The 140101-nt window shown below is 42.7% G+C and overlaps 11 protein-coding genes and 1 non-coding gene across 23 annotated transcripts in view; 4 read left to right on the top strand and 8 right to left on the bottom strand.

Moving 5' to 3' along the window:
- Positions 1 to 2821: 2821 nt before the first annotated feature.
- six3b (SIX homeobox 3b) lies at positions 2822 to 4544 on the bottom strand. The gene is made up of 2 exons (XM_069713055.1): positions 3850 to 4544; positions 2822 to 3143 (listed from the first exon to the last, which is right to left on the bottom strand). Exons 1-2 carry the CDS (start codon positions 4542 to 4544, stop codon positions 3005 to 3007), a joined length of 834 nt encoding a protein of 277 aa, XP_069569156.1. The 3' UTR covers positions 2822 to 3004.
- Positions 4545 to 18521: 13977 nt separating this feature from the next.
- Positions 18522 to 42651, bottom strand: ppm1bb (protein phosphatase, Mg2+/Mn2+ dependent, 1Bb). 3 transcript variants are annotated; one of them, XM_069713012.1, is made up of 7 exons: positions 42387 to 42651; positions 32139 to 32981; positions 26757 to 26874; positions 26092 to 26203; positions 24608 to 24665; positions 19539 to 22899; positions 18522 to 19311 (listed from the first exon to the last, which is right to left on the bottom strand). In XM_069713012.1, the coding sequence occupies exons 2-6, from the start codon at positions 32967 to 32969 to the stop codon at positions 22570 to 22572; spliced, it is 1449 nt and encodes a 482-aa protein (XP_069569113.1). In that variant the 5' UTR covers positions 32970 to 32981; positions 42387 to 42651; the 3' UTR covers positions 18522 to 19311; positions 19539 to 22569. The 3 variants fall into 3 exon arrangements, with proteins under 3 accessions (XP_069569113.1, XP_069569114.1, XP_069569115.1); XM_069713013.1 differs by lacking the exon at positions 42387 to 42651 and adding an exon at positions 34606 to 34671; XM_069713014.1 differs by lacking the exon at positions 19539 to 22899.
- Positions 42652 to 47981: 5330 nt separating this feature from the next.
- trnai-uau (transfer RNA isoleucine (anticodon UAU)) lies at positions 47982 to 48075 on the bottom strand. The gene is made up of 2 exons: positions 48038 to 48075; positions 47982 to 48017 (listed from the first exon to the last, which is right to left on the bottom strand). It is a non-coding gene; the product is annotated as a tRNA-Ile (tRNA).
- A 3662-nt stretch (positions 48076 to 51737) lies between these two features.
- Positions 51738 to 76269, bottom strand: mta3 (metastasis associated 1 family, member 3). Of its 6 annotated transcripts, XR_011311554.1 has the most exons (21): positions 75999 to 76269; positions 73627 to 73694; positions 72342 to 72435; positions 68071 to 68197; positions 67830 to 67893; positions 67045 to 67162; positions 66543 to 66645; positions 65975 to 66074; positions 65625 to 65813; positions 64739 to 64813; positions 63137 to 63195; positions 62858 to 62976; positions 61579 to 61754; positions 59950 to 60172; positions 58027 to 58119; positions 57694 to 57855; positions 57216 to 57323; positions 57029 to 57060; positions 56801 to 56919; positions 54989 to 55109; positions 52353 to 52441 (listed from the first exon to the last, which is right to left on the bottom strand). XR_011311554.1 is itself a non-coding variant. In XM_069713085.1 (19 exons), exons 1-19 carry the CDS (start codon positions 76024 to 76026, stop codon positions 52270 to 52272), a joined length of 2121 nt encoding a protein of 706 aa, XP_069569186.1. In that variant the 5' UTR covers positions 76027 to 76269; the 3' UTR covers positions 51738 to 52269. The 6 variants fall into 6 exon arrangements, 4 of the variants coding, with proteins under 4 accessions (XP_069569186.1, XP_069569187.1, XP_069569188.1 ...); XR_011311553.1 differs by lacking the exon at positions 57216 to 57323 and having other exon boundaries at positions 56791 to 56919; XM_069713085.1 differs by lacking the exons at positions 54989 to 55109; positions 57216 to 57323 and having other exon boundaries at positions 51738 to 52441.
- Positions 76270 to 77024: 755 nt separating this feature from the next.
- Positions 77025 to 81210, top strand: kcng3 (potassium voltage-gated channel, subfamily G, member 3). The gene is made up of 2 exons (XM_069713072.1): positions 77025 to 77845; positions 79353 to 81210. The coding sequence occupies exons 1-2, from the start codon at positions 77220 to 77222 to the stop codon at positions 79996 to 79998; spliced, it is 1272 nt and encodes a 423-aa protein (XP_069569173.1). The 5' UTR covers positions 77025 to 77219; the 3' UTR covers positions 79999 to 81210.
- Positions 81211 to 84373: 3163 nt separating this feature from the next.
- Positions 84374 to 88863, top strand: cox7a2l (cytochrome c oxidase subunit 7A2 like). The gene is made up of 3 exons (XM_069713050.1): positions 84374 to 84533; positions 87811 to 87945; positions 88506 to 88863. The coding sequence occupies exons 1-3, from the start codon at positions 84462 to 84464 to the stop codon at positions 88644 to 88646; spliced, it is 348 nt and encodes a 115-aa protein (XP_069569151.1). The 5' UTR covers positions 84374 to 84461; the 3' UTR covers positions 88647 to 88863.
- A 6199-nt stretch (positions 88864 to 95062) lies between these two features.
- pigf (phosphatidylinositol glycan anchor biosynthesis, class F) lies at positions 95063 to 98243 on the bottom strand. Its single transcript, XM_069713051.1, has 5 exons — positions 97870 to 98243; positions 97373 to 97464; positions 97004 to 97120; positions 96760 to 96868; positions 95063 to 95354 (listed from the first exon to the last, which is right to left on the bottom strand). The coding sequence occupies exons 1-5, from the start codon at positions 98095 to 98097 to the stop codon at positions 95241 to 95243; spliced, it is 660 nt and encodes a 219-aa protein (XP_069569152.1). The 5' UTR covers positions 98098 to 98243; the 3' UTR covers positions 95063 to 95240.
- Positions 98244 to 98924: 681 nt separating this feature from the next.
- On the top strand, positions 98925 to 102078 carry cript (cysteine-rich PDZ-binding protein). The gene is made up of 5 exons (XM_069713095.1): positions 98925 to 99038; positions 99271 to 99336; positions 99775 to 99829; positions 99965 to 100068; positions 100707 to 102078. The coding sequence occupies exons 1-5, from the start codon at positions 99023 to 99025 to the stop codon at positions 100769 to 100771; spliced, it is 306 nt and encodes a 101-aa protein (XP_069569196.1). The 5' UTR covers positions 98925 to 99022; the 3' UTR covers positions 100772 to 102078.
- A 58-nt stretch (positions 102079 to 102136) lies between these two features.
- On the bottom strand, positions 102137 to 105292 carry gch2 (GTP cyclohydrolase 2). Its single transcript, XM_069713092.1, has 6 exons — positions 104996 to 105292; positions 104575 to 104684; positions 104321 to 104376; positions 103692 to 103723; positions 103481 to 103565; positions 102137 to 102895 (listed from the first exon to the last, which is right to left on the bottom strand). Exons 1-6 carry the CDS (start codon positions 105276 to 105278, stop codon positions 102766 to 102768), a joined length of 696 nt encoding a protein of 231 aa, XP_069569193.1. The 5' UTR covers positions 105279 to 105292; the 3' UTR covers positions 102137 to 102765.
- A 3707-nt stretch (positions 105293 to 108999) lies between these two features.
- msh2 (mutS homolog 2 (E. coli)) lies at positions 109000 to 117904 on the top strand. Of its 2 annotated transcripts, XM_069713066.1 has the most exons (16): positions 109002 to 109304; positions 109473 to 109621; positions 109781 to 110065; positions 110260 to 110406; positions 110781 to 110930; positions 111506 to 111639; positions 111942 to 112141; positions 112280 to 112389; positions 112520 to 112643; positions 113860 to 114010; positions 114115 to 114212; positions 114395 to 114640; positions 115240 to 115444; positions 115528 to 115775; positions 116481 to 116662; positions 117433 to 117904. In XM_069713066.1, the coding sequence occupies exons 1-16, from the start codon at positions 109097 to 109099 to the stop codon at positions 117607 to 117609; spliced, it is 2814 nt and encodes a 937-aa protein (XP_069569167.1). In that variant the 5' UTR covers positions 109002 to 109096; the 3' UTR covers positions 117610 to 117904. The 2 variants fall into 2 exon arrangements, with proteins under 2 accessions (XP_069569169.1, XP_069569167.1); XM_069713068.1 differs by lacking the exons at positions 115240 to 115444; positions 115528 to 115775 and having other exon boundaries at positions 109000 to 109304.
- Positions 117905 to 118996: 1092 nt separating this feature from the next.
- fbxo11b (F-box protein 11b) lies at positions 118997 to 131023 on the bottom strand. 4 transcript variants are annotated; one of them, XM_069713016.1, is made up of 20 exons: positions 130597 to 131023; positions 128934 to 129103; positions 128639 to 128720; positions 128281 to 128422; positions 128045 to 128174; positions 126680 to 126763; positions 126405 to 126537; positions 126150 to 126256; positions 125028 to 125139; positions 123909 to 124015; positions 123682 to 123819; positions 123375 to 123592; positions 123057 to 123237; positions 122790 to 122912; positions 122029 to 122114; positions 121521 to 121852; positions 121302 to 121409; positions 121096 to 121204; positions 120674 to 120772; positions 118997 to 120527 (listed from the first exon to the last, which is right to left on the bottom strand). In XM_069713016.1, the coding sequence occupies exons 1-20, from the start codon at positions 130682 to 130684 to the stop codon at positions 120398 to 120400; spliced, it is 2679 nt and encodes an 892-aa protein (XP_069569117.1). In that variant the 5' UTR covers positions 130685 to 131023; the 3' UTR covers positions 118997 to 120397. The 4 variants fall into 4 exon arrangements, with proteins under 4 accessions (XP_069569117.1, XP_069569118.1, XP_069569119.1 ...); XM_069713017.1 differs by having other exon boundaries at positions 128281 to 128425; positions 128660 to 128720; XM_069713018.1 differs by having other exon boundaries at positions 128660 to 128720.
- A 3316-nt stretch (positions 131024 to 134339) lies between these two features.
- The window catches only part of fshr (follicle stimulating hormone receptor), a 13670-nt gene continuing 7908 nt past the window's right edge, over positions 134340 to 140101 (bottom strand). The window contains exons 8-14 of the mRNA XM_069713049.1: positions 139394 to 139462; positions 139223 to 139297; positions 138452 to 138637; positions 137706 to 137926; positions 137131 to 137312; positions 136837 to 137028; positions 134340 to 136338 (exon numbers count right to left, since the gene is read on the bottom strand). Of these exons, the coding sequence (XP_069569150.1) occupies positions 135802 to 136338; positions 136837 to 137028; positions 137131 to 137312; positions 137706 to 137926; positions 138452 to 138637; positions 139223 to 139297; positions 139394 to 139462 (1462 nt within the window). The 3' untranslated portion in view covers positions 134340 to 135801. The remainder of the gene's footprint in view (positions 136339 to 136836; positions 137029 to 137130; positions 137313 to 137705; positions 137927 to 138451; positions 138638 to 139222; positions 139298 to 139393; positions 139463 to 140101) is intronic.

The raw sequence follows: 140101 nt of genomic DNA, 5'->3' as shown, positions 1-140101 counted from the left end.
ACAGTCACAATAAGTGACAAGCAGGTCATCATAGTAACTGTCACTCTTCATCCTGGACTGTTACGTGAGCGTCCTCAGATGTCTTTGTCTCCCACACACACACACACACACACACACACACACACACACACGTAAACACACGAATGTTTATCAATGAACAGGAATTTGGAGCATGACCGAATCACATCGAGCTTCCAGTTAACAACAGTGAAGCGAACGTAGAGAGGTTAGACGAGGACGGACACCAGAAGCCCAGCATGAATGCTAAACGATGCTTTGACCTCTCGTCCGACCCTGCAGTGTGGATCGGGCAGTGCTGTCAAAAATATACTGAAGTCCCTGACAGGGTGGCAGTGACCTACTGCCACTAGATGCTACCCTCGCCCCGGCAGCAAGCACACACTTAGCTGCCCAGCCAGACCTTTTTTAAAAAAATTTTTTATCTACATCTGCTTCGACTCCATTGGCTGTCTGTCTCTGCTCTACGTGGAACTAGACTGTACCCACATGCATCACTTCAGGTCACCAAATACTGATTTTTGTCTGCATTTGAAATCTGCTTCTGCAATTTGTGCACCACTTTGTCAGATTCGGAGTAAATAAAACCGTGTGAGGGCACTTCAAATGTTGTGTTATCTCATCAAGCTGTTCAAACCACGTTTTTGCTGCCATTCGTTTGCTGTAAAGGGGAATCATAAAAACTTACACTTTAGGAATACTTTGCTACGAGTAAAAGTCATCTGAAAACGAAGTTTTTGCACATAAAAGTTGGCTATTTAAAAGTAGCCTCGCAAAAGTTTTCATGTACATGGACCATTTTGGAAAACTGCAGGATTAGAAAGATTATTTTATGCATTCATGTGTGAAAGGAGAGGACTTATCTTTGAGTTGTAGGACTTCATTATCAGGCCTGGTCAGCTGCGCCGCCTGCTGGCTCGCAGGACGCATTGCTGAGATGATGACGCTCCCAGATCGTGACGTCACTGAGCGCTGTGTTCAAGCGCTCCTCGGAGACGAATGGTTAACAAATGGTCAGGTTGCAGAGGAACTGATCTGTGCTGCAGCAAAAACGCTAATATTTTCAGTAGTGCATTAAATAAAAAAATATATTACCTTTTATATCTCCTCTTTTAGGGCAGAGCGACGTATTTATGACTCTAACTGGGGAAAGATAAATGACAACAAACAAGTGTACAGGGAGGAATAGAAATTAAAATAACTAAATAAAATAATTTCACCGTACCTATTGCGACCATTGAACTTGAACCTTTTATCTGTTTATTTTCTGCATCAGACTGTTATTGGAACAAATTCTATTTCCTTGTACACTGCTTTTTGTCAAAGAGGCGCTGGCTTTGCTTTTGACCACAGGGTGGCGCTGCTGCGTGTTCATACTGAAAGGAACCGTTTCCAGAGGCGAGCGGGACTCGTCCAGAGACATCTGTCAACGACTGACTGCATTTTAGCAAGAGACAGAAAGTGAGAGAATCTGATGAATATGTCTGTTTGTGGGGCAGGATAGGAAACATAGGAAACATTGTGCTAGTTGGGACTTTAAAAAAAAAAATGTATTTATTTTTTAATAAAGCTTTAACAGACCTTTATTGTGATGTTCTTTATCATCATTACAAGAACTGTGCATGAATTTAAAATAAAACTATCTAATAAAAGCGTTGGAAAATTATCCAAACTCATGAACCTTATTGCTTCTCAGTCATTTCCTGTTTTAACATGTAACTCTGGAAAAAAAAAATAACGCATGTTTTAGTCGACTTGCATACAACATACCGAGTTGTTTTAAACACAATTGTTGCTTTTTATTGCATGATTGCAATAAATTGTGTTTATCTTTTGGACTTTAGACAGATTAATAAGGGTAAATATATTATTTATAACAAACTGTAGGGACTGTAACCATACAGTTCATCATTAAATATGATGACAGTTGTGTTTTTCTGTTTACGGTTGACAACAGTATTTTTTGTCATTATACCACAAAAAAAGTTTCCTGATCTTTACTGCGTGAGAAAACTTTGTTTTACTAATATTGAACTCACTGCCACAAAGTCCCTGTAGGAATGACTTGACCTTAAACATATAAAGTAAATTCTGAGAGGACCATAAAGTATGACAAAGTCATTATAAACTATTGACTACACCCACTCACACAGACACACTCACACTGTTCTTGCAGTGATAGTACAGAATGAATTGTTAAAATAACAGTCATATATTAAATAATTTTATTTATATAAAATACTAAAACATTTATTCAGCGTCAAATGGAACAGGACATATAACAGTGTGACAAAGACTGCACAGTGAACTTTAAATAAAGTAGAGGTGACGGTACAGAGAAAAGAAAAAAAAAAAAAGGAGATGAACAGCCAGACAGGGAGGTAGGATTCAGTGGTATTGATTGTCTACAGCAGTGGACATCCAGGGGTCCTTCAGGGTCCTCTCAAGGAACAAATAGTTTCATTCAGGGAAAAAAAAAAATAATGACACATAATTAAAGAAAATAAGAGGGATTCGCTCACTGGCAGGTTTCAGTCTGTAGCCTAAATGTCCTCCTCTGTGGGGGTTAAAAGTCCAACAGGGGGTCCACGGCTTGATGTCTCTTTAATTAGGTTGATGGCGGATGCTGGGTCAACAGATGTGCACATCACCATCCAGCGATGTAGTTAAAAATCAAAAAGGCGGTGCAAATTCATGATCTGCGCCTGGAAACCACCAGAAGGTCGAAAAGGAGCAGCAAAAAATGAATTACTGAATATTGTCAGGAAATTAAGAGGGTCAAACAAACAAACAAAACAAACAAAAAAAAATCGAATCTTCATCTAACTTTGGATTGGCATTGTATTTAGGAAGAATGTGTTTTCTGAACCCGAACATTTATTGCCACCCAAACTCGACCAGCTTTTGTCCACAGTACATCCTCACTCTGTTCACCCATGGCGGACCATCACGGGCAACTCGAGGTCCATTTCATCCATTGAAAGTTTCAGACATCCAAGTCGGAGTCACTGTCTGTTACTGAGAGAAGAGTCTCTCCATCGGCGCGCTCTGCGCTCCCATCTGGACTGCAGTCTCCTCTGCTTAGTGCACGCGCGCCTTCTGAACACATCCGGCGGTGCTGCAACCTGAAAATAAAAGACATTAAAAGACATTAAAAGACGTTAAAAGTGTAAATGAGCGAAACGGGTCCGACACCGACTCCCAAACGTGACATTATTTTTGTATACAAGTTCAAATCAAATAAATACTTAAATATTAAAATACAAGTTAATAGAAGAAAACTTCTAAATAATAAAAAAAAAAATGTAAAAAATGAACTGACGCTTCACCTATAATAAGTATAACAACAAATCATTTCTGGAATATCAAATTGACATCGGTCCTCGCATGGTAAGCAATTTGCTCCTACTCGTGCGCGGTTTGCCGGGACGAACAGGGTGATTGACCCGCACACTGACCCCGAAGTAAATTAAAGTGAGAGAAAGGGGGGAAACCCATCGACCAGGACACAATCAATGTAGGAAAACAAAAAAAAACTACAAGCTGAATGACCTTGCGGTTTTTCGCATAAATGGCCCTTTGACGCACAACATTGGCTGTTTGTGGATACGAACTTGCCAATCGAATGAGTACATTAGTGATCAAAAAGGAAACTGATTCAAATGTCGACACGTAGAGTAACAGTAATTTGATACTTTAGGCTACTAAAAAAGGCCCAAAATTGTTATTTAATGGCTTTTTTTGTTGTTGTTTTGTTGCTACTCTCGTTCAAAATATACGCAACTTCATGTTTCCAGCTGTGACAGATTATTTCAACTAAAAGTCACGGACCTGTTTTTGGCTGCTGCAGCCCGGTCTCTCTGTCGGCGGTTTTTGAACCAGTTCCCAACTTGAGTCGGTGTCAGTCCGGTGGCGTGTGCCAGCTCCCGTTTCTTCCCCGGGTTGGGGTACGGGTCCTGCAGGTACCACTCTCTCAGCAGCCCCCGAGTGCGCTCTTTGAAGCAGTGCGTCTTCTGTTCCCCGTCCCAGATTGTCCTCGGTAACGGGAACTTCTTCCTCACGCGGTACTTGTCCACGGGTCCGAGCGGCCGCCCCCGGAGCTTCTCCGCCTCCCGGTAGTGAGCTTCAAGCCACATCGCCTGCAGTTTACCGTGCGAGGCGCGCGTAAAGCGATGCGTCTCCAGGATGTGATAAAGCTCGCGAAAACTTCCCGTGTGGTAGGCCACCACGGCGCGAGCCCGCTGCACCGACTCGTGCTCGGAGATGGAGTCGCGGCCGTCTACGGTCACCGGGAGTGACCAGAGGAAGCGGGCCAGCCGCTCGATGTCACCGGTCTCTTCCAGGGTCTCGCAGACGCTGGCGATCTGCGCCGCAGAAAAACACAGTCCCGGGAGAGCAAGGGGAGGGCAAGCGGCGGGAGGGTCATCCGGGGACCGAGAGCGAGGCAGGACAGGGGGCCCATCTGCAAAGTGAGGCAGGAGCAGACGGGAGGCTGAGAAAAAGTCAAGCGGCGATCTGAAAACCATCTGGATTACAAAGTGAAACCAAAAGAGGAGACCCAGTGCGTTTCGGGAACAGTCTGACAGAAATCGCTGAAGTCAGACTCTTTAGCTCACCTGGGAGTCAGGGCGGGACCCTGAATCTGACTCCTCATTGGACACCCTGCAACTGATGCGGGGTTGTCATGGCTGCGCTGTCAATCAAACTGAGGATTTATCTCCCCCTTTAGTGCACAAGCCGGACACATGAAGTCTGTTCTGAACTGTAAATGTAAACTATTTAAGCTTCGTTTCCTGTGAACTTATTATATTATACTACGAGTAATGGAAATACCAGACTATTGATTCAAATCAGTGCAAAATTAACAAAACTGACCTAAATACAAAACATCAGAATTGATCTTCCAGTAGTTTGATTTTCAGTTAAATAGTCTTTGTGTAATCCAGATGAGTACCGACAGACAGACATTAAGAAAAATGAATTTCTCTTTCATTTTTGGGACATATTCTTCTTCAGATTTGTTACAGGTTTGTTGGAAGTTAGACAAAAGAGGCCTAATCCGCTTTTGAAATTGTCGTTTCAAGTGTTTATTCTAATGTCTGGCAAAACAGGATCAAATGTGACAGAGCACAGTAATTACGACGTCTGACTTTTAGTTTAAAAAAAAAAAGACTAAAGAAATAGCAAAGTTACAAGAAGACCGGAGAAATGTAAGTTGTTATAATGATGATGAGGAACAAGATGAAAACTACCTGACATCCCTGTCTGCTATCAACTAAATCTCATAACCTCTCTCGTCCTGCCAGTAAGCTCCTCGCATCATTAATAGCAGTGATTCTTGAGCGTAGGGGTGTGATTGGAAATCCCGTTCAGACCTGAAAGCGTACGTTTCTCTAAGTGGTTTCCCACCACTCTAATCACTTTCCTATTTTCTAATATCCATAAGTTCAGAGATAAACCGCACTCCATCTCCATTCTGTTACCTTGGATTAGCATCGGCCCCATACAGCCTGCTAACATTAGTGTAATGGAGCAGCATATTCAATCAACATTAACACATTTCGGCTGCTCTGGATCATATGCTTTGGAGTGTGGCACCCTTTGCATCGTTGTGTGTGTGTGTGTGTGTGTGTGTGTGTGTGTGTGTGTGTGTGTGTGTGTGTGTGTGTGTGTGTGTGTGTGTGTGTGTGTGTGTAGTACTTGTATTCCTCATGTTGTAGGGACATAATTCTGTTCGGCCCACCGTGGGGACCTGCCTCCTTTTTTAGGGACAAAAAGGAGCTCAATGCAAACTATAACATTTGAGCATAAAAACTTGGTTTTAGGTTTGTGTAAGGTCGAAGGTAAATAAGTGAGAATTATGATTGATTGACGATGTGTGTGTGTGGATGAAAAAAAAAGCTCGTGCGAACTGAAGGGGATTCATCAAAAGAAATTGCTTGACCCCTCTCGCGCCTTTATCGTACGACATCTCGTCCTCTCTGTGGCACACGTCCACCCTCCCAAAAGGCCGCGGTGCAGATGTGTTGGGCGTAAAAAAAGGGGGGCTGCCCAGCTTTAAAAGGGTTAATGCCAATTATCCCGACAGACAGATGTCCCTGCATGGTGGTGTGCCAGTTTTTCACCCCGGGCGATGCATATGGTTCATGCTTGTCGAGGTAATCCCTACATCAAATCAAACAAGCTTCGCAATAATAAATTATAATTAAAAAAATATATATACTGTGTGTATTAATAAAGCTCATTTATGTAGGACCTATGCTACATAGGGTGCTTCGCAAAAAGTAAACGTGAACCTGCAAAATTAGTAAAAGAGAATAATGAATAAATTAGGACAAAGCTAAATATACACACTAATACATACATTATTATAAATACACGTACTCATTTTAATTGACCCTCTTACAATTAAACTGTATGAAAGGCAAAGTGTTGTCAGAAAGAGTGTTGTCTTAAAATCTATTCTAAAACACACCAGCAGCCCGTACTACACATAAATGAAACTACTATCTTTTCTTTTGTTAGTTTTTGATAATAGCGGTGATGCATTTGTAGACTGCACGTGTGTATTTTGGCTGTTTTATGGTCCGTGGGGTCAAATTTACGAGGTGAACGTCCACTTTGTTTTTCGTCTGAGCACATCTTTAGTGAAGATACACTGCAACTGAGCAACTCGTGCAACTTCGCCTCCTCCGCTTCTTGTTTCTCGCTGTAATTTTGTCGGTCACGGGTTAGCAAGAAGTTTGGTGAATAGCTAAAAATGTGTGAAAAAGGCAGCTTGCCTTTTCTCCAACTACTTGCATGACGTTGTGCCAAGCAGCACTTTGTTTTTGTTTGAATCTGTAATCCTGAAGGCAAAAGCGCACAGAAAAGAGCAATCCTCTCTTGCTTTTCAGCAACAACATTGTAGATGGCAGATACATTTTGCCCTCAGTTGAATAAACCAGAATTTTTTTTTTCCCTTCCATTTTTTGTTGTTTTTGCGTTGCTGGTCTGACCCTCGTCACACGGAATCCCAGAAGGCCTCATGAAACGGGGAGCTGCCGTGCCATCGAAAGCGAACAGAGCTTTCACAGTTTGCAACGCAGGCGTCGACATAATTGCAAACTGAGCTGCATGAAGATCATGTAAAAAGAAACCTTTTGCAGCCGGTGGAGCCGTTTCAGTGTCGCGTCTCTTTCGGTTTCTGTTCTCCGCAGACACAAATTCCCAAACGAGTCGCTCACTCTATTCTGCTCTACTCGAGATGCTCGAGTCTGTAGACGGACGCAGCATGTTCCTCTCCCGTGTTTTAACAGCGGGACAATGGATAAACACACACACACACACACACACACACACACACACACACACACACACACACACACACACACACACACACACACACACACACACACACACACACACACACACACACACAACGGCCTGCGAGCGACAGTCATGGCCAGAGCTTCTCCAAGTTGAAAAGACGTCTCTCCTAATCGAAAGCGGGAAGGACATGCCAAACATACTTGAGGAGAGATACTTGAGGTGTGTGTGTGTGTGTGTGTGTGTGTGTGTGTGTGTGTGTGTGTGTGTGTGTGTGTGTGTGTGTGTGTGTGTGTGTGTGTGTGTGTGTGTGTGTGTGTGTGTGTGTGTTGCAGGGGGATGAGGGGCTGAGTGTGGCGTAAAGGTGACAATTAAGTTAATTCAGCTACATCTCCATTCAGAGGCAGACAATTATCGGGAAAGCAGAGCCGGCTAAAAGCGGGTGGATGACACTTGCAGGGGAAAAACACAACGAGGAGCCAAAGTGGATCGCCGCTGCGTCTCCTTATCCCCCGTAAACAAAAACCCTGCTCCTAATTAACCTCTCCACTGACCTCCACAACTTAACACTGACCTCTTAAGCCCTGAAACTTTGACCCCCCCCACCCCCTCCCCCGTCTCTTGGAGGAGGCAGTACAGACCCCAGATCCACCCCACAAAGCCTCCTCCTCGTTAAGCCGCTAATCACTTCCTGAGTCTTTGCTGTACTTTTGTGCTCTTACAAGGCTCCAGGAGAGTCCGGTGTACAATGGTGACCAAAAGAAGAGGAGGAGGGGTGGCGGGAGCGGGAAGGGGGGAGGGAGGGAGGGGGGGAGGGTGTAAACTGTAGCAGACCGAGAGGGAGGAAAATTAGGATGTGGAGAGAGAGAATGGGAAGACAAGAGTGTGTCTGTTAACTAACTGTCTGACATGTATATCTATCAATATTTGTCAATTGCCAGAAAAGTAATCGGCAACAATTATGATAATAAATCTATAATGTAAAACAACATTTAAAGGTTTTGGCAAATGCTCGTGTTTGATTTTTTTTTGTTTTTTTTGCTGCAAGTTACACCAGACTGAAACACCTGTATCCTAAATATGTGGCTACGGCTAGCAGCTGGTTAAGCTTAGCATGGCACAAAGTCTTGAACGTGTTCTGAATGTCACAAATTCTGGTCTGGCTCCACCAGACTGCTGCTCACAGCTTCACTTTTTCTTTGCCGTTATTATATTCCAGAAACCCTGTTTGCGTTAACGTTTGCTCAGCGTCCCCGAAGAGCGGACGAATCAGCGACCCCGTGCGATGACATTTAGGTCAAGAATTCTTTTCTAAAATGTAGTTAGAGCGGCGGTAGAGTTTCAATGCCCCTAGTGGTTGATGCCGACTGGTTAAAAGCTGCTCCAAAAGTTTCAGAAATTAACCCGACGCCTGCGCCCGGTTGGATGCGACGACCGGAAACGATTCCCCCATCGCGTGCAGACCCCTTTATCAACACAGCAACTTTTGAGTCTGGGAACACCAGGCAAAACTAAATCTGCTAACCAGTGCCCCCTTAAGCCACTAGTTCGCATCTTATATCTTATCTGTCTAAACTCTGCCAAAAACGAGGTATAAAAACATCCAGGTGTGCTTTTGTTTTGCCGTTACCTTTGCTTCTAGCCGTTCGCTCTAACTCTCAGCAAGACAGAAAGTCAGTGTCTTTATTCCTTATTCCGGTACGGTATGTCACGAGTAAAGAAAAATTGTGTTTTCAGCCTGTTCAATTTTTTTTAAGATTTTGCTGCTTTTCGTTCTAACATCACTGTAACTCAAGAAATCTTTTAGAAGATGTCACCTGATGTCAGTGATTTCATTATTAATAGAAAAAAAAAAAAAAGTGCCCAATATGGACAGATGGACGTGGCATTACGTTGCGTTGTGTGTGGTTGTGTGTGTGTGTGTGTGTGTGTGTGTGTGTGGTCACCCTCTGACTGCACCTCAACCTCTGACTGTCGCAGGAAGCTGAGGATGACAGGTACTCAAGTAACTGTACCTGAGCAGCTAATCCCACCGCCTGATTGGTTTGCCACCCAATACCTCAAACCAAGTTAATCCTGCGGCTTGATCGCCGAGGTCTTTTTAATCCAGCCATTGCGAGGGCTGAAACAACCGGGGAAGTTTCGGGACACACTTTGGTACAACCACCTAACCGGGTCCGTGGCACACAAACACGCGCAGATGCTTGCTTGCTCGCACGCACGACAGATGGGTGACACCGACATTTAAAGCACAATCACCTTACCGATGGACGAATAAACAAAATAATCAGATAATTTAACAATTCCTCGGATTCCCGGCTCCCTGGGCTGCTTTTAAGACTATGTGGATTAGGACAGCTGGGCCAGATGTAAAGGCAATAATTACATCATTATCCAGTGTTGTGTTAGTGTCATCTCACCACTCGGGGTGTTTTTTAATTAATAGCCTGAATTAGATCAACACAGCGGCGGCCTGACAAACAAACACTCGCGGCCAAAAAATACAAACAGCTGGAGCTCGAAACCAACACCTGGCACAGACACGGGGTCCTACAGATGTAAAGACACACTCGGACTGCACACACAGCTAATACATTAACGCCCTCCTGTTATCCACACGGGCTCAGAGGACGAAGGAAAATGAAGCGGCGTGTCACAGAAAAGGAAATTATGACAACGAGTCAGATTAGAAGTCTTACTTTGGTCCATGTGGAGACGTTACTGTGGAAAATACTGGCTCGAGATGAAACTCTGAAAGTGTCACAGGAGCGGCGTCGACTCTGGGTAGGTTTTACTGATTCATGTCCAAATTTGATTTGACTTCTGGGATCTGGGACATCTGTAATATGTCAGGATTTTTCCTCTGTTTTGCCCCCAATCACCTCTCCTCCCGTGTCCCCTCAGTCCCCTGTGGCCACGCCCCTCACCGGTCCCAGCAGATGCAGCCACTCACCCCTGATCACCACCTGCAGGTGTGCTGCATCTCCCTGGTCACCTCCCCGGACTATATGTACCCTGCCCCTGCACTCCTCTGGTTGTCGGTCCGTCGGTCCTCCTGCGGAGCTCCCTGTCAAAGTCACCAGTCGGTGGCGTTGCCCTCCCGACTCGGAGGATTATTGACACCGTTCCTTCCGCTGGTCTGCCGGCTGCCCTGCCAGTCGTGTCTCCCCGGATCTGTCGGTCGAGTTGCCTTCCCGACTGGAAGCAAGTGGACAGATAGGTGCCACCTTTTGGTTTGTTTGTTTGTTTGTTTTTGTTTATTGCAATAAAGACTGTATTTTGGAACTGATACCGAAGTCTGTGAGCTTGCATTTGGGCCCTTGTAAACACCACCTCCTGACAGAATACACCTGGAAAAATATAGAAGACATAAATCTATTGAACTTTTTACAGATTTAAGGACGATACATTGAGGTGTTCAGGCATCACAACTGGTTATTTAATTCTATGCAAACATTTATATCGGTCAGTAAACTATCAAATTGATCAAATAATAACCCCTCCTCAGGACTGAACTACACCATCAAAGCAGACATCATCGGACTCAATAAATAACTACAAGGAAAACCTTTATACGCACACGAATGCTAACAAATGCCAACACGTGTTCTGTGTCATCTTATACAAAAAGCTGCATCATAAATGAAACGACGCAAAATCCAGCTCAAGTGGGATCAATAATATCGAGGGAGAACTTCACCGATTTTATACATCAAAGTCTGTTTACAGGTCTTGGGAGGACGGCTGTATGTGTGAGGAAAGTTATCTGAGGCCTTCTGTCACGGAGGTCAAGACTACAAGTTTGAAAATCAAAACAACTCGGTGAGGGGTGGAGGAGTTAAGACAAAGTGGGTTGACGTAGCCGGCTCCTCAGTCTCTGCTTAAAGGTCCCAGATTGAGGCTGTTAGCGATCAAGCTTACTAGTATAACGCAAACGTATCTCCAGCCAAACTGTTTGGTGGACAAACTGCATTTAGTAACAGACGCCAGATATATATATAAGGAAGAAGAATGTGTCCCATGAAATAGAAAGATTTTCTTCATCGTAAATTCAGTCTGAAAATGTTCTAAGACTCCAATGCTCAAGTATTCCTTCAATTATTAGCCACTGACTACCGGTTTCTCTTTTTTTTTTTATTCTATCTTATAAGTAAACGTAAAAAGCATGGACCAAACAGATGCGTATTTGTAGCCTAGTTTGTTACCCTTTTTTTTTTTCCCCCACAGTTCAATACACAGCTCAACAGTAAGGGCAACACAAAACAATGTCACGTTAAAATATATCAATATCTTTACGCCTCTGGGATGGAAACGTCATGTTTTCGGGTTGTCCGTCAACGGGTACGTCATGTTCTCTTGAACGCGATATCTCAAAAACAACCTGAGGGAATGTCTTCACACTTGGCAAAAACATTCATTTGGTCCCACCGATGAACTTGTTTGATTGAGGGGGGAAGAGGGGTCAAAGCTCAAGGTCACTGGCACCTTCTTCTTGTGAACGCGATATCTCAACAATGCCTTGAGGGACTTTTTTTCCCCAAGTCCGTTCACAATTGTTCACTCGGACTCATGGAGGAATAGGTTTTGCTGATTGAAGGTCCTCACAAAAATATTTGTAGCCCTAATTCAAAAACGTATTTACTAATTCTAACAAAATTTTGCACAAATATCTAAAAGGATTAAATGATGGCTGGACTTCCATCCAAGATATTGGTGATCCTGTCCTGTGTGAAACCAAATGCTAACGTGGACTGAATTTAATTTACATGATGTATTTAATGTGCATAGCAAACATACCAAAAATTGCGAGTGTCACAATGTTAACCACGTATTTATTGTTGTTACCATGACAATTTAGGTAGTATTCTCCAACTGTCAAATTGGCTACTCTGTCGTTCAGATGTGATGACATGTTGGTCCTATAGAGGGCGCTTAAAACACTTAAATATGTCATTTTCGGATTCGGTGGAAATCAAACTATTTTGTTGTTTCGGTATGAGGGTGTATTGACAGTTCAATCAAAGAGTGGATTTCTGTTCTCCGATTATGGGCTTCAGGGAGTAAAAGAAAAAGGAAATATTAGACAAAATTGAAAAATAAACAATTTTGCGTGCATGGCACAGTGTTTTTTTTAAATCATATGCCAACCCCTTAGATTGAGAGGGGGAGGGGGGGATTTGTCATATAACTATGATGTTATTGGACTGGACAAAATAGATGTATGCGTGTCCATTACTGTCATTTAAAAAAAAAGAAGAGCTGCAATGACATTGTTAGTTGGAATAAATATTGGAAGATTTAACAGATGAGAAAGGCCGGTGAAACAAATGAAAAGTGGGATGAGGATGTTGGAATAAAGAGCCAAGAGAGGATGAAATGAGATGAAGTCGGGGTCAGAATGAGTGTTAAGAGGAGGAAGGCAAAGCGGGGAGGGTTTGGCTCAGATGGAAGGAGGGAGGGAAAGTGAGGGAGGCAGGGGGGAGGAGGAGGCCGGCCCCTGTCCTGTCTGGTGTGGTTGGGGGTAATCTGGTCTAATCTGCTGGATGTTAACCTATCTGAGCAGCAAGAGCCAGATTATCCCTCTAACAATGGCCATCCGCTCATCTGCTAAATTACTCCACTCAAAATCATATGCTGCTGAGACACACAAACACGCAGAGGGAGGGAGGGAGGGACACACACACACACACACACACACACACACACACACACACACACACACACACACACACACACACACACACACACACACACACACACACACAGCATTCCAGCTCAGACACCCACCCACACAGATTTTTAGGAGGACGTCAGGATATTATATTTCAGCATGTAAAAAAGACTCCACCGCGCTCTCATTTGGTTTGTTGAAATCAAATTCAGAGGAGACGTGTTTTGTTTGATGCCTTTGTAGAATTCTCTCACCCAAGGTTACAGCCACAAGCTGAAACTCCTTCGCTGTGAAAAGACTGGCGTGGGTGGAGGAAGGAGAACTCAAGTTAAAGTGCAGGAGCCGGTGAAAAGAAATGGAGGAGGAGATGGAGAAATGCCATTAGCATCTCCTGCACTAATAACAAAGCAATTCAGCCGTTGGTTTTTCAATCGGCACAAGTTATTCAGCGTGTCGGGATCAACCGGGTCAGCTGATGTTGAAACGAAGCGCGCACAACAACCGCTGAACATCTCCAGTGGAGAGGAAGAGATGAACACAATGCTTACATACGGCCACAAACATATAAATATGACATAAAAATTGTAATTCAAAGCTACAGGTTACAGGTATATGTGCCCTGTGAACGGAGTTTCTGAAGCAGCTGCGGTTTTGTATCAGCTGCAGGTCAAAGGTCGTGCACGATGAAGCTCTGATATTTTCACAGAAGGTGCAGAAGGTGCAGAAGTCAAAAAAAAAAAAAGAAGAGAAGAGAAGAGAAGAAAGAAGGAAATAAGAAATAGGCAGAAAGGAATAAAAGAACCTCCGACTAAGATCACGATGCTAATATGTTTGTTGCTTTAGTGTTTTAGGTTGCTCACGCGTGATAATTAGGACAAAATACAAAGTAGAGCTTCAGATGCTGAGACTGTAATTAGTCTGTAGGTAATTTGCTCAGAAACTAAACAAATTAGTGATGGACCTGATGATGATGCGGGATGAATTATTAGGGGATTCCTACGTGAATAAGAGATGACGGTTTATAACAACAGGAACAGACAAAATGTCAGTGGGATTCATCCTCAGGAGACCACGATGGAAGTGGTGTAACGTAAGCAGGTAACTTTACTCAGGTAGCTTTAGATTTTAAGAGTTTATACTACTTACTCCACAACATCACAGGTAAATGCTATATATATATATTTTTTTTTTTTACAAGGTTACATCTAATTTACATATTAAACATACAAACAGGTCCAAGGCTGATTGACTGATGTGGCCGATTACTTAAGACTGGGATGCTATGACATGATTTATATATTTTGTTGAAAATGATCCATGTCCTCTGCACATGTTATTTATCTTGGCCACGTTAGATCCAAAAAAAATTGTTTTTAAATGGGACTAATGGGACTTAAAGTACTACACAATTAACCACTTTGAAAGGGTCAATTCTGCATAATGACTACTTTTACCTTTAATACTTTAAGTCCACTTTACTCATAATTCTTTTATGTTGACTTGAATATAATTTTGAATGCTGTAAGAGAGTCTTCTTATTAGCGACAGGACTTTTTTTTTTTGTCCCTATGATGGGGCTCAAAAAAAAATAAATGTAAAGAGTGTCCATGAATGCGTGTGCCTAAATTCATGGCTATACATCCAATAGCTGTTGAGACGTTGCAGTCTGGACCCGAGTGGGCCGACGCCACCGTCCACAGCGCCGTGCTGCTGGCATGGCTAAAACAAGCAGTGTGAGTGTTAATCTGAGTCTCTTAAACTCATCTTTTGTTTTGTCATGTAGTTCTGTTAAAAACAAATTAAAGTGAAAGAGATTAAAGACGAGCCAAACACGGGTGCACCAACACCATTTTAACAGGTCAGTGTCTGTCTATTGTTTTGTAATATCAGGCTTAAAGTGGATTCACTGGGTGAGTCAGTCAGAGGCTCTGTACCCCACCATCAACAAATTAAATTTACCCCGTTTACACTCCCCTCCCCCTCCGCAAGCAAACACACACACACACACACACACACACACACACACACACACACACACACACACACACACACACACACACACACACACAAATATATTTGGATTGCTCATTCACACTCTGACACACACGGGCTCTACAATCCCATAATCCCACTCCAGATTGAGAACACCTTTAAGATACGATGTGATTATGATTAGGGATTATGATCAAATTATGACAGAGTGACAGATTAGACAGGGGTAATGTGTGTGTGTGTGTGTGTGTGTGTGTGTGTGTGTGTGTGTGTGTGTGTGTGTGTGTGTGTGTGTGTGTGTGTGTGTGTGTGTGTGTATGTACTGTATGTGTGTGTACACTGGTGTCAGTGTGATGGTATCAAAGTCATATTTTTGATAAAGGCAAATATGTAAAGTGACAAATGCCTTTTGTTATTTAGATTGTAAGAATTGCAGAACAGGACTTCTACAATAGTTTAATCAATACTTTAGCTCTGAAGCACAAAGCCTGTCTGACTGCCAAACTTCATGAGTATCTGTTTAGTTGGTACGTTCATGAATTCATCTGAGTGCACAGTCTGAACACTTTGGTCCAGTCGGAAATATATCAGCTATTAAGTATTTAGATGGAGAAACTTAAAAGACATTGATGCTCCCCAGAGGATGTAGCTGAATAACTGATGACAATTTAACTTTTGATCTAATTCCAACATCAGGTCAACGTTTGAATTCATCCAGTTTTTTGTTCTTTTTTCTGCTAAATTGCCACAAAATTAATGACATTGCCATCAGCCTCAAATGGATTTTGTGCTACGTAGTCTTGCATGGCCATATATCATTCCGGTATAATGGGATGGGAAAAAAAAAACCACCCTGACTTGTTTGTATTTCTTACAACCAATTAGAATTAGAAAGGATGCAGCAATGGTGCATTTGCAAAACCGAATAGAACCAAGCAAGGTCTGCCGTATATTGCAAAATCCTAATCTTTGTTAAAACTTGCCATTATCAGCTTCAGTGTTTTGAGGTTGTTGTTGTTGTTGTTGTTGTTGTTTCTTATTGCCACAGTAAAGCAAAGATAGCGGAAGGGGAGGAGAGCGTCGACTGAAATAGTCAGCCAAAGGCAGGCTTAAACCGACACTCTGCATCCGGTGAGGTGGACCGTGTGTTCAGTGACTAACACCAAACGTTACCATGGGAGCGTACGCAACTAATATGCGGAGCACGGTTAACATTATGGCTGTTAAAACACCAACACGTTTGCATCCTGATGTTTAGTATTTTACTCGAATCATGACAAGATTTGCAGGCACAGATCATCAAGATGTCTTTAAGATATCTAGTGTGATCCAGGATTCTGTACAATAATCACACTACACAGCTAACGACAGCTTTCTGTGTTTATTCGGCGGACTTGTATAGGTTGCTTTTGGTGCACACGTCGTTACATATTCACAACCTGATAATCAGACCCAAATTCACTCCATTAAGTCTCGTTTGAATCACTGAACTAATCCGAGATGCGGACGCGTTTAGAGGCGTGGAAGCAGGTTACAACTATACAAGGATATACCATTAATATTAATTCCATGTTGACAGACACGCTCGTTAATCATGTACATGACACTGAATAGACATGTATTGCAGCTGTTCCAGAGGCATACGGCTACATTTATTTGCCGTCTAATATCTTGGTTGATAAGTGAACTTAAAAAAATAATAATAATAATAAAAAAAAAATGTTTTTTAGCAGTTCAAGTGTTACTTATCATGTGACAATTTCCTTCCCGGGGATCAATTACCTTCTACTACATACCTACCTAAAGAAGTCTGTGCACATTCTCTCCTCCATAGAGGTCAAGGCCGGCTAGAGAGGAGGATCCCTGGAGCTGGCAGGACCTCAGTGTGTTGCCTACAGACTTCCGCATCATGTTGACTCATGGACTGCTCCCAGCTGCTGCTCTCACTGTAACATAATGTGTCCTGGAAATAAATTTGACTGTCACAGGAGACAAAATAAACTTTGACAGTTCAAAACGGAAATTATGTGGGCTGCAAATTTCTAAACGATGTTTGATATATATTTTTTTTACAACGTAGTGTTAGGGCCACAGGAGAAGGATTTTTGCTGTTGTTGTTTTTTTGAGAGAAAAAAAAAGCGAAATGTTGAGAATAAAGTTGAAATTATGGGCTATTTCCAGAATAAAATTACATTTCAAAATGAAGGTGGAACTCAGGATAAATCGAACTACTTGCACAGACTCTTACTTCAGAATCTTTTTTTTTTTTTTTAGTAACAACGAAGAAACATCTCTTTTAGCGCATAAATACAGTTTGGTAAGAAGTATCAGGACTTTGAAAAGATTGTGCTGAATTGTGCCGAGGTTATGTGGAGAAACCGCACAAACCGGGAGGGACCGGCCGCATTAGTGCAGACAAAATTAGCTGGACATGGACGGATGCAAGTGTATCAGTGGTTATAACTGCACGCAATACGAAAGAGGATATGTTGTATTAAAAGACATGATTGACAATTGATTAAGTTCATCAAACGCGCCTCCATTGCTTCTCGACATTTCGACTTTTTTCTTGCCATTTTCACTTGTTGTGGAAATGTGAAATTAAAAAAAAAAAAAAATTAAAAAAAGATTCTTCTTCCTCTTAACTTTTTGTTCTCTCCATGTGGCACTAATACTCAGCGGTAGTTTTTACATCTGTTCTGAATGTGCTTTAAACATGACCAGATCACACGGCCTACACAAACGTACACAAACCCACATGACGTGACGAGTTATTAAAATACGCGGCCACCACTGGGTCCTTGGCAGGTATTTTATTTCATATATAGACGCTTTCTGTAATCAAATGTGAGTGCAATCAAACAACAGCAATACAAACATTACCAATGCAGTCTGAGAACCAGGAACAGGGTTAAAACAGGGAGTTCACTCACTCTACACAGCGAGCAGCTAGTAACCTCATGGACAACATTAAAAAAATAAACAAAAAAAACCAACAAAAAAAACTTTCCTCTGTCAGGACAGTCTGCTGTCATGTGCACCTCCAACCGTGATGGTGGGGAGGCAGGAGGAGAGAGCCCATCGGACCCCTCCCCCCTGCCCTCCCCCTCTTCATACAGGAAGTCCAACCAGTGATACAACAACCGCCCCCCAACCCCCGACCCGACCCACCACCCCGAAGCCACGAGTCCAACTTGCACTCGGCTCTTCAGTGATAACCTCCCATTCCACCCCCCCACCCCAGCCCCCTCCCCATCATGATTATCATCGTCATCATCCTAATAGCATCAACAAAAATAAAATCCAAATCATTTCTCACACGGCAGGGGCCTATCAGTGTCCAGAGGTCCTTCGAGTTTAGTCAGTCTCAACCAATGGCTGTCCATCCCGGTCGATTAGAAAACCACGTAGCTGTACATGTAGAACCAAAGTCCTCATGCAGTGCCCTGCGAAGGTGGCACATCACATACGTGCACAGGTGGAAGTGGGGGTAGGTGTTTATGGTTTTGTGTGTCTGTGTGCGATAGAGAGAGTGTGTGTGTGTGTGTGTGTGTGTGTGTGTGTGTGTGTGTGTGTGTGTGTGTGTGTGTGTGTGTGTGTGTGTGTGTGTATGCGTGTGTCTTTTAAGAGGGAAGAAGCAAGGGTGTTAGGCAATTATCAGACCCAGGGGCACAAAACAAAAAGTCCAGGAGAAGAGGAATTACATACAAAGTCTTTATCCACCAATTGTCTCCTCTTGGCCCTCCTTGAAACACTCTCACACACAAACTCTCTCTCTCTCTCTCGCACAAACACACACACACACACACACACACACACACACACACACACACACACACACACACACACACACACACACACACACACACACACGATAGGTCCTCATGTCATTGTGAAGTCAGGTGTTCAATGTCAACATTCAAGAAAAGAAAAAAACAAAAAACAAAAACAACAACAACAAAAAAAAAACACCTCAATGGTAAAAATCATCTCTACCGTCACAATGCTTCAGTTCATAAAATCTTGACATTTCTCAGAGAAGTGATTCTGTTTTTCCTCCAGGTTTAAAGCAGTATGCGTGTGTGTGTAGTTGTTGTCATTGTCGTCTTTGTCCCACTGCTGCAAACACACACACACACACACACATGCACAACCAACATACGCACACTCACGCACTCCAGCACACACCACATGTCCTCTTTTAGTGGAGAAAGACATGGCGCAATGGAGAGACACTCCTCCTCTGGGTGGATGCACAGATCACCGGGAGGAGAAGGGGGTTGTTGCCACGGCTACCAGGGGTCTTCCAGCTCAGCGGCATTCTGGGTGGGTAAAGAGGAAAGAGATGGGAGAGAGAGGTGCGTTAGGTTCGCCGTTCCCGCGTCCCTCGCCAAACACAGTAGTTACTTAGAAAACTGCTCCTGCTGCTTTAAATCAAGTTTGAAGCTCTCTCCCCGTTTCTTATCTGCTCAAACTGAATGGATAATGGTGGAAGACAGTGATATTCCCCAGCCCAGCCTGTGCGTTAACACAACCTCTGATGACTCACCTTGCGGAGAATCACGAGGCCAACTGTCAGACTGAAAAACAGGGGAGGAATGGAGAGAATGGAGTCCCTATAGTCTACGCCAGCTTCCCTCTCGCTCCTCACCGCCAGCTCATGCAAATGCAGCGGCAGGCGTTTATTTTGAGGTTTGAAACCCGAGAGCTGCTATTGTTTTAAAAAAGGGAGACGACAGATTAAGGTATCTTCAAGCAGCCGAGACAAAATTACGAGTTTAGGCTAAAAAAGCTGACAGGAGGAGAGCGAGGAAGGTGAGGATTTATTTTCTGCTTTAGCTGTTCCCAAAACACTTCACAGCCAACACAGACACGTATACAGCACATTAAACGGAGTAAGGACACTGACCAAATTCCACTAGCAGTTTCAGGAAATGGCCCTGTATCAAATGCCACCATACTGCCTGGAGACTTTAATGATCGTTTTGAATGAAATCAAATCACTTTTGAGTGTGAAAAATTAAGACTTTAAAAAAACAAAAACAAATTGTATAGCTTTTTGTATCCTGTTGTCACAACCCTGATCTACACATTTGCAAGGTGACATGTTTGGTACAGGACCAAAACACACACAAAAAAAACCAAAAAACCTAAACAGTCAGTTTACAGTGAGAGACACTCATACATTTGACACGAATCACGGCATTATAACTCAAATCCTTTTTATTTGTTTATTTGTCACTCGCAGGACTGATTTGTCCCACATAACGGCATACAAATACAACTCATACATCCACAAACACGCATACATACGCACAGTGTTTAGCACAACCTCCCCTCCGATGGTTAAGTGATTTAAGATATTGAAAGGATAAGTGCAGTGCATGCATTACCAGAGTTCCCTGGGTATAGGGCGCTTACACAGACTCACAATAACCTTCCTCTACCTGCTCTCACTCTCACAGAATAAACGGAAGCAGTCCGTTTCCGTCCGACTTTCACAATGCTGCGAGGAGACTGTGTCGTTTTGAAGATGCAACGTCATCACGTGCGAGGAATGAAATAAGCTGTGTGTGGGCTTTTTAAAACGAGTCGTGAGGCTCACGTAGCCACGGTTAATATCAGAAGTGGGAGTTTGATGAGAACCTAATTCGTTAATTCCAGCTATACTGTGAACTGATGACGGATACACAACCGTCTCCGATAAAACGTATGACGTGTCGTCCACGTATACTTCACTGCGCAGGTGCTAATCCTGGCGTTTGAGGTCTGAACTGGACACCGAGGCTCGAAGTGCCCACGGCGGACCTTGATAATAACATGACATCAGCCGATGACATAGATGTGTGACTTCAGTAATGTGATATCGGAGTGAAAAAAATTTTTTTGCTACTATTTGATGGACCAATATGTGGACGAAACCCTTGTGGTCACGATCCCACGTGGAGCGCCACCTCCAGGTCAAACAGTTCGTAACGGAACCGCTGAAACCAAAACAGTCCGTCAGACGCGGCTGTCGTCCGTGTGATTAATGCAGCGTGCTAGAATCTTAACAAAATAAACGTCACCAAATTAGGAAACTAACATGATAAACATTACATACCAAAAGGTTAGCATACCTACTAGACTTCAGCATGTCAACATTCAACAGGTTTTAACAATGTTAATTGTAGGAATGTTTGACAAAAGAAGTATGAGCCTATGGGAACCCCCAGAGGAAAGACCACAATGTTACTGAAAGTCAAATGTTTCATTGTTTCTATGGTGACCCAGTTTTTTGTTTTAAATTACTCATCAGGTTCACCTTCATCTGTCTATGTGCTTTGCAAGAATTGCTGTTCTTTTAAGAGCAGCTGTGCTTATAATTGAATGCTAACAATAGCATGTCACCAATGACACTTGTTCTCAGTTCAAAATCTAGCTGCATCACGCTAACACGCCGTTGGTAGCCTTTCAAATCGAGCAATTGTTGACACAAATATGAGCCACATCATACAATGTAATGCTTGGTCTGACAAAACTACATTTTTGTTCTGGCGCCACCGTTTTCCATCTGATAAGTTTGTTGTCTGGAATGCAGTGCGCGATTGCAGCCTTACAAGCTCGCTAGCGTTGCTATAGACTTAACAGAGTCACTGACATCCACCTGAATAACAACAACCAGGAACACATTTTAACCTTTAAGGCTGCTTAGAGGCAGCAGTTGAAAAAAAAGAAGAAGTGGTGATGTGGACGAAGAGGTTTTTTTTTTTAGGTTTTTTTTTTTAAGTTCCTGCTCTGGACAGCCTAACCTCACTGAGCATGCTGATAAATGCGTTAACTCCCAAATGTTACAACCTATCAGAAATACTAATTTCAGTAGTGATGATGGGTCTCTTGCTCGGTCACTCAAACTCATGCAGACAGACAGACACACGAACACACACACGAACACACAAACACACACACACACACACACACACACACACACACACACACACACACACACACACACACACACACACACACATATACATATACACAAAAGAGTGTGTTCCGAGTCTGTAGATGGAGTAGGCCTGGAGACAGAGCAGTTCAGAGCGTCTCGTCTCCTTTTTTTCTTTGTCAGTTTTGTCCACTGTAAGCAGGAGTGGGGGGGTGGGGGGTGGGGGGTGAGGCTGGGAGCTAAGATGGGGGAGGGAGGGGCTGCAGCCAGAAGCAGATACTGGTAAATGTAGGCCATAGAATGCAAAGGTTCACTTTGGCTTCACCAGCCGCCTTTGCATGTAATAAATTGTTATTCGCTCTTTTCTACTGTAAACATCAGTCTGTGCGGTCAAGTTGTAAAAGTGACTGGCGGGTTTGGGAATCCAAGCCAAGGTGGTCAGGAGGAACAAAAAGGAAAGAGAAAAGAAAGAGTCCTCATTAGGTGGAAGGTATATATGTGTCTCGGAGACAGAACTTGAATAGACGGAAGGGCCATGTAATTGAATAACCACGATACTGGCCAATGTGCCTATTCAAGCTCTGTGACGAGGGAAAGAGGAGGAGAGGTCAAAGCGCATCTGACTCGAGCTCTGGGTGGGTATGAGGGTGGGTGCTCAGTCAGAGGAGGGATCAGACTTGGAGGCAGGTGCATCTTGGCTGGCCTCCGGCTCTGCAATGGCGGGTGAGGGTGGGGGCGAGGGGGGAGAGGGAGGGGAGGCGGGCTGCTCCTGGTCGTCGTCGTCGTCATCGTAGGTCCTCCTGCTCTCCCCTGCTCCCTCAGCGTCACTCTCCCCCCGCAGGTGGTAGGCAGCCAGGGACTCCTCCAGCACCGAGCGGTACTGCCCCCGGTGGTGCAGGCGGAACTGCCGCAGAGCCTCCAGCAGATGAGCTGCCGTGCTGCCACCTCCCTCCTCACTCTCCTCCTCCTCTCCCCCCGCACAGGCCTGAGGTGACACGCCAGGGTCAGACTCTGCAGGCACGCTCCACGGTCAAAAACACACACACACACACGCATGCACACGCACGCACACACACACACACACACACACGCACACACACACACACACACACATCTAACAGCACAATACTCACATCATTGTCACACAAATATCTACCACACAGTAGCGTGATAATGTCAGAGACATTCTTGCACCAGTCGGGCAGGCCCATGCAAGCGCTACCTTTGACCCTGTGACCCAACATCCCTTTGTGATATTCGCTGTGTGGTGTAACAGAAGTGAGGGGGGGGTGGAGGTAGGGGGAGGGGAGGGGGGGTCGGTCGGTCGGTACCCACACAGCCCAGAGAAAAGAGCCTGGAAGTCAAGACTCCACTAACATTATCATAACAGATACACTCATGTGCATTTGTTTGCGCACGCGCGCGCGCGCGCGCACGCACACACACACACACACACACACACACACACACACACACACACACACACACACACACACACACACACACACACACACACACACACACACACACACACACACACACACACACACACAGTCATCCTTGCCTGATCTCTTACAAGACACCTGTAAAAATGCCTCCAGCCTTCACAGCTTTCCAGGTAAGATTCTGGATGTGAGATTTCTTCTTTTAACTACACACACATTTCCTACAACATTAACAAGAGTTCTGAATGGAGAGAAGCTGCGTGGAGTGACTTGTATTATGCGTAGCTTTGGGAATCAAGATTTTTAATCATGGTATTTTTTTATCTCTTGATGGCCACCTCATGTGTGTAGTAATATGTTATAGTCCCAGTTTTGTGACATTTTAGTGAGCTCTAACATTTATTTGGATTTAAATATGCAAAAGCATTATTTCTGAGCAAACTTCATCTGAAAAATATTCAAAACAGAATAACGATGCCAGGAGAGCATCAACACGTAAACTGACTTCGTTTACATCTTCGTTTTTGTTTTTTAATGTACACATGAACATTTGTCTCTGCAAAACTTATCTTAATCATAGTCCGTCTAGTCGTTCCAGTTCGTGACTTAAGCTCAGTTGGTGGAGCGGGTTGCCCACTAATTGTAAGGTTGCCGCCATAATCATCAGTTCCTCCCGTCCACACGCCAGCGGTCGCTCCGGGGCGGCGAGCACCTTGCATGGCAACTCTGACACCATTCGTGCATTCAGATGCTTCTTGGACCAGGTTCATGAAGCATTCTGTACGGTGAAATTGACGATTTAAAGGGCATGCGTCTATAGCTGAGGAGTTCAACAGGTTTTCTGAGGTCTTACTGTATATCCTGTGTCAATGATAAATACAAAATTGAGATGGAGCACGCGGCCTCGGAGCTTTTCAACGTGGAATTCATTCAATAGTTTCACCGAGCTTGCCAAGGTTATTCTGTTTCAGTCTATCCTCCGCCCTCGTTCACACTTAAATCACATTTATTTTCGCTCACACATGCGTCCACACACACACGCGCGCGCGCACGCATACACACACACACACACACACACACACACACACACACACACACACACACACACACACACACACACACACACACACACACACACACACACACACAGGAGAGCGTCCTTGTCTGGGCTGGTGAGCGTTTATGAGGTCATGTTGAGGGAGGGTGAAAGGTCGAAGAGGTGAGGGGTTCAGAGGGAGGTCAACTCACCCCTTCCTCTTCTCTGTGAGGGTTCAGCTTGTTGTACACCGCCTCGATCACGCTCCGCCTGCAAACACACAAACAGCACACGGCTCGCTGCTTAGACGAGATGAAACACTCCCAACATAATACAGTCCCTGTTCATTCTTAGCAAATGTATATTGATTGAGGATTTAATGGAACTAAAAAAAAAGCAACTCAAGTCGATATACGAGAATCCACCCCGAGTGCATGAAGAGACAACAGAATCCTTTTTATCCATGCGCGCTTTGGAAACATCTGATGGGCATTATCCGCATGTTTTTAAGTTTTGAAATTGCACTTGTGGTCCATGTTGTTAGTGCATGCAGCTGCTGTGTGGGCGCATGCTTTGCTCAATGTGACCAAGGCTGTGGCAAACAATTTGTATTTTTGATTATCAGTTAATCCTCCAATTATTTTCTGCTGGAATCATCTGAAGATAGGGAAAAATGCTGAAGACAATTTTTCACAGTCTTAGTTGGCTTCTTTAAGTAGCCTTTAAAACAACTCTAAACCCAAATATATTCAGGTTGATTGAATCTAAAACAAAAAAAACAGCAATTTTTGACATTTAAGAGGCCGAAACCAGAAAATCGGGGGGGGAGGGGTATTTTAAAAAAAAATTGTCATTCGATTCATCAATAAATTGTTTGAGCTCTGAATGTGGTATTCTATACATCTGCTTTTTTCCCCAATTTAAAAAATAATCAAGTAATGGTCGTATTATTAACATGGCTGATTCTGTAATTTCTTTAAAAGGACATTGTATTTAAACTGGCTTCAACTATATTGTATAATGTCAGAGCTCCTGAACATTGTCATATTATTTCAATTCTTATTTTAACTGCGGTGATGACTCAGTTAATTGCCACAGAAAAAAAAAAATATTGGCGAATTAACTGAATTGCAAATATTTCCCTGGTTGCAGTATCTGAAGTGGGAAGATTTTCTGTATTCTTCATTCATTTGACATTTAACTGAATAACTTGAGGTTTTGGACTACTGGTCAAATAAAAGAAAAGCTATTTTAATACGTTGCCTTGAACTGTGCAAAATTATTGTTGGCATTTTCAGCTGTTTTTTAACATTTATAAGCATCAAATTATTTAAAAAAAATAATAATAATCAGCAGATTAATTGATAATAAAAATAATCATTGTTACAGCCATATTACAGCCATACAGTATACGTTTTATCTTTTTAAGGAATATTCATGCTGCCTTGTATGCTTAATAACTTTGTAACAATCATAGGACATTTACTATAAAATTAAAGGTGTTGAAATGTGATCGTTAATTTCACAAGTTACCAATAACAACAAATGACATTATGATTTCTGTTCATTAGGACGCAACATCCTGCTGATAAGTTTCTACGCAATAACAAAACAATCTATGCGGATAGTCTCGAAAGTCAGATAATATTTATTGTTATGTTTTATGTGTATAAAATGCAGTTCAGTGTGTATTTACTTGCTGGCCAGGCCTCCACCAGGTGGAAGGTTGGGGATGTTTTCTGTGGCAATGCTCCTTAGGACAGACACCAGGTCAGGGACTCCCGCTTCTCCACAGTTTCCCAGAAGCTCTACAAATACAAAAAGGGCAAGGACTTTGTGAGAGGTTACACCTTGAATGAGGGGAGATTATAGTATATGATTTACACTGAGTTTTGAGATTTAACCACCACCTTTGACTATGGAAGCAGAGAAATCATGGGTGGTGGAAAAAAAAAAAAAAATCAGATACATCACTGCTTACCTTTTTCCAGCACCACTCTGTAGCAGACTGACTTCCAATGTTTGCTCTACCTAAAGAATGTTTATTTTGTCCTGGTTATGTACACAGTATCTGAGCACAGTATGTGGCCACTTGTTTCACTTTACCTTTTGCAAAAACAGTTTCGACAAAATCATTGAAAGACTTCGTGAAAGAACAGGGTTGGCTTTGTAACTACAACCTAACAGTTAAAAGTACAAACTTGGTGTATATGGAAAAATAGGAAAGATGATGGCGGAACATTTTTTTTGAAATATTTATTTTCTTCCTCAGACAACATTTAAACTAATAAATGATCAATTCTTAAGGCTACCCTACTCTTTACCATGGCAAATGTGTGTGTGCATGTTCAAAGTGCTGACCCTCAACGCGGGTTTCCAGGTATTTATCCAACTCTTCTTCCTTCTTCACAGCCTCCTCCGAGATCTTGGGGGCTCCGGGTAAACAGACCAACACAACACTCATATTGTCCCTGCTCCCCTGCAGAATGAAAAAAGACAAGAGTTAAATCAAATCTTCGTAGTGTTTAAGGTATGCTTTGTGAATGGTATTTTTCCAATGACACAGGATACTGAAACACATAATATTGGCCATGTTTTGATTCTCTAACCCTGACTGACACGGGGCTTCAGGCAGTCACAATGCCCCTATTCTTGTTTAAAATAAATTCGGGGCTTTCCTTGTCAACATAAATAGGCAACTCGCCAGCAGTTAAGAGTTATTTTCACACAAAATGAAAGAAAAAAATAACACCCAATCAAACTTTCTGCTGGAAAATGATTCAAACAATTTTAGCATGTAAAATCTACATTTAGATGATTTGGGAGATTTGTTTTTATATTATGTAAACAAGCTAGATGGTTAAACTTTGAACACAGAAATAAAGCTCCCCAGTGGAGCACTCAGAGAGCTAGTCGTTGTCTAATAGCACTTTGGAGCTTTTTTTTTTTTTTTTTTTTTACGAGCAATTTCTGTTTTGTTCGCTAATGGGTATTCCAACACAGTCTGCCATACTGCCAACTGTTTAACATTATTCCAGTGACCTGCAGGTGGCAGTAATGTGTGGAGATAAGCAGCAATGTACTAGTAAAGACAGGGAAGAAGAAAATTCCTAGCAGGTAAACATGGATGTAAACAATGCAAGTCTAAAGCCGTTTTTCAAAAGAGTGACTTTGCAAACTTCTTACGAATAAGGAAATGTATTAAACGTGTTTGTTTGACCTCGAGTATACACACAAAGCCTTTTGGGGATAAATACTGAATGTAAACATAACTTTTCTTGTTTACAAGAAAACACCACAGCCTATATTTACAGTATATGCTGCTTTTTCTTGTGTTGCTGCTAATTAATTAATTGGCCGATTATTTTCTGAATTAAAGGACTACTCAGTCTATTAAACCTCAAAAAACAATCAGGAATGTCCAAAAGATTTGAGCAGAACATTTTAAGAAATAGCGGAGGCCATGGAAGTAAATTTTTCGTTGGATGTGAAGTTATAATAATGTAATTTCAGTCATGTAGAGTTTTTCTTAATTAAGAAGTGGGAAAAATATTGATCATCCTGATAGCCTCATGTTCTCCCTCTGATATTTGAAGGCAGCATTATCAAAAATGTGTCATTTCTGCAAAAATAAAGATAATCAAAATAGTTGCTGACTAATTGTCAATTAACTAATCCATTAAGCAGCTAATTGCTTCAGCTCTAAATCTTTCATGATAAACTTCAAACGTTTTTATTTGACTGGCATTATGCAGCAATTATTAGCTGTTCAGTCTATGACTGGAGGGCCATTGTACACATTGTACACCTTGTGGTGTTAATCGCAATAATTTGGCACTTTGTGTATGTACTGAAAAACTAATTACCAGCCCGGCTGGTGACTGCTGTGATTACAGCAGCTGACCACGAGGGAAAGTCCTAGTGACAGCATGGAGAGAACTAAGAGGAGGGAATAGATCCGGCCGGGCCTCCAATGATCTGGCACCTCATAGCACCTGCAGGAAGGGCTCCAAGCAGTCCCACTGCACCAAAACCAAGCTACGCCTACAGGGAGTGGAACGAAACCCCGAGAGTCTGCGAGAGCGGAAGACAACTCACAGGCGGATCTCTCAGCTACAGACCCTGGAACTGAAACGACCAAGAGAAGGATTGACTCGTGGTTCATTGGCACGGAAATGACCAAAAGAGGGATTAGCACATCAAGGAGGACACGGGCTCAGTGGGGGAAGGAAGGGAAATGCAGGTTTGTTGTTGTGTTTGGCAGAAGGTGACCACAGCTAAGGGCCTCAAAATACATCAAGGGAGGAAAAAGTGCTTGTCAGAAGGTCTGCAAGAGAGTCGCATTGACCAGTACTTCCTGAGTACTTGACTTCAGTCAAGACAGTCGACTGAAGTCCAGCAGCAGGTCGAAAGCCAGGATATCAATAGTACCCAAGAGGACAGTGGTGCCAGTACTGAAGAGAGGGGTGTGAATGAGGTCAAACCAGGTAGTGAGATTGAGTGAATATAGATTTAGTAGGGGTGTTAGAGAGATTGAAAGGGACAGCAGAGGCTAAATTAGAGAGATTAGGAGATGTTATCTACCAGTTTTGTGTTGATAGATTCAGGGTATTAATGAAAAGGAAAGAACATGTTAAAGAGGTAGGTCAATCAAGAAGACAGAAAGAAGTAGAGAGGTTAGTAAAGGAAAGAAGGCAGCTAAAGATGCAATGAAGGAAGGCAACTGAAAAGAAAATGAAAAGGAATTGAGGTGTTACAAATCAATTTGTAGTACTTAGGAGGGCAGAACATTTGAGGAGAAAAAGAAGGAGATGGGAAAGAGTTATGGTCTCCTTTTTTAAGGAGCCATCTTGCTTTGTCAAGAGGTTGTTTAATAAGGAAAGAAGTGGACAACTAAAAGCATTAAGGAAGAAGCTTGAGGAATACCTAAGAAAACGAGACTCGGACGTAGGAGACGACAGAGAGATCGGCCTCCCATCAGATATGCCATCATTAGGTGGAAAAAAATATAAAATAGACCACCAACAGGCGAGGTGCAGGCAGTTGTCAGGCGTGCAACGGCTTCATCGGCCCCCGGGTCAAATGGGGTCCCCCACCGGCTATGTAAAAGTGCACCTGACGTATTTGGGTTCTTGTGAAGGCTATTTAAGATGATATGGGAAAAAAAAAAAAGTGATACCGAGGGCATGGCATAGGGCAGGGGTGATACTTTTTCCTGAAGAAAAAGAGTCAGCAGAATTAAGTCAGTTGTCTACTGAATGTCGAAGGGAAGATTTTCCTTCGTAAGAGACTGGCAGGTTACTTGGAGGGGGATAAGCTGATTGACCCTTCTGTGCTAAAAGCTGGAATTCCAGGTTTTGCAGGTTGCATAGAACACGTTAGTGTAATATGGCATCAGATTCAAGCAGCTAGGAAAGAGAAAAGAGATTCGCAGGTAGTGTTTTTAGCACTAGAAAATGCGTTTGGTTCAGTGCCGCACAGCCTTATCTGAAATGTGTTTAACGTCTTTAGGTTGTCAGGAGAGATAGGTAACCGGGTAAAGGAGGACTTTCGGGATACCAGGATGTGTTTTACCACCGCTGACGTTACCACAGCATGGCAGAGGTGGGACACGGCGCCATCTAGCCTAATAGAGGAATTTAAGTATGCCAAGGTTGCAGTTGGAAGGAAGCAAAGAAGAGGTAGTAAGGAAGTTGGCACCGGCGTTAGGGACAGGAAGGAAGTGGAACGCAAGGCAGGCAGCGGTAAGACAGGCAGAGGTCGTGGGTTGGGTGCAGCAAGGAAGGGGTGACTTTGGTCTGAGCACAGGGGGCCCAACGTAAAGTGAGGCCGGCCCTGCAGAAAGGAGGAAGCTAGGAATTGATCAGGTGCGACGTGAGGAGGAGGCAGAGAAAATATTGTTCAGGGTGAGCAGGGACAGTGGGTGCTTCAATTACCACACAACTCACCAAACAGTGGGTAGGTAAGGATGCAACCCGTGCATTATGCTCAGCGGTAGGAACTGTAGAGCACATTCTGTCAGGCTGTAAGATTAGTTTGGCAGCAGGTAGGTGAGCATGGAAGCATAACCAGGCACTGATGCGCTTGGCTGCTGCCATCGAGAAGAGGAGAATGGAAGTAAAAGCAGGGAAGAGTGGAAATAAGACAGCTATTAGTTTTGTTAAAAGAGGGAGAGGAAAGCAAGGGAGGAAAGGGCCCACGGCAGGCAAGCTCTTAGCGTGTTAAATGAAGGTAGGGGACTGGGAAATGCAGGTACATCCGGGTAGGAAGGTTGCGATTCCACAGGAAATAAGTTGTACCAGCCAGAGGCCAGATATTGTGTTGTGGTCAGGTCGTCAGCAAATAGTATATTTCATTGAGCCGACAGTGGCATGGGAAAATATTATTGATGGGGCGTGTGAGGGGAAAAGAGAAAGATATTCCGAATTAGTGGTTGAGGTAGAGGGGGCCGGGGGTGGAGCGCAAGAGTGCGTCCAGTAGAGGTAGGTTGTCGAGGGCCCATTGCGTGAACAACAACAGCACTATTACAGGAGCTTGAAATCTGAGGACAGAGCCTGCAGCAGGCAGCTGGCGGAGGCAGCTCAACAAGAAGGGTGGAGCAGGTACGACTTTGTGGCATGTATGATTTTGTGGCTTTAAGAAAAGATAACGTTGCCGAAGTATTTAGGCACAGATATACTAGTTTAGATGTAAAAGAGCAGTGGTGGAGTGAGTATTGAGGGGAGTAGATCTGAGAGGCCGGGACTTCATGGGCCGAACGCAACGTAACACTGGTGAAGGTAGGTGCCCTCCCGATAACCGATAAGTAAGATACCGCGCACTCTCACCTTGTTGCTAAGGCTTTGTACTAGGTGGTTTCCTACTTTGGCGTATGAGCAAAGCATAAAATAGAATGCTGTGAATCAGTGAGACGTTTGGCAGATAGTAATATGGAGTAAGTTGAACTTGGCACTTTGTGTGTACTTTAAAACCATCACATTAATTGGCATTTATAGGACCCACACAGAGCCCTGGCCTTCAACCAAATGGACAGTCACCTTGTCATTACCCTGTAAAAGTCAATGTGGTCACTGTAACTTTCTGTAAGGGTACTGTGTCACATACATCACAAAAGGCAGTGGCAGCAGAGCAGATTTATGACAGCGTGTGGCTGTTACTTGAGATAACGCGTCCAGAAAGGTAAAAATAACTAAGCTGCTGCGCACTCCCTGGTTCTTGGAGTACATAAGACAAAAAAATAAGTGATACACTGGAGGCTAAATTCTAAGACACGGACTGGTGAATGAGTTCTGCAAAGGCGAAGGGCAATTCTTGCTTTATCTTAAATCAATAGCTGAGAAGGCGAGTGGACAGGAACAGAAGTTGAAGCGCTAAAGCATTATTCACCATCTGATATCTCCCGCGAGATGTTACATTTTTATTGAAAATGTTTAAAATCTTAGATGTATATCATTTTTGCAACGTTGACATACAGTTATCCATCATTTAACTTGGGTATAGTTAAAATGATGCTGGATATTCGATTCTTACTCAAAAAAAATTGACTGTTTTTTTCTAAGAATCAGAGGTGAGATTTGAGGAGAATTTATAAACGGATTACTGCTTTCCACAGTCGCCGAGATATTTCTAGTCCTAATTGCAACACAGTTCTTCCCTATTCACTGGATTTCACCTACAATTCAATCCTAAAGTAAAAGTTTGCATTCAAAAATCGAATTTTATTCAAAATGTGCGGCAGCTTACCTTATGCAGACAGGTGTCCACCACTGAGTTACAGACTTTCTCCAGGTCGTCACACACTTGCAGTCGTGAGCGGACAAACTCGCACAGCTCCTCGTTGGACATGACGTCCCAGATTCCGTCACACGCCAGCACCACAAACTCGTCTCCTTCGGCCGCCCGCTCCAACACGCACACCTCGGGCTCGGGGCTCACCAGCTGCTCCGTGGGGCCCTTACCATCCACACATTTGTAGTCGTAGTCCCCCAGGGCCCGGGACACAGCCAGGGAGCCGTTTACCCTCTGGATCATGACCGAGCCGCCAGCATTCTGGATGCGCTCCTTTTCGCGTGGGTTGCAGGGCTTGTGGTCCTGGGTGGAGAAGCCCACCTGGCCGTCCCGACTCAGCAGGGCCCGCGAGTCGCCGCAGTTAATGAAGTAGAGGTGGGACGGGCTGAGCAACACGCACACGGCCGTTGATCCGCTGCGGTCCAGGCCCTGCCGCAGGTCAGAGAAGCTGCGCATGTACTCGTCAATGTTCAGGAAGCCCGAGCGGATGCCGTCCTTCACGCCCTCCACGGAGCTGGGTCCTGAACCGAAGTCGGGCCCTCCTGACAAGATGTGCTCCAGCAGGTGGCCGGAACAGTAGTTGGCCACCCGGGAGCCTGCGTGACCATCGTAGACAGCAAAGAAGGACCAGTCGGTGAGTCCATGGGGAAGGCCCACCACTGCTGTGTGAGCATCCTCCATTTCCACCCGCCAGCCCTGCATGGAGCTCAGGCCATAGCGCAGCCCGTTGCCCTCTCCGTGGGCACTATGTTTCTCCGTCTTCGGCTTGTCCAGGAATGCACCCATTGCTGCCTATAGCTGTAGATTGATCAAGGGAAAGAAAAGGAAGAAATAGGGAAATTAAACCTTTTAAATTTGAATTACCATTACCAGCAAGAACAGAGAAAGTAATCTGTCCCTTATCCAGTTCAGCCACTTTCCCCATATTGCACTACTGTACAATAAACAAGTTGCATACACTCATACGTTCTCCGGTCTTTTTTCCAAAGGAGCACAATATTTAAGAGGGCTTGGTGTCTCCTCATACAAGCAGAAAAAACACCAACTATCGCGTCTTCCATTCTAAAACTTTCCAAAACCCAAATACAACTTGACACGCCAGGTCGTTGGCGACAACTTGTCCCATCAAAAGTTCTCAAACAGTTTCGCCTCGTTGCAAATCTTTGGTCTGAACTGGGCCTAAAGTATCACGTTATATTCTATAGTCTATAATAATACGCTTGGTCCTATAAATCTCTATGAAAATCACCCGTTTTTGATGTCAGTAGTTCAGTGGGCTGCTTCATACTGAGTGCAGAGTGCTTTTAATTACTCATTGGAGGTTGAGAGCCAGTGATCCTGAGAAGACAAAGATAGCCATGGAGGAACCAGAGAGTTGAGGATTACACTATAGCTGTAAAGCTTCTTTGAGCACACACAGCCTCTTTCACTCTGAACACAAGGTAACTAATACTATTAGTTAACTTGTTGGCAGGAAACAAGAGTGTGACATTTACTGACTCGACAAGGTCTGAATTTTTTTTGCCTGCCGAGAGCTGGATGGAAATGAAATCCGACTAGTCGTTTTTGATCTTTGCCTCTACAATCAACCTTCTCAACCAAAAAAAAACCCTCTGACCACAAGTTAATCAAAATCAACGGGTTAATTATTGATGTCGATGCAGTCAAGCAGGCAGACGACATCTTTGGTCTGCTGTAGGGTAAAAAAAAAAAAACGTGTGTGAAAGCTGTCTGTGTTTTAGGCTATACAACTTTTTTTTTTTTTTTTTGCTGGACAACTGCACTGTTGTTCCTTCTCATTGTCGTGTGGAATACTGCCTTGATCCCTTACCGTCGCTTCTGGAACTATTTGATTACATTTGAAAATTATATTTTAATAGAACATGTAAAAAAAAAAAAAAAAAAAAAAAAAAGAGTTACTATTTTGTTTAATTTTCTTGGTATTTTAAATGTGCCCCATTTATTGTGTAAAGTACTTCGCGACTGTGTTTTAAAAGGTGTCGTACAACTAACGTATTATTATTATTATTACTATAAAATACAGACATTACAACACACAACACGATACAACATGAGGAACATGCTTTGGCAAGACGTCTGATGTGGAAATAAATTTGTAGATTCGGTTTCAGCCCTCAAAAGACAGAGTGGAGCTGACGTTGAAAAGGAAATCCAAAATAAAAATATTCTACCCGACTATACTCCATAAAATAGCTGTAAAATTCCCCGTGATGTTTTATTTCTAAAATATCACAAAGAATATGTTTTTGGTTAGTATTTTTGTTGCACCTCCGGGTCCTCACAAAGGCCACAGTCTTCATATGTTTAACCGCCTTTCACCATGTCTGCACCATATTTCCCCAGCACACCGATCAATTCGGACTTAAAATGTCAGCAACTGCGACAGTATGGAGCTACTTACAGTACGCATTGCTCGGCGTCTGTTGTGACACTTGCGAGATCTCGAAATCAACGAAAAGCGATCAAAACCGAAGGCGCCCCCTGACAACACAGCAATTTTTCGCTCCACATTACTTCCCACATGAGCGCACACGCGGCATGACAGGCATGTGCCCAAAAAAGGCCGAGTACATGCACGCAGCGACTACAGCTGGTTTCAGAAGAACGTGTGTGTGTGTGTGTGTGTGTGTGTGTGTGTGTGTGTGTGTGTGTGTGTGTGTGTGTGTGTGTGTGTGTGTGTGTGTGTGTGTGTGTGTGTGTGTGTGTGTGTGTGTGTGTGTGTGTGTGCAGCGTCTGCTGTGCGCATGTGTGCAGTGTCGTAGTCTATGTGCGAGGAAAAGATGATCTATAAATACGCCAGGCCGGTTTAGGTTTCATGACCAGGGTGAGGCAGTGGGCCACGCCATTCACATTTCTACTGCTCTCCTGCTTAATGACTATACGATCAAAATCTCCACCCCCACCCCCACCCTACCCGCCCCACCCCACCGGACGTACAGTAGACTATATTTTCATGTGTCGTGTATGAGAGAAAGACAAATCTGTTATGCTCACCGGCAGTGATTCTCTCTAAAAATAAAACAAACACAGTGCCATCGCCTAGCAACCACCCACCCTGCAGTGCAAGCATCCAGGCTAAGCTTCATTCAGCGACATCCCCCTCTCCATGTCTTTCTCTCGCTCGCTCTAAGACTAAGACACATACACGCGCACGCGCACGCACGCACGCACGCACGCACGCACGCACGCACGCACGCACGCACGCACGCACGCACACACACACACACACACACACACACACACACACACACACACACACACACACACACACGCGGTAGCGAGAGGAAGGGGGAGTTGCATCATCCATCCATTAGAGCAGTTGCAGCAGCCAGACCCTGAAAGGAGACGTGCAGACTGCAAGAACACATGCAGATACGTTGAGATTTCTCTGGCAGACAACGGTACAACAGTTTGTTGGGAAATCTCACACACGCACAGAACAAAAAAACAAAAACAAGATTGTTTTTAAAAAAAAAAAAGCCCAGAAAATATCTCCACTGAGATCAGACTAAAACCAGGAACTCTCAACCACTTAACCTCCTCAAAACTGCTGTCACCCGTGCTGTAACCACAGGTCGAAACTAACACCCCCTGACGCTAAGACACACGTCTGCCAAAAACCACTGGCTACGAACAGGGAAGTGGAAGGTCGGCGATTACACGGCGCTGCAGAGACCAAATGCTGCTCTGGGAGCAGATACATTCACACAATACGGCTCACGCTCTCCTGGAAGCGAGGTTAACGCACAGCGCTCAGCGCCATCCATACGTACACATTCATATGCAGCAGGTCGGTGGGGTTCGGCCCAGTAGGTTCATATTTCACTTTCTAGGTAATGTGCTACACCTACAGACAAAACAACCCGGGATGTTGATTTCTAGATTTTCAGTTTGAGGATCTGAGTGTTTGAAATAAGCGCTCTATTCAAGACCCTACATTTGGAAAAAGATATTTCAAGACTTTTCTCCAGGAACTCCAAGACCTCCGCGTTGCCGCCTACGTATCAGATTTTGTCGAGCGATACAAATTGCCTGGTGCTGCTTTAATGACAAAAACTGTTTTCCTGTCTGGATTAATAAAAGAGTCTTCATGGTGAGCGCTAAAGCGGATGACACTACCAAGAAGACTGAAGAGGACAAAGGGACAACAGTCGATCGCACCGTATCAACATATACAGGTCATGAAGACAACAGTCGCGTAATAAAAAAAAATTAAAAAAAATAATGACCCAATTACTACCGTTTAGTGACTAAAAACACGGGCTGTCAGCCTAAAAATAATCCTCTGGGTGTAATTTATTTTTGGTCTGTTCCGTTTGTTTACCTCATCTGTAATTTATGAGACACATCAAGCCTACAACTGCGGAAGAGCCCCCACCCGTCCGTACGTCCAAGTTCAACTTCAGGTCGTATTTTATTTATCCACCACGGCGCAGAGTCCGAGCCTCTCAAACCTGCTGGAATCCTTCAATATCAATTTCGCTTGGATCTGAAACAGAATCTCAGAGAACCGATTCTGAAAATTGCACAAACAAACCCCTCTAATATAGAGCATTATTAAAAAAATATGAATGTTTATATTAAGAATAGACCCAAAAAATCTGTTACATGAATGCATATTCTTTTCAACAACAAGAAGTCAACATCAAGATACTCTTTCTTTCAATTGATTTTGGGATGTATGAATCGATATCAGATTAATCAAGAGAAGATTGATTTGAATCGGAAAATTTATTTTTGGGGGAATCTTTGGGAAGAATCTAAACACGTGCAATATTTTTGCACAGTAATGTTTGCTAAGGGCGTTATGCTGACAAAACCAAACCCTCTACTACTGGAGACGTAACGGTATTAACAGCACAGCAGATCACTCCCTACACACAGAACGACTTCTGTTTTATAAATGATATTTGGCAGGTCAAGTTGGGGAGAAGATTGCACTTTCACTTCCCTTCTCAGAGACAGAAGACCGTAAGCAGTTAGCCTTTTCAAAATAGAGAAGATGTGTATTTTCATTAAGAATTTCTGTTCTTTTTCCCTGTTCATCAGACAGTTAATCGAGATCACATAGCTTAACCATTATTTTTCACGTGACATTTTAGTGCTTTGGCAGCCAGTTAACTGGACTACGAACCTGAAGTGACTTCTTTCTTATTTTGTGAATCAGATTGGAACTGAGAATCGATTATGAATTGAATTGTGATACCAATAACTTGAACTGAATTGGGAAATTCATGTACATAATATTTGATCTTTCAAGTGTAATAGGTGCCCTCTCGTGTGATTGTCTTAGTATGGGTGTGTCCAAATTCAGGGTTTATATCCTTTGAAAGGACCTGACGGCTCAGGTGAATGTCCTTTGTAAATGTCACAGTCTTGCGACCAATGGGTGGGCAGAGACTCGTGGAGTTTAGAGAGGGAAACTGTAAACCACTTTATTTTCTCTAGTTAGAATTTGCAGAAGTCTCCTTACTGCCCCATAAGCAGACTATTTGTAGGTGCTACAATTTTCCAGATGTTTCCTAAACACCTCACATTTGGGCTATTGATTTAAAAAGAAAAGAAAAAAAGAACAAAATACGGCATTTTCGTGTTAGATTTATCTCATTTACAACTGAATGATTTTATTAGGCTGGGCAGACAACAGAAGTAAAACCCATTTATGGGAAACACCGTTATCAACACCTACAAGCAGCTAAAAAGAATATAATATAATATAATATAATCAGTGGCAATTTTGTATGTCGTGGAGCATCAAGCCTTTTCTCATCACTCTAGTCCACATATTGAACTTCGTGACTGATGTCTACCTGAAAAACACCTAATAAATGGCAAGGTCATGTGATACGTTTCCATATTTACATTGTGAAGAGAACCATGTGAATGCGCCAACCCAGAAACGACTGCGGGGGGCCGTGAGTGTGGATTGCAGAGGATAGACCGGGTCACATTTCACAGCCGCATTTGGAGGAGCCTCTGGAACGGGACAGCCTCGACGAACCGCGGTGACGTATTCGGTCTTGAAATACGGACTTTGGAGCAGGCAACCCTGAACTAGAACGCAGCGCGTGTTGTGTAATTGGTCCCCTTGCTTGACAGTAATGACTTCTAAAGCCACATCTTCCCGGTATAGCTGATCACACACCCAAACGTGACTTTACGTATTTAAATACGTCTTCTCTATGTTATCTGACACTCTTTAACGAAGGCTCCTGCTAACGGCACCTTTAACCCTGACCTTGCCGTGCCTCCATTTTTACATTTCTTTTACCACACACACACACACACGGAAGAACAAAGGTGCACAGTTGCTCATCTCCCCTTTGCGCACATATCTGCAGCAAATTACTTCTGAGGTTGGCATTACGATGAATTATAGCGGAAATCCCTCCAGTACATGAAGCTCAAAGACCAAATTTGACACTTGAGAGGTATTTTCAAATAAAACGGGTGTTTTTAAAACTAGGCTTGTGGTGACATTGGTACATTTCTACAATCCTTAGTGACAAAAGCACCAACATCTCAAATGAGGAGACCAACAACCAACAAGCCACAAAATCACAACTTACAACTTCATGAGACTCATAAAAGTCCGAGGTGGAACCGCATGAAGAGAGAGGCCATTAAGGCTGAAACTTTGGTTTATTTTGATTGTCACATGACGTAGGAGTCGTAGAGCATGCCTTTAAATGTCTTGTTTTGTCTGACCGAGAGTTTCAAACCCAAAGGTATTCCATTTAAAAGAACATAGCACAGAAAAATCCTCAAACATTCATTTTTAATGAGCAGGGACAAGCGAGTATTGGACTCTCCATTCAGGCCAAACACAGCTCGACTGCAGCCCTGACATCGAGCTCCTAAAAATCTTAATGGAACCGAGATCGCCGTCCTTCACGGGTGACTCACAGACTAAAACAAAGATTATCTAGGTACCATGATATCATCAAAAAATCCAGCTAAGCCTTTTATCGTCACAACGACTAAATAATGTCACATAACAAGGAACCAGTGTCAAAGACTAGTTATAAAACCATGGCCAGACATATAAGGGGAATTTATGGTTTCTTGTGTCGATCTAAATTTCCTTTTTTGTTCAAATTACATGTATATACACTGGGGCTGCAACTAGCAAACATTTTTATTATCACTTCATGTACTAATTGTATTCTTGATTGATCAATACCTGTCACAAATGTCCTTTTACCTGGCTGACAATACAAAACCCACAGACATTCTGTTTGCCATCAGGAATCTGAGTTTTTGTTACGGCTGCTTGAAGTAGCTTTAACAGTTAATTTTATGCAAACACATATTGACATTTATTAATTCTCTATAAATAGCAAGACCACAGTAAGTAGCCCTAAACATTTTGTATCATTGCATCAACATTAATAACCAGTATCGCCTCTTTCTTACCCTCTTTGTGCAACAGTTTATATTCCAAGAATATTTAATAAATGCACGTAGCGCAAAAATATATATCTGCATGGCACGCTGTGTTAGCCATTTGCATTCAGGCTGATGATGCCTTGCTTGTCCTAAGTGAATAATCTACGTAAGCAAATGAGAAAGCTGCAGTCAAACCGATTTAATCCACTAAAACAGTGACGCTTGTCACAGCGAGACTTTTATTGAACCAGAGCAAATTTCTACTGGCTCCCACAGCAATGTAGTTTTCAAAAGTCCCTTCTGACGCCTACAGTTTCACCAGTGCACAGCTTAGACCGATAAGATCTGTTAAATACTAAAATAAGCTTGTTGACTGTCTCAGTCTCCTACTGACATTGTGTTTCATCTGCTCCTCGGTCTTTACACAGTGACTGCTGACTCAGATAAGATTATCAGCTATTGAACTCCTCCTGCATCTGACTAGCAGGACACGGGCTCAACACCAAGTGATGTCATACGCTGATCACCTGTGCACCTTATCGCAATCTGATATCCTGGAGAAGGTGACTAGGGTGGCTAAATTTCAACACGGCACGATACAAAATTGATGATGAAATTTACCACAAGCCGTAGCATTGGTAACAAATCTGCAACATAGCGGGGGCAATTTAGATAATCATCTGATGATCACATAACATTTCCAAACTGATCTGCTCGCACACTTGGGCCTCTACACGTGGGGAGTCAAGAGCGTCACATTCAGCATAAAATCTTGGCAATTGTTCTTTTTTTCCATGGAATCAGTGCATCAGAAACTGAAGTACTTTTTGCATTAGTGCCTGCTCATTAATAAAAAAAATAATAATAAAAAAAGTTGGCGCAGAACTCATCATTTTGGCAGGCTAGAGGATACTCTTGTTTGGAAAACGGGGTAAACCCTAAACGCACGGAAAAAAAAAATCCTATTACGATATTGGGAAAAAAAAAAAACTATTAAGAGAAGATTAGTAGTACGTTTGTTTACTGACCTGATTTGTTGCAAGGGTGCATCAGAAACATTTCAAATAAACTTTTGAATACATGCAGAAGAAACAGTAAGACAATATTTAAGAAGTGGCATCATTTAGCATCTAGCTGCCAGTTGCTCAGTGCATCAAGAACAAATGCTCTTACACCCAATTCAAGGAGCTTTTTTTTTATATTATCACTTCAGCAGAAAAGCTTTAAAAACCATGTCCAAGTCAGGGTTGATCGTATGCGCTCCTGTAGACCTACACTAGTTAGGAGTTAACAACCAAGCCTATGTTTATGGCCAGAACAAGCCCCAGTACATTTTACACAGCTTCCTTGGGTCAATGAACCTGCAGAGCTCTTTTAAGGCCTGGAATATAATGCAATATGTAGAAAATATTAAAAAAAAAAAAATTTTTAAATGAATGTGGTATCTGACTTTGCTGTAACGTCAATCAATCAACCAAGACATGGAAAAACAAACTCAGAAATGCACATCAAACCAAACCGTTTGAACAGTCAACAAGTGAAACAATGAATAAAGTTCAACACCAATACGTACGTTTAGCTCGGCTTCAGTTACGTTTGACTGTTTCGTAGCGTTACAACACCAACTGAGCTTTCTCAAAACACATTCAGTCACGCTATTGATGGTTATATACTTAAGATTTTTATTTTATTTTATTTATTTTTTTAAACCAGTGGAGAATCGGTGAAGTGTTGGGAGGAGCACTGCTGCTGTCGCAGTGAAATGCAACTGAATAAACACCGTGAACCAGTTAAGAGACTATTACTGGTATCCGTTTTAATGACATGTTATACCTTCTTGCCTAACTTTACGGGCTTCAACTTAAAGACACTTTCAAAATTGTAAAAAAAATAAATAAATAAAAAAATGTAAAATTCAAAAAAAGAAAGAGGGGCCTTAGGGTTATAATTACCTTGCATACATACACGCAAGAACACACAGTACCTGCTGGCACTGCATGCATTATCGTTAAAGACACACGCTTTGATGATTAACTCCGGGCATTATTATTATTATTATCGCTACGTAGATAACGCTACCAATAGAAATTAATGGGACCTTCTTGGCAGTTGGTTTAAAAAAAAACGATATAACGTTACACAGATAAACCACTGATACGACAAAACAACAACAACAACAACAACAACAAAAAACAAAAAAGTCCGCTAACGCTGTCATTAGCCGGTTATAGCTCGCGTAGCTATAACGTTAACCGTGCTTAGATTAGCTCGCTTTCGGGACCGCCGGACTTTTGAGCACCGGAGGCCAACAACGGCGTGTCGTTAAAAGACTTCACCAAAAAAAAAATAAGAAATAAAAAAATTTTAAAAAAAAAAGAGTCCGATATTAATTTAAATGAGCTTCATTCAAAATAAATAAATAAAAAAAATTAAAAAAAAATCGGTTGCTAACGTTGCCAAGTTACTGTGAAACTTCAGAGGTCAGCTTTTATTTTTGGTTGTTGTTGTTGTTTACGTACGTTTACTAACACAACGCGGGTGCGCACGACTGATTTGTTTTGTTGTTGTTGGAAATGCGTTTTGCGGTTAAAAAAATAAATAAATAAATAAATAAACGACCGACCGGACCACATGCTTTGAACTCCCTCCCGGTGAACACGGGGTCCGGGGCCTACCTTTCGCCTCCGCCGTTTGTTGACGCGATGCTAACGTTAGCCGGCGGTGCTAACTTAACAGTTCTCTTAGCGGGGGGAGGAGGTTGTCAAAAACTCGAGCTAACGACCGCTTACTTACGTTTTCCTGCTGCTGTCGGCGAACGTTGATCCAATCTTGATTTTCTTTTTTCTTTTTTTATATATATATATATTTTCTTTTCTTCCTTTTGCTGGACTTCCCGCTTTCGTGTGAAAAGATAAATGTCGTTAACCTAGCTATCTACGGTTGGGGAGGGGGGAGGGGAGGGGAGCGAACGTTAGCTAGCTTAGCTGTGTTGTTGTTGTTTCCTTATTTGACCAAAAAATAAATTAAAAAAAATAAAAAATAAAATATATATATATATATATATATTGTATATATATATATATATAATCGAGATTGGCCTCAGATGAGCGGCGATAATTCCTTTCTCGGTGGTTCCCTGCTTGGACAGCGTTGATTTTTACGCATGTTTGACGCCAGTTCTGTCTTCTCACAAATAAAACGAAGATAATTCCGATCGTTCCAGAAACAAATATGGACACTGAGAGTTTGGTTATTATTATACAACACTGACAAATCCAGCACTTTCCTCCATTGAAAGGCCACAGAGCTATCCTTCGACTTTGGGTGCTGAACAAGAGGAGGTGTTATTTTTGGCACCCGCGCAGTGATTGGTTACCACGGCTGGGGCAGAACGTCGGCTAATTGGCCGCTTTCTTCTGTCAGTCAGCTCTGCCCCTATCCCGTACTGCGTTTTCATTGGTCCGCGGCGAAGTTAGCGCGACGCGCTCGGATCCGCAAGGGGTACACTTGTAATTGCTTTTGGCGTACACCGATGCGAGTCTGAATAGGCGGAGTCAGCCTTGAAAGAGGAGCGTTTAACTCCGAGGCGGAAGTTTAATTAGCCTCATATTACCGAACGAGACTTACAATATTTGTTCAACAAGACGTAGCGACACTTGAGGTAAAACGATTTGGTTGTCTTCCATGTTTGAAAGTTACCGCACACGAGCCCGAGTGCTTTGGGGTAAATAACAAGCGCATGCGAAGTCAAGTATGGCATGGATAATTGAAGAGTCTCTAACAGTAGGAGGAATTGTCACTTTTCATGAAATCCGTTGGTAATTTAGCTCTTTCGAGGATTTTTATTTATTTTTATTTTTTTACACATATTTACCAGGCTTTAGTCACTCCCCTGCCACTCCATGTAGCCTAAAGAGCACAAATCTTTTCTCAGGTAAAACAATATATCTATATATGTATGTAATCTAAATGGTTGAGAAAGTGAACTTCACTGTTAAACCATCTCTTCATTAAATGTAACCACATCTAAAGATTTCTCTTAAATATTTTAAATTAAACCAATCTCTAGGATTTCAACTGGGCTGAATATGTTTACTGTGTACCGTGTTTCACTTCTTATCTGGTTTTCAACATGCAGCTGCACCTTGTCAGGGACAAACTGACACTTGAACATTGGCCAATGCATTATTGTATGACAAATGGCGTTTTTTTTTTCTATACACAAAAAAAGAAAACCCACTTATCTTGCCACTCATCACACCTATTGGAATGTCAAAGGGGATAATAATAATAATAATAATAATAATAAACTTTATTTGTATAGCACCTTTCATACAAGAAATGCAGCTCAAAGTGCTTGGAATGGTAATTATTACTCAAACTTTCTTTTATAATAACTACTTGTGGAGTCTTATACCCGCTGCACTTTATTGGATTTTTTTGTTGTTGTTGTTGTTGGATTTTTTTTTCAGAGAAAAACTCCAATTTAAGTGCAGACATCTTTTCAGGGAAAGACAACATATACCTGCAATAACTACAAATGAACACTGTGCTCACAGTGGATTACCAACTGGGTACAACAAGGAGCTTCATGTTGGCTGCAGAAATACCAACAGGTGGTATTTTGGCATAAAAAATGTACATCATGTGCAAAGAGTGGAAGGAAGGAGGGGTTAATGTGACTTTATCTTCAGGAAACCTCGCAAACTTTCCAGGGCTGATACAGTCGATTGCCTGTTTTGGGGCAGAAACCGTATCTCATGAAAATCATAGCCCTCAAAATGGGTCAAGGAGCCGCAGTCGGTCTCGTGGTTCTCCACATGGCATGAGTATGTTTTACATGAGCTCTGCCCAGTGTCATAGTGAGATATGTACACTCTAGTCTGTAGTCTCATTAGGAACGCTGTTAAAAAGAAAATATGCTCACTATCCTCAGTTAATATATGCAGCTGATTATTCTTTGTTTTTGTATGTTTGGGTAAATATATGTCCAGGGGGTCAGGCTTAAACCAGGGACGTTGTTGTCCACGACAGTGCCTTAAACCCTCAAGTAATCTGGATACTCTGGCTTTGTTGGCTGATTGTCAAGACCTCAAATGAAGTGCTTTAAAGATCATCTAACAGCTTCTGGAAGCCCCAATTCAGTGTCAAACTAGAGCTGCGAAGTAGGAGGAGCTAGTTCTGTATCCCCTGCTTCTGGAAGTTTTAGTACCATTTGTTATCTGCATAGAAAAAGCGAGGTGAGTGCAACACGTCCTCACACCAAAACGATGGAATAAGTGCATTTCCAGTGACTCAGGAAAACGGCCTATATCGTCGTTTTTGGCTCCCTCTATAGGACCAACACGTCCTTATACCTAAACGACAGTGTATTTATCAAAACAACATACCTGTGTACATATGACCGTTGGACAGTGCCAGCGACAGGCATTTCAGGCCTTTGAAAAATTAACAAATAAATAAATTGGTGGCTAACATTGTGAAACAGTTGGTAAGGTTTATGGACCAAAACTCCCTGTTAGGTATAGTAAGAGATCATGGTTTACTTTACGTGTGTCACATAAATCACATTACATACCTGACATAAGTTATCTAAGTACCATCCAACAGCCCCCGTCGGCAAGAAAACAGTGACTTCTGCAGAATTTATCACATCAGGACTACAGTTGTGCATTAACATGCAAAAGCAGAAGTTTTGGAGAGCTATACAGGAAGGCAGAGCACCCAGGATGAGGCGACGATGACAGGCTTTTGTCTTTTGCTTTTAGTGTTGCAATCATCTGTTTATATGAAGACAATTGTGATCTGAAGAGAGACGTTTAAACCTCTGACGGCAGCTGCCAAAATCAATACCTGAAGTGTGGGTGACTGCTGGATTTGGAAATATGCAGGCCCTCAAATCAGGTCTTCAAAAAGATATGAAAGGAGGGGTTTTCTAAGGCCATTCAACCATCTGACAGGCAGCTCTGGTAAAGTACACGTGTGCCTTCCCTCTACAGTATCAGGGATTTTACTGTTAACAGCAGAAATAAAGATAACATTTCATTCATTTGAAAAACAAAGCTGTTCAAGGAAATAAAATGTTGGCTCGAGTGAATCCAATGGGGGTGGGAAGATTAAGGCATGTACTGTAAAATAAGTGCATGTATAAAGATGTTTAGTAATAGTGTATCAGTGAATCTGTGTTATCTGTGTGTGTGATGGCAGGATGGGGGGAAAGCAGGGCTTATCCGTTGTCATTTTGTGTTTCTCCCTCAGGATTAGACTTGTGTCTTATTAATGAAAAACTCATCAGATATCAGAACAGCTCCCTGAGGAACCAACCGGGGTCATGAGACACATGTCAGATTAAGGCCCCGTTCGAATACTGTATGTGTGTGTGCGTGTGTGTGTCACAGAAGGACAGAGAGTGTGAGTGAGCGGAGGAGAGACGGCAGAGTGGTATTTAATTTTCCAAGATGAGGGATTATCACTGGCAGAATTTGATCATTCTGCTCTGATCTCAGGATGTTCAATCACAGCTTATCCCAAATATTAAACTCTCTTGTCTTTTGTCCCCTTTCCCCTCAATCCCTAACACGCACACACACACACACACACACACACACACACACAAACACACACACACATATTTCCAAACACACACAGATGCTTGCGCCACTCCAACTGCCAAGCTTCTCATTGAGTAAAGTGGCCCACTGAGCCTACTGTCAGGGTGGTGTGTGTTATGTGATTGTTCAGCCACCTGGTGACCTCAGGGGATGGGTGAGTGAAAGGGGGGGGAGGTGGGGTAGGAGGCGGGGGAAGGACGGGGGCAGAGGGTTCTGGTGAGGTTGAAGCCGGGCTTTAGTGTCTTATGGAGGCAGCCGAGGAGAGTAAATTAAAAAACTGCTACATCTAATCCGGAGCACCAAGAACAAGTGGCACACACTCCAAAATCTGATCCCACATGTTTACATGGATCTGGATGAGCCTAAACACACACACACACACACACACACACACACACACACACACACACACACACACACACACACACACACACACACACACACACACACACACACACACACACACTGCGCTCAAATGATACACCCACATGCACACATGTGCCCCTGAAGCTAAATGCTCTGTGATTGTGTCCCGGGCCGGATGGAGGGGTTAAGGTGGAGGGAGGGGTGGGACGGGGTCCTGATCTGCACTCTCATTTTCAGCCTGGAGATCTGCACATGGGACATCTGGGTCACATCATTACTGCAATCTTCTGCTTGTTCATTCCCAGCTTTACTGGGGGCTTAGAGTGACAGACAGTGTGCGTGCACACACACACACACACACACACACACACACACACACACACACACACACACACACGAGGATGCGCAGCATGTAGCAGTTGTGAACAGTGAAATAAAATAACGTCTTAAGGAAGATTAAAACGATGGGTAGTGTCTTCGGTAACACAGATTAAAGGATGCAGTGAAACAAACTGAGCAGCATGCACCTGCTATACATCAAAGACATTTCTGAAGATGCGTGTGAGCTTTTTCTGAATAATTTAATTTTAAAAAACGTGATTACTAACTGTTATTAAATAAATTTGTAAATATGAATAGTCATAAGGATGACCACAAGTGGCCTTCAGGTTAAAGTTATTTATTTGTTTATGTGGGGTTTTTTGAGTGAGATTTCACGGAAAATATGTTTGGTGCAGTTACACCGCCCTCTCGTGGTGGACAACCGGTTTCACAACAACGTAGCAGTTGCGCTTGTTGACAGACAGGGGGCGCTGCTGAACAACATACCTGTGAAGATGGAGGCAGGTGGTCTAAAGTTGTCAGAGTTCCTAAATGTTCAAAAAACTAAATGTTTTGGAAATAAAAACGTTTTATTTGCTGTGATTTAAAAAAAAAATATTGTTCAAAACCATAATCCAAAATAGTCTACTTTAATGTTCATTATGAAGCAGGTAAAATTAAGGATGTTAATTGATGGTGTAATAACTGCAGTTACATTTGAGTTCTTCGCCAAATAAATTTGATGTTTATTGTTGTTGTTGTGGTTGCACAACTGATTCCCATCCCTACTATTTACTGATGGATTCATTTGTAAACTCGCTTCATGATTTATCTTTTAGAGAAATAGATATTTGTTGATTTAGTCTGAGTTAATACATTTGTTGGAAATATTTTAATTATATATCAATTAATAAAAGGCTTCATAACAATCATAATGACAACAGTCATAGGGGAAAGTAAGATGCCACTGTGCTTATCTTGCATTGTTGTAATCTACATCTGTAGTCACCCTGGAAGGTAACTGACAGGAATTCCCTTCTCCCGAGGATTTACCTGCAGATTCACCAGATGAGGGTCACACTAAAAACTCTGCTCCAGGTGAGGCTCGAACTCACAACCTCGGCATCGCTTTGCTGAATACTGTCATATAAGTACCGCGCGCTAACCGATTGCGCCACTGGAGCTTCAGAGGACGCGAGCCGAGGTAACGGGTTAAGAAAACCACGGCCACCCGGGAAGAAGAACCGCGTCTTCGTTTGATTATTCACTTTTGTTTTTCAGCTGGCGCAGCAGCGGAAATAGTGCAGACTGGAGGAGGAGTCATCGGGACGCCGGTGGTCGCACAGAGTCCAGCAGACAGCAGCTCCTTCCGAGCCGATTATCGTGATGCGTTCAAGTACCGCTCACAAAGCTCGAACAAATTCAAGTGTGGTTCACACGGAAGAAAGGCAGTGTCTTTTCTAAAAAAAAAAAAAAAAAAAAAAAAACGTTTCTGCTGACTTCAGAAAGTCAATACAACCAATTTATATACTTAACAGTTTATCATATTTGTCTATTTTATTTTTGGTCAAGCAAAATAGTACAAATCATTTTTCAGGTCAGGTTTTAAAAACCTCAACGTGCTTATGAAAAGAAATTAAGTGGAAATTAGTCCATTTGATTTTAAACAACTAGAAATTTCTATGGTTTGAAAAAGCAAACCAAAATATAGCCTGTATAACATCCACACTAAAGTGAAAAAAAATGAGTCATAAAGCAACTGGCAAATATTAGCTATAGACAAATAAATTATGAATATAAAAACGTAAAATATAAGGAAAACCTTTGTTTATTTATGCTGTATTTACCCTATATAAAAAACAGCTGAACTTAATTCAGGGAAACAAGAGCTATACAAAGGTGGAATGGATCTTTTATTTATTTTTCTTGCAGACCTGTTGAAGACTCAGTGTGTTTTAGACCAGAAAATTCACACTTCATCTAAATACATCTTTAGATCCTAGAATAGGTGACAAGTTTGATTTGTACGAGGATAAACAAATATCAGAGGCACATCACAATAGTGAAACCCATCCTGTAAATGTGTTTCTGTATGTTTTTTTTTTTTTATCTCCTAATATCCTCATTTGTCATAAAAGTCCATGAGTTTTTTTGTTTTTTTTCTTTGAATATACTAATAGTTTGATCATTTCTGAGAGTGACGAAGGCAGCAGCGTTTCTACCGTTGATTCTGTGTTAACCGAGTGACAAACTCGGTACAGATACAACCTATATAGCCAAATCTGTCAGAGTTTGGCCTCTCAGTTGTGGTCACCAGTTCCTGCAGTAAACGTGCTTTCAACATTGTGGCAATAGTTCCGCCGTTTTAACATGACAATCAGGCCTGTGCAAAGTCCGATCAATAGAGAAAAGATTTTCTGAGTTTAGTGTGAAAGAACTTATCTGGCCTGCACGGAGCTCTGACCTCATCAGCCTTTTGACCTCAGCTGTAACACTGTGAGGCAGATATTACTATCACACAACATGAGCGGTCAAAATCACTAATGCTCCTCTGAGTTATTGAGCATAAAGTATATTGAGTATAAAACCCTGCAGCCAGGTTTTAAACTTTCATTAAAGGCTTTCTGGAAAAGTGAAATCTGTTCCAGCAACATAACTGTCCTATCTGGTCACAAAGCTAACCATCAGTTTCTTTAAAAGATAACAAGACATGTTTAAAAAAAACAACAAAAAAAAACAGAAGGTCATTTAAAAACAACTTCTGAAAGTATTTCCAAAATCCCCAAAGGCTCCTCTCCTCCTCCTCCTCTATCCATCTGGTGGAATAAATACTCCATCTGCTGAATGATAAAACAAAGATTCACAACTTTGGAAAGATGTTAAAAATCTTTTATTTATCATGCAGCAGACAGAATATATTTACATCCAGACCTGATTGACTTAATAAATATTGATTGCTTAACTTTTAGAGAAACTGATGGTTACCTCCGTGACTCTAATGTCCATTTGTTTTAATGCCAAAATTAAAACTTTTGAATCAAATGTGCGGCCGTTAAAAGACACTATAAGGGAGGGTGCATATCAGATCTGCTGCACCTTATAGTCCGCTGGGACAAATCCAATTACAACATGTCAGGTTCAATCTAAATACTGTAATTCCACCCTCCCTCTGTTTCAGTGGAAACTACAGACTGTACACGGAATACAGTTTGAAAACAACAAAAAAACACAGAGCAGTCGCAGGAGTCAAACGTGGTCACGTTTTGATAGCTGCCTGCCCCGATGAGAGGCTGATGCTGCAAATGGGGGGAAAAAAAACACAAAAAAACCGCTTTCTGAACAAGAGCCACAGGGAGTGTGTACACAAAACGCATATATTTATATACACGCTTATAGTGAAGCAGCTCAAAGGCAAATAAGCCTGCGAGGACTCCTCATTTCTCATCGCGGTGTCAAAATTGCCGTATTTTGTGGGGGTATTTTACGACGTCCTTCACACAGGCCGCAGTGTGCGCATCGGGCCGCCGTCCATCACACTCCCCCCCCTCAAGAGCAGCACCAGGCGAGGCGCAGAGGTGGAAGAGGTGGCGGAGGACGGCTTGGTAGACGGGGGCGGCACGTCGGAGGATCACACACACACACACACACACACACACACACACACACACACACACACACACACACACATCACCGCAGGACTCGCTGAGACGGACACCGCGATCTGGCACCGTTGTTGTTCGTTTTTCTTTTTATTATTCTCAGCATATTCATAAGTCAACACATGACATACAGGAAACACTAACATAAACATTCTGAATGAAAGAGGAGGAAAAAATAATAATTAAAAAAAAAAAAAAAAAAAATCACGTGACCCCTATCGGTCAGCGGAGGCTCTCGCCTCAAAAGACATGCGGTGGCGATGCCAGTTTGAAAACTTAGAATAAACAACTCCTGAAGGCTGGATGGGGCAACCGGCAACTTTTTGAGGCAACGTCCTCTGGCAATATTGTCATGCAGCAGTGTGGAGGAGAGAGAGGCCCGAAATATGGGACTTGTTAGCTTTAAAGATGAAATGCAATGTAAGTAAATGGGATGTTTTTTTGTTTGTTTTGTTTTGTTTGTTTTTTTAGGGATCAGCAATCAGCTGCTGCTCTTGTTTTCGCCTCAACGTGTTGCCGGTGCGTCGCAGCCTCCGGGGAAAGATGACGGAAACCATGCCCCTTCTTCTGCTGGAAAGGAAGTGCCTCGGTACCCATGTCAGGGCTGGGTAGAGTACAGTCGGCCTTAGAAATTGGATGAGTAGAATTTACAGTGCTGTAATGAGATATACAATGTATTTTACACGGGTTCATGTGGGAGCCTTTCTGCTGTTTTCTCTCTTATTTCTTTGCCCTGTTTTATTTTTTTTATTTTTCAAACTTGCACATTAGTCATGAAATAGCTGACAGCTTTTTTTTTTTTTTTTGGGTGTGTGGGGGTTGGGGGGTATAGTTATGGCAGGGGTTGTTAAATAATGTCTCCGGGGTCATCGTTCTTCAACGCCGGCTTCCGGCTCGCTTATCTAGGACTTCGAAATGAGCGTGAATGCGGCGTTTTAAAGCAGCCGTGCGTCAAAAAAAAAAAAAGGAAAAAAAAAAAAAGGCCGCTGGTTCGGTCTCGGGTATAGTGCATCTTCTTTTATCTTTTTATTTATTTATTTTTTCCATGTGGACGTTTGTCTCTTCTCCCGTCTTAAAAAGAACCTCAGAAATGCATACACCACCCCTCCCCTCCCTCCCCACCCCCTAACATCCTAATCCCACCCCATGCCCCCCCCTCCCTCTCCCCATCCCCTCCCTTCCTCCCTCCCCACTCCCAAAATATACAAACTGATAAAACTTCACAACGATTCACCATCAACACAAAAGGGTCACACAAAAGCTCTGTCGTTATGTCCATCCATAGAAACTCAGAACAGGACACCATCGCTCTCTGTCACACACACACACACACACACACACACACACACACACACACACACACACACACACACACACACACACACACACACACACACACACACACACACACACGCACACACACCCCAAATACGGTATATACACATAGGAACACATTCCCAGGGGGGTCAAGAGACAGTCAGCGCTTGCAGTCAGGTCAGGTCTCTATTGCGTCATCAACATCCTCCTTGTTGCCAGACAGTCAGACAGCTTGAATACGTGTTGTCAGGGGTTACACGCCTGGTATCTTAAAAGCAAAAGGAAGGTCGGAGGATTTTAGTGAGAGAACAGCAGGGGAGAATTCGTCAGCAGGTAAGGAGGGGGTCGGGGGAGGAGGAGGAGGGGAGGCGGAGGGGAGGCTGCGGAGTCCACAGAGTCCGGTCAGTCGTGGATGACGATGGGGCCTCGCATCCTCAGGCTGGGGTGCGGGTGCGGGGGGGCGAGGACGAGCCCCTGCGGTGGGCCCTGGGAGACCCTGCGCAGGGTGATTTGCTCACAGGGCTGCCGGCAAGCGTGCCTCAGCTGGGAGCGCGAGAGCAGCCGTCGGGCCCTCCTGGAGGGGAGGACACAAGACCGGGCGTGAGTGAAGAGGAAGATGCAAAGCTAAATGCATCAAAACTGAAGGTTCATTCTTGACCTTGAGTATTTATACTTCTTCTCTGCTACATTTACTAATTTTGTACTTTTTTTTTTTTTTTTATCACATTTATCCGACAACTGTTACGAGTTACTTTGCAAATTCAGATAGATGTTATAAAATACATTCATCAGCTGCATTATCAGCAATTATAATCCAATAATACACATTATTTTTTTTTACTTTTGGTACTTCAATCATATTTTTTATTCAATTTGTTTTTAAATTTTGACATTTTAAATGTATGATTTTGACCTGTAACAGAGCATTTCTACACTGCGGTATATGCTGCTTTTACCACCAAAAAGTAGAGAAATAAATATCACCAGTTGGCCCAATTATTGTTTCCAAGGTTAGGAATGAACTTTCAGTCTCAATTTTGAAGTTAACGTGGACGAGAAGTCCTTTAAAACGCTCAAAAACTAGAACATGTACGATGCTATTCAGTGAATATTAGTAATAACTACATTAATTGGTTTACAAGCAGATATTACTTGGATGATTTGGTTGTAAAAATGTTGGAAACATGTTGATTAACAGTTTCTTATCTATGACGAAGAAAAAAAGGTTCCTGTGATCAGCACTTCTAATCAGCTTTATATGAGGTGGAGAGCCTCGTCAGCAACAGCCCGATGACGTAAGATGGAAACACTCGTAAACAGAGAGGGCTCTAAAGTGCAGTCCACATGATTGAATATTAGCACAAAGGTTCAATGTGAGGGCACCGAATTGCGTCTCCAGGCTGCAGAGAAAGTAATTATAAAACCAGCCGCTTTTCTCATTTCAGGGGGGGGTGGGGTAGGGTGGAGGGGGGGGGGGGATTCACTAACGGGGGATTCACCGAGCATCAGGAACAGAAGTACGCGTCTCTGTTACGAGGTGGGAGAGAGGAGGACATCTCTGCAGGGGTTTTCAGGCTTGTGAAGGAGCTCAGAGGTGATTTCCTTTGTGATGTGGCAGGAAGGCAATTTTAACAGCCCCCAGCACTAAAATCAACACCATGGGACACACCCACGAGTGTTGGGCTTCACCACTAATGGAATTCAATCGGAGATAAATGCAAGGTACATAAACACAATGCATAGGCCATTATTCATGACTCCCTTTAGGCAGTTTGGGATTTAATGAACAGCGAGGCCTTTTGTACACTCTAATATTCTTTCCTTTCACTGCTCTCAGCTGCACTGACTTTTTTTTATTGCACTGTGACTGGGAAACCCATCAGCTCCCTCCAGATCCCTGCTGTTGATCAAATGAGCGCATTACATTTTGTGCTTGCGCTTCCGAGAACACCGACTGTGTCCGATTGCGCGTGCGACAATCATACAGCTCCGCAGTCGTTTTTCCAAGTACAATACGCTCCGAGATGGATGGTCGATTATCAAGCAGCCCGACCTGCAGGTATCGTCTCTCAGACTTAAAGCGGAGAGTAACGCAGAGCAGATTGAGCTCTGGTGGCACATTATCTAAAGCGCTGCTGTTTGTCTGTTCAGCTGCCACAAAGCAAACATGTAAAATCTGTCCTCAAACATATCAAGCCGTCTCATCAACATTTCTGCTTCGCTTTCTCTAATTTTCTCTCCTTAAGTTTTACACTTCTGATGCTTTGCCGTACATATTATCATACAGGACATGATTATAGTGTGAATACAGATGTTGTACTGAGCTGGTTGAAGTGGAGCTAGTTTTTCCAAAGACAAAAACATGATGAATCTGCCTCATACTGAGCTGATAAATAATGCAGCGAAAAGGAAAAAGCTACGTTTCTCTACTTAAAAATCGTTTTATGGATCTTTCACGAATCTTTGATTTTTGTAAAAACGTTAATGAAAATAATTTTAGGCTTTAAAGCCTCGAGCAGTTATTTTCTAACCCTGTTTTATTCATCAAAAATGCACCGTATTTTGGTAACACTTTTGTAAAAGCCTGCAATTTGCTGTGTAATATTGTTGACAGAATTAAACTGGGTTCAAAATCATTTCTACGGCTACTTAAATGTTGGTACTGAAAAAAATTGGGATAACAATTTGGGTACTTCCGAGTGGGAAATAAAATTATGTTAAGTGGTCAACATTTTATTTGGTCATGTTTTCATCGTCTGTATGTTTAACTAAGTATTTTCTTCATCACTGATTCATACAATGAAATTTCACTGTAAATCATCAGCTGTATTAAAACAAACTGTCTCAACAAATATTCGATGTACAACCATGAAAGTTTCGACAGATATTTATTGCCCCCAGATGATGAATCTTACCTACTTTGGTGCTCCCTTGACTTTTCCTCTAGCATCACCATTAAGTTAATAGTTTTAAACATTTCAGAATATAATATCTCAAAATTTGGTGCATATTTTGCACAAACATTCAAGATCCCTTGAATTATCTTGTTCTTATTTTCTTATTTTTGTCCGATTGAGCAGGTTCAATTGGTTTAATGACACTTTGTGATGCACTGTGTTACCTATGATAAGAAAAGTGTTAATTTGTCATCTCTATTTCCGTGTCTCTCCCCTCCCTGAATAAGTGGGAGTGCTCTCCCACTCCTTCTCTCTGCTCTGTGACACGCTGTGTTCTTCATCACACTGAGAGAGAAAGAGAGGGATAAAGAGACAGAGAAGGGGAGAAAATGAAACTTCCGATCATCTCTCATTAGCAACAGCCTTTCAGAGCAGATCTATTAACGTCGTTCATTCAGAAAGGCATTCATTGTCTCTGTTAGGCGAGTGTATGACAGTGTAATATTACAAAGAGTACAGAATTCAGACGCTATCTGTCGCACACACCAACACACAGCCATGTTGATCTCGGTGGTAAGTGAGTGATCCATGCTGCCATGGTTAATGTGGTAATGATATTTCCACTCATGGCCCAGCGGTGCCTGGCTCCATCTGCACCAGTTAGCTGCTCTAATTTTAGCCCCGGCGGGCCGAGGGCGGCTGTGAGAGCCGGGTGCCATGGCTCATTTAGACACGGGCTTAATGGTAGAACATATTTCTCTCTCACACACGGACACGCAAACCTTGAGTCATTACGTGCACACACACATGCACGCGCGTGTTTGTGTGCGTGGGAGAGTGTGTCCATGTTTGTGCGTGTGTGTGTGTCCGGAGGAAAAAAAAATAAACGCTCGTTTAATCACGTTATGTCTTAAAAACAAAATGCGTACTGGTCGTCTGCGAAGAGAAACAGACCATAAAAGAGAGAAATCTTAAGTTTGGGGTTCAGGAGAAGTCTTAAACAAATTGTTTGCAAAGGAAAAGAGAAATCAACATCAGTCCGTTCCAGTCAGGACTTTGTAGGATGTTGAGGCAACACATTTTGTGAAGAGCACATGGAGGAGCTAATCATTTTTATTATTATTACCATTATCCATTAAGTTGAATGCATCTTTAAATCATCAACAATTATGACTTGAGGATGGCCCTTGATTAAAACTTGAATGGGGTAATCACCAAAATGATTATTATTAGAATGTTTGTACCAAATTTCTTATCAATCCATCCAAAAGTTGTCAAGACAACCCAAAACCCAAAAGTGTTTGCATCATGGTGGGGCTGGATCACTGAAGTCAATTGGACCATCGATTCGATACCATATTTAATTGTAATCCAATTGTTGTTGAGATAAAGGTGTGCATAAACCAAAAGAATTTAACTGTGGTGGAAAAATACTTAATCCATCATATTTTTGGCCTGAAAGTGGTTAAATTTAGTTATAATGAGTCCAAAAATACAAAACATCAACCTGTAAGTTTTTAACTGTAGAATTTGAAATTCTTTAAAAGTTGCTAAGACCCCTGAGAAACCCAGAAAAAAAAAATAAAAAAAAAAAAAAAAAATCCAATTATATGACCCGAGTGTGTTTCATCACTTTCTTCTCAGGTACATTTTTTAATCTGGTAAAAAAAAATGTATTTATTCAGACTAAATTGGTTCTTTTTTTTCCCCAGTGTTTCTAGGCTGCATGAACAGCTGGTAGATGATGTTTGGATTAACAACGTTTTTACACCCTTACATATTGTATCCTGAGAAAAAGTCTCATCCTGGGCTGCGTCTCTGTTTCGACTGTTTCAAAGCACCCGGGTATCGTGTTGTATCTGTCTGTGTGTTTGTGTATGTGCACTACGAAGCTGTCTGAAGTCACCGCGGGACAAGAATAACTCGGTGTACTTTTCTGTCAGAGCTCAATTCCTCTCGGCATCACTTGCTTTCCCCTTCACACGCGCACACACAGTCATCCAATCAGAGGTCAATAAAAGGTCACCTTTGCTTACCTGGTCTCCCGGGTGACGAGGAAGAAGCTGTCATCGGGAGCATCGATCCAGTTGGGGCGTCTCTTGCGGATCATCACTCCCCCCCGGCTGCTTCCACTGCCGCTGTTGCGCCCATTATGCTGCAGAAGGATAATCAATATCATTTTTATTATGATTAGCAGTGAGGCAGCTGTATTGATTTTGTAAAAAAATAAAAAAATAAAAGTTGTAAAAGTATGGGACACCTACCATGAGTGGACCACCTGTTGTACCTGGGTTCTCTGCAAAAACAAAGTCACAGCAGTGAGAGAAAGATGCAAAGTACGCATTAAGGAAATCGGTCAGTTGTGAATGGTATTGATTAGTTTTGTCCTAGCAGTTACAAGTGGTGCAACAAATGACTGTGTTTCAATTTCAGTAAAAATAGTGAAGTTACCAATAAAAAACAAAGTGTCAGACTGAAGTTGAATCATCCAAATTATCCAAATGACCCCCATCTGCTGATTCGTTTTCATTAGAATTAGTTGTCATTCTCTCCAACGAGCTAGTTTAGATAAGAAATGGCAGAAAAGGTTATCAACTCCGGGTGTGTGTCCACTAATTGGATTTTTTTTTTTTTTCAAGCAAAAGGATGACAAAAAAAAAAACAACAAAAAAAAACATTGGATATCAACACTGTTTGGTCCCCAAGGTTAATTCACATCACTTCACCGAAATAAAAAGGGGATATATTTTCCAATTTTGGAGGGAGCGGGGGGGGGGGGGGCTTTAACAGAACAAGAAACGACTTTTTGCTTCTGATTGAGTATTAAGTTAAGCAATACTGAAAATAAGATTAAAAAAAAAAAAAAAAGCCTTTTTGGAAATAATAGAGGTCTTTTTTGTTTTAGTAAAATGTGGGTGAGAGTGTGTACCTGCGCGCTTGTCGGACTCGGCCCTGCTGTGGTGATGGTAGCTGCGTTTTCCCAGCATGCCGTGGGGCCCGTGCGGGAGAGAGGAGAGGAGGCGCCGCGGCGGAGGCGTCTGCAGGCCCGGGGTGCGGTGGGAGCGCGGAGCGTGGGCCGCCGGACGGGACTCTGGAAGAAACACCACACCGGAGCTGCATGAACTGACTCCCATAGACCATCTGAATAATTTTCTACTCGTGTTTTTTTTTTTTTTTTAATCGATTCGTCAGTGAAATGAGGCCGATTACGGTCAAATCCTGCTGCTGAAAACACTGGACTGGGTGTGCGTGTTGGATTTACCTAGAAACTGCAGAACACTGGTCAGAGTGCTCCTTTGGGCGGCTCTGGTTTTGGGTAGGCGGGTCCCCTGCCCTTCCGACACCCTTAACATGTCTAAACCAAACACACAGAAATTCGTGTCAGTCACGGCAGTGCGTCTCAAGACTGCACAAACCCCACTCTCGTTTCCCGAAACACTGCCTAACCAAAGTCTCTCTCTTCCTGACTTGAGGGATTGTCTTATGCGGATGAAAATGGCCTCTTCAGATGGAAATGACCGTGGAGATGCAGGAGAGAGCAGATCACCGGGGCATTTATGTGGCGTCTTGTTTTCAGGGATGGCACGACCATCTAAAAATAGATCTCCCCTTCTACATGCAAGTACAGATGTCAGTACATGCACGCATGCGCGTTCAAACCAAAAAAAAAACAACAACAACAAAAAAAAAAACATAATGTAAACACACATACATCCAAATATGAACATGACAGCAGGGCACTGAAGGTGGAGTCCATGCTGGAGGGGGGAAGGGGGAGAGAGGTGAAGGGGGCCGGGGGCGGGGGGGGGGTGGTGCCGCTGTGGTTCCTCTGAGTGTGGTGGAGTTGATGGACAGACAACACTGACACATGAAGCACAAGGACTCGGAAGAGATGCTTTCAGGTGCGACTTTATTGGAGGTCTACTCTCAACATTCACACAGTAATGAAAGAAAAGAGCCCAAAATGATGGAGATGAGAATATTGCAACAGTTGTTAGAAAATGAAGGATGAGCAGGCAAAAAAAAAAAAAAACAAAAAAAATAAAACCAGAAGGGAGAGATGAGTCTGAGTGGCAAATCCTGTCCGCAGGATTTACGAGACAAGACGAGGCAACGGGATGGATTCATGTGAATATTGCATGATTTGAACAGAGGATATTAGCTGAGAGGGAGTTAGGGGGGAGGGGGGGGGGGCATGGCGAGGATCCGCCTTAGGGGAGTCCGTACAGGTGAGCCTGATCTACGGATGGCGATGCGGCCAAAAAGAAGTCAAGAGCAGCTACACATTCTCCTTTGCACCCGACAATCACGTCTTCTCTTCACCTCCCCTTCTTTCAAGTTTCAGCAATCTAAAGCTCGCGATCAATCCAAAACACAATTCACCTCGTCTGATACACGCACAAAAACACACACGATGAACAGACCGGGGAAGGGGAGGGGGAGGGGAGGGATTGCGAAAAGAAAACGGTGATGGCGAACACACCGCAGCCGAGGTTCAGTGTTTGCGAGGAACATTTGCGGCCGAGACAACTCGCTCGGTCGTGACAGCGCAGAGCGGGGCGCACCTCGACCCGGGGGGCGCCGTGCAAAATAGAGCTTCTCTTAGTAAAATACGTTTTCTCTACATCTAACTTCAGCAGATACGGCTCAAGACCGGAGGAGGACTTCTACTGGACGCCATTACAATCTACACGACGGAAGCGATTTCAGTCGTCGTGTGTGGATTCTCAAGAGCGTAGGCGGGCCGTGTGCTCGTGTAGAGCAGCCCTCGTCTGACCGGGAGGTCTTTGTGTAGAATTCCCACAATGGCTTTCAGTTCACAGTGACCACAAACCGTAACAAGACAAAAGAATACAAAAATTAAAAAAAAAAAAAAAAAAAAAAAAAAAACACGAATGAAAAGATGATCAAAACTCATAGTTATGAGGACAGGCAGTCTTTATTGGAAACAGGGGGTGGGGAAAATACAAAAAACAAAATAATAATAACAATAATAATAAAAACAGAAAGAGAGACAGACGGGGGCAGAGATGGGGGGGGGGTTGATGGCGGGGCAGTCAGGGTGAGGAGAGGTGAGGAGGGGTGGTGAGTGTGTGTGTGTCTGTGTGTGTGTACACGTTTCTGTCTGTAGATGTGTGTTTGTGGCCATGTGGCAGAAGTTAGGAGGAATTGAAAGAGCTCTTACACTCTGCCTTTATGGCCCCACAGTTAATGGGGACAAAGGGCCGGCGCGCAGCACGGCGCAGCTTGATGATGTCACGGCACATGTGCCGGGCCAGCTTGGTGAGGCGGGTGGCCTGCAGCAGGAAGGCCTGCTTGGTCTTCATGGAGGACTTGGGGCTGCCGCTGTTTCGCATCGGCACCATGTGGTTGGACTGGCGAGCGGCGTGGCCCCTTGAGCGAGACTCCTGAGATCGAAGGAGGGACAGAGAGCAGAAAAGAAAAAGACAAGAAAAGGGTCGTAAACGCGGTTGAACTGCAAACGCTATCCAGGTCCCAAAGTCAAAGACTCCGAGTTGTCACAGTTATACAAATTATATCCAAATTTTACTTTCTGAATGTACTTTTTTTGTGTGCGTGTTTAATTGAGGTGCGATTCAAAAAGTTCCAGCGACTGCTACCGATTCGCGTGAATGGATGAGACTTCATAAAAGACTTTTTTTTTTTATTAATCCCGCAGTCTGGAAATTTAGTGAGAGCACGAAACAGGAGGACGCTTTAACCTTTGTGAGTCCTTCCAAGTTTCTGACAGCAGTGATCCGGAGGTTTCTCCACGCGAACTTGGGGAGTTCTTCTTCACGAACGTTGACAGTTTACCCGTTTCAGCGCACATCGCGGTGCCGGCCAACCGTCGCGCGCGAACGCAACGGTCTCTGAACTTTCCGACAGCCGAGCTGAAACGACTCCATCCAGCAGCGGTAAATTCTGCCTTCCTGAAGGATGCGCAGCTGTTTGTTGAAACCGTTTCAGAGAGGAGTTGATTTAACTCCGCAGCCATTGTGGAGGCCGCAGTTTGCGGTGCTGTAGCCGTATTGTGTGAAACTGCTATGTTGTCCGCCCAGTTTATGCCAATGAAGATAATTACAGCCTCCAAAACCGCCATAAAGCTGATTCATCGCCCTCCTGAAAAATTTGGATAAAACACAACCTGCAGGAAGGGAGGATTTACTGCTCGGCGGTTACGCAAGACTCCCATTAGATGCTGGCAGTTGAGCGTGTATTGTGTTACAGCGGCGCACAGACAAAGACATTTTCCACGTGTCGTGGCAGGAAAAGTGCAGGTCTAATTAATGACATTATTAAAAGACGGCATTCCGGTTAACATCAGATAATTAAACTACAGTCGCGGGATGCCTGACTGTCCCGGGAAACCTTTCCTTTGCCGATTATAATAAAATAAAAAATTCTGAGACAGCATCTTTTAACTGGCCGGCTTTCTCATTTTGAAGAAAGTTCACGCAGAAAAATGTGTGAATTTATTCAATATGTCGGATACAGTACTGGATGTTGCGAGCTCAATGAATAATTGATGTGGACGTATCCAAACATCACTTATACGCTGCAGATGTTACATTTTACAGGCCCGCAGCGTCACTAATGTGGTACTTTGGGATATCGGCAAATGTATCCTGCATCACTGAAACACATCGAACAGAACTTTGGGATTAAAAAAAAAAAAAAAAAAAGCGTTATTGTTTTTTTCCTCTGTCGAGACTACGCGATCGAGTGCGTTCTAACGTTTCAACATGTTATAAGGAGCTGCTGACACCGTGATTCTGTCGCATTCAGTCTTTTGTGTGCTGCAGAACTGTACCTTCTGAACTGAGCTTACATTGCCTGCTGGGCTGGGGGAGGTCCGCTCCTCCGGGCCCTCGGCTCTGCTCGGCATCTTCAGGCCACCGTACTTCTTCCAGTACATCCAGCAGGAGACGCACAGGCGGCACTGCATGTTCGGGGGGCCCCATGAGTACCACTGGGCCGACTGCATGGCTGTTAATGTGCAAAGTGCATCAAGGCTTCGTTAGAGAGGCGAAAACTGATATCAAAAACACTCAGAACGTCAATCTCAGTTGCAGTGTCGCCGTCTCTCACTCGGTGATGTGATCATCATCATTCATAATCCAGAAGGACTCGCACTGCGTGTCTGGTATTGAATGTATGTACCGAACAAACGTGTGCAGGTTTGTCCAAAACGGGCACGTGGACAGGGAAAAGGATTAAAAGACGACGTGAGCCGACAGTCGGGTTGGGCATCGTTTGGATTTTGCAGATTTTAATTAAAACCCTGAATCTTATTAAATCCCACTTTCAATATTTAGCAGAAAATGAAACCATAATATGCTGAAAGCAAAAATGTAATGACGGGTTCGCGTAAATCTTTTACATATTCTGTGATTTGCATGGCAGCAGCTCACAATGGCTGCAGTTCAGCTTCCACTAATACAAACAGCAGTAGTATTTGTCTGCAGCTGTCGTCAACACTCTTAGACATCATTAGGTGCAAAAACTATTTGTTAATTAATCAATTCTGATTAAAAAATAAAATTGTCAGTTGTCAAGCAAATAGTCACACATTCTCCGTTTGCAGATTTGTAAATTTGAGGATTTGTACTTTTCTGTTTTATCATCGTAGAATGAATATTTCTTTAAGCTGTGAGGCAAACAAAACAAGGAATTTGAAGACACTTCGCTGTCAAACTATGATGGGCATTTTCATTATTTTAGGAAAATATATCAAAAAAATAAAAGACATAAGTTGATAAACAGAATTCAAAGCACATTTTTTTTAGAGCATCCCCAGTTCATTTCAAAAGCCAGGTTTGTCCTACCCGACCCTTAAAGGGAGCTAAATGCAGGGAGATATTGATCATACACATATTTTTAACGGTTGCTGTGGATAAGGAGGGATGGTGAAAATGAAAAAGAAGCGTCTCCTCTCCAATCATAAAATCAATATTAAACCACGAGCTAACACTTCGTTTGTTTCCCTTTCATTTCTAATTAACTTATGCTCACCACGCTGGTAATTTAATTTCCCCACTCGCCACGCTTGACCAGACACTCACTCGCTCACTCTCGCAAACAAAACTCACTGTAGCAGCTCTCGCAGGCTCGGCCCCCGCCCGTTGCGTGGTAGGCCCCGGGGCCCGCTCCATTCACCGTCGCCATCTTGCCATTGGTCATCGAGATCTGGTTGGGGTTGGGTTTGTTACTGCCACAGAGGAGAAGAAGAAGAAGAAGATATTTCAGAACTGCAGCTGTCTTCTGCAGAGCTTTAAATCAGAAAAAGATTGACAATGATCATCTTTCCACCACAGGCACGGTAATAACACAAGACATCTGAATATCAAATATGAAAGGAAGAGACTTACTATGTGGGGATATAAACCTGCTTCAGTTTGCTTTCTGCCTCTGCCGCCTTCAGTCTCTTCTGCTCACGGAGACACACAGGGGATTTATTCATTAACAACAAAAGCAAACAACCGTTTAAAATCAGCGCCGCAGCCTGAAAACATAACGATGGGGTTGCAGAGATGATTAGTGCCAATCCATTTCAAAGGCGTCGTTCCCTTCGCTCCTGGCGTGCGATACGTTTGCAGTCACCTTCCACTCAGAAAGCAAAGACCTGATTCGTCCCTGAACGCCACGAGTTATGCTCCGACACTCATCTTCTACACATTTGGTTGATGTTCTCATCCACACTGACTTATGCACACTCCGTAGTTAACAACAATCTAAACCTTTAAAAAAAAAGGGGCACTCCGCTCATTTTATGCATGAAGAGTAGTTGTGTGTCAGGCGGATAAACAGCTGTACGAGACTTTCTGTGGGTCTGAAAGGAGGGAGGTTTCCGTTAATCTCAGACTCCCCGAGTTGAAAAGAGTGAGACTATATATCTCGGGTATGTAGCTCAAGAATGGTTGAAAAGAGATACATATTTAATGATTATACTGCTGGTGGCTGGTAAAAAAAAAGACTTGTCAGAGACTGTTGATCGCAGCAGAGCCTCACTTTAAAACGCATGGTTGGAAATTACAGTGGACATTTTTCAGTCGTAAATTACAACACTTTGCTTCACGCTGGAAAAATGCAACAACTGTGTGACTCCCCATTGGCCTGATTTGATTTTGACAATTCGAGCATCAGGACGTAAAGAAAAGATCACCCCCTACTTGTACATGTGTTTTTTCTTTTCCTATCCTGTGTTTGTACTCAAAAGTTTTGAGGTTTGCAGCAAACATGAATGTTATATTTACATAGACTATCTGAAATACGGCTTATGGAAATGCTTAGCTTTATGCTGAATGTTAGTAAAATAAAAATCTTATTACCAAAAGGAAAAAACACATGCAATTAAATTTTGGACATAAACCCTGTGCCACAGATAGGATCTATGACTTTTGAAGACTATTTCACAGAGGAAAGGTCTATTGAATGATGCAATTAATTTCAAAATGTTACGGTTCTCGATCAATTCTGGAGGAAGACACGATTTCTACTTTTAAGATTAGGCTTTAAACTTTATGGCTCGGGCTAGTTACGCTGCTAAAAGCCTAAACGGCTCTTTGGATCTCCCATGATGCACTGAGCTCCTCTCATCCACTCTCTCTTCTGCTCTCTGTGCATTAGGCATTACTGCATGATATTGGGTCATCTTCATTTTGTAAATGTTGTAAAGTGGTTGTTGTGAGGTGATTCTACACTTTAAATAAGACTGAATTTGATTGAGTCAAGAGTTTTAGGCCTCACTCAGAGACTAACATTCAAGATTTCTTTCATGCGAGTGACGCAAAAACACAAGTATATATTATATACATGCAGAAAGAAATGACAAAACAAATATCCACAGACGAAATAATGTCAATGAATTTAACAAAATTTAGAACGTCTTTTTTTCCCTCAGCAACACAGCGGAAATCTATTCCATAAAAAAAAAAAAAAATACCGACTTATCTATTGTCTTATTGTCTCACCTGTTGCACATATCTGTCTGTGGTCTTCCACATGTAGTAGTACTCTATGATACTGGTCAGAGACTTCCACGGCAGCTTCACAAGCAGGAAGAGGAAAATGTGGCGAGAGGAGGGGAGAGAGACAGACAGAGAGCAAATTAATGATATTAATATCTCATGTTCTTGCCATCTGGGTGCGAAAGCCTTCATGTATAATTCATGAGCAAGAGGCATCGTGATCACAGAGGCTGAGAGCTCCTGGCTTTACTTGGTTCCGACTCCAGACGAAGACACGCACACACAGAGAGACGCAGACGCAGACACACACACACACACACACACACACAGCGAGTCACACATTTAATAAGTATTCATGAGCACCTGGTGCCAAAGTGTACACCCGTATGCCGGCTTTATTGCACAATACAGGTAGACGGTGGGAGGGAAAGTTCACCGTAATCAAACAGTCATTCCCTCAAAGGCTTCAAAAGGCCAGTGTTAAAATGGGTAATTTTGTCCTTAATACTACAGCAGCTGTGGTCAGCTTGAACTCACGACGATTACAATGGACTCCAACTGTGGCAGGTTTTAACTGGGGAGAAAGGAAGCTTCACAACGTCTATAGAAACTCCTGAAGCCTCTCCGCTGGACATCAGTATGTAAGGCTAAGTTTCAAAAAGTTATATATTTTACTACAACAGATTGTAGACAGTCACGGTAAATAACAATGCAAAACAACATTGAAACACGCACACAAAAAAGAACAAAATATTTCAAATGGACTATTTTGTGCGACTTATTCATTAAAACCACCTTGGCAACACTTCGGGAGTTTGCTGTGGCACATAATAACAGACGTGGCACCCTGCAAGCCAGAGTGAGAGAGCAGTAACAAAAAAACACTTACAAAGTCTTGTCGGATGTCGTTGAAGTCTTTTCCATATTTCTCTAGTGCCTCTTCAAACATTGCGGCTTCCGAGGCGCTCCACTCCTCCATCTCATCCCTGCAGAGCACCGGGCCGCCCGCCGGGACCAGTACACTCAGCGCACTGGACAGGTCGTAATTATGACGATGCAGCGTGTCCATTGCATGGAACTGCGACCGATGCACACAGAAACAGGGTTAAGATCCATCATTTAAATGCCGATTAGGTGCAGCAGGGTGTGTGTGTGTGTGTGTGTGTGTGTGTGTGTGTGTGTGTGTGTGTGTGTGTGTGTGTGTGTGTGTGTGTGTGTGTGTGTGTGTGTCCAACTCACCAGTGTGATATCTCGTGATGCTGCAGCCGCGCTCATGTGTAAGCTTGGCTGTCTAACTGAGCTGCTGCAGTCCAACGCTCGGGCAAAGGTCCCAACCGCCCTGAAAAATAACCACAAAAAAAGAATATATATCACATGCATGTATAATTTACTGCATATTCACACATACTCATGAGTAAGGCTCCAAAAGATTAAACCAACGCAGCCTCACAGCTCAGAATATGCTTCTGTAGCGCAACAAACCCCAAAACAGTCATTTATTATTATTATTAAAGGACTTATACTGATTTAAATACTTTGCATAATTCCTAATTAATTTTCATCCATTTCTTAAAAACAAAAACTAGGATGATTTCACATACGGACTTCGAATGAAAATAATGAGCCCTACTTATGAGCAATGTGCATTTGTTATTTTTTATTTATTTATTTCACATTGTCACACGGAAACAAGACGAAATAGTGGAGCCGAATGTTGGATCCTTCACAACAGGAAGGGTCACGAAGTGTCAGAACTATGAATTATTCCAGCGAGAATGTCATTTATCAGCGGTGACTAGTGACCTACCGTGCCACCACTAGGAATTGGTCTATCTGTTTGTTGGTGAGCGGACACTCTGGATCCCACAGCTTCTCTTCTAGTTTGGACTGGTCCCTGTCGTCTGCTTCACCTGCACAACATGGAGGGAACAGATCAGAAGCAGCAAACTGAAGGTAAAGAGATCGGTTTATATTCCACATGTAACGGCTTACTTGTTAATTCACGGTTATAAACCCATCAAACTGCCTAAAAATTGGCAAAATAATGTCCAAAGAAATCACGCGTTGGCAAGATTGAGCCGTATTGGAATATGTTTGCTTTTGTTTGAGGAAAAATTTATTATTTACTAGAAACGGTTTTACACATTAACCTCAACTTAGATGATACCATCTTCTCTGTCCAATATGAAAGTCCCCCCCCCCCCCCCCCAATGAATACAAATATATTGCTCGCTCCCTCTAACTTTCTGACGTCCACTTCTAATTTTCAAGTTTTAAGTGAATCAGTTCAGTGTGCAGGTCGGACTGACCCTCTTGTAACATTTCAGGTACGTCTGCCTGAAAGCGCGGTCCCACTCTGATCTCTCCTTTGTCCGCCAGCAGAGTCTTCTGTGTCGGGTCGTACACCAGCGAATAGAAGAAGGTGTCCTGAAGGAAAAACAACAAATCAATTAACCAAAACAAAGAATCAGCCTTCATGATTTGACCTCACAGTTTTCTGATGTGGCGTTTAAACTCTCTTCTAAACATGTGAACATTTAAATATGAATCCGTTTGGAGGTTCTCCGATTTTCTTCTCTGAACTTCATGCGTATCGAGGCTGCCGTTGCCCTGGAAACACTCAACAGCTTTTAGAGAGGAGTCTATGCATGACTCCAGAGGTCTACAAAGGGTTTCTTCAACTTCATGGCTTGATATTGAGAACTTGTGGATTACATCGTTGGCAACACGCTAACTTTGAGGATGCCATCGACTTTACAGTTGGTCAACCGACAGTTGAAGCAGGTGCAGTGCACTTCATGCTGAGAGGAGAAACCCCTCTCTGTAGCCACTCCACAGCTCCATACATTATATATTACCGAGAGTAATTTATGGGGAAAAAAAAAAGTTGCCAGTTTTATCCATTTTAAATCAAATCTACAACACCAGGGTGAAAGAGTGAAGGGGTCTGAGTATTTTCTGAAGCGCCTGTATAAATTTTTTTTTTTTTAAATTAAAAAAAAGCACGTAGTAAGTACGACTGGAGCTTCTACGATGCTGTCACGAGCGAACAAAAGCCAGCAAGAGACATCCCCTTTTCTTGTCCCAGGCTTACCTCTTTGTCAAGGTATGAAAGAACGGCTTCGGTCTCATTCAATAATGCGACACTGCACTTCCCCCTAATATAGAGAGAGAGAGAGAGAGAGAGAGGAAGCACGCATCATGTAAAACAGACAAAGGAGGTGAGCAGCATTTGAGGGATGTATTCATGTCTGAATGAGTGACTATCCATGGGCACTGCCTGCAGATGAGGGGACATACGGTCCATTTTACGGGCATAAGCTCGCGCTCGGTACCTGATGTGCGTCGCGGGTAGACTCTCATACTGCCGGGAGAGGAAGAGCTCTCTGTGGCGAAGCTGGTGTTTCTGTTTTTCCGTTAGCTCGGTCTCTGTTGGGTTCTCCTTCTCCTCTTCCAACTCCTCTGCAAAGGCACACACGCGGAAGGGAAATTATATAGGAGGCATGTACACCGATTTTGGTATCACGGAGGCCATTTATAAAGAAAAGAGACAAGAAACAAGACAGTGGCTTAGTCGTGACAGATAAATTACCAAACGACCGGATAATCGAAGTCGCAAAATTTCATCCATTTATCCATCAGGCTTGACATGACATTTCATAACTGTGCTGTTATCAGACAAAACAACAGGTTGGTAAAAAAAAAGCTAAAAAATTTTTTTTTTAAAACCAGCTCTAAAGTGGTCTGTAACCACAAACCACCGCTGCCATCCACTGAAGGGCCCAAAACTATTATGCTGAGGACTAGAATTGTAAATTCAAGAACACGGTGTTCATCCTTAAACACTGGATAAGCTGCAGCTGAGTCAGCACATAATGCGAGGCAGCCTATAAACATTTGAAATCACTGTTATAAAGTGCAGGCATACACTTAGAAATAAAGATCACCTGTCACAATCACGCAATGGTTTCTCTGTATACTGGTATTTTGTCACATCTCTGGAAGAAATTACTCACTGTATGCGTGCACATTTTGAGACAAAAGATTTCCATCTCTTATTTGACATTAAGTTTAACATTATAAAAAGGAGACGCAGCCACAGGCTCTGGTCAATTGTTCAAAATCAAAATCTCGACTGCTTTCAGTGCCACAAACATAATTCTATTCATCTCCATTGAGGTAGGGGAAATCTGCAGCAATATCTTTGGCAGATTCCTTAAAGTCTTGGCAGATAAAAACCCAAATTATCTCCATGGTTAGTGGGGATGTCACAAGTACTGACATTTTTATACCAAGTTAATGCCAAAACATTATGACGCAAATGCCAAAATTCTGAAAATTAAGAGCTTGTTTTTCTACAGCAGGAAGTGGAGATACTGGACAATAACAACATGTGGGATAGCAGCAGGGGGTGCAGGTGCTGCAACAGGTCTGATGTGACTTGCGGGGAAATAAGCGCACTACGAGTTGTATATGGAGGTATTTTGCATTTGCAGTCAACACTGTACAAACAGCATGTTGTCCAAATGCACATATCCTGAATGATGTCTGTTATTGTATCAATGCGCCAGGAACAACGTCCACAACGGCTGATATTATCTCGCACAGGCGAACGTGGCGATAGCGCATAACGTGCTGCTCATGATGTTAGTCACTGTTCAGTCTGTCAAAATATAATGTGCGATTTAAAAAAAAAAAAAAAAACATTTTCTATAAGGAGAGTTTGAAATAGACTCATTCATTTTTTTTCCGTCGGTATTAATAATCACAGAAATTCAACTGTCCGCTTACCGACAGCATTTCTGATATCGCGGCTTCCCCAATGGTTAGACGTCACTGACATTGGGAAAATCTAAGTGTATTTTCGGAGATTTGGATTAATTGACCTCTTAAAAGAGCTAATTTTTGACCCACGGCTGTTGTGTGGAAATGATTAATGAGCACGAAAGACAAATGAGATGCAAACTCTACTGTCAGGGCTCCAGCGCAAGTCCACAGCGAGCGCAGGTGCTCGCTGCTTGGAGCAACACATTTACATTTTTCTTTGATGAACCTAGTAAAAACAAACACTTCAGGTTTAACTACTCTAAAGTTTCCACCTTCCGTTTGACTTCTGTAAAATCGGGCGTCGTGGCTGTTGTTTTGTTTTGTCTCTCTGAACTGATCTGAGTCATAAATTGAGTAATCTTTCGCTTTATGTTTTTGTTTTTTTTTTAGCAGTGTGGTAGGCAGTGATACATTTTATTGTTGTTTCTGTCTCTCCTTTCTGACCAGCTGGCAGATAATAGACTCCAAAGATCTTGTGGGATTGGCACAGCATTGCGATCAATGCATATGTCTCTGCGTGTTGTGCGTTTTTATTTTGTTCTTAAGGTTGCTTTATGTTTAACACACACACAAGCAGCGAACCACAATACATTCCTTTCAGTAATGTAATGTAAACTTTGTCTGTTGGGTCTCCTGCTGCTTTTCAGCTCAATCATCCTCATAATAACTGGGATTGTTGTGGTCTAAGGGGTGTTTTTTTTTTTTTACTTTCAGAAATAAACTGATCATTTGTTTTAGTGTGACCAAGAGCCCTGGGAAACAGGTACGAGGCGTCCCACACAGAACAGGTGTTGTTGTGATGACAGTACATTCCCTTCCTTCCCTCTTCTTCTCAAACAGCAACACTGACACTCCAATTTTTCCCCTCTCCGTAATAAACAATTGAGAAATGAATGGGATTTATAAATGTGAATTGCAGCTTCACTTTCAAGTCCAGCTAAAGCACCCATTTATGTTCCAAATGCACCGTGTCCAGAAATATCGCTAACTAAGCGGTTGCACTCTGAAACCATAGTCGACGAGAAAAAACATTTTATTGACAGTAAATGTTACAATGTGCAAAGGTGCTAAATGGAAGCGCTGCTGGAAATGGCTCTTTGACCAACATCCAGCAGAAAGATAGTGATGACATTTTCCCTGTTCTTTTCAACTGCAGCTGAAAGCCACTCCGTTTCACGATAGTACTAAAACGTCCATTAAGCTGTTAAAAACAGTTTTAATAACAAACCTTTTGTCTTTTATCGAGTAAATGTGACAAAACAATTCAGATTCTTACTTCTCAAATGTAAGAATTTGTTGGGTTGTTGTCCATTTTGTTGACCGTTTATTTTGTCAAATCAACATTACACTAAAACACTATGAAATGCATTCATCAATTCATTATTTGGTCTATAAATGTCTCAATTGTTCATACAATAAAAAAGTTTATCATCATGATTTCAAGGAGCCCAAAGCGACACGTTCAAATTGTTTGCTTAGTCCAACAAAACCCCAAAATATTAAAATTTAAAAAGAAAAGCAGAAAATTCTCACATTTGTGAAATTGAAACAAGCAAATATTCCCAATTAGTTTTCACTTACTTGACTAATCAATTAATCCACATTTTATTCCAGCTTTACATTTGAGTTTAATCCTTCTACTCTAATTAATGAGAGGTTTGTGTTTGTTTGTCCCACCATTACTCCAAACCAAATTCCTCAAATCGCCTCCAAACTTGCCCTAAAAAGCTTCAGAGAGCCGGCTGTTACATAAGGTGTTTTTTTTTTTTTTTTTTACATCAGTGTTTCTTATCAGCCCCTTTCAGAGCATTTTTATGTTAAATGAATACTCGTCAGTTTAGCTTTTCACTTTCAAAGGTAATATTAGGTAACTACCGACTTTTTCCATCGTACCAATGACAACAGTTCAGCAAAGTAGCCTGTCTTTTTTTGAACATTTGTGTCATGTCTAAAAAAAGAAGCACAAATCGCTGTAGTCCAGTCGTGATGCCAGCAAATGCAAGAGATTGGCTAACGGTTGTGAATCTCACATACAAACCAGTCACGTGTTATCCACATATTGATGTCTCCAGATATAGAAATTAAAACTTTTTTTTCCCCCTTCCAACATATGATAATGTTTTCATTAGCAACTGCCTCATAGTTCCTATGAGTGTGCAGGAAAAGCCTGAGCCACTTATGCATGGTGTTCCCCATAAGCATACGTATATTTTAGCCCCTATAAACATTTCCGACAGCGTTATTATCCAGTGATGCACGGCGACACTGACCGCCTCATTTCACAGTTTTCTATTCTTTATTTGATTTGTTTGGGCAATGTTTTAAGGGTCAGTCGTCTGGAGGGGCCAGAAAAATGGCACTTGTGCCAAACACAAATGACCTTAATGTACCAATATAGCCTTACAATACTAGTATTACTGCACTCTGATATGACAGTTGTGTGTGTGTCTGCATTTTTCACAGATTAGACCCTTGCAGCTTTTGTCAAATCCCTTCCACATACACCAAATACTGTTTGGAGGTCTGCCCTTTGCACAGGATCTTTCTAAGAGGGTCAAGGGGTACAAGGGAAGGCTGGGCGTGAACGAAATGGAGAGGGCTGCAGTACAGGGGCAGGAGTCTCAGGGTAGGTGCTTTCCTCTACTGTACGTTGATAAACAGATCCTTAAGAAACTGTCCTGTCTTTTGCAACACATTATTGCCTGAATGGAGCTGTAACTTTCACTCACATGCGACGAAAGCAAAAAGTCTGATGGTGCAAGAAAGGGTGACTACTCACTTGCATGTTTATCTGCCAGCTGGATGAGGCTGTGGGAGATGTCTCGCCTTCTGTAGAAACAAACCACCTTGGCCTCCACATTTCCACTGGCGGTCTGAAACCGAGAGGAGAGAGATCCAGGTTGACTGAAGGAAATGGCAACACCTCCCTGCACAACCCTCTAATTTCCCCAAGATGCTTGGCTCTTTTGTGTACTCATCAAGCTATGCTGCTATGACAGGCTGGCCATGGCTGTAACATTTTTTTTTGATCAGATGATTGATTTATTGTCTCGCTGTATAATTAGGCCGACAGGCTCAGTCAGCATTAAATGCCGTGACTGACGTCGAGTGAGTGGATGTGGGGTTAGAGGGTTAGAGAAAGGATTGAGAAAACTGTGCACCCCCAACTGCCTGCCTCAAAGTTCTGCTGCTTTAACGGGGAAGTTGTAGGCGAGATGAAAATGTATTTTCTGACAGTATTCATGTGAAGGATATGGACAAAAGAACAGAGACAATTAAATGCATTACAGTGCAACACCATCACAAGCTACAGCCACAAAAATGTTCATGTTTAAATCGACCACTCTCTAAGCTATGTACAGTTTGTATTTGCAGCAGGACGGCTATAATAAATTGTATCATACTGCAGTAAGTGCCCATTTCTTACAATAACAACGTGTCTGGTCTTTAGACTATAATATAAAGCCTCACGAAGTTTATCTGAGGCCAATATTGACCTGATCTGACATTATTGCACACCCACAATCTGACCTGAATTTATCTGCATATCTTGGTGCAAGTGCAACACAGTAAAAGCTTTTGCAAGCCATTAAAGATGGTTTTGTAAAATTTCTAACAAAGTATTGTGCTAGTGTTGGTCTTTTCTTGACGGGCATACATGCAAGTGACACACTAGTGAGAATTTTTTTTTTTTTTTTAAAGCTGTAAACTCTTCAACTGATCAAATATTGAAAGACAACATATCTCACCACATCGCTTTTACACTTTACACTTAGGTTCGTGGCTATATGCGCTCTTGAAATGCTCCTTATAATAATCATCCTGCCTAACGCACACCCACACTCCTACAGCCGTGTCCAGTGACACTAACGGAAGTTGGGAGATCAGGTAACACCTGTCTTTTACAGCCATATTACAAATACTTAAAGTCACAAAATGCAAACAGACACAATGCCAAAGAGAGGGGGGTTGGGGGCAGGAATGGAAAGGAATCCAAGCTATTCACCCTTCAGGCAAAAGGAGGCATAAACGCACAAAAAAATGACACACAAACACATCAGTACCTTGTTGAGTTCTTCTATCCGTCGGATCAGGTAAGGGTTACTGGAGGAGTTCTCAAAGAATACATAATCTGAAACAGAAAACAAACACCGATCACTTCACTGCGACAATGAAATAATCCCGCAGAACTGATTCAAAAGATAATATTTGAATATGTACATCGCAGATTAACCAAAATCCTGTTCCTAACTCGCAGAGAAAGTTGTTCAAGGAGGTGAAGTGGGTCAAGTAACACACTGTAGTGTCCTCCCTCACATTTGAAATACATCACTCAACTGCACACTGATGCAGTGGTGCCAGATCTGTAACCATGACTATCAGCAACTGTTACATCTTTAGGAAGTTAAAAAAAAAAAAAAAAAAAAGATCTGCAGACAACAGCTGCAAAGATTAGACAACGAGTTGATAACCAGAACATTAATTACCAATTATTTTGATGATCAATTAATTGTTTTGAAGCATTTCCAATAAAAAGTACCTTAAATTCTTCTTTATTCTGAACATTTTCTAGTTCCTTTAGCCATTCATTAGAGCAAACTGTATATATTTGAGGTGAGGACTGTTGGTCCGGGAAAACAATCAATTTTACACTGCACCATGAGCTTTGGGAAAAAACTGGTTGACATTTTAAGGACCAAACAGCTAATCAATTAATTGAGAATATAACTGACAGATTAATGAAAATAGTCTTTATTTGCAGCCCTAATGCACACCAGTAACAAAGTGTAACTGAAATGAGAAAACACCACTGAGAATATCAAATTCCAAGCCGAACCGGTCATGGCAGACTCAAATGCGCAATGTAAGATTGCCAAAGCCAGCAAGACGGCTACCGAACTGCTTTGGATCAAAATAGCCGATTTATTAGAAGATATTTCACTGGACATGAATAAAATTTGCATAAAGATTACTGCACGCAAATCTGTCTGAGCAGGATGTGCAGCAACTCCACACAATTTCAGTGAATATAAAATGTTACATTTAAGCTGTCTGAAATAGTGTAATCACCACTTTAAGTTGCTGCAGTGTGACATTTAATTACACTTAGAGGATACACACCTATAGTGTGCAAATTCAGCAGCAATGGGACCGACTATATCTGTTAAGAAGCAATATTTCAGAAAATACTTGCTCAATATGAGATTTGCTATCATTCAAACATGGGGGGGGGGGGAAAACTGAATGTACCTACAAGTTTAGGAAGTTGGGAGTTTACAAAAGAGCACCTGAAGGCAGCAGACTAAAAGGTGACCACACAGACAACAAACTGATTACACCCTGTTTATACACCGACTGATTAAAGTGTGGCCAATAACATCACATGAGCGATACCACACTTATTGTTAAACGTTGCACGTCAAGCATCTGTGCATTTTAAGGCCTAATTCGACAACTTAACATAGATTTAATGCTCGAGGTGTAAGGATTAAATCCTGCCAGACGCAACGACGCCATGAATCGAGACGATACATTTTTTTTTTTTTTTTTTTTTTTGATGAATTCCAGTAGACTGCTAAACAGCTAGCCGGCCAGCTAATTGCATTAAGGGGAGCGGGGTGGTGGGGGGGGGGGGGGGGTGCACAGCGTTTTTAATATCTTTAAAAAAAAAATTAAAAAAAAAGACTCGTTTTTTAATGCATTGCTTTAAGAGTACAGTAACGGTGCAGCGACAATCAGTGAAGACGATGCTGGGTGCTAACGTTAGCTTAATAAGGGACTCGCACTAATGGCTGCATGCCAGAAGAGGCAAATACAAAAGGCAGCTTCAGACTGCCCGTACTAAAAAAAAATTAAAAAAAAATTAACAAGCTTTTAAAACCGTCTAGTGATGAACCCCCCTCCCCCCCACACACTCCTCCTTCGGGTATGAGTGTTTAAAAAAAAATAAAAAAATAAATTAAATTAAAAAAAATACAGCAACAAAAAAAAAAAAAAAAAGGTGCCGACAAACTGAAAAATGTTTACATTGTGAGCGCTAGCCATTTTAGCATGCTGGCGGCTAGCTGCCGCGGCCACGACAGACGCGAGGCCCTGACCCATTTTGAATCCCAAATATTTAGAAACGCTCACCGTCCTGCTCAAACGGACCGCGGCCGAGTTTAGCGTCGCGCCGGCCGCGTCTCCCATGTTACATGCAAACGGTATGAAATAACGCCACATTATCCGTCCGGGGAGATGCTAAAAACTTGGGACGGAGGAGGAGGGGGGGGGGGGGGGTTTGTTTGTTTTTTTTTGTTGTTTTTTTTTGGTTTGATTACCACGCACGCACACACACACACACATATATATATATACAGAGAGGAGGAAGAAGAAAAAAAAAAAAAAAAAAAGGAAAAAAAAAAAAAAAAAAAAAGGTCCACATTGACATACATACCTCCGACCCGGTACATGTTGGCCGCCATTTCTGCCCTCCCAGAGTGTTAACGTAAACCATAAACTAAGAGAAATAGAATAAATTAATAGGAAAACAGTGAAACTCGGGTTCCCGAAAAGGTAAAAGGAGCGATAAATTATGATCGTCGTGACTCCGGATGTGTGCCCTATCGGGAGAATTTTGGCAATTCAGGCCCCCCCCCCTCCTCCTACGACTCACAGTACCCTTTACGATACAGTGAACTCACGGCAGCCAAAAGAAGTCGGATCAACCCGAAAAACCACTGAATGGTGACGCTGGGAGGGGAGCCGCGCACGCGCAAACGCGAGCCACAGACACACATATAAACAAACACGTTTACCTCTTAAAAAAAAAAAAAAAAAAAAAACTGATTTAATACACAGTGTGTCCGTAGTCTTACAAAAAAAAAAAAAAAAAAAAAAAATAACAATAGCCATAACTGGAATGTGTACCTATTTTACAGGTGAACATATATATATATATAGATTTAGTTTTTCAGTAATATAACAAGTTATTAATATTATTACAGGGCTACTGGGAAAAGTCACGGAAAGTTATAAACAGCCTATCTGGTTTTAAAGTAAATATTTGATACAACTAACAAATCCAACAAAGAGCAAACCTGTTAAGATCGTTTTGCTCAAGTTTGTTCATGATTTTGTCCATAATAGCCAATGCTTCCTTTTTTTTTTTTTAAGATAAAAGAGTAAACGGTAAAAAAAATAATAATAATAATAATAATAATATTAATAATAATTTTTTTGATTTTTTTTTTTTTTTTAAACTACCTGTGGAAATATTTGTAGTATTTCATAGTTATGGGAACAGGAGATTTAAATGCGCGTGAATTTCTCTATATTGTTCCTTCATGGTTTTTTTTGTTGTTGTTGTTGTTTTTTTTCCCATTTACTGCGTGCGTTCATGCGCGCGCGCATGTGACATCATTGATGGGCTTGGCTCCCCCTGACTGGGGTGGAGAGTCTCCTCCACAGGCTACATAGGGAGAAGGAGAGTGAGAGTGAGGGACACAGGGAATAGTTTCTATCAGACACTGACCTCGGCGCAGGGCCACCTCCATTCAGAGAGAACCACGCCCCGGGGGCAGGGGAGACCGTCAGCTCCCCCCAACTGCCATGACTCCTTTAAAGGAAGGGGCAATGGACTGGGAAGAGGAATTTTAGCAGAGTACAATTTGACAAGATGAAGTTTGGAAAGAGCATCTGCGTGCTCAATGTAGGGGGAACCCGGTACGCCTTCACCCGTGAAGTGATCAGGGATTTCCCTCTTCGGCGCGTCAGCCGCCTGCATGCCTGTGCAACCGAGAAAGAGGTCCTTGAACTGTGCGACGACTACGACCGGGACAGGAATGAGTTTTTCTTCGACCGCCACGCGCAGGCTTTCGTGTTCATTATGTTGTACGTGCGCTCCGGTAAACTCCGATTTGTTCCCGGAGTGTGTGAGCTGTCCTTCTACTCGGAGATGCTCTACTGGGGGCTGGAGAGTGCGCACTTGGACTCCTGCTGTCAGAAACGCCTGGACGACCGGATGTCCGATATCGGACTGGACAGTCTGTCCGAGATGGACATCGGAGTGTCAGAGGATGAGCAGCACAGCTCAGACGAGTCGGTCCAACGGACTCCGCTTACCGGACGCGCTAGATGGATGGAGAAAATGCGCAAGATATTTGAGGAGCCCAACTCTTCCCTTGCAGCGCAGCTTGTGGCTTCAGTGTCCGTGATCTTTGTGATCATTTCTATGATAATGCTGTGTGCCAGCACCCTGCCGGATTGGGATACAGCCAAGAGAAATATTGTGGAGGAGCACAGGTAGGCGACAGTCAAGTGTCTGGTAACTTTAGGGAATAGAAGCCCTCTCCTCATAAAAATGCTGCCGAATAATTGGCGCAATATGTGGGGATTCAGTGAGATGGTGCCCTCAGGTCCGGTGCGTAAAAGTGAGTTCGACAGGCGACATCAAGTCAACGATGCGTTTCCGTCATTACAACCACTCTGTCCATGGATAACCACACTCATACCAGCACCTGTAAGCGTTCAAAGCAGCAGTCAAACTTCATTGTGCACGATACATTAATTGTCCAGAAGGTTGACCACTGAGGCCATGTTCATATTCCAGCTTTTTGAGCTGTCAAACTTAACCATGACAGGATAATACATTATTCTCTTGCCAAAAATCTATACATAGATATTAGAAATTTGTCCTGGTGTTAAGTGAATTGACACCCCTGAAGTCAATATGCTTTCGGCCAAGTTTTAGGCATCACATTAAACACAAGGATCTTCACATGACAATCAGACAAGCTACCAAGAAAGTTAATCAATAATCAATCCATATTATCTACAAAACGTCTATTATCAAGTAGAAAGTCCCTTTTTAATCTTCCTCCTCAGCTGTGCCCTCAGGTCGTCCCCCTCCTATTCACAGTGACCCGAATATCTTTATTGGTTGGTTGGGTTACATTGGATAGTGCACATGAAGGACAAACATGGACAGACACATCAGATTCACAAGATTCAAATGGGTAATGAGGTGAAAGTAGAATGTGTACAAAGAGAGAGTAGATTAATAGAAGCAAACAAAAAGAGAGGAAGCCACTTACAGGAACCATCTTATTAACAAGTCAGCCTTACGACTGTCATTTTAACTTAAGTTTATGGGAGCAAGGTGAAAAACCGCACGTTTCTGCTTTCATGTCCTCTCTGAAGCCTGAACCGGCTACTCTCTATATAAGGCTCGGGTATGTCCACTCAGGCAAGACATACTTCTCAGTTTTGTTTTGAATACAGCGGTTAGGTAATCAACCAAAAGTGCCGTCTATACTAGAGGACAAAGGGATTAGAATTTTGTTTCATGCCAGCAGATGATGCAGTTCTCTCCCCTGCTCCATAATTTGGATCAGTCTAATTGTGCTGATAGTTGCCCTTCAGGCACTGTGGTGTTGGCTTGGCCTCGCTGCTTCCATGTCAAATACAAGTACCACTTCTCTAATTCGGTGCAATTGCTTTTACTGTGCTAATCAATGGCATAATTGTGATGTCATCTGTCTGAGAGGTTTTAGTCCCTCCTTCTGTTCAGTCTCCCATCAGTTTACTGGCACTTTCATCTTCAGTGTGTCTGTCTGCCCGTCTTTGTTTACTTATGTCAGCCCTTAATTGCATCAGATGTGCTCCTTATTTCCCATAATTTACTTCACCCCTGTTTTGTCTTCCTTCTTACCAGCATATGCTGATTGTGAAGCGGCATCTCATATCGTCCATATCTCTCCTCTGCCATTTCCTGTTTACAGTATATTCTCCCCTCCTCTCTTCTCTGTAGGATCGTGGAGGCAGTGTGTATTGGCTGGTTTACAGCAGAGTGCTTTGTGCGCTTTCTGGTTGCCAGAGACAAGTGGGAGTTCCTCCGCCGACCGCTGAACATCATCGATGTCATTGCCATCACCCCCTACTATGTCACCATGGCGATGGCCCGGGCAGGGATGCCGGGTGCTGGGCTGGGGGTTGCTGGGGTGATACTGCGGGTGCTGAGGATGATGCGAGTGTTCTGGCTAATGAAGCTGGCCCGACACTTCCTGGGCCTGCAGACCCTGGGGCTGACGCTCACGCGCTGCTATCGGGAGATGGTCATGCTGATGGTGTTTGTCTGCGTCGCCATGGCGATATACAGCGCACTGGCCCAGCTACTGGAATACGGCTTGGACTTGGGCACGCAGAACCCGGATTACGCCAGCATCCCGGCCGCTGCCTGGTGGGTCATAATCTCCATGACAACAGTGGGGTACGGGGATGTGTACCCAGTGACAGTCGGTGGACGGGTGCTCGGGGGAATGTGCGTCGTGAGTGGCATTGTCCTCCTCGCGCTGCCCATCACATTCATCTACCACAGTTTTGTTCAGTGCTACCATGAACTCAAACTCCGTTCGGCCAGGTATGCACGCAACCTGTCGTTGGAGTTGCTGCGATGAACAATGCATTTACACCAAAACTTCTACGGCCCTGGCCCCCCACCCCCATCTGAAAGAAACTCATCACACCAGTAGACCTGCCGATCCCATTGAGAAACAACAACGCAAAACGGCCCCGTTTCCTCCCTGAGCAGCGCCTGATTTTATTGACACGGTCGAGATGCTGTCTGTCGCGTGGACGCTTTCCAATGACTGTCTTCAACCAGAACACCGTCTCCTGAACAACACTGTTTGAACAGAATAATAGGAATAGACAAATCATTATTTATTTATCACACACACGTGCACTCAATCCAGTTTTGACAGTGGCTGCTGTTTACACTGTATTCCCGTGGGTTACACACTGACCGGAGATGGCTGCATCAAGCGCAATGTGTGTCTTTGTGTTTGTTTGTCTGGCCATTAGCCTGTCACTTTGTCTAGGCTTTGCACCCAGATGGTACAAGTTACACAAGATTGATGTGTGACCTAGATGCATTCTGTTCGACCGGTGAAATAAGAGAAAAAAGGGGAGTAAGCAAGGGACCGCAAAGTGGGGATGGAGGAAGGGTACAGAGGGTTTAAGTGAGTAGGAGGAGCTTAAACCACAGATAATGAAATATGGAGACAGGTCAGAGAGGACTACAAGGTAGCAGACAATAAAAAGGAGAGAGATATGACAGGGCAGATGGAGTGTGAAATTGAGGATAAAAAGATTATTGACCAAAAATGACAGACCGTGAAGCCCTGTCTGAGTACAAAGAGTGAATAGATGGAGCGTGCAGCGCTTCTCCATTTGTCAGTGAATGCAAGGCATTTTGTATTTCTGTGTCTCCAAGGCAACCGCATCCTCCAACATGCCAATCATTTTGGTTGATTTGTGTGCACCAATAGGCTACATCCACGCATACCTTTTGACTGGCACGCAGCATTTCTTTCCTACGAATACTGGGAATATGACATCACAGTTGAAACTACTTTAAAAAAGAAAAAGTGTTGAAAAAACCCAAAAAAGAGCAGTCGGGGCTGTCACAGATGATGGTTCTGACATTCATGATTCAGACATTTCTGCACAGGCCAAGTTTTGCCAAGATGGTATGATTTGTTGAGGAGACATGATCCAAACAAACAAGTCAACACCTCTCCCACACAACAGGCTTTCTCTGCATCTCCTCTCTTCTTCCTCCTGTTGTAATCAACCATCCTCTTTTTACGCACAAATGCACACACACACACACACACACACACACACACATCGAAGATGCTGCGTTTCTGTTGCAAAGGAAATTAAAACAATTAATGCATTTGTTCATTATCTGTCTGTCCTTATGTCTACACACTGCGTGTAATTTCCCCATAATCTCCGCTGGATGAGTTGTATGTATTGTAGACGTCTCAATATCCTTGTTGTTGTTATTGATGTGCTTTTTAAGTAGTTTAACTGTCGCTGCCATTTTACAGTACATGAATCATGTAGCATAGTTAATAGCTCAGTGAATTTTTTTGTAATCCAGGCCTGATTGAAACCATCAATCAAAACTTTTTCCATCAGCACACTATGGACTTGTAATTATTGTGATCAATGTGAGCTTTTTATAATAAAATTACTCTGTGCAAAATGTCTGTGAAGATCTAATAGCCCATTACAAATCAAATAGTGGCATAAAAATGGGTCAGATTTATGTGTCGTGATCTCAGAATTATCGGACTCCATCGTCTGCTTTCAGTGTTTGAATATTTTTCTTCAAGATTTTTACATCCCTTACTTGTAATTAAAAATATCCCTCTTAATTAACTACTGTAAATTACCTATGCTAATTAATGTCAGACTGAATCGCCTCAAGATGTGATAACTGGCATTTCTGGCAGATGGAGCTCGATAATTTAAAAGTCTTGATGTGATGACACACGATCTAAACCTTTTGGGTCATGTCTCCCGAAGGCTTTGGAACATGACATTTGATGTGAGGAACACCTGAGCCCGTTGGCAAGGGCAGTCAGTGCACTTATCAGATTTACACAAGGGTGAGCGTTGCACCACAGTCTAGTTCACTAAGTACTGCTATAAGGGTAAATCGAAACTGCTGCTTCACTGATCCAAAGGGTTCAAACCTGTTACACATCTGTCAGTGGAGCCTTGATGGCTGTTTGCTCTCACTCAGCTCTTTGTGCACCTGAGGCAAATAACAATTCATTTATGGCCAACAAAGTAAAGGGAAAACTAAAATAAGTATTTTCCCTACTAAATCAAGGCTTCAGAGGTTCTTAGATTCTTTAAAAAAATATATATATATTACTGGAGAGATCAAAACCAGTTTTCTTCAAGTCATTCTCTCATTTGGTGTTTTGATAACTGCACCATATGAATGTTCATTTTTCCACCCTTTCTTTATGTCTGAATGTCTTGTTGTAAACCAAGTAAGAAAACAAGTACATTGAGATACTATTGAGATGAAGCTGCTCTTTTAAATGCTAATGTGAACATGCAGAGAGGTTCACAGGGACAGATCTGATATGCTGATGTGAAGTAGGTACTTGGCATGATAATAATGTCAGTTAAGCATCTTGAATTAACAGTTGCTGAGGAGGGCTGATGGGAATGACAGTTTTGTTATGGCTCACGAGAAGAAGCAGTACACAAAACGCTCGACACTGAGGTGCTAAGTATTCAAAAAACAGCATGGTTCAGAAGAAGTAAGGCAAGCCGACAAAAACATTGGATTTAAATACAAAAAGGAAACGAACAGGTAGATGGAGCTCAGGTACACACCATTTTGCACGTGCAAATCACCGTTCATTCCAACAACAACTGGGAGGTGAACAGGCCGAACCTTATATACACTATTACCTGATGGAAAAACAAAGCAAGGGTACAAGGTATTAAAAGGTGGAAGATTCGAAAATAAAACAGGAAGAGATAAGAGTCCAAAACTGCGACGGGTCATGAATCAAAGCTCTCAGCAAATTATCATTTTGACCCAATAATGATGATGCCAGACAAACAAACAAAAAATACAGACCACAAAAGTTATTATATCAAGTATCAAAAAGGTAAAAGTGAAATGTTAATTTGAAAAGAAAATGTAGTAACATTAGTTGTCAGATAAATGCAGCGGATTACGAAATGCAACATTTCACTCTGAATTGCATTGTCATTCTTGCATTACGAAAAACACTCAGACAACATAAATATTCCTTTTGGAGTTACATATTTTAGGCTAAAGATGACCGATTGCTCGTTTTATGCGTAGCTGGATGAACTTACTTGACCACCGCTGGTGTCATCAATAAGAAATTCTTCCACCAACGACGCGGCAGGTGCTTTCTTGGTGTGAGAGGATGGCCTGTAAATTGACAACAGCAGTTGATGAAGTTAATTAAAGGAGAAGCAATCTGTTCAACCCTTCCCTCCAGCAACAAGCCGATTGGTAGAAGCAGAGCGCTTCTACCAATCGGCTTGTTGCTCCCTCACTGTGAGCTAAACACTCTACAAAAATCAAGACTGTTTGCTGTCCTGGCTCCTAAATGGTGGAATGAGCTCCCCACCGACATCAGGACAGCAGAAAGTCTGTACATCTTCCGCCGCAAACTAAAAACACACCTCTTCAGACTTTACCTTGAACAGTAGCACTTAAAATGGCACTTACTTATAGCGCTTAGAAGTTTGGCTTTCTTGAAGAAAATTGTACTTTCTTGATTGTTGTTGTTCTGAATTTGTACCCTCATGGTTGAAATGCACTTATTGTAATCTAACAGCTCAAGTCAGGAGATTGCAAAAAAAAATATAAATTCCAAATAGGCCGCATTCAGGGCGTTAATGTCAAAACAATGCTATCTAGTTAATTATTGCCACAGAATGAAAATTACTATACCCCCTATGATCCCAGACTTTATTTTTTTTTTAAACAAAAAACGATTTTAAGACCATGCCAGTATACAAATAAAACATAGGTATTGATATGAATTAACTGTGTGTTCGATGCACCTCTGACCACCTCCAGAGATGAATCCAGAAAGTTGGACAATGGAGGAGCAGGAAAATAACTCAAACAGCTGTTTAACCAATAAGGGTCCAACCCTTTGACTCAGCATGTGTGTTTACAGAAATAACCGAAAAAAACAAATTATTTGCATAGTGTGCACTTTTACTTTTGATACTTTGAGTAGGCCTACATTTTGTTGATAATACTTAAATACTTTTACTTGAATGCAGGACTTTATCTTGTAGTGGAGTATTTTTTTATTTTTATTTATTTTTTTTACAGTCGGGTTTCAGTACTTTCACTAATGTAAAGAACCTGAATACTTCTTCCACCGACGCCTTCCCCCACTCGAATATTAAACAGGCAGTTTTGAGCCAGCTTGACTGCCACGTCACTTTCCCTCGACGGGTCGCTGTGCGGGAAGTCCCTTACCGGCTGATTTTGTTGTGGTTAGCACCCTTCGCTGTCCTTCAGCGGGAAGAAGAAGAAGAAGAAAATAAAATGTACTACAAGTTCAGCGGTTTGACCCAGAAACTGACGGGGTCCGCTCCCGCGGCCGCCTACAGCCCCCAGGTGAGACCGGGTGTCGGTGAGAAACCGAGTCGGTAACCGTCGGGCGTGACCTTTTGATTTCGTCGAGTTGGGCTCCGTTAGCCTCCGAACCGGGTCGAAGAGATTTAAAGAGCGAAGTTAATCCTCAATCCTGCAACCTTGACGGGTTGGTTATGTTCAAAGATAACGACGAGCCTACTGGCGGTTAAACATTAGTTTAATTCATTTTGAATTAAGTTATTTCATTTCAACGAAGCCTCGTGACGTAATTTATCTTTTTTTTTATGAAGTAATCTGTTTTTTTTTAATTATTATTATTATTTTTACCCAATGCAATTCCCCTTTTCCATCACATAACTTTTTTTTTAATTTTTTTTTATTATGAAATGCTATTTCTGATCTGCGGATCTGGCCTTGCTGTGATTTTTTTTTTTTTTTTTTACAGACAATTTCAAAATTCAGTGGCCTCCCAGAGCCAGATTTGACCTTTATCTGTTTATTTGACCTCTGTGATCGTGGTTTAAACAACTTTGAAGCTCCCTTGTATCTCGGTTTCAAAGTCACTTGAACAACACGTAGTCGGTAAGAAGAGAAATCATCTTCGATGTCCGGAAAAAAAGTGAAAAACAAACAAGTTGGTATATGAGATCGTTACAACAGTGAATCCTAATACTGATTTACAGCTGACCTGTCCTGACGGCAAACCAGAAAAATGTCACTATAGCTACCACTAAGGTGTCGCGACACATTCGTTAGTTAGATCACGCTTTAGTTGTAAAGGAAGTCTCACTGAGATCAGATTTTTCTTCTCAATATATATATATATATATAAATAGTCATATCTGAGAGCAAATTCAATACTTACAACATTACAAATTGAAAGTTCAGTGACACAAAGCAGTATGAGAGGTGTCGGATCCCATCAGCTGATAATCAAACAACAGCAGCAGGCGGTGGAGATAATGTGATAAACTTTGATTTCATCTTTTTACTGTTTAATAGTAAATACACTGCGGTATATTATATCATACAGCCACAAGTGAAATAATTGTTTGTCTGTGTTGTTTACAATGCTTTTGGTACACCCTGTAATCACACACTAACTTCATTTTAACGTTTGTGCAGTTGGATTTTATTGCATTATACTCATTTGTGCTCTTTTGTCCAGCCGGATTATATTAGGAACAGAAACACTTCTTTTATGCGGTATAATACAAGACAGTTCAGCAGCTCCTTGAACTACTTCCTCCAAAAATAACATTACAGTTAAACTAACATCCCTCGAAACTTCAATAGAAACTGAACTTTACTCCAATTAACTCAATTTCAATATTGCAAAATATTCACATGATGAGATTTTTGAGAAATAATCATCATGCAGAATTTAAAAGCAAGAAAAGACAACAATTATGCCGTAGCACAATATTACAGTGTCCAATATGTAAGACAATACCTAGTGTCATATCGCAAAATAAACTCTTTCAGTGATGAATTAGAAAGCTGCAGAATGGCAATTCTCCTCTCCTTAAAATAAACCTCCATTTTGTTTTTCTGGCTCATGCGTGGTCCCAAATTTTGGGCTAATGTGCTGCACACGAACCCTCACTAACTTGGGCAGATGATGAAATTTACGTCACATCAGTCACAAGAAGCGTTAACAAGACATCTTGCCTTTATCGGAAACTGTTTGCACAGTTTCTTTTTGCAGCTCCATTTGTAATACCATGGCAACCGCAGCTTTTTCCACTGGGTTAATTATCACCTTGAAAGCTGGTCCTCTGACCTCAGCTCCATCTGTCCTTTCGGTCTCACCTCTACCATCACGCTCTCGGCAGATCGATAGAGACAGGTCGATTAGAAAGTGTGGGATTATGTCAAAAAAAAAAAAATAAATACAGAATGACAGACAACGACACTGACACTAATGAGTCACATCTTCAGGCAATGTCGCGTTTCCAGTTTACCTAACCTGCATGTGATCGGGTGAGGGTTAGGGAAGTCCTTCCACCAGACGCTCGAAGGCAGCATTTTTCTTCCTTTTCCTTTTGCTTTTTGCTTATTATTCTTCAGCGTCCTCTGTAAAAAAAAGTCACACAATCTACAGGAAATACAAACAGGAATCATCTTCATATTTCTGGTATAATCCACAGATGTGATTTCCTGCTGTGAAAACTTTTCGTAAAAGCCCCTCTTAAATGACAAGTAAAAAATAATCTGCTTTCGGTGGCTCCGCATTTTCATGTCAGAATTAATTTCCCCGCTCCCACACCGTCTGCCTCCACGCGCTCTAACGAGGTAAGAGGTCTCCCAATAACTTCCAAAACCAAAGTGGGTGAGAAGCTTCCTCCAAGTGACAGGATACTAATGAAGACTTTATCGACACCACGGTGTGCTTCAGGTTATCTGCAGATTACATACTTAACAAATATAACGACATCATAGTCTGGAGTTTCTTTGTAGGAGGTGTGTAAACTTCAGAGGAGGAGCTCAACAAAATATCATCATTCAAAGCTACAACATTGAACTGCTGTACATAAAACATAAATCTAGATGCTGTTGAACAGCCACTTGCGGTTCTCTTTAATAATCTAAACAGGCACTTCAACATTTCAAGCGGAGCCATAGCTTGAAAACAAAATCCAATCAAGCAATCACTTGTGTTTATTCAGCAGCCGGTAGCTCAGTCGAGCGCTTATCCACTTTGATCGTTCTTAATGTACAGAAAATCAATTTGAGATGATGACTTTTAAGAGCTTTTTAAAAATTGTTATTATTGTCAAAAAATTCCAGTACATTAATGCAAATCTCGTCATCCAATCACTCAAAATTTGGACACAATTCAGAAAACATTTTGACCACGTCAGCTTTGCCTAGCTCACGTTCATATATTTTCTTCTACATTAGACACTGCTCAAATTTAAAATCCATTATACCGATGCCAAAATAGTACAAATGTTTTCCAACCATAAATACGCTCGAACAGATGCAAGGACTCGTTTACTTTCACAACACTTCTTTGACAAGGTGCCTTATCATTTTCAAATTGAAGCATATTTCACCCAATACATTTTTAGATTGAATGGAAGAGGCGCTGAACTGCATGAAACTGGGTAAAATACGAATAAATGCTCTTTGCTCACCGAGATTCTTCACTGCGATATAACTTAAAAACATGAAAAGGTCAGAAGAACAACGTATAGTTCTTACAGAAACTCCAGTAATGTTGTAATTTAATTTCTTGCACGTGTATGTTTCGGACAAAGAATCCAATTGTGCATTGTTCTTGGTTTTCCTTCAGGGGCTGAAGCCAGGTTTGCCAGCAGAGTCCCCAACCATGATCTTTGCTACACCCACCAAGTTGGTGTCGGAAGGCGTGGGCACGGTGGAGTACATGGGAGCAAACCGGGTTCCTGACCTCCAGAAGTTATTCCAGGTAACTGAAAAAAGGCACCAGTCTAATACCAAGAAGCTAATTTTCTCATAATCTTCTCCGCGAGTCACATCTTCTTAATTTACTCAAAGTTCATGATGTGCCAGCTTTATCAGTCAAAGTGGTAAAGATTTCTTCGCATTAGGTGATGACTGATATTTAGTTCACTCTCTGTTCACTCTCCGTTCACCTTCTGCCACCCACCAACCCTCATTAATCAGCACTCAATAAACAGGAACAGAAAAAATAAAAGAGGCTGAGGTTGGGCAGAACGATCACTCAAGTAAAAGGGCAGTCGCAGTATCTTGTAGATGTTCATGTGGAAGGAAACATGGTTTTGTTTCAACACTGAAACACAAAGAAATATTTAAAATGAATGCACACTTGTTGATCATCCTTGCCGTGTTGGTTGGTTGTATCGCGCAACTGTCAAGAAAATTAGTAGCTAGTTGCGATTATTAGTTATGAGGGTGTAAGTAGTCAGCCACAACATCATCAATTTATGTCCCTTAATTTCCTCCTTTCTTTCCTCTTTCTCCCACCATCCTCCGCCTCCTCTCAAGACGGCGGACGGTGTCCCCATCCATTTGAAGCGCGGGGTCCCAGACAGGCTCCTGTACCGCACCACCATGGCTCTCACCATAGGAGGCGTCGTCTACTGTCTGGTGGCTCTCTACATCGCGGCCCAGCCCAACAAAAAGTGACCTACACAAACCGGGGGAATCTCACTGTTACACCTCCGGCATGTCGCTCCTGTAATCTACCCTCCGTTCACCGTCTCCGTCTGCCCTCGCTATGCCACCTCTTGGGACTCTTTTCACATGAGAAATTATTACTATCAGGATATCAAACCAATGATAACACTTCTAATGTCTGTCACCTTCGAAAAAGATGTCTAAGTTAATAAATTTTAAAAGAAAAGGCTCGACTTCAGGCGTCTTTCCTTCCTGCATCGTGTCACTTGTTGAAGAGGCGTCATTACTGCCGACCAACCAGCAGAAGCACGGACATCATACGTGAGAGTAGAGGGGTTTGTCATCTCTGGAGGCAGAGAGTGCTGTAAAGATCGGATTTTTATTTTTTTATCACAGCTTTCAACGGGCTTGCGGCGGTGCCGTGATGTGTGCGCGAGGTAGAGAGAGAGATAGAGAGAGCATGCATGATGGAGACACCCCGTCTGGAACATAGCTGCTGCTCACTTGGCTTCAGTACTGTCTCATACAGTATTTATATGTGTGGGCCCTGGTGTGATGTCAGATGCTCTTCACCACCTCATCTGACGGTCAGCTCGGTCTCTCTGCCTCTCCTTCTCTTGTTGTGTGTTGTATATTTCTTTTCAAATTTAATTTGTATTCATGTTTTGAAGCGAGAGTACATTCATACGGATGACATGCACACTTGAATGGGGACAGAGTCTTCCAGTGACTTGCCATCTGTTATATCGGGCGCATTTACAGCGGGTGGAAGAAGTGAAATGAAAACTGCATTTTCTAAATTTGTCCCCGTGTTAATTGACATGCCTCTTTTTACATGCTAAATATGCTTATGAAGCTCATTATTGTGATTTAATTATTATAAAAAGGTAGCGGAGGAAAAACATATGAAGTAGCAGAAAATGTGAATGCATAAAGTACCTCTAAAATGTATGAGTAAAATATATTAGGGTACTGTTGCTTGATTACACAGTCAGCCAATCAACGTGGCAGCAGTGCAGATACAGATCAGGCACTTCACAGCAAATATCAGAAAGGGGAAAATGTCTTTGACCGCAGCATGATCATTGGTGTCAGACTGATTTGCCTGGTTCACGACACCATGGTAGGAGCCGACTGAAAGGTTACATCAACTCACACTCTGTAACCACTCTTTGTAGCTGCGATGAGCAGAGAAGCAGCCCAAAGATGCACCACATGTCGAACAGCAGAAGATCAAGCCGGGTTCCGCTCCTGTCAGCCAAGAAGAGAAATGTGAGGCTGCAGTGTGCACCGGACAGCTGAAGACCGAGGAAAAACGTCTGATGGATCTCGATTTCTGCTGAGGAACCCAGATGGTAGACTCACAATTTGTCATGAACAGCATGAATCCGTGGACCCAAACTGCCTCGTGTCAACAGTCCAGGCTGGAGATGGTGTGGGGAACGTTTTCTTGGCACAATTTGGGCCCTTTATACTAGCCGAGCCCGTCTGAGTATTAGTGGGGACCGTGTGCATCCTTTCGTGGCAAAAAAATACACCATCTTCTAATGGCAACATGATGTACCATGCCGCAAAGCTATGTCTTAAACTGGTTTTATGAACATGACGGTGACGATGTCCTCTCCAGTCGACGGATCTGAATTCAGTACAAGCCCCAAAAATAAGGAAAACAGACCGTCCTTTTTGTTTTACCTCACTGCTCCCAGCTTTCATTTTGTCCTTGAGATCCCCTTTGTCTAAATTTTAATTTCCTACAAATGTCTGAGGATTTTTGTTTTAGCAAGATTATATGTATTGGAAAGGTGTTTAAAAAATGCCGAGCCATTATCATCAGCCACAATGCAATAAGATGTTAGACCTTGATGTGCCCAGTCCTTGTTGTACTGATTGCACAGTGATGACGTGGGCTCGTTTTGAAGCCTCCAGTCTGGCATTTTACCCGTCGCCATCCAGATTTTTTTGGAGCCAGAAGTGACCATATTTGGAAGAGTTGGAGAGGAGCGAGGGTTGGACCTGATTGAGAGGACACTACACCTGCCGACCTATACGGGGAACCTGACTGCATCCTGGGCATGTCAATCAAACCTGACACGCTCCCTCACATGCCTTTCTTTGAGGCCTAATGTCTCATTATTTATGGAAATATTTTCAGAAGGGTCACCAGAGTACTGGTCAAGAAGGAGGGAATTCACCTAATGACACCATCACGACTTTCAGGTAATATTTTCTTTGGAGTCAGCCCCTAGTGGCCCTCGGTGGTATTGCACTTTACAGCACAGGCTTCATTTTTCAGACCCGGAGACCGCGTCCATTTATGTGGTCTGAGCAAAATTTCATGGAAACCCATCCAAGGGTTGTTGAAATATTTAGGTGTGAGGAACCATCAAGTCAGCCACCCTGCGCTGTCATCACTAAAACAGTTTTAGCTGCAGTAGTATATATGGTTTTGATTTGAGGAATCGAGGAATCCTTCAGCGTCCCCTTCATGCTAACCTTCTGTCTGCCCCATCCCTCCGACGTCACAACAGCCCACTTGAATTTCCCTCAGTAACAATGGACCCTTTTGTCGTTGCTCTTTGAGCAGGCGGGAGAGACATGAAAGCACCGCAATAACATGTTTACGACTCGGCAACACAGCTCGCCCAACTGTTAATGAAGCGCACGCTGGAGGGAGTGTGAAGACAAGAAACTGGGGCAAAAGGAGAGACAAAACACAGGAAGCAGGTGGGATGTGAGAAGGGGGAGGAGGAGTGTGACAAGGAGGCTGTTACATGGAGATTGGGTGCAACATTTCAGGAGAAAATTAGAAATATTATTTTTTTTCTTTACAGAAAGGAATCCCTTCTCAAAGGAAGGTATTAACATCTCGTATTATGAGGAACCTCCATCCTGTCAAACCACCTTCTCCCGTGTAAAAATTCTGGATTGATTAGGAGGACTCGTTAATCCAAACTAAATATACAAATTTGGGAGATGTAAATTCGAAATAGAATACAGAAAAATGTATCTGAAATAGGGCAAATCATTTCTTCTGTAAATGCATAAGCAAAAAGATGATTTGGAGATAAACTTATGACATTGATTTTTATGTGCAGCTATTGTTCTGTCTCTCCAAATTGCTATGGTTCTTTTTCCTTTCTCTCTTTTGTCTAGTAAATACGCCTTTTGCTTTCCTCCTCTTGCCTTTTTTCCTCTTGTATTAATGTCTGGGTGGGATGTTTTTCGGCCCAGCGAGGCTTTGAGGCAAATGCTCAAAATACTGCTCAGAATAATAAGGACAAAATGCCGATGCAGCAGAAAAAATATCAGAATACAAAGCAGTGCCACGGATGGCTGCCTCTGTGTTGTGCTCTCTGATTTTATAACCACTGAATTTATGTATATCAGGTCAATTATTTTCATCACACATTTATTATTTATTTCAGCACTCCCTACTGGGAAAACAGATCGACCTGTTGCTTCAATTATGCATCCGCTCGCATCTACGTTATCTCTGCTGAGCGATTGTTGTGTGAGAGACACTAGACCCGGAATCAAGTTTCTTGCGCGTGAAATATACTTGGCCGATAAATTAATAAACATTCAATCAAATAATATTCATCATATTAGCATGTTGTAATACTAAAATATATTGGCAGTAAATACAGCAGCACCAGGACAGCAGAGACATGTCTTCTTTGGTTCAGCAAGTATTCATTAACCAGGTTATTTAAAAGGTTTTTTGTTTTTAGTTTTTTGTTTTTATCAGCAAATGTCTATGATCTGGATTAAAGAGGTGGACTGACCAATGGACAGCATCATCATCATCCCTGGACACGTACAACTAAGATCACTACAAGTTTCTAACAAATACTGTATGTACCAGACATTACTGTCCTTAATTAGACTAACGTACAAAAACACAGTTATCTCCTTTAAGTTACAGCTCTTTTGATCGTCATCATTCACATCCGGCAGACAAGGAGCAACATTAGCATTCGTACAGCGTCATGTTCCTGGTCTCCAGATGAGGATTCATTTTGGTATTCACTCTGCTTTTCACTGTGGTAAGTGTTGGGCTGATTTCCGCTGCTGCAAACAGAGTAAAATAAGAGCTGTGGTACCGAACCTTACATTAAATATGCAGGCTGTAAAACCAACACGACCTAAACGAGATTAAAAGGCTGCACAGAACTGCATGCAAGACCTGAGTGTTCATTTTCTGTGTTGGTCTTTTCACACTGCACAGTCATTTCTTCTTATTGATTCAATGGTACCCTTAAAAATATCTATTCAGAGTCTACCAACCCTGCTTGTGTCTCGTCAGAGGAACAAAGCAGGAACATAACTGATCTGCAAACAGCAAACAAACAGCAAGCGCCTTGCAGAAAAGGCTGTGGGGAGAGGGCTGGCAGGGAGTGACAAATTACCTCTCCTCACAATGCCCTGCCACAATCGCAAATAATAATGAATAAATAAAGTTCTCTGAGATTGAATGAGGAGAGCAATTTGTGAGGCAGTAGCTTGTGTGTGTGTGTGAATGGCTCTGTTCTTTGTTAGCAGATGAAACAACCACAAGTGGAATACAGTACTTGGATTACACCTCAAAAAACACACTCAAAAACCACTAGAAAAAAAACGTGACTCATCTTAGCCTTCCTAAAAATATATGCTGATGGTACAGCGACGCCGGAGGTGAAATCTGATGTGAGAGTTAGCTCAGGTGAGGGTGAAATCACACCTTTTGCTCTCCAAGGGCCACCCTCTCGCCAGCGCCTCTGCTCTCCACGGCTAATGACATACCACGGCCGAGATGGAAAGTAGAGAGAGAAGCACGGAGACCGAGGGTTAATGGAGCTGACAGTATGGGGTCAGATTGAATCTCAACACAGAGATGGAGGTTTAAAGTTGAAGCATGGGGGGAAAAAAAGTGCGTTAATTGGTGTTGTAAGCCTATGAAGGCTTTTTAAAAGGCCTCTCTCTCTCTCTCTCTCTCCTCTCTCCCTTCAGGCTATTTTCCCCAGCTTTTCCCTGGCAATAACCTTATGTAAGAGTTCAAGCACAGGGCAGAATGGACAGCGTTGCCCCCTGGCTGTGAACTGCAACCATCCACCAATCTCTATAATACAAAACAATACATTTCAAGCTGCAGAACTGATAGAATTTTTCTAATTGCTGAACTTTTATTGTATTACAAACTGTCTGCAAACAACATCCTTCACTTACTCAGCAATTTGACACCCCGGTGCGGGAAAATGTACATTTCACTGTGGCTACTCAGCTGCGAGGGAGAACAAGAGATGTGGGCAGCATGAAAGGAGGTAAATTAATGTCCCCAAAATGAAAGTGAATCAATACGGTTGCCTGAGGACGTGAAAAGGTGAAATGAGAATGAGAACTGGGGCGGGAGGAGGGCGTCGGAATAGAGTTGGGGCAAGATTAATGGTTGTTCAAAAAGGTACAGTATTCATCAGTTGTGGGCTTCAAGTGCCTCAGTGTGTGTACGTGTGTGTGTGTGTGTGTGTGTGTGTGTGTGTGTGTGTGTGTGTGTGTGTGTGTGTGTGTGTGTGTGTGTGTGTGTGTGTGTGTGTGTGTGTGTGTGTGTGCACGTGTGTGTGTGTGTATCGGCACAGTTTGCACTTTGTTTTTAGTTTTTTAAACTGTCAATCTTGACTTTTGCAATAGTGCAAATTCTGATTAGTTTGTATTCCTGTGCAAATTAGGTTCTTCATTTAAACTCCTGCTGTGTTCCAAATGGCAATACTTGTGTACTCACTATTTTGAGTGCACAAGTACCTTCACGCTTTCAAGTACAGAAACTTGCATCATCCTGGTACTTGTAGCGCACAAGTACCAGGATGACGCACTTGAAACGTTCCAAAAATTCGTCTGAAACGCTGGACACTTTTCACCCTGAACGGTCGCCATCTTGGCTGCATTTACCGACGTAAAGAGGTTTTCAAATTAAGGCGTCTGAAGCTGCTGCCGTTTCTTTTTCACTACTGCTGCTGGACAGAAGCCATGAAAAACAAGTTCATTTCTGGGTAAAATATTTAAAGCTGCAGATATTTTGGTGGGTGATATATTCACACACTAAGGTTATTTCTGGCCAGTGCAAGTAAGAGTGCTAACATGTAAGAGCACTATTTATTACTGTACTAAAGGAAGTACGTCATTTGGAACCCAGCATCTATTTACCTTCACATAAAACACAAGCACACGCATACACACACACACACACACACACACACACACACACACACACACACACACACACACACACACACACACACACACACACACACACACACACACACACACAGGCGGTGATCCAACAGCTCCACCTACAGGTTTGAGCTATTTTAGATTCAACCCATCAAAAATAAATCCCCGTTTCCGAGGCAAGTTTCAGCTACAAACCATACAAATCCAAATTAAACGGCCACTGTTAATTAAGTCATGTTTTATTCATGTTAAAAAATATTCAGGTATCGTTACAAAAATCATCTCGTGAACATAACAGGGTGAATGCTCCCAATAAATAATCAGTTCCCCTCGTGGACACATTCACACAGGCATTAAAAACAAAACAAACAAAAAAGACCAGCAACACATCTCTGTCTGTCACTTGCACTTGTACGTGAGCTGTTTGCGATGGTAGTGGATCCACGCGGGAGCTGCAACAAGTCCGGTCAGGTAGCCAATCATGGCGCCCAGACTGCAGGAAACGGGCCAAACCTGCGAGAAGAGGACGAGTGAGTCTGATCGTTCGCTGAAACACACCGACGTCGCTCTAAAAGATCAACAGGAGCAAAACCGTCTTCTCCGCAAGCATTTCTCCACTCGAGTCACGTTCAGTTCATTTTAAAGGGGAACTTTTAGAGGGAAAATACAGCACCAGTGTTACAGTTTAGGTTATACTCTCATTACCTCTGTCTCATTATACAGAGAATTTCCTTTTGCAATTATACTTTTAATCTTTCCCTTGTTGTTGTTAAAAAAAATTAGAAAATGAAGAATGAGATGATTACTGTTAAAAAAAAAAAAAAAAGGGAATTTCGGAAGTTTTAAGTATTGAATTCAGCTCCAGTAAAATAGATAACCAAGACTCACTTAATGATTATAAATAAACAATTTACAATATTCTGTCACATCCCCTTGAAATCCTCTCATCATAGTAACGGACTACTTTAAAAAAACAATCTAAAAAAAAAAAAGAAAAACGTCCTGTTTTCTCTTTATCTCTGTCAGTACAGTTCTGCTGTGATGCTGCCAACAGCTGTATTATTTATATTTTTCTAGTCATTTGGGATCCTTTAGAGCCACAACTGACAGTGAAACACGCGTTATCTTTCTGTCTGTTGAATTACTCTTCGTTTTGCTCTTTGGGGGGGGACAGTTTTGTGAATATAACTCACCCACAAAGAGAGCAGAACAGGTGGCTTTGTGAGGCCATTTTAAAAGGTGTAAAGAGCATTCATCAAGCTGAAACAGGCAATTCACGACAAGTCTTCACACTTAAAGGGAGCTTGGCGAATTCAGCTCTCATACAGTCAAACCCAATGTGAGGATAAACATCTCGGTACATTCAGGCGATGTTCAGACTGTCAGTCAGAATCCGATTTTTTTTTTTTTTGCATATGCAATCAGAATCTGATCTACCTGGTTGTCTGTTAAGATTATACTTTATCTTGCCAGTGATCAGATCCAATCTGTGTCTCCGGCCGGTAATCAGTCTTATCCACATTGGTTGCTATGGTGATGACATTGAGTCCAGTCGTAGAAGTAGTCGACAATGAATCGAAATGGAAGGTAATTAAATTGTGGAGCAGCAGCACAGTTGCCGTCTCCGTCCCCCATTAAACTGGCATGTTTCCTGTACATGGTGACGTACACGTGAACTTTACGTGGTGTCAAAAGTTACAGACATTTTTTTTTTTTTAATTTTTTTTTTTTTTAAACACATTAAATCTGATTAGAACAGAAGGAATAAGCAGAAATGGGATTTTAATCGTGTTTCAAACTAAATATAAATCAGACCTCGTGATTTTTGGCCGTTCAGACTTCCTACATGTGATCAGGTTTCAATCAGACTTTGACTGACAGTCTGAACGCCGCCTGCGTTGTTGATGCGTTTGCTGACCTGCCACGGCCGGTCCCAGTCCAGAGGTATAGGGAAGGCCCCCACCCAGGCTCCAACCACCGTGCAGGCCACTGTGATCTGCAGACAGGTGTCCCACACAGACATCGCTCTGGAGACGGAGCAAAGCAAGAACAGTTCAGAAAACACGTGATAAGCACATTAACGCACGTGGCATGAAGAACGGGGGGAAAGGGGAGGAAAAATATATATATATATATATATATATATGTTATTTTCAGCTCACCCATGTCGACTGAACACTCGTATCCAGGCCTGAACGTTGGGGCCGAGGACGCAGAGACACCTCAGCGTGGTCAGCGAGGTCAGCAGCACAGAGAGGGAGAACGTCTCCAAGGCGGATCTGAAACACACACGAGGAATTAGAGACCGAGGGTATCGATAACAGCCGGAATAACAAGAGATATCACCAAGCAGTTTTATGTGGATTTGACGATAACTGATTGAATAACTTCACAGTGTGCACATTTTTTTATTTATTTATTTTTAAAGCTGGCTGCTATATACAGTAACCACTATCATGCGCTCTGTGAAAGCTGCAATTTTCTATTGATTTCTTCCATTGTCGGTAGACGGAGCAACAGCAGCTACTCACTCAATCAGCGGAGCTCCATAGAGAACAACCACAGTGTGGAAGAACAGGCAGGACAGGAAGAAGTACAGACAGGAACGAACCAATCTGGACAGCTGCCGAAAGAAAGGCGTGAAGGGTTAGAAGATACTGGGATATACGAAAGGGTTGGAAGAGAGATCCAGATATGAATGTTTTATTTTGACTCAAAAGGTTCAGATCCTGGTTGGATGAAAGAGACCTCCTGGGGCAGGTTTTTCTTTTTTCTTTTATTTTTTTTTATTTAAAAAAAAAAAAAAAAAAAAAGGTCAAATGATTTTTGAACAGTCCCTTAAGGTGATCTAAATCCTCCCAGGTCAGGGTTATAGAAAAGCTAATATTAATAGTAGTAAGCACTTTAAAATGTTTAGAATTAAATAATAATAAATAAATAAATAAAAAAAAATATATATATATAAGTTATCAGCCAGCTTAATATTTAACTTAACCACAGGTATTGTGATTTAGGGTATTCTCAGCACCTTGTATCCCAGCGTGTGCTTCTTAGTGGGCGGAGTGATGCCGAGCAGCCAGAAGACGGCGACACTGACCGCGATCACCGCACCGGACACCGAGTAGAGCCACAACAGGTGAGTCCCGTACACCGAGAAGCCCGGCACGAGCACCGCAGGTAGGACGGTCGCCATGAACACCGAGGAGGCGATGATGGCGTGAGTGGACGCCATGGCTCTGATTTCATGGTCCCACATTGCGAAGAGTGTAACCCGAACCGACAAACAGGGAGCCCCGACGCGGCGGACAGAATGAAACGGGAAAGACTTTAAAAATCTTTAATGGAAGAGCAGACGTACGGAGGAGGTTAAAAAAAAATCCCGTGGACGAACCTCCCCGGATGGTTTCCGTAAACATGGAGCGACGTTGACTTCCGTTTGGACTTCACAATAAAAGTCCATCGCTCAGCTCGCGATGAACCGAAGTGAACAGGAGAATTACTTTTTTAGTTACTGTAAAATACATTGGGTATCCGCATACATTATTCCTCGTGTTAATTAAGAATAAGTGAGTAAATTAAATAATATTTATGCCATTTGCCATTTTTTAATTCAACATGACATTTCGATTTCAGATGGGAATGAGAGCTGATTTTTTTGCCCCTTTCTTTACTTATATAAATGTTCAAACAAAACAGAATATAGCCTGAGATAGTATGAAAAATGTAGGCCTACTTTGTTTAAATATAAAAAAAAAATTAAAAAAAAAAAAAAAAAAGAAGAAGAATCATTTTATCTTGTAATTAGATAATTTGTCAATTTGAAATATTTTAGAATATACAACGGAAGACCAGATGACATCAGCAAAAATAAAAATTATAGTCAATATCTGGTTTAAACTCCTCCAGCACAAACAGGAAGAAACGTTTTATAGGTAACTTTACGGAAGCGCGACAGTCCTCCAACCAATCACAGAACGTGGTACTCTGACGTCATGTGACGGACGCTAAAATGAACCAATGAAATCTGAGATTTGAAATGCCAGCTTTGACCAGTCAAGCTCGGAAATTTAGTGCGAGAAAGCGGAAGAAGCCACCGGAAGTTGACGTTAACCGAGGAAGCTAAAAAAAAAACAGCTAACAGTTCGGGTTTATTTTTAATCGTTGAAACAAATAGAGGAAAGATGGTTTGTGAAAAGTGTACGTATCACGATGTAACTCTGATTGTCAACATTATTTTATGCCTTTAAATTTGATATACGTTGTTGTTGTTGTTGTTGTTGTTGTTATTAGCGAAGGCCGGAGATGTTTTCCCGAAAGCTCGCTAACGTCACGTTGTTGTTGTTATTGCTCATCGTTGTGTTTGAGGTGGTCTTGGACGCCGAACCTGACCCCCTTTTCTTTTTTCTTTGTGTGTCACTTGCTGTTTCAGGCGAAAAGAAGCTCGGGAAGGTCATCACACCGGACACCTGGAAGGACGGAGCACGGAATACAACAGGTGAGCTGAGGCCTCAGGTTCAGGGACAAGTCTGCTGTTGTTGTTGTTGTTGTTGGTAACAGAGATAGTTAATAATATAACAAGTTCAATTTAGGATCAGGACACCAGGGTGCCTGCTGTGTTTTACATGTGCAATAATCTGTTTTTTGTTTTGTTTTTCTCCCAGTAATGTACACTTGCTTCTTTCCCTGCATATTAAAAGTGAAATAGTGTAATTGTTTTGCTGTTTACTGCCTTGGCACGTGAGAGACAGTAGTAGGTGTCTGCTACATCCTTTCCACGTTAGGATAGTCAGATAACCGCAACAGCTGCGAGTTTCTGACTGGGTGGCAGACAGTTTAAAAACAACAACAACAGCTAGAATTTCAAAGACAATATCTTTAACTCGATGATGATGATGATGTTTGATGGGATTCTTTTCCGCATCTTTTTGCACAGAGAGCGGCGGGCGTAAACTGAACGAGAACAAGTTTTTGACTTCTAAGAAAGCCAGGTGAGTCGCTCGCTTTGAGAGTGCATCGCCGTCTGTGTCGCCGCTGTCCTTCATCTGAAGTCACCGGAGTTAAGAGCTGAACAACACCGCTGCGTTTTGTAGTTTACGTGTCTGTAATTGCTTTTCGCTTTTCAGGTTTGACCCCTACAGCAAGACCGGCTTCGCCACCTGCAGGATCTGCAAGAGCTCAGTTCATCAGTCTGGATCCCACTACTGCCAGGGCTGTGCATATAAGAAAGGTATGAACTGGCTCACACTGGACTGCACACTGTTTCGAAATCCTGTGCCACAGCCTTTATCGCTTTCAATAAAGCTTACCGCTTTCCGTCGTTGGGTTCATTAGTCTGCAGAGCAAACAGATGTCATGCTATAGTGTGTTTATACAGTGGGCAGAGTACAGATTTGCCCCGTTTCCAAGGATTCTCTTCACTTGTTTGACTTCATACTAGACACAAATATTTTGAGACACTCACCGCACTTTGGTCTCTTTTTTTTTTTTTTTTTTTTTTTACAGGTGATATTACATGCCTTATCATATTTTCTTCTGTTTGTATGCACTCGATGCCTGTCTGGGTTCATTATCTGCTTTTTACCTGGTACTTATTATTCACATAGAATAATGCAACACAATCAAAGCAGATTTCAATAATATGTTAATTTACGTTGATACTGGGTGGATATGAAGAGAAAACCAATGGCTGCCTACAGGAACATCCCAAATACTGTAGCATGCGTTTAAAAATGAATTGGAGAGAAATGTTTTTACCTGATCGTGCCGTCATTTTAATGCTCGATAATATGAAAGAAAAAGTGCAGAATCCTTTTGTTGGCATCGCTCATCCCACCACCGATGCTTCTTTTTGTTTTGTCTGTCCAGGAATCTGTGCGATGTGTGGAAAGAAGGTTTTGGACACCAAGAACTACAAACAGACATCTGTGTGACAGCGTGCTGTCAGAGTGAAAACCCAAAGACTGTTAAAGAGAGAAATCTGGAGATGGCTTTGTCCTCTTATTATAGAAAACCATATAATGCTGCTGGACCTATTCCAGTAGCCGTACACGGGTAAGCACTGCTGTCTCCGAATACACCACCTGCCGTCACCTGTTTCTCACGTCAATGCTTCCAGACCTTCCGTATATTTTAATTTCAACACTTTGACTTTATCTATATCGTATGTGGCTTTTTTTTTTTTAGTGAATTAAAGCTTCCTGTATGATGACGTTCGACAGGTCTATTTTGTATCTCTGCCTGCAGCCATGAAGGGGAATAATTTGAGCCTCTTACGCACAACATATTCATATTTTTCCAGAATGCATGTAGCAATTGGTTTACTCTGACATAATCATATTTGGAAACTGCATGATGGCCTGTCACACACACACACACACACACACACACACACACACACACACACACACACACACACACACACACACACACACACACACACACTAACTGCGTTCAGAGATGGAGGTTATAGTGCACAGACTGTCTGACGACGGGCTCCTCCTTTGATATTTAAAGGGCTTGCTCGCCCTCAGGCTTTCAGCAACATGTGCACACACTTATTGATTTATGCTGCTGCACCACAAAAACAGCATCAGTCTCCAGCTAATACAGCTATTATACAGAAGGAAATGTTTGGATGTAGTAAATGTAAATGAGTCAGCTGTTCACGGTAGTTTACCGGAGTAAGCTGCTGTGATCTCAAATGTTTTAAAAATCGCTGCAACTATAGCTGGTTATACAACTCTCGACTTAGCTTCTTGCATCACTTCCTATTTGCTCGTTATTCTGTGTTTTTGGTGCGTTTGGAGTCAGGTTGATACAATATATTATCTTGCACAGTAATTCTGTGCTCTTATGCGTAGAACAGCTTAGTACTAATATAGTAATACTCAGTATACCACGACTGCAGTACTGATTACAAACTGTGTGAAATGCTCAAGAAATGGCGTATTTAACTGTTTTTAACAAGGAGGAAATGATGCTGCGTTTAAAACCACTTCAAGTTACACCTCAAAATGTCTCCAAAGATTTCATTCTTTTTTCTTTTTTTTTTCTGGAGCTGCCTCATCATCACTTTTGCAGCTGTAGTTAGCTCGTTTATTTGCCCTGTGCAATGTACTGCAATGTACCCCAGCTTAGCTGTAAATGCTCATTATGTTTTATAGTGTGAACACGCATACTAAAAACTGCATATGCTGTAATTCTGTCTCGCTTATAAAACAAATATTTGACACCGTAACCTTCCCTGAGGTGTTATTGATTATTGACATACACAAGACAAATATGACAACTTTGACATTGTTGCTGTAGTTTTTATTGAAGCAAAGAGCCTTCAGAATAAATGTTACAGTGGTTATTGATCAAGACAAAGATCTCTCATTACATCAATCAGCTCTAGTCTTTGGAATACAGATATAATCATTTCATTTGTACTTCAAATTGTTTTATCATACAAAGGCTTTAAAAATGTATTCATAAATGACAAAGTTAAATTATTAAAATCAGTGGAATCTAAATACAATAATAAAGCAAAGAACGGTGTAAAAGTACCGTCAGCAAGGGCACCATCAGAAATACACAGAAACTTAAAATCTTTTGAAGTGTTGTCACATAACAATATTGCACTCAGGTTTTCATACTTTTATAGCAACAATATTGCCGTGTAAGACTGTCGAATAGCTACCAAAGGCACCATGAGTGTGAGTCTGTCGTGTTCACAGTGATTTCAGATGATGGATTTCATCTTTCAGGCTTCGGTGTGTTGAGGTTAACTCCTGAGCAGGAGCTTCTGCATCTGACAGCAACTCCTGTGTTTAATTCTGTATGTTCTCTACGGTAAAGTCAGATTAGGAATCCACTGTTACTCTAGATCTTTCCGTGTGCTACTGTGTACAAAGGTTCGGGAATGAACGGCGCATGGCGTTTGTTAGGCGCGCTGGGAGAGAGTCAGGAACTCCTCCCGGGTTTTGGGGTCCTCCAGGTAAATTCCCAGCATGGCGCTCGTCACCGTGCGACTGTTCATCTTCTGGACGCCACGCATGACCATACACATGTGCCTGCGAAAAACACACACACACACACACACACACACACATGTCTCAAGTTTTCAGCTGCGGCGTTTGACGTGCCCTCGAGGTAACCCTCTGATCTTGTGATAATGTGTTTTAAAGGGGTACTTGGCCAATTTTTTTGGCCAAAATAAGAAGGTTGTGTTAAAAAAAAAAAAAAAAAGTCTATATATGATCTGTTGTGAATTAATCTTTTTTTTTTTGTCTTTCAGCTGTCCTTTGTGAGTTCACCAATGTTACAGGAGTAAAATGTTAAATTGGTAAGAGTTTTCCTTTAATTGAAATGAAGTTATGGATCTTGTGTTAAACAGTAGCCACCTGGGCCACAAGTAGCAAATTGAGGATCATGACGGTAAACTGGCCCTGCAATATTTGTCACGTTATGTACATTTCTGGTCATTTCAGACGGCGTAAGGCTGCAGCAGAGCGGACTGAAATGAGCGGGAGCGTTTAATCGCTGATTATTTGCGTTCAGTCTTGAGGAATTTTTGGCATTTTGCTGGTGCAGCTTTAAACCATACAGATAATAATGAGGAAGGTGGCTCGTGTATGAGTGAGTGTGAGTGCACTCACGCTGCTTCAATGACCACGGCGACGCCTTTCGGCTGCAGAGCCTCAGCTATTCCCATGGCGATCTGCTTGGTCAGACGCTCCTGAACTGCAAGAAATAAAAATAATCCAACGTATGTAAACCCTAATTACATTAAAGAAGCCAGAATGTATTCTTAATTCTTGATTTTAGCAGAAGAAAAGTGCCGTTAATGGACTGCTGATTGCACAATACCTTGAAGCCGCCGACTGTAGATCTCCACAATCCTGCAGAAACACGTGCAAAGGACTGATTAGAGATCAGGTGTAATAATGATTAATCTTGATAAACACAGACTGGCATCAGTCTCCTGACCTCTGGCCTCTGCGCTTCCCATCCGACTGTATAGACTCTGTGAATCATTCACCCTACACAGTTCTCAGAATAACCTTTGCCAAAAAAAACAAAAAAACAAAACCGTGACTCCGTTACTGCTGTTCTGGGTTTGTACAGTCCGGGAGTCACGTGCGATATTTGAGGGAAGGAGGAGACAGACACAGAGGCTGTGATTCTAACTGGTGATTCCCACAGGTCCGAGAGGGATTTTCTCATGGCTCGAGAGCGGATAGAGTTTAGACTTGTGTCTGTGCTTGATGAGGGGACTACATGATGGCCAGTGGGTTTAGACTCTAAGCCTCCAGGTCAATGCACTGAGATAACAGAAGAACGCAGTCACCCGGCACTGTGTCAGTGCCGGGTGACTGCGAAACATACAGCCACAGTGACAGCAGCGGGGTTATGGTGTGTGTGTGTGTGTGTGTGTGTGTGTGTGTGTGTGTGTGTGTGTGTGTGTGTGTGTGTGTGTGTGTGTGTGTGTGTGTTACCTTGCCAGCTTGCTCAGTCCCACCACTTTTTTGTTGGGAATGTACCCGATGTGAACCTGCAGAGGGATGACATAATCGGAGGGAAGGATGCTAAATATTAGCAATCCAATGCTGAATTTAATTAACTGAACAATGATTGACAGGACAGCGACATCTGAATACATAAGCTTTTACACATTCAGTTTTTTTTTAAACCAGTAATTTGCCTTTTAAAGTTGATTTAAATATATATTCACACACACACACGGACTAACCTTGCCGAAAAAGGGCACCAGGTGATGTTCGCAGAGTGAAAACATGTCTATGTCCTTCACAATCACCATCTCATCGTGGTCTTCATCAAATATGGCGTTGTTTAGGATGTCTGTTGGGACAAAATGCACACAGAAATACAAACAATTAAATGATTCGTATCTTAATTACGGTAATCAATAAATGTGGTCCAAAATAAAGATCCCGTTCAATCAATGAGAGATTTCACAGTCTGATATGTCCTGGAACAAAACAACAACAACAACAACAACAACAAAAAACCCTCCTCTGAAGCTGCTCTTATGTTTGCTAAATAGCATTTATACTTTCCTAGATTCACTCCTGCTCAGGTTACATGAATGACAGGCGTAAAGGAGCCCATCTTCCAGCAGAAACACCGCAGAGAGGAACCTGTTGACTCACCGTCGATGGTCTCGTGGTAACCCTTGGTGAGGAACTGGATGGCCTTGGCGGCGCGCAGCGGCGTACGCAGCAGCCCCTCCCGGTCCGTGTCCTCCCCGAGCTGCCGGAGGATTTTGGCGTAGGCGGCCTCCAGCTCAGGTAAGTGGGACTTGTCCTCGGCCTCTTTGCGGGACGTCTCGCGCTTGCGGTGCACGGCGGAACTGCTGCCGTCTATAACGAGGTCGCTGAAGCCGTTGTTGCGGTGGAACTCCTCCACGGTGTCGCTGACCTTGTGGGTGTTCATGTCGGAGCGCTTTTTTTTTTTTTTTTTTTTTTTTGGAGGGGCGGGTGGGTGTGTGTGTGTGGGGGGGGAGGGTTCCGGAAGAGAAGAAGTCGGGAAGAGGAGGATGAGAGGTCTCAGAGGCTGAGGTACCCGGTCGTCTAATCCTGCCGCCGATGCTCTGCGCCTTTATAAAGGCAGCCGCCCGGGTGCGCGTCAGGGTGCCGCGTACGTCAAAACACGGAGTGTCGTCAGCGGGGTAACAAGTCAGTGGCGTGCACCTCTCTCTCTCTCTCTCTCTCTCTCTCTCCCCCCCACCTCCCCCAAACCAAAACAGGTTGGTCGTGCTCCCGGTGTCTCTGCACCTCGCATCACTTGACAGGCAATCACGTTTATTCACAGCTTCCCATCATGTTCTTTTGTTTGAAGTAACGTGTCCAACAATGAAGCTCATCACTTCACGTAAAGCTCAAACGTGTTTTTTTTTTTGGGGGGGGGAGAGATTGGGACAACGATGACTTCTAAATTGAAATTACACATAAGTGTAATTGTGTCAGAAGTTGTACCCACTCGTGAAGCCTATCGATCAGCTGCAAGAACAAAAATTATAAGCAAAATTCAGCATAGAGGCTAAATTATTGGAACCGAGTGGTCAAAAAGTACATTTACAGGTAGGCTGATGCTCTTTGCTTTTTTTTATTATTATTATTTTTTGAATTTTTTTTTTACTGCTATTGACATCATGTGTCAATACCACCCAGTGGAGATTGAACAGGACTGCAAATTATACATTTTCTTTCCGCATTGAATCTTGTCAAATGTCAATCACATGTCTCAGCCAAATGCCCTGATTAGTTCCTACTTCAAAACTTAAAGTTTTTTTTTTTTTTTTTTTAATGTATAAAAGCAGACAATGATAAATCGAGCAAAACTATTGTGAAACTTTTTCTTCATAAAGATTTTTTGGGTTTATGAAAATAGTTGGTGATTAATTTTTTTGCCACTAGATGACATGATTGGTATTATAATTTCAGCCCTCTTGTGTAAAGACAGTAGAGGCTCTTTAACTCTAAACTTTAGCAGCTCTGGTTTCTGGAGTTTGACCTCTTTTTCAGTCTTCTGTTTGGACTTTGTCTCCCGAAAGCCTACCAAAATGTGTCAACAGTTAAATCCATCAAAGCCCGTACACCATCTCTTCTTTGCCTCTAATTAATTAAAACATTTACTTTATATGACACTAACATTTCAAAAATCTAAATACATTATTAAGAGAATAAGTTGAATCGGGTATTAAGTTATGCAAACAAATAATAATAATAATAATAACTTTGTTTATATAGCACCTTTAAAAACAGAGTTTACAAAGTGCTCTACAGCGAAGCAAAGCATAGTCATACATAACGTCAATACCTGTAAACATTTAAGAAAACAGGAGGCAAAAAAGACCATACCATAAAGGTAATGAATACAAGAAAACAAAACAAATAACCAAAATGAGCAAATGGAATAGAAAACAAACAAATAAATAAATGAATAAAATAAACAAACAAAAACAGGGGCATAAAAGGACATAAAAGGACGACATCACTTAAAAGAAATTCTATAAAAATGTGTTTTAAGAAGTGATTTAAAAGAAGTCAATGATTCTGCAAGCCTTATCTCCTCAGGTAGGTCGTTCCAAAGTCGAGGGGCTCTGATGGCAAAAGCACATCACCCTTTGATTTAAACCTCGACTTTGGAACGGCCAGAAGGGCCCCACCGGAGGATCTAAGGCTGCGAGTTGGCTCATATGGGGCTAACATTTCAATAATATAGCTCGGGGCCAGACCCAGGCGGGCCTTAAAAGTGATCAACAAAATCTTAAAATCAATTCTAAAACCAACCGGGAGCCAGTGGAGAGAGGCCAGAGCTGGAGTAATGTGATGTCTTCTGTTAAAACCAGTAAGAAGCCGAGCTGCTGCATTCTGGACTAGTTGGAGGCGGGAGATTGATTATTGGTTTATGCCAGGAAGGAGGAAGTTCCAGTAGTCGAGTCGAGACAAAATGAGTACATGAATTACTTTTTCCAGGTCAGAGTGTGACGGTATGGGTTTGATTCTGGAGACGGTTCTTAATTGAAGGAAACAGGACTGGACCATTTTTTTTTTTTATCTGTGTTTCAAAACTTAACTGAGAGTCAAACATTACTCCCAGGTTTCTGGCAACAGGTTTTAAATAAGCAGACAGAGGACCAAGTTCACTCTCAATGAGACTGGTGTTATTGTTTGGGGAATTGAACAATATGACTTCTGATTTTGAGTTGTTGAGCTGAAGAAAGTTTTGTGCCATCCAACAGTTAATGTCAGAGAGACAATCTAAGACAGCATCCAGGCTCTTTGGGTCACCAGGGCTCAGCGGAAGGTATATCTGTGTGTCGTCTGCATAGCAATGAAAAGATACATCGTGTCGTTGGAGGATTTGGCCGAGTGGAAGCATGTAGACAGAAAATAAAATTGGACCTAAAATTGAACCTTGTGGTACACCACAGGTAATGTGTGTCGTGGAAGATGAGTAATTACCTACGGTGACCGAGTAGGTTCTTTCTAAAAGGTAAGAATAAAACCAGCTGAGTGCAGCGTCCCTGATGCCAACCCTGATCTACGGTGTCAAAAGCTGCACTTAGGTCTAAAAGAATTAGACATGCACTCTCCCCCGTGTCTGCTGCTAAAAGGAGGTTATTAGTTACCTTGAGGAGGGCAGTTTCTGTGCTATGTAGTGCTCTAAAACCAGACTGAAATTTCTCAAAGATGTTGTTATGATTCACAAAAGCTAAGAGTTGTGTTGAAACCACTTTTTCTAAAACCTTTGATAAAAATGGAAGTTTAGAAATTGGCCTAAAATTGGAGAAAACAGAATGGAAACCCAAGCTTGGGTTTCTTTAAAAGAGGTTGGACCATAGCATGTTTAAAAATGGATGGGTAGCTGCCATTTGCTAAGGAGCTATTTATAATCAATAAAATACTGGGCCCTACAGTGCCAATAACCTCTTTGATAAATTTAGTGGGAATAAATCTTTGTCTCACTGCAACCTATAACTCCACCGCCCACAAATATTCATTCAACCCGACCAAAATTGCCGCAGACATTCTTTGGATAGTAGATATACTTGTTTTCAAGGGGCCTATAATGTGTAGTGTATGCAAAACCTATTCAATTTCTCCAAACGTTCCAGTAAAAGTTGAATCACCATCAACAGGTGGAATTTGAACCATTAATAGCAACCTTGGTGAAGTCGAATCTTTTACCTGTTGAGTTAACCAGACTGTCGGTTAACCCTAACCCCAACCCTAAAGCTGTAAGAGAACTCCTGATGCACTTTCTCCTGCCGCGCCTTGTTCTCCAGCGCTGAAGATAGTCCAGCAAACGGCCTCATGAAGACATGGGTTCGAGCCCCGCTCAGGTGGTTCATGGTTTACGTGGGGCGAGTCCCCTTAATAAGCCACATGGTTCACGGAGAGCCAATCCCTGTAAGGGTAAGCCACTAGCAATACTGATATCAAACAGCAGGTCAACAAAATACAATACAAAAAGTCCAGAAGATACTTTTTTTTTTTCCATGCTCTATCAGTGATGTCGATCACTGCTTGCAGTTTATGATTATCATCATTATCAAGTTATTATGATTATCACTGTTATTATTATTATTATTATTGTGTCACTTAAAGCTGATAGACAAGGAACGAGAGCATCATCACGTCTTCGGGAGTGGCATCCATTACAACAGCAAATTTCTTTCGGCGGTAACGCGTCACGACGTAGACGTAACTTCCGGTTTGGCCCCACCGGTGGCGGGAGATTCCAGCATGGCGGTGCAACCGAAACAGAACCTGTCCATGGACAGCGCAGCCGAGCACGGCTTTCTGAGCTTCATATTCTCCATGCCGGAGAAACCGGACACCACGTTCCGGATATTCGACCGTAACGACTACTACACCGTTCACGGGAAAGACGCCATATTCGCGGCGAAGGAAGTTTTCAAGACGAACGGGGTCATCAAACATCTTGGCTCAGGTAAGCTAGTCCGGCTATGCACTCAGCTGACACGTCTTCAGGGGAGACGCATCCCGTAGACAGGCGGTCAGGTTGTTCCATTTCGGAAACAACTACGACATCATTTAGGTCCCTTAAAGATGCCCGGAGCCCTGAGGTTGGTCTTGGGTTTTTATTGTTGCTCAACAGGGAGTCGCAGGCTGGAGAGCGTGATCCTGAGCAAGCTGAACTTTGAGGCCTTTGTGAAAGACTTGCTGCTGGTGAGACAGTACAGAGTGGAAGTGTACAGGAACCACAGCAAGAGCAGCAAAGAGCACGACTGGAGGATCGAGTACAAGGTACTGTGTTTATATATATATATATATGTATATATGTATGTGTTTTTACTGTGGATTTAAAAACCCATCTACCTTATTAAATGTGGATGAGCGATGCTGGATGTTACAGGAGAGACATGAATTGAACACTTTTGCTCCACCTGTTTCCTCTAACCGCAGGCGTCTCCGGGAAACCTGACCCAGTTTGAGGAGATCCTGTTTGGGGGTGCAACCGGAGCCGAGGGATGTGCGGGAGTCGTGGCCGTCCGGTTCGCGACGGGAGCCGACGGGCAGCGCGTGGTCGGGGTCGGCTACGTGGACGCCGCCCAGAGGACGATGGGAGTGTGCGAGTTCCCGGACAACGAAATCTTCTCCAACCTGGAGTCCCTGCTCGTCCAAATCGGCCCCAAAGAGTGTCTCCTGGCTCAGGGCGAAGGCAACGCCGACGGCAATAAACTGCGGGAGGTAGGTGGTGGCCGGGGTCGTGACGTCACAACTGCGAATCACTTGTGCGCCGTCCGATTTTGATTGAAATAAACCCCGCGCCTGTGCGTGAGGTGTCTCGATGCTGCCCGTTCGAGTCCGGATGCAGCGGTATGCTGTGATTAGGGTGTGAAGACGTTGTTTTGTTTTGTTTTGTTATCATGTGTTTTGTGCAGGTGGTGCAGCGCGGCGGCATGCTGGTCTCTGACAGAAAGAGAGCAGAGTTCAGCAGTAAGGACATGGTCCAGGACCTGAACAGGCTGCTGAGAGCAAAGAAAGGAGAGACTGTGGCGAGCAACACGCTGCCCGAGCTGGACAAGCAGGTGAGCAAAAGCAAAACTTCCCGACGCTCGAGAGAAAGAGAGAGAAAGAGACTCGCAGACGATATCCGGCTCAGCCCGACGAACGTAATCTCGCCAAGCGGTCGCATCAGGATGGTTTTCAACTCGATCAGTCAACTCGGGGGTTTCTGACTTCAGCCCCGATTGCGTTCGCATGAAAAGGCGGCGGGGTTTGCAGAGCGGGATATTTTTATTTGATTTTTTTACAGACGAAGCGCAAATTGTAATATTTGACAAATACGAGGAAGTTAGACACGTAATTCAGAATATTTTATATGATAATATGGCGGCGGTCTCGGCAGTTAAAATTGTGGAAAAGTTTGACCAGTCTTCTCGGTGTGTGGTTTCATTCACAGGTGGCCATGTCATGTTTGGCAGTAGTGGTGCGTTTCCTTGAGCTGCTGTCCGACGAGTCCAACTTCAACTCCTTCAGTCTGACCGCTCTGGACCTCGGTCAGTACATGAGGCTGGACAACGCTGCCGTCAGGGCGCTGAACCTCTTCCAGGTCTGTGACTGGGAATCATACTTTTACCTAATGAAGTAAATTCACCTAAATCACACAAAAAAAACAACAACATTATCTTTCCGACGCGTCGTGGTGTCCGGCCGAGCTGCCACTTTTGTTTCGTTTTTTTTTTTTTTTTTTTTTTAGATATCTGACCTCGTACTTTTGCAATGAAGCGACAAAAAGAGGACGTGAGATGAACTCAAACAAGAGTTTTTCAGGGACCAGTGAGAATTATTAAAGGAATAGTTCCCCTTTTGGTGTCCCTTGAATGAAAATTTGAAACTATAAGCCGCCACACATAAAAACGTTGAGGTAGAAGTTACCCAGAAGTCCCGAGGTGGACCGCAGCAGAAACCTTCAGTCAAACTGAAAACCCAATCCGGACCTGCTGTAAATTTCATCTCAAAGTCTGGCTCAATTAGTAATTTAAATCGGCAAATAAAGATTGACATTTTGTTCACAAATTCAACACCGTGTTTAAGTTACTTGTAGTGTGGGTTGGAGGAAGCACGCGATATATTCATGATTGCAACACGTTCAGGGCTTTGAGACGCGTGTCTCGTTTCCTCCAGGGTTCACCTGACGACACCAGCGGAGCTCATTCATTGGCCGGTCTGTTGAACAAGTGCAGGACGCCGCAGGGCCAGCGGCTGGTCAACCAGTGGATCAAACAACCGCTCATGGACAAAACCAAAATAGAGGAGAGGTAATACGATGACGGGGGAATAAACCGTCGAGATGGAGGGTTTCTGTCGGTCCAACGAATACCAACAGAGCGACGCGTCTTTGATGAAGTCAAATCTACCTATCATCTGATCTGTTGCTGATCGCGTCGCGTTCCCGAGTGCGGATCGGATCATCTGTAATTTCTTACGCTGTTCTTCGAACTGACGCCGAGTCTGTTTATCGTTCCGGGTTGAATCGTAAAATCGCTTCGAGTGAAGTGCCTCGACGGCTATTGAATAAATCGCTGCAAAACCTCGTGTTTTTGTGTGCGCGCGCGCGCAGGCTGGACATGGTGGAGAGCTTCGTGTGCGACGCCGAGCTGAGGCAGACCTGTCAGGAGGACTTGCTGCGGCGGTTTCCCGACCTTCACCGCCTGGCCAAGAAGTTCCACCGCCACACCGCGACGCTGCAGGACTGCTTCCGCGTCTACCAGGCCGTGAGCCAGATCCCTGCCCTCGTCGCAGCGCTGGACAGATACTCGGGTACACACAGACCTGCAGCTCCTGCGTGCTCTGCATGCTGCGCCGCTTTGCCGTATCCATTTTTGTGTTTTATTTGTGTCCCCTTGCCTTTATTTATTTTTTTTAATGCCTTAAAACGTCTACATTTGTGTGTGACAGGTAGCTACCAGGTCCTGTTGCAGGCGGTGTTCCTCGCTCCTCTCAAAGACATGCAGACTGACTTCACTAAGTACCAGGAGATGATCGAAACCACACTGGACATGAACCAGGTCTGTGCTTTTGGAATTTGTTGCGCGTGTGTAAAATAAAGCAATCTTGCACCGTGCCGTTTGTTTCCATATTGTCAATTCTCTGTGTTGTGTGTGTGTGTGTGTATCTGTTCCTGTGTTGCGCGTTTAGATTGACCACCATGAGTTCCTGGTGAAGGCCTCGTTTGATCCGGTGTTGAGCGAACTGAGAGAAAAGATGGATGCGCTGGAGAAGAGCATGCAGGCGGTGCTGAACAGTGCAGCCAGAGAACTAAGTGAATACAGCACACACACACACAGTTTATATAACGGGCAACAAGACCAACATTATATATTAGGTAGATAGTGTAGATATATCTCCTTTGCAAAGAAGTTTGATAGTCTATATTAAGGGAGGCAATGCTGAATTTTCATTCTTATTATTATCTTTCTAACACGGTTACATTAAGTCGCTTACAGCTGTCATCTGCTGAGAGACGTTATTTTTGATTCCGTTAAAATTTGGGTCTTTATCTACTAAAAAAAATTCCTCCTAGAAGAGTCACAATAGTCTTCAAAATCAAAACTACAACCATAAAGCCACCCTTAGGTTTGACCTAATAGTGTGTTTTCATTTACGGGAAGACTACAAACATAATAAATCCAGAAAGAAAATGTGGGCAACATCATAATTATGGATTAAAAAAAAAAAAAATCCTTCATGAAATTTTAATTTAAGTCCAGCCTAATCTGTCCCACGTTTGTATTTGTATTAATTTAATATTTATAACCGTATTATTTATTTAATATTGTATTTATTATTTATAATCAGTGTAAAAAAAAATCTTTCACACAGTTTTGTCATTTTTACTTTAGTTTAAAATTAGTCATTTAAAGAAAAACATTTTTGACACTCAATTATGTAATTCTTTTTTTTTTTCCCGTTTAGAATTAGAATTAGTTTTGAGTAACACTTTACGATGAGCAGAATTTGTGTAATTTTACACCAGTGCTCCTCAACTGGCCGAAATGGGCTTTATTAAAGTGTTGTGGCAAAGATATGTATCAGAGGCAAGATATTTAATGATAAACTGACATCTATTTATATAAAACTATAAATAAAAAAAACAAACAAATAAAACAATTTCTAATTTACTACAAGCATTTTTTTTTTGTTTTTTTTGTGTCATTATGTTAAAAAAACGTTTTCAAATTGCCGCATATCTTACAGCATATACGACAGTATTGACACATCTGTGATTGGTCAGTATTTTCTAACCCAACAAATCAGTTGGAATTGAGTAATCATATTCCCAAAAAGTACAGCATTGACATTCTTTTATTCACTTTTGACTGATGCTACATCATGAAGTCTTAACAAGGAAATACATCCGTCTTTATTTTCAATTAAAACCACAAACTGAAGACGTCTTCATGAGTAGTTTTGGGGACGCCCTGCAGCGGTGCGCTTGAATTTCAGCCCGGACTCATCGCGGTGACTTCATGTTCCAGGTCTGGAGGCCGGTAAGACCGTGAAGCTGGACTCCAACGGCGTGCTGGGTTTCTACCTGAGAGTCACCTGCAAGGAGGAGAAGAGTCTGAGGAACAACAAGAAATTCACCACGCTGGACGTTCAGAAGAACGGAGTGCGCTTCACCAACAGGTACGTGTCACCGCGTCGCACGTCTCGCGGCGGCGGCGAAAACGCCCCTTCCCCCTCCCCCCCTCTCCCGTCAGCTGACGGCCTGCGCTCCCGAATGTCCGCAGCAAGCTGAGCTCCCTGAACGAGGACTACACCAGGAGCAGGGAGGAGTACGAGGAGGCCCAGAACGCCATCGTCAAAGAGATCATCAACATCGCCTCGGGTGAGGAGACCCGACACGTCTGGTATATGCGGAATTATAGGTTTCTCCGTCACGCGCCATTAGCAAACTCGGCTTCCCTTCGAAAGGACGTTGAACTTGCACGGCGCTGTGAACCGAGTGGAGGGTCGGCGCCGGCGATCGATCGATCGTTCGTTCTAACGCGACCAACTCTCGCCAAGCAGGTTACGTGGACCCCCTCCAGACGCTGAGCGACGTGATCGCGCAGCTGGACGCCGTGGCGAGCTTCGCCGCGGCGTCCGTCTCCGCCCCGGTGCCGTTCGTCCGGCCTCGCCTCGTAGCCGACGGCCGCAGGCGCGTGGAGCTGCTGCAGGCCAGACATCCCTGCATGGAGACGGACGCAGACACCGCCTTCATACCCAACGACGTCACCTTCGTCCAGGGCGAGAAGAGCTTCTATATTATTACGGGTGAGAAGAAGGCAACGCATCCATATGTACGTCCGGAGTTTTATTCCAACAGGGCTATTATGATGAGAAAAAAACAAAAACAAGGAGAGAGAATATGCTAATATTGCTCGACATGTAATGGGTCAGCGACTTCTGCTTCTGTGTGACAAACCCATTTATTTTCAATGAATTTTTTTTATTTTTTTATTATTTTTGGCCTTCCAGTAGGTAATCATCACCAGTAGGGCTTTTTCTCTAATCATTATTTACATATTAATTCATCTTTTGGGGCGTTCCTGATTTGATTGACATGCCTGAGGTGCAGTCGGGTTGCCGGTCCTCAGGTTCCCAGTCGGTTGCGCCCCTCGCTCCTCATCTCATCCAAATATGGTCATTTCTGGCATCAAAAAACACAAGATGGCGTCGGCCAAAATGTCGGACTTCAAACCGGCAGCTCGCAACCCTAACGTGTGACGTCGCGTCGCTCCGTGCTTTCGTTCTTGCTCCAAAGTTTTCCGGCTCCGTGTTTTTTTTTTTTTTCTTCTTTTCCTGAAGACACTTCAGACCATTTCATTTGTTTTTGTCGCCGCGTAATTCAAATTGAATTGAAATGTGCGCAGGACCGAACATGGGTGGCAAGTCGACGTTCATCCGGCAGGTGGGCGTGATCGCCCTGATGGCCCAGATCGGCTGCTTCGTGCCGTGCGAGAAGGCGGAGCTCAGCGTGACTGACAGCGTCCTGGCCAGAGTGGGGGCGGGAGACAGCCAGGTGAAAGGGGTGTCCACCTTCATGTCCGAGATGCTGGAGACGGCCGCCATCCTGCGGTAAGAACGGCGCCAACAGCTTGCCTGAACACGTGCGGCGACACGCGAACCTTTTTCCTCACCCGTCCGTTCGGTGCCTCCAGCTCGGCCACGGAGAACTCGCTCATCATCATCGACGAGCTCGGCAGGGGCACGTCCACCTACGACGGCTTCGGCCTGGCCTGGGCCATCAGCGAACACATCGCCTCCAAAATCGGCAGCTTCTGCCTCTTCGCCACCCACTTCCACGAGCTGACGGCGCTGGCGGCGCAGCAGCCCTCCGTCCACAACCTGCACGTCACGGCCCTGACGAGCCACAACACGCTCACGATGCTGTACAGAGTCAAACCAGGCGAGCGCGCACACACACACACGCACACACACGCACACACACACGTGGTTTGACACAAGGATCGGGCAGTTTTTACCCGTCTTACGTTTGTTTTCGTCTTTTTTCTAGATTTTATTTGAAGTCGCTTTGGGCAAAAGCGTCCGCTAAATGAAACGTAACGTCATGTTAATTTTAAATTCATCAGACTTGTTAAGTGTCTCTCTGGACTTCTTTCTACTTACTGTGTGGTTTTCTAAAAGCATCAAGTGTAAAGTTCAGTACGGAGCAGAGCTGGTTGTTGGGTTTGAGGTTTTGACTCCTCGTAACGATGACGAGATTATGAATAATCCATTTATTGCTTTTAAAATAGATCATTTCATTTGTAAACATTTAAAAAAAATTCTCATTTCATTTGTAAAAACTTTAAAAACTCTCATTTCCTTCTGCATATGGTTTACTTTGTCTGACCCAAAAACCATAAAGGCACGTTTAGAGTTATGACACGGGGGAAGAAAAGGCACCGAATGCTCATATATGAAGGTTTTATTTATCCTTTTGAAGAAATATGTTTTTTTGCTGAGAAATGAATGAGAGGACTAATAACACCACCTGTGAAAATCAGAGTCTACAGCCAAGCTGACGGTTAGCTCCGCCCGGAAACAAGAGCAACACAGCCGGCCCGGCTCCGTCAGACGCTAACAGACTCGACTCGAACTGTGTCGTCAGGTGTGTGTGACCAGAGTTTTGGAATCCACGTCGCCGAGCTGGCTTGCTTCCCGCCGTCGGTGCTGGCGGTGGCGAAGGAGAAGGCGGAGGAGCTGGAGGAGTTCCAGGAACCTGCGGGGGAGAAGCCGGAGGAAGAGGAGGAGGAGGAGCCCGACGCCAAGAGACGACGGACAGACAAACAAGTAGGGCTCCGATTCCCAGCGATTCATCTGTAACTAGATAACAAGGAGCGGTGTTGTGGGGTAACTAGATACGTGTAACAGCTTTATTTCATTAAATTGCAAAATAAATGCGATCGGAGAACAGTAACTTCTGTCATCCCCTCAGCTCGGAGTCGAATTGGCTTTGAGGTCACGGCAACATCTTCCCTTCGGTTCAGTCGGTTGCGATCTACATAATCGTGATTTGTTTTGGCGGTCGTGTTTTACAATCCGAACATTCCCATCTCAATCCGAGTTTTACTGACGAGCCGTTGAGAAAAGTTTGACGGTAAATCAGGTGGCGAGTGACGCCGCGAGCTTCACGGCGCCGGAGAATCTCATCATCTCCGGTGTCCGTCGCAGACGAGCCTCCGTGAATCGAATTATTGCTTAATTTTATTTTTATTTTTTTAATGGCCTATATTGTTTTAATTCTGTCTTAAGTTGTGCAGCACTTTGGTCTGTGCATGTTGTGTTTAAATACATATCTCCGGTGCTGCTGGTCATGAGCTGTGATAAAAGCCTCAAAATTGCACACCAAACACCTTTCAGATGACCCCCCCCCCCCCCCAACTCTCAGGTCAGCTGATGGTTCTCTAATTATCCATGAAACTAATTTGTAAAGGCGTTTTGTCATTGCGCCGGAAAAAAACAAACAAACGACAACAACCTTCACCCCTTAAAGGGGTTCCTGAAGAGCTGCCGTTTAGAGATGCAAAAAAAACTAATGTAAAAATGCTGCTGTATTTCAGGCAGGGGGAAACCTGATCCAGGACTTCTTGCAGAGGGTGAAGTCACTTCCTGCTGCCGCCATGACTGAGGAGGAGGTGAAGGCGGAGCTCAGGAGAATGAAGCAGGAGCTGCTCGCCGAAAACAACACGTACATCAGCGAGATCCTCGCGCGATGTGTTCCTGGAAAAACAGCCTGACTTTCAGAATCAACCCGGGTTAGAGTTCACGTACTGTAGGGAAGCACACTAGATATTGTATAGTTTTTCAATAAAGAATTTGTCTCGAATTTGCCGCGTGTTTTGTTTTCTTGTCTTTTTTTTTTTTTTTTTTTTGCGGCCCGGTTATTTGTTCACGACATCACGGTGTGCGGCTGTCGGACAGGAACATCAGATGACGAGGCGTCGTGTAAAACATGGGTAGTGAATTTAGTTCCGTCAGTGAATCACATCAGGTGAGAAACCAACTCGGGACGCTGAGGGTTTTTTTTTTTGGTTTTTTTTTTTCCCCGATCGGGAAAAGCTGACTTATTTGAGCCTTCTCATCTCTTCAGGTTCTGAACACGTGAATCGGCATCGTTTGTCCAATTCTTTGTAGCATCAATGAGCCAAAGTTTTGTCACAATGCAGAGGATGTCCTGAAGTGATTCAGCTCTGCAGGCTGTAGGGGGAGTTAATTGTCTTTTTTTTTTTTTTAAATGTGGACTGTGAAATCGCTGGAGATTTGTAAATATAGCTTTGAGGGGCAAAGATTTTATAATTGTTTTTCCACAGTGACTCGAGGTCTCTGAAAGCTGCAAGCTTTTTTGTTTTTGTTTATTTGTTTGATTTTGTAGTATTTCTTGGAAGTTTATTGAATTAAGACTTCGTAACACTCGTTTTTCGGTTTACGTTACCGCTTTTCATTTGTTCTAGGTCGCTTTGGTTTTTAAGTTTTGGATTTCTGGTCGGCCTTTGGTTGGGTACGAAGTGCGTGTGCGTTTTGCATTTTCAGTTTGATTTTAAAGTCTCGCCTCCTCCTACCTTCGGCGGGACTCGAACCCCCGTCCTCATGCGATCATCTGAAGCGGCGTTCGTAAAATACAAAACGCTGCGCTTACAGTACAAATTACAGGAAGATATCAAATATCACCACAGAGTCACCGTTTTACCAAACATTGCCCCGTTTTGAAAACATGCGATATCTAGTACAGAATATTATCCAAACAATGAACACTTTGAACCAGATTCCTGTCATACTACAGTGAAGCTCACCAGTTTCCTCTGTGGCCCTCAGGCTTTAGTCTTTGTCTGATGGCAAAATGAAGCCCATCAGTCACAGTCAGCAGGTTTATCACATTTCCAAAGAGCCTGACCACTGAAAAAAAAAATAAAAAAAATCCAGCAATATGTAATCCATTTCACAAAGGTCACTTAAACATTCACGTGAGCCCTACAAAGTTCGATCAGCGTTGTTCCGAGTGAACGACGTTATTGCTGCACTTATTCACCTCAAACGCAATCTCCTTGGTTTCTCCAGCTGGAACAGACACTTATTGCAAGATACTGACTCTCATTATAGCAAGTGAATTTAAAGACAAGACACCTGTGATCTAATAAAGTTTTATTTTCTTAGAAATGGCCAGTTTCCTGTTTTCTTTTTTTGTCTTTCTAAGAAAGTATACCCCTTTTTGAATTCCAACTAGCATCTACATAATGGTTATTGAATACTTCACAATATATTAAGTCTAGATGTTATGGTACATGCATACGATTCAGGCTGCATGAGGAGCCACAGTCACCACGATACACAGGGGGACGGGGGGAGGACAGGGGGAGGACGGGAGGGGGACTGCAGATGGACTCTTCTGTTCCAGTTCACAGGAGCTCTGATGCCTCCTATTGAAACCTCTCCACAAAACACTGACTGCATCAACTTATAAACATATACATACATACGCACGCGCGCACACACACACAACTTGCACTGTACATGACACACATTTACTCACACACACACACACACACGCACACACCTTTATACAACTGTGGAGCCGCTCCACCTGCCATTTGAAGCTAATATACTGGAGAGGGTTTTTAGTGTTTAAACGAGATTCTCTTTCACAGAAAGAACTTCAACACTGGGACGTTTGAGTTACTGCAGTTTGCTGGGGTGTCGGGGTGGGAGGAGGGACGCTAACCAAACAAAAATAATAATAATTATAATAATATATAATAAAATAAAAGACATTCAAATACAGTCAGCTTTTTGCTTGAAAATACAAAACTACATGAGAAAGCATTGAAATAAAATCCATTGATCAGAACATATTTAAAAAAAAAAAAAAGGAAAAAAAAAAAAAGAAAGAAAAAAAAAGCCCAAGTGCTCCATCACACACACAATCTTGCTTTTTTTTTTTTTTTTTTTTTTTATCCACACACACAACAGAGCAACATCCGCCCATCTGTTGCCTGGTTACAACAGTCTGGGAAGCCAATAGGGATGGCAGCTGCGAGGAAGCAGGAAGTCTCTTTGACAGCAGTTCTTGAGAAGAGGAAGAAGTGGGTCGGGAGCTGAGGATTAACACCGGGGAGATCTTCACTTCGCCAAAGGGTAACGAGCCATCGTCGAAATCCCCTCCGCGTGACCTTTCTCTTCTCGTCCTCTCTTTGTTTTACAGACTGCAATAAGAAATACTCCAGTGAGGAATCTCGTTCTGTCAGTCTACCCTCAGCTCCACTGCTCCCTCTAGTGGAGTCTGCCTCCCACTGCAGCTTGTCTGACTGCAGCCGGCAGGAAGCTGCTTCCTCTGCAGCCTTTTTCACCGTTCACTGTCCGAGAGCGCCGCAATCACAGAGTCTCTCTGGGGTCCTTATGGCTGCAAGTGGATGTGTGTGTATGTAACTGTGTGTGTCTCTATGTGTGTGTGTGTGTGTGTGTGTGTGTGTGTGTGTGTGGCTGTGTGCAATGCATTGTGTTTGTATGCTTATGTGAGAGAGTGTAACGCCTTCAGTTATGCTGCAGCGTGTTGGACTCGATGGGCGGCGCCGAGTCATACAGAGTGTCTGTGTCGTGTGTGGGCTCTCCGGCCAGCGTGCACGGGTTGGACAATGTTCCCGCTCCGCAGTCACAGAAAAACCTGGAGCAGACACATATCAGAGGTTAGACACCTTTCAAATAAGCCTCAATGCATTCTAATGTAAAAACAACAACAACAACAACAAAAAAACATACATATATGGAAAATAATCAGGCAGAAAAAAAAAAACCTGGAGAGAACCTTACCGATCATGCCGTATAAACTCTACGTCATGTCCTTGGTGGCATTTTTTGATGCAGTTAACACAGATGGCGTTCCTATCCGTTGTATTACAGGTGTGACATCTGCAGACACGAAACACAAATCAGATTCATCGTCATTTAACTAATCGTCCATTCAACCATTTCTTAAATTTAACAGTTTCTTAGAAGTAGAATATAACGGCAACTACCGTTTTCAGAGTTGATTAATCTGCAATTTTTTAAATTTTTATTCTTAATTAAAACGGTGAATTGTTTGGTCTCCGAAAACATCGATCACAATTTTCTACAGCTGAAGCCCACATCTTTAAAGTTGCAGATTAGTGTTGAGTAAACTGACAAATCGGCGTAGCTCTACTTCGAATGTACCCGTACTGCTCTGAACCTTTTATGCGACTCAGTTTTACCTGTAGAAGTCATGCATGGGGTAACTGGTGTAGCTGGAGATCTTGTAGAGACACTGTCCTCGGCTCACCGCTTTCTCAATGGCATCCTGATTGTTCAGAATCTTATTATCTGACAGACCGGAAACAGACAATGAAGCAGAAGGTGGTTAGTGAGCAGACGGGCGATGAGCAGGCTGGGCTAATAGGCCCACGAAGCGGCTCGTTACCTTTCATGGTGACATTGACCCCGGAGGCCAGAAACAGGCCTCCGAAGCGATTGTTGAAGATCTGGTTGCCCTCCAGCGTTGCGGTGGCGTGGTTAGTGATCTCAATACCTGGAGACGCAAATGAGAAGTCTTCCATCAGCACCAAAAGGAGATATAAACGGAGATGTTATCTGCGTTCGCGCGGAGTCCATTTTTTTTTTTTTTTTTAAAGAGGCTAACCTGCGGCGAAGCCATCGAAAATGCGGTTCTTGCGGAGTATCGGATGACTGTTGGTGCTGATCAGCACGCCGGCCTGAGCGTTCCTGAAGATGTCGTTCTCTTCCAGGAGACCTCTGCCTCCGTTGAAGATGCAGATGCCGCCGTCTCGGCCATCGTGGATCTTGTTTCTCCTCAGAGTGGGGTTGCTGTCCGTCTTGATCCACACGCCGGCCATGGCGTTGTCAAAGATCTCATTGTCCTCGATGAAGCCCAGGCCCGAGTTGTAGACCAAAATCCCTCCATTCTGGCCTCCCCATATCTTGTTGCGCCGGATCTTTGGGTTGCTCCCCGTCCTGGTGAGATCCAACAACGGTTGTCAGAAATGCTCTTAACTTAGTCGAAAAAAAAAAGACAACTACAACAACCCGTAACACGCTAAAGTCTTTACGTAGAATGATCTGCTTTAAAGAAACCGATTTATATTCAATATGATCACTGAATAATCTGCTGAAAGGGGGGTGATTGTTACCTTATTTGTACACCAGAGTACATGTGATTGTAGATGTCATTGTCTTCCAACACACCGTGCCCGTTGTCATAGAAATATACACCAACCTGACAAAAAGGATGAAGAAAACATTGAATTAATAGAAGAGATAAAAATAAAAGAGACACAGCAAGATACTTGAAAGGCGTATAGATTCAATATCGAAGAAGAAAACACTAAAGACTGGTGGAGAACTGAAACACTTCAAAGTCTGATTATTGGGATGTTCAAATTATTGATTTTTAAGTCCATAAAAGTTAGTTGGACAAAACAGAAAAATCTGCTGCCAAGAATAACGACATTAACAGAAGATTACTGTTCACGTTCAAATTTTACGGTCTCATCTGTCTTTTCTGAACGAAATAAGACATCTTAAAATATAACCTGGGCTATAAAGGGATCAGGAAATGACATCTACTCTTTCCCTGACACTGAATTAATAAAATAATCGACAGATGACAATAGAAGCTACTATTATGGTGTCGACAAACCAGATTCCTTATGAAGCCAAAACCTGAATTTAAAACTTTAAATGTTCAATTTCTTTGATATTCAATCTCGGGTAAAGATGTTTTTTTTTTTTTTCAGGTTTTGACAAACGTATATTGTTACAGGAAAGCTGAGCTAAACATTTTTTTAGCTGAAAATCAAGACATTTAAATCAGTTACAGCATAAATGAGGGCGTTAATCAGATTATTTACGCTCTCTCCATGTTTTAATTGTGGTCAAGTGTGCGTTTTACCTGTTTGCCGCTGTGGATGCGGTTCTTGCGCAGGACAGGAGTGCTGCCTGTGGTCACCCACACTCCCGCCAGTGTGTTGCTGTAAACCTCGTTCTCCTCGATCACCCCTTGGCCCTTCTCATGCTAAAACATAAAGCAGGATCGGCTGATAAAATCTGAAAAATGATCACTTTGCTGGAAGAAATTAACATAAAAAAAAAAAAAAGAAGAAAGCCATACAGACATGTCATATCCGCCTGCTGCTCGTTAACTGAAGAATGTATTTACCACGTAGATGCCGCCATGCTGGCCATCGTGGATCTTGTTGTGCCGTACAATGGGGCAACTGTTGGTTCTGATCTGGATTCCCGCCAAGGCGTTACCATAGATGTCGTTACTCTCTATCAAACCCCGCCCATCTCCAAATATGTACACCCCTCCTTGGTTACCGTTGAATATGGCATTTCCCCTGAATTTAAAAAGGACAAAAAAAAAAAAAAAAAAAAGAGAGGAAAAAAAAGAAAAGAAAAAAGAGAAGGGCAACAGTCTTGAAATAAACTCTTTAGATTCACTACCAATGACGTCTTCTGTGAAGTGCGTTCTCACCGTATCGTCGGGTCACTGTTGGACGTGATCCACACACCAGCAAAGTTATTGGCGTAGATTTTGTTCTCTATAAACTGGCCCCGCCCCTTCTCGTGGACATAGATGCCTCCCGTCTGGCCGTGGTGGATCTCGCAACGCACCACCGTGGGGTTGGCGTACGCCTTCACCTCAAAGCCTGCTATGCGATTTCTATGGATATTACAGTTCTCAAAGTAACCCTGAAAACACAAGAGACGAAGACGGATCAGGTGGCCTGTGACGTTTCGTCTGGTGAAATGTACGCCGTGACGCGGGTGACAGTATTTACCATGCCGTGATCAAAAGTGAACACCCCGACGTCTCGTCCGTGGTGGATGTGGTTACGTCTAATGATGGGATTACCGTGGTTTTTCACCCAAATCCCTGCTAGCGCATTGTTGCTGATTTCGTTGTCTTCATAAATGCCCTGAAACAACAACAACAACAACAAAACATGTTGTTAGTCAGAGGCAAAATCTTGGTGGACATTTATTATTATTATTATTATTTTTTTACCTGTGCATGGTCTGTAATGTACAGTCCTACGTTCTCACAGTCACTGATGTTGCAGTGTTTGATGGTTGGACAGGCTCCCTGTCCACTCACACACACAGCTGAACCCACTGAAACACAGAGGAAGACAGAAGGGTCATACGACAGGAAGGCCGGCACGTAAGGGTCACTTCCATAATCAACTAAGTGATAACCCTCCCCGAAGGGTCGAATATTACATTTTCATCAATTTAAAATGATCGGAAACTTGACACAGCCACCGTCATAAATCTAGTCACATGTTATATGCACGTCGTTTTCTGACAGCATTACAGGCGGATGGATCAAATGCTTTCCACACGTATATGAAACTATGTGGAATCTACTGCGAAATGACAATTTAGTACTAATTTGATGAACATTCAACCCGACATCTGGCATTGCTGGGAAACGCGTACATACAAACGAATGCAGGCATTTCAGTGCTGGCAAAACTAGTGGTGACCACCTTGAAAGACTCCAACACTATGCTCATTACCAACATAAATACCAAAAGGTCAATCTTGATACAAAGTGATTCCAGAGACAATAAATCACTCCCAAGACATACAATCTATTGATCCTAAATGTGATGTGACATTTAATCATACGTGGTCTTAACAAAAATAAACAAAAGGTCACATGACTGGGGCTGAAAGATACAAAGTATCAATGAATGTTATATTGTACAAATTATTGGCACTGAATTTTTTCCGGGTGTCCCGCCGATGCAATCCAACAACTCATTTTCTTTTAATCAGAGAGAGCAATGGGCTAAACGCGAACTATCAAAATAAAAACAATTGCCAATAAAAAAAAAAAAAGAAAAGGAAATCTGCTGTTCCAGGTGTTTTTAACTTTTTAGTTCAAGACACGAAAGACAGATTCTGTCTCTCACCGTAGGACGCACGGTATCATTTAGTGATAGACAAAAATGTAGGACACTGCATTTGCAAGTCGTGACTCGGAACAGGAAGCACTCACGAAAGAACAAGAGTTCGGTCTCCTTTTGTGAAGCTGATGGTTCAGGTGCCAAACAAGGTGCACGTTCGACTCAGGAGTTTATCTCATCACCCTGCAACAAGAGGTCGGCGTGTGAGATACCTGTGCACGTGGAGCGGATGATGCAGTGGTCGATGTTGGGGCTGCAGTTGACTGTGATCTCCAGACAGTGGTGGGCGTTGTGGTGCTGGGCTGACTTGTCATCAGGATTAAACTGAGAAGAGAAGAGCAGCAGAAGTCAGACAGAGGCCACGATTACCGGCAACACATCACGCTTCTGTCCACCCACCACGTCCACACCGGACTCTTCCCACTGGAAGCATTAGTACCACTAATGGCATTCAGGAAATGATGATATCTCTCAGGGCGAAAAAAAACAATAAAAAAAAAAAACAATCAACGTGATACCACATGAAGCATGATCGTTTTGTAATCGTAAAGATTTTAGACAGATTGGAAACAAAACAAGATATCACACGCATGATTTGTTATAGCTGATTTTACCCTCAATAACAATCTACCAAATACATAACATGGATGTTTTTTGGTCTTTTGTGCTGGAAAAAAACCCCATCTTTCACACATCAGTCCAATATAAAGATAGCTCTAGAGTATGGTGCAGTTGACACGGTATTAAACGGCCACTCAGTCACACACACACACTCGTCTACATACATCCACGTGTCTACTACCTCGCCTCTGAAACATAGCCCGCAGTTCAAAATTGTAAACTCCAGCTTTAATATTAAAATTATCAGCTGATTAAACAAAAGATCAGCAACCTGAAAGATTGTTGGACACGGAACAAAATACAACAATAATGCATTTGGGGGGGGGGGGGGGTTCAGGCTATAATCTTTTAAAACTTCTACACAACAACGTATCTCTTATAGGTTGTCTTGATTTTTTTTTTCAAATCCCAAAACTGCAAAGACAATTTTTGTAGATGATCACACCATTTGGTTTTGTTATCAGGAGTCCATAAGCACATTACAAGGCCCATGTTTGTTGGTAAACATATTCGGGACGCTTGCTTACCTATTTTCTTCAAGCCACTCTGAAACCCAGGAGTTTCCATTAAAGAAATAACTATTTCGTCCTTAACTATAAATGAATAATAAACGAGTCTACACAGTTTAACCGTGGAGCACTCTGACAGGACTATAAAAAGAGCCCATTCCTTAAGTGTGTTTGAAAAGAGGAAAAAGCAAGATATACGTTTACCTTGATGGTCATGTAGCCCACATATGCATCCTCTGAGCCCTCCATGAAGACAAACGTTGAGTCTCGAGTATTCTCTATCACCACCTTGTCTGCTACTTTACCAGGAGCTGAGGGGAAAGCAGAAAACACTCATTTACACACGGACATAAAACACAGCCGAGTGTGGTTCCCCTTCCTTAGAGAAATATTGATTGCATGTGGCAGAGACATCAAGGTAATGTCTTAAGTACTTTGCAGCGGAGCCAACATGCTTACCTGCACCAATCATGGTGATGGGGGACTCTATATAAATCCACTCGTCTGTATAGATGCCGGAGTGAACAAAGATGAGACCGTCAAAGTGAGCCTCCTGCACCCCACCCAGTGCGTCCTCAATGGTGTCATAATACTGCAGGAGATAGGACACACTTTCAAGCAGAATTTACATACACCTGCAAATAGTCTGGAAGCAGATTGGCAACACAAGCAGATGTTTAAATTAGCCGTACTAAAATACAAGTACTGAAAGATTTCTCAGGGTTTTAACTTACCAGCATATTCTCTCTGCCTTTGTATCTGCCAGGGTTACTGTAGAAGTGCTCAGCAAAACCTGGTTTTACATGTGCACCTTTGTACTGAAACACAGAAAAAACAAATACACAAGGTCAGTATATGTTGCTGTTGTTTCACATGGTTCTTATATAATCTGGGCATCACTGTACCGCTTTTCAGCAGAGAAAAAAAAAAAAATAATTAGTAGCTAAAGTAGAATTTGCAACCCGATGAGGTGCCATAAAAAAAAAAAAGGAAAAAAAGACAGTCAGTGTACATCAGTGGTTCTTGACCTTTTTGGCTCGAGATTCTTGTTTTAGTTTTTAGATGTCTGAAATTATCAAATTATTCACAAGTAAAAGCCTGAAAAACAAACCCTACTTTTGTGTTGCACAAATATTTCTGTTTCCTGTCTTGTTAACCAGCTTGTGATCCATCAGCTTCATCTAATGACTCCATGAAACCAACCATAACAGAGCAACAACATGTGCAGATATCTTGACAACAAATGACAAGGCTGCTGATAACAACTGCTGCTGATAACACTTGCAAAAACTAAACTACTAACGGACTATAAATAGAACTCCACTTTCTATCACTGCTGTCACGGTTTCGTCTTCACTTTGCATTCTAATAAATAAAGCAAAAAAGGTTTGCTTCCCATTAGCCCGAGCAGCTCCAACTCCACAGTAACAAATTTAACCCAAACAATTGTTGACATGGGCTTGGAGCAACATAGTAATCATGTTAACATATTAAACCGATCTGTCTGTCTGAACTGAAAGCATTCACCCCCAGACGGAACTCCTGAACGGAGCTGCATGAGTGGGCAAATAAAGGAGCAGAAGAAGAAATGTTTTGAAAGATATTTGGCATTACGTTTGTCCAAAACATACTAAAGAACGGCTCTTCAAACAGAGTGGCTTCTTGGCGTTTCCAGAAAATAATGACATTAGAGCAAACACAAGCACTTATTGACTCAAGTTTTATCGGACTTGAAAAGTAAAAGCGCTGCTCAAAAGGGATCCAACGGGCCCAGGTCATAATATATGTACATACATGACAGGAGCTGTCACACTTGATTAATCGCCTTACGCCCATGCATGCGTTGTATTATAAATGCTTAAAGCCATTTCCCCAAGTGCTTGTCCATGTTATAGAGTCAAGTGATCGCTATGCTTCCATTTCTCTCTCTACAAAATTAATGTGTTCAATGTGTGCGTGCAAAGCGTTTTAACTTTGCACTTTTTTTTTTTCTCCTATTACCTTTTTTCAGTTGCATGAATTTCACTGCAAAGAGGTCAATGCAAGGATATTGATGTGCCTCTGGGAACGTGATCTTTCACATGGAAAGAGCAACTCACCAGCTGCTGGAAGCTCTCCTTCCAGGGATTTGGGTGTTCATGCTCCTCAGGGCTGACCTGGTAGAACCTGCCCGGCTCAGGATGCATCATAGGACGCGTGTACTCAAACACCTCCATGTATAGCCGCTTCCTACAATTTCAAACAACACATAAAAACAAATTTCAGTTGCCTGTCTGTTTATAACTGATATGCAAAACAGGAAGTGAACAGTCTCCATCTCTTCAGCGGCACTGACCATAGGATGGGATCGTTTGCTAGCTGGCTGAATCTCTTGCAGACACAAGCGGCCTGACAAAGGTCCTGTTCCAGTAAGTAGGAGAAAATCTTCAAAACGACCTCATCTGGAAGCTTCTGCTGCAGATATTGCTCTGCTGGGGCTGCTAAAAATACACAAATAAACACACACCCCCACACACAATGTAAGTTTTAGGAGAATCTTTTCACTTCAAGCTCTGTGGAGTCATGCAATTTAATGGATTACAAAAACAAGATTTACCAGCAGACACAGGAAAAAAAAAAAAAAAAAAATCAATAAAAGCTTAACTAAAAAAGAAAACACTCTCCTTGCCCAGCTGCAGAGATTTAACACACACCTGGCAGGTCGTGGCTCTTACCGGACACTCGTGCCCGCTTGGCTCGATGACCAAAGGACTCTGTTGATGAAGTGGAAGCTCCCTGTAAGAGAGGGCAAGCAGGATGTTAACTTCATGCCAAGATCCAAGCATTAAGTAATCAAGTGGGAAATTTATGGCCGTCACGAAATCATTGTTTCTTCAGAGGAGAACGGAATTAATTTGCAATTCTTAGTCATTCACACACATTTAAGCACTCCAGTCTGCAGATATGCACACTGCAGTGAAATAAGACAGGAAAGGGCTTCGGTCTAACCTCCATTGGGCCCTTGCTGGGGCAGGCAGAGGCGGTGGCGGAGGCAGAGGCAGCGGCGGTTCTCTTGGGAAGCAGGGTCTTGCGTCGAAGCTGGTAGGGACTGTTCTGAGCACCTGGACCGGACTCCTCAATAGCCATTTCTGCTGCGGCTGCTGCAGGAGCCTCCTCATCTAGATAGAAAAGAAAAAGCATTTTCTATATATATATATATACATATACACACATATACACACACACACACACAATTTTTTTTTATGACATTTTAAATGATTAAAGCAACAGTACATAGAGCAGGGTCATGCAATAAAACAGAAGAAATAAAGCAGTGGGTAGCGTTTCCAGGGATTGCAGCAAAACATGTGAACCACTGACAGTCTGATTCTCCATGCCATTACTGACACAATGGTGTACATTTAGCTCGCACGGTGCATGCCAACTGCGCAGGCTAACAGCCAGGGTTAATAGTTGGTATGGCAGACAAAGGTTAGTGATTGATAATGGCAGATGCACCCCCACCCACCCACCCCACACCACCTCCTGCAGCCACATCACTAGTCTTTCATGTTCCGTTATCCCCCCCCCCCCCCAAAAAAAAATATCAGTCCTTGTTGCATACGTCTCGAGGCCGGTCACATACACGAGAGCATGACTCCCGAGCCTCATCGTTCACGGTGCTGTCAAATTAAGAGCCGCGGACGATGTCGATCCAGACGTGTGTGCGGCTAAATGGGCTAAAAAAAAAAAAAAACTGAACTGCGTAGCTGGCAAATCCGCGGTGTAAACAAATCATGCCACGGCTAGCAAAGGGCTCCGAGAATAAGGAAGGTGGAGGGAGGTGGAGGGGGGGGGGGACGGGACGGGGACATCGGCGTGATCTGCTCGGCTGCATTAGCTTCAAACTACAGCCTTTCAAAATGGACTCGGGTGAATTCATCCAAATCACACCCGTATCATCTAATCACAGCTGATCTGTGTGGCCCTCATGAAGCTAAAGGGGTGGTGGTGGTGGTGGTGGAGGAGGAGGAGGAGGAGGGGGGGCAGCTAGCTAACATTGCCCCCCCCCCCACACACACTCCTCCTCCTCCTCTCCATTCGCCTGCTAATGTTTTTGTTAACGTTACACCCCAAAAGAAGGAAAAAAAAAAAAAAAAAAAATGGCAGTCCGAAGACACCGCAGATTTACACCCTCAGAAACGGTAGTGACAGCTGGGAATGCGAAGCGGCCGAGCCGCCGCGGAGATCGCGCTCGGAGCGGTGCGAAGTCGATCTTTTTTTTTGTGTGTGTGTGTGCGCCTCCAGCTTTGAGGTTTACCTGAATATGAGCCATTAAAAAAAAAAAAAATGTTGACCGTGTAGCTACATACGCATTACGTTAAGCGAAGACACCCACCCTCCCTCCACCAAAACCTCCACCTAACCTGGTAAGCTAAGCTAGCGGCGGCTAGCTAGTCCCCAATCACTCAAGCCAAACAAAGCGCGGCCTGGCCCGAGCCACAGAGCAAGAAGCCTCGGGTTTTCCTGCCGAACCCGCCCGTCTCTCGTGAGTTCTGGACAGGGCAGTGAGCAAAAAGGGAAGGGGAGGGTTTACGTGAAGGCCGCCGCCGCCGCCGTCCCGAGACCCCGCTTCGTCCGAAATTCGTTAGCTGTCGGCGGCGTGGCTTACCTCTGTCTCCGTTGTTCCGTTCGGGCTGCACCGGGCGCGGCCTCGACACTCGCCTGGGTCTCCTGTTGGTGGCTCTGACGGAGTTCATCTGGGGAGTTGGTTGTTGAAATAAAGACTGTTATCCTCGACCGCCCGCTGCTAAATTTAGCCCTCAAACCCCGCACTACCACCCGGACAGCCTTTTCTCTTTTTTTTTTTTTTTTTTTTTTTTTTCTCTCCCCCTCCCCCGATACACCCAAAACAACTGCGATCAAAAACCCGCTGGTATTTGGGGTGTAATCGCGTTTTTTTTTTTTTTTCTTCCTCTCCCTCTCTCTCGCTCTCTCCGCGGTGTCACGGCGCAGCTCCCCCCCGTTTTCACTGCTCGGTGCCAGCTCCGTTCTCAGTCTGTAGCGGGAGGAGCCATTAACCCACACGGGAAACAATCGCGAGAAAAGAAGAAGAAGAAGAAGAAGAAGGAAAAAAAAAAGAGAATGTCAATTCGACCAATCGCATCGCGCGTTTTGTTTTCTCCTCCCGCAGCGGCCAATCACCAGCTCCGTATCAAGACGACTTGACAACCTTTCTGTTGGGGTTCGGAATCGGTCAAGCGACGATTTGATCGATGCATAAACACACTAAAGGGGCTCCGTAGTCGTCGTATAACCCCCCCCCCCCCAAAAAAAAAAAAAAATCCCCATTGACACGAGTATAGATATGAGTGAGAGGTAAGGGATGTCATTTGTAACGGTGTTGACATACTGACAAAAATCCAGACTTTAAAGTAAACCAAACATACGAAATTCAAGTTCACTGTCAATCAATAAACAAAACAACTCTTTAAACCCAAATTAGTGTAATTACACTTGAAGGAGGAGCTGATATCTATTATTCGTCATATTTTGTGAAAATATGACTGCAGTGTGGAGATGTGCTTCTTCACATGGTTTTGATGCTTAAATTCGTACTTTAGAATAATTTCTAAATGGAAACAGAATTTTAAAGTAGGAACACTTGTGTTGTGCTCTGCATAGCCAAACCCGTTACTGAATGTCAAAGCATATTTAAAAGTTATCCTTGCAGTTTTATTCTGAGATTTCATTATTAATTCAAAGCTTTACAACCCGGACTTTTACACTTTTAAATTAATAGAATTACCAATTAAGAAAAGTAGCCAAGGTTTTGTTTAGATTTTTAGTGCACCCTTAATAGTAATAACTGTTTAAAAACTTGGTTTTTTTTTTAATGAATTAATTTAATGATTTGATTTGCATTAAAAAAACAAAACATTATCCATGTGGGACACTAATTTTTCTGCACTTTTTTAAATAACTTTAATTTTAAGTAACGAACCAAATTACAATATTTTTTACAGCACCGCTACATTTTAAGCCTAGGTGAATATTTAAGTCTCAAATTATAGATTTATGTGGAATTTCATTTTAAGAGACAATTTGGTCAATTATCCTTTTATATGAAAGGACCACCAGAGGGCATTGTTTAGCTGCAAACGATTAGGCTATAATCTTAAAAATACACAGGACACAGGATCACACTGGGCTGTTTTGTTACACGGTTTTATCTTTTGTTGTCCTGTCTGCAGGAGATCTGTCTGTCTGTATTCCATGACCCTACAATAGCAGTGATATTCAGTAATTGGTACATATACACGTGAGCACTATTGCATGATTATATAGTTTTTTGCTTGGAAAAAAAACAACAATCACACCAATATAAATTATAGTTTATACTAATATAGTATATACGCAGGAAATTAAGACAGATGATGGCAGTGCATTACCCATTTTACAGGCATAAATGCATTGATATAATCGTGTAGGCAACTGTTTTGTGTTCAACCTTCTTTAATATGCAGTCTGTTTTGAATAGTGAAGACAGAGAACTGTACAATTTATTGTCATTGTATCTTGCAAACTTAACCTCCTACCTTAATGTTTTTGCAATTAATTAGAATTAATTTGATTTCAAGTTTAACTGCTGTAAAAGTGCGTTTTGCTGTCACAATCCATTGTTTGCTGGCAAATTTGTAGTGCCTGGAAGATCGCGTAAAGTGGGTGCTGCAGCACCCCTAGAGGATGGTAGAGGACCTGCATGCTACAACGATAAGTTGAAAATTAAACGAATAAATAAATAGTTTATTTTTTTTATTTTTGTAGGCTATGTTCATTTTCTAATGCTATTTTTTTTTGTTTTTTTGGCTCTAGTAGATGATTAATACTCGATTTTAGTTTTCAAACTTTAAGCCTGGCTGGAAATGACGTAGGAGGTCAGACAGAGAGGTCAAGGGTCGCGGGCTACGTGACAATCCGCCACAACAGCGGAACAAAGTGGAGGCCCCAAAGCAAATGTCGTATTTCTTCAGGAATTCATCCACAAAAGCAAAAAAAACAACAACCTGGCAGGTCAGAATCAACAACAACTGACAGAAACGACTGCAACAGACAGAGACAAGTACGTCGGTGAACGGTGTGCAGAGCAGGGAGCTAACTAGAGGATAACTAATAAGGTAATGGACGCTTATTTGTTTAAAGGCGGGTTTTTTTTTTTCGACGTTTTTTTTTTTTTTTTTTTTTTTTACTGTATTTCAGAGGCTGTAGCTGCTCAGTAAAGCTAAACTGAAAACGGGCATTGCGGAGGCATCTACTGGTACCAACCAGGTCGGGCAGGGAGGCTAAATAACTTCACACACAGTGTTGAACTTCCTCTAAAAATTCATGTTACTTTAGTTTTTCCCAGCTTGCAGTAGATCCCAAATGCACACTGCCCATAATATTAACTATTAGTTTGCTGTAATTGTCTTTGCATGTGGATACTAACTATGTCATTGGTCGATGCTCTGTGGCTTGAATATTATGGATGTATACTTATTTTGTGTCATGCATGTGGGAAAACACGCTACATATTACAGCATATATATATATATTATATATCATTTATACAGATCTTTTTTATAAAAAAAATTATATATAAAAGATCTGTATAAATGAGATGTATATATACATATATATATATATATGTATATATATATCTCATTTATACAGTGTGAATAAATGAGATGTATATATACATATATATATATATATGTATATATACATCTCATTTATACAGATCTTTTTCATGTCGGCACGGGGATGACACATCCACAGCACAGCCCCACTTGTAACACACGTTACCACAGCTTATATATATATATATGTATGTATATATGTGTGTGTTGAGAGGGATGACTTGAATAATGTTGCTCACCAATGAGCAGACCTAAAAGAGCAGAGATCACAATTATTCCAGTACCAACAGCATCATCTGGTGGTTAAAGGGAATAAATGCCCACACACGTTCAGTGTTGGCATGTAGGAGGCAGTGTATCCATATCAATGAGATGGACTCGGATTCCTTCTTGCAGCTGCAGCCTTGAAACTCTGGGTCGCTGCTGAGTTTGTGTATGTGCGCGAGAGCGTCTGCATCTTATCAAGCTGCTATGGCCGTCCTCCTGTAATAAGCAGAAAGAGCAGCTGTGTCGTTTCTACTCCTACATCCAACCACCCACCTCGGTGGACAGAGCAGAGGGTTAGCAGGGTCACTTCGTCCTTGAAAGTTTTGGATGCTCTGAAGGACGTAATTACCAGATAAAGACAGCTGAATTATTGCACGTGCGTGTGTGTGTGTGTGTGTGTGAGTATGAGAGTTTTTCCTTTTGTCCCAGCATTTCACATTCACCGTACAAAATGCACTTAAACAGAGAGGATATAATAAACTTTATAAAAATGATATGAAAAAAAGATCCCATATATTTTGTACAAGACACACGGAGTGACACTTTCATTTATAAACACAAAAATAATTACATTTCTATGGTAATTAAAGGTTTTTCATTTAAAAAGTAGAGACACTTAAGTTGGTTTGGATTCGGAGGCACGGAAAGCCACAGCAGACTGAGTGTATGAGGAGATTATTAATCAGCAGGTCTCTGCAGTGTTCTTCTTAATAAATATCATTCTAACATTACATTGAGTGTTTAACGAATGTTGATTTTCTTGATGCTCATAAGCTGATATCCCAGACGTCAAACCTTTGTTAATCTGTTTCAAAGTACTCTAGTCTGCTTCATTATCTTGGGACACCAAATGGATAGCGTCTGTTACATAAAATGCCCGGATGAAGTCATCAGTTTCCTGCTCCTACTCTTTCTAGTTCTTCTTCTAAATTGTTATGCTGCAGTAAACTCCACCCGTCTGGCAGTCTGATTGAGTTAGAAACAACACGAAGGTATCTAGAGCGGCTATTTGACCTAGATTTGGTTAAGCTATCTGCAGTTGTTTTATAACTATCTTTTACTCGGATTGCTTCAGCGCATACAGCAGAGTTTATCCAGAGGTCACAAGGTTTAAGAAGAACACCGAACACCGCGTCTGCCCTTTTGTTGCTGCGAGTCAAACATTCAGATAGTCACAGGAAAATATTGTGGTTGAAATATTGTAATGTCCATGTAGAGTCAAAGCAGAACTGAGAACAAGATGGCAGTTAGAGTGTTTTCAAGAATGTTTTCCTTGTTGTGGGTCAGTGGTCAGTTGTCAGGCCTGTAGAGTCAGTAGCTGCTATATTCATCAAAGACATTGGCAGCATACACCGATCAGCCACAGCATTAATTCCACTGACAGGTAAAGCATAAAGTACAGTATAACAGCCCAGCAAGAAATCCTCCCTTCATGAGGATTATAATGTTCAGTTGTTATTGAATCTGATCGAGAGAGGTGTTGATTTGTTTTATTGATCATTTTTGGAGGCTGTAATTTGTGGTGCTTTAGAGCTCTACTGGGTTATACTGAGAAAAATGTTCTGAATACTTTCTCCATCCCCCTTTTTTTTTTTTTTTTTATCAAATGGGTTGACAAAATATTAAGAACAGCATTTTTTTGGAGATGCATGAAAACCAACAATATTTGATGTCGCCAAATCATTAATATGATGAGTAAGGGTATTGTTTCAAGGTTTCGAGCACATTTGTACATCTACATGTGTATTACACGCAACCGAAAAATCAAGTTCACCTCTCAAACTTGAATTGATTCTAACTTCGAGGTGTTCATGCGTCACCAACTACTACGTTTCCTTCAGACCTAAGAATAACTTTCATTGTTTGCCTGAGAAAAATATTTCTTCTGAGGGAGGAAAAAGTCTGTGGATGATATTGATTTTGGATGACAGTCAGTACTCTTGTTTCCCATCTGAACTCAGTGTATTGGCCAAGGAGTACATCATCACACAGCCGCTCTTTGGAGAGGACCATGCTGACTGCTGACAGGAGGTGATCTCCGTCCGGTAAATCTGTGCCCGAGTCTTAAACAGGCCGAAGCGAGCCGCGAGGAGAAAGAAGTCCTGTCTGAAGGTGCGGGTGAAGAAGGCGTACAGGAAGGGGTTGGAGCAGGAGTTGATGGGGTAGAATATGACGAGCAGCACTTTGGAGTCTGAAACGGTGATGAGAGGCAGCTTGAGGGCGGCGGAGACGGCGAAGAAGGAGATTGGCGCCATGCAGAGGAAGTCGGTGAAGATGAGGACAGCCATGCGTTTAGCCACGCGGGTGTCGGCGTGGGTTGGCGCCGACGAAGGCTTGCGGTAGGTCAGGTAGATGCTGAGGTAGCAGCCACACACACAAAAGAAGGCCAGGATGTTGAGGAGGAGCAGAGACACCACATAGACCTGGGACTTCAGAGCCTCCACGTCCATAGGCAGGCAGATACTCACCTGCGTAAACACACAGATATTCAACTAGAAAGGCACTCGGAGAACGCAGACCTGTGCGAAGGCCAAAAGCCCACTCTTCTGTGATATTGCGGTGCCAAACATTCTGAAGGTTTCAAGTTCTCAGTCGTGATCGTTGGCTGCTTTTCCTTCTGTTATTCATTGAATACCTTTGTGTTTTGCGCTGTTGAAGTTACTAAGGGTTGCAGAAAACGGAGACTACATTTTCTCCCTTTTTTCTGGTGTTTTATGGATTAAATAATTGAGAAAATTAATAACAGATTAATCGCAAATGAAATTAACCATCAATTGCATATTTTTTTTTCCTATTCTTAAGCATATCAACTCAAAGCATATTCTACACAATCCGTTCTTTATTTTGTAGACTGAGGTCATGCACCATTTTGCATCCCAAAGGAACTAACTAGTAAATGTGGCAGCGTAGACTGCAAAGCCCAGAAGGATGAAATGGAGATTGTGCGGGTGAAGTGTGGTACCCACTTTGCTGTAGCTGCTGACCCCAACTATGGGCAGCAATGCGGCCACGAAGGAGAAGATCCAGCCTGCTGTCATGATGATGCAGGCGTGTCTCAGGCGAAGTTTGCGGTCGAGCCGCAGAGCGTGCGTGATGGTGTGCCAGCGCTCCACGGTGATCGCCGTCAACGTGAACAGTGACAGCTCACTGGCAAACACCTGCAATTGCCACAAAAAAACACGCTGATTAACTCGAAAAACGCGCGCGTTGATTCGTGTTGTTATGAATGTACGCGATGAACTCTATGCATGCGTACACACCGTGAGGGAGCCCGCAGCATTGCAGCCCAAGCCTGTCTGCCAGTCTATGGCATAGTTGTAGTACCGGCCGCGATTGAGCATGTCCACTGTTGCTATGACTACCAAGTAGATTCCCATGCACAGGTCAGCAAAGGCCAAGTGGCACATGAGGAAACGAGGAACGGTAAGCTGGGAGCGGCTGCCTGACCACACAAAAGTGGGGGAAAAGAGTGTTAATTTACTGAAGTAAAAGTAAATTGACATTAGCGGTAGTGCTGTAGAAATAAGGGAGGAAGAAAGGAAAATGGATAGGAGGGAAAACATGCCATCAGTGAACCACATTTATTACTGAAATGCAGTAAAGCCCTAAAAATTCATCGCTGTCCATCAGATTTACATATTTAGAAGGTTTCTCTAAGAAAAGATCCCCATAATGTCTCAAAGTGTCTCAGGTGTAACTCTACACCTTTGCCTTCATTCTGTATGCACAGATCTACGAATATGCAAATAGTCCCCGTCTGTGTCCAAGATGGGCAAAAACTTGCCAAATGACACAACTTTAGCTCTAGCTTAGAGATAACCTTCCCATTTCATACCTAAGAATACAAAAAGAACCACTGTGTTCCCCAGCAGGGCAAGGATGGAGATGATCCAGATGAGGACACGCAAGGGGACGGTGGACATGATGTCCTCACAAGGGTTGAAGGCGTCCGGCGCTGGGCTGCAGGTGAAGGAGGTGGAGTTGGAGCAGTGGTCCTTGTAGAAGAAAAGTTCGCTCTTAGCATGAGGGAGTTCACACAGGGAGTTCCACCTCGATCTAACACGTAACAACACACCAGGTGCACATACAGTACAGTAAGTGTGAACAAATTGTCTTTTCATTTCTGCATTCATTTATTTTGATGCACGTTTTTTTTTTTCTATGGGTTTACAACCACTTCAGAGCCCTGCAGTCAATACTATTATTTATCGTGAATTTACCAGTAATGGAGTCATAATGAGATATTAAGAGGCACAAAACAAACACAAAAATAATGATTCGCATCTGAAATCACTTATTTGCTCACTCCCAGGGGAAGAAGAACGTTTTTGTTTTTTTTTCTCCCTATTTTTTTTGGAAAAAAAAACAAAGAAGCTTTAGCATGTTAATTAACAAGCTTCAGAGATGCTGGAGACATTTCTTACCTTTGGACTGAGCCAAGTCTCCCCCTGTTTCCTCTCTTAATGCTGAGCTAAGCTAACAGATACCTCTCGGCAACAACGTGGACGCGTACTGTTCGTTGCTCGTATCGTTCCTTAAATAATGAGTTCAGATACCTTTTGACGGGCAGTACATGTGTACCTGTTGATGTGCATGTTTTGGAAGGCGCAGCAGTGTGACTGGTATGTCAGGTTGGCTTGGCGCAGATTGGTAAAGAGCTCCAGAGGAGGAAGCTCTTTCAGGTCGACGGCAGACTCGGCGATCAGCTTCGTGAGCCCACTGGGGATGAAGTGTGGCAGAGATTTTAGGGCTGTGTGAGAGATGTCCCTGCAGGAGCAAGCAGACAAAAAACACGTATTTTAACAGGAAAGGAATTCAATTTCCGAGTCCATGGCATTTTTAACAGCTCCCCCCCCTCCTCCTCCTCTCTGTTTGCTGTATGTAATTGGGATTTGTCCTTATTTTGTAAAGGACACACACAGAGAAAAGACAAATGATGCATAAAAGTATATGCCAGCAAAATTCCTGAATAAAATGTGAAACTGCAGAGGAGCCAATGCCTGATTGCCAAGTGATTGCTGGGAGGGAAAACACAGCAACGACAGCCCAAAAGAACAACAAGTACTTTTGTCTGATTCCTCTCCTTCAATACAAATGGGTGTCATTCTGTTTGGAGAAGAAATAAGAAATGACTCTCTCTAGCTGAACGGGATTGGCTTCACCGGCTCTTGCTTTCTTTTTCTTTTTTTTACCTTAAATCTGTAGTGTACACACACACACACACACACACACACACACGCACACACACGTCCCCTTGTTTCTTGTTTGCGTTCACACCCCGAGTTTAATTAGTGATGATGAGGAGGGTGAATCATGTGACATGCATGAGTTACTGTTAGATGGCATGCTCACAATGTCACTAACTCACTGCAACCCACGAAGGCATCGGGATGGATGCGAGTAAGCTTTCGGTTGCCTCTCAGGGACCTAAGAAACAGAGAAATCAAATATATAAGCAGACTTCTTTTTTTTTTTTTGTGTGCAAATCTTCTGTTTGTAATTGTGTCTCTGGCTGTGACTCACAATTTGCCCATCTTTGTTCCGTTGAAGGCGTCACTTGCCACCTCCTTGATGATATTTCTGGTGAGCCGTCTGTCATTAGAGAGAGAAGCCAAATTACAGTCTCGTGGCTCCAACACAGAACGTTCCCAACAGTTAACTTATTTGAACTAACAATGCTAATTTCAGGATTTGTACTTCTTTTGTTCCCAGAGACCAAAGCTGCACAAATACGCAGGCTTTTTAGTCCATCACGGAATAAAATCGAAATCTGTGTTTTGTCACCTCGCCAAGCCTGTCTTTTTCAATATCAGTATCACACTTAACGCATCAAAAGTAAAAACTACTTGTTCTGCTGAAAAAAGACTCTGATGACTGCCAGATTAATAAATGGTATTATTAAATTCTGAGTAACGAGGTGGAGCTCATTTGAACTGTACTGTGTACAGTTAGGTACAGTCAGTCTTGTCGTTCCCAACATAAGGGTTAGGTCCCTGCAAAGGGTCACAAAATAAATCGGAGTGGTCGTGACATGATTGATGGCAGAGCAAAGAAAAAAAAACCAATGTTTTTCTTTATAAATTCATTTTTATCTTTCTTAATTCTTTCTGATCTTTTATGCTTTTAATAAATAGGAAATATTTTTACAGCTTTGGGCCTCCAATAATTCCATGAATTACACCATCTCAAAAGTTTAAGGAAATCTCTCTGTTATCAACTTCAACTTATTGT

Source organism: Brachyistius frenatus, unplaced genomic scaffold (genome assembly GCF_029030835.1).
Source record: "Brachyistius frenatus isolate BFR_SWC_R1_liver_20210118 unplaced genomic scaffold, ASM2903083v1 Contig_115, whole genome shotgun sequence".
NCBI classification, from domain to species: domain Eukaryota; kingdom Metazoa; phylum Chordata; class Actinopteri; family Embiotocidae; genus Brachyistius; species Brachyistius frenatus.
The sequence above is the reverse complement of the archived record's forward strand: the minus strand, read 5'-3'. Positions and strand labels throughout refer to the sequence as shown.

Bases quoted from the DNA above. Each gene is read 5' to 3' on its own strand.
- cript (XM_069713095.1), top strand. The intron at 99,337-99,774 runs GTGAGCTGAGGC...CTTTTTGCACAG, and splicing joins CGGAGCACGGAATACAACAG to AGAGCGGCGGGCGTAAACTG. The intron at 99,830-99,964 runs GTGAGTCGCTCG...TTCGCTTTTCAG, and splicing joins TTGACTTCTAAGAAAGCCAG to GTTTGACCCCTACAGCAAGA.
- kcng3 (XM_069713072.1), top strand. From the start codon at position 77,220: ATGAAGTTTGGAAAGAGCATCTGCGTGCTCAATGTAGGGGGAACCCGG. The intron at 77,846-79,352 runs GTAGGCGACAGT...TCTTCTCTGTAG, and splicing joins AATATTGTGGAGGAGCACAG to GATCGTGGAGGCAGTGTGTA.
- ppm1bb (XM_069713012.1), bottom strand. From the start codon at position 32,969: ATGGGTGCATTCCTGGACAAGCCGAAGACGGAGAAACATAGTGCCCAC. The intron at 26,875-32,138 runs GTAAGCTGCCGC...TTCATTCTGCAG, and splicing joins TGGACACCTGTCTGCATAAG to GGGAGCAGGGACAATATGAG. The intron at 24,666-26,091 runs GTAAATACACAC...GTGTGTTTGCAG, and splicing joins GGTGGAGGCCTGGCCAGCAA to GCGGAGCGTGATCGAGGCGG.
- cox7a2l (XM_069713050.1), top strand. From the start codon at position 84,462: ATGTACTACAAGTTCAGCGGTTTGACCCAGAAACTGACGGGGTCCGCT. The intron at 84,534-87,810 runs GTGAGACCGGGT...GTTTTCCTTCAG, and splicing joins CGGCCGCCTACAGCCCCCAG to GGGCTGAAGCCAGGTTTGCC. The intron at 87,946-88,505 runs GTAACTGAAAAA...CCTCCTCTCAAG, and splicing joins ACCTCCAGAAGTTATTCCAG to ACGGCGGACGGTGTCCCCAT.
- six3b (XM_069713055.1), bottom strand. From the start codon at position 4,544: ATGGTTTTCAGATCGCCGCTTGACTTTTTCTCAGCCTCCCGTCTGCTC. The intron at 3,144-3,849 runs GTCCGTGACTTT...TTTTATTTTCAG, and splicing joins GCTGCAGCAGCCAAAAACAG to GTTGCAGCACCGCCGGATGT.
- gch2 (XM_069713092.1), bottom strand. From the start codon at position 105,278: ATGAACACCCACAAGGTCAGCGACACCGTGGAGGAGTTCCACCGCAAC. The intron at 104,685-104,995 runs GTGAGTCAACAG...TTGTCCCAACAG, and splicing joins TTACCACGAGACCATCGACG to ACATCCTAAACAACGCCATA. The intron at 102,896-103,480 runs GTGAGTGCACTC...TGTTTTTCGCAG, and splicing joins GCCGTGGTCATTGAAGCAGC to GCACATGTGTATGGTCATGC.
- msh2 (XM_069713066.1), top strand. From the start codon at position 109,097: ATGGCGGTGCAACCGAAACAGAACCTGTCCATGGACAGCGCAGCCGAG. The intron at 110,066-110,259 runs GTAGGTGGTGGC...TGTTTTGTGCAG, and splicing joins ACGGCAATAAACTGCGGGAG to GTGGTGCAGCGCGGCGGCAT. The intron at 116,663-117,432 runs GTAGGGCTCCGA...GCTGTATTTCAG, and splicing joins GACGACGGACAGACAAACAA to GCAGGGGGAAACCTGATCCA.
- fbxo11b (XM_069713015.1), bottom strand. From the start codon at position 130,684: ATGAACTCCGTCAGAGCCACCAACAGGAGACCCAGGCGAGTGTCGAGG. The intron at 124,016-125,027 runs GTATCTCACACG...TCTGTGTTTCAG, and splicing joins CATCCGCTCCACGTGCACAG to TGGGTTCAGCTGTGTGTGTG. The intron at 122,913-123,056 runs GTAAATACATTC...TTTATGTTTTAG, and splicing joins AGCATGGCGGCATCTACGTG to CATGAGAAGGGCCAAGGGGT.
- mta3 (XM_069713085.1), bottom strand. From the start codon at position 76,026: ATGGCGGCCAACATGTACCGGGTCGGAG. The intron at 66,646-67,044 runs GTCAGTCCGACC...CATGTTGTGCAG, and splicing joins ACCTGAAATGTTACAAGAGG to GTGAAGCAGACGACAGGGAC. The intron at 56,920-57,028 runs GTAGGTGTCCCA...ATCCTTCTGCAG, and splicing joins CAACAGGTGGTCCACTCATG to CATAATGGGCGCAACAGCGG.
- pigf (XM_069713051.1), bottom strand. From the start codon at position 98,097: ATGTGGGACCATGAAATCAGAGCCATGGCGTCCACTCACGCCATCATC. The intron at 97,121-97,372 runs GTGAGTAGCTGC...TGTGTGTTTCAG, and splicing joins TATGGAGCTCCGCTGATTGA to ATCCGCCTTGGAGACGTTCT. The intron at 95,355-96,759 runs GTCAGCAAACGC...CTCTTCTCGCAG, and splicing joins ACTGGGACCGGCCGTGGCAG to GTTTGGCCCGTTTCCTGCAG.